The 144,179-nt window shown below is 47.6% G+C and overlaps 3 protein-coding genes across 3 annotated transcripts; 2 read left to right on the forward strand and 1 right to left on the reverse strand.

Annotated features, from left to right (window-relative positions):
* The first annotated feature begins 22,959 nt into the window (after window positions 1-22,959).
* On the forward strand, window positions 22,960-41,434 carry LSM14A (LSM14A mRNA processing body assembly factor). Its single transcript, XM_044269628.1, has 10 exons — window positions 22,960-23,191; window positions 24,185-24,348; window positions 26,226-26,358; window positions 28,913-29,026; window positions 30,447-30,620; window positions 30,699-30,773; window positions 31,523-31,705; window positions 33,965-34,133; window positions 35,329-35,584; window positions 38,093-41,434. The coding sequence occupies exons 1-10, from the start codon at window positions 23,071-23,073 to the stop codon at window positions 38,114-38,116; spliced, it is 1,413 nt and encodes a 470-aa protein (XP_044125563.1). The 5' UTR covers window positions 22,960-23,070; the 3' UTR covers window positions 38,117-41,434.
* Window positions 41,435-48,415: 6,981 nt separating this feature from the next.
* SS18L2 (SS18 like 2) lies at window positions 48,416-54,393 on the forward strand. Its single transcript, XM_044270754.1, has 3 exons — window positions 48,416-48,557; window positions 52,654-52,730; window positions 54,059-54,393. Exons 1-3 carry the CDS (start codon window positions 48,429-48,431, stop codon window positions 54,144-54,146), a joined length of 294 nt encoding a protein of 97 aa, XP_044126689.1. The 5' UTR covers window positions 48,416-48,428; the 3' UTR covers window positions 54,147-54,393.
* A 2,071-nt stretch (window positions 54,394-56,464) lies between these two features.
* On the reverse strand, window positions 56,465-118,611 carry GARRE1 (granule associated Rac and RHOG effector 1). The gene is made up of 14 exons (XM_044269934.1): window positions 118,409-118,611; window positions 96,496-97,631; window positions 81,825-82,010; window positions 75,144-75,284; window positions 74,945-75,040; window positions 73,506-73,667; window positions 73,254-73,412; window positions 71,749-71,846; window positions 68,441-68,566; window positions 64,961-66,012; window positions 62,209-62,374; window positions 61,300-61,437; window positions 60,697-60,775; window positions 56,465-59,868 (listed from the first exon to the last, which is right to left on the reverse strand). Exons 2-14 carry the CDS (start codon window positions 96,973-96,975, stop codon window positions 59,569-59,571), a joined length of 3,183 nt encoding a protein of 1,060 aa, XP_044125869.1. The 5' UTR covers window positions 96,976-97,631; window positions 118,409-118,611; the 3' UTR covers window positions 56,465-59,568.
* Between the last annotated feature and the right edge of the window lie 25,568 nt (window positions 118,612-144,179).

The following is a 144,179-nucleotide window of genomic DNA, read 5'->3' on the forward strand; positions in this document are numbered from 1 at the left end:
ATAAAAATTGTTGCGCGACAAATGTTGCAGTGTAGTTGTGACTTATTGTCGCGCGACACATGTCATGTAGACCTAGCCTTAATGATTTTATGCCAATTGACACCAAAAAAGCAAAAAAAAAAATGGCATAGATTTTTTTTAATTTATTTTTTGCCTGGATTTCTTAGTCAGCGTAGCTTCCAGCTTCTGGAGAATGAAGCTCCTGCAAAGCGTCTGAATTACGGGTATTACAGGGTTGTTCTAGGAGTATGACCGCGGCGCTCCGGTGACCGCTCCTCACAGCTTATCAAGCACAGCGCTGTCCACAGTATAGTGGCCGCGCTTGGTATAGCAGCCCAGGCTAGGGATGAGCAAACTTCTGTTTTCAAGTTCGTCGTACAAGGTTCCAGTCAGGCTCGGACTGGCCCACAGGGGTACAGGGGAATCCCCCGGTGGGCCCCTGAGCAAGTTGGGCCCCTAGTCTCCCACCCCTGCACAAGTGGCACATAACACATAAGATTTAATACACTACATACATATATTCAATGTACAGCACCTCAACCAGCTTATGTTCATATAAAAAACTTGTTAGATTATTTATTATATTTGAATGTATCCGTACGGTGGGCCTCCAAAATAAATTTTACTGGTAGTCCCTAGTTACCCCAGTCCGACACTGGTTCCAGTTATCTAAGAATTCCATTATGGATTCTGCTACCACGGACCATAAGTTACAGTATCCATAACTGAATTCTTAGATAACCGGAACCTTGTACGCCGAACTTGAAAACAGAAGTTCGCTCATCCCTAGCCCAGGTCCATTCACCTGAATATGAACCAGGAGACCTAACACGCTTGGCACAGCTCACTGTATACCGCGTACGCGTCCCTTCATTCTGCCGCCTCATGGCGCGTCCACAAATACATCCATATGTTGCGATACAAAAAAATAAATGGCACAATCCATACAGAACGCAGGCCTATTTCATACATATGGGTGCAGTTTACCGGCGCCAATTTTATAATCTCCTACTTTTTTCATACACGAGCCTCAGACTGGTGCCACACGCCAAAACCGCACACATTTCAATGCAAATTTCAACGGTTTGGTGACGCGGCTGAGGGTTTTTACTGGTGAAAATACCTTCTTTCTAACACATTTGACCTGTAAAAATGGCGCAACAAACGCCTATGTCTCAGAACCGCAGTAATGAGGTAAAGGGCTTGCACTTTTGCTACTGCCACACGTCAATGCAGCCTAAATGTACATATTTTATGTGTATAGACCTCCTCCTCATGAAATATTTCCTCTAAACATTGCCAATACACAAAACTTTCCTCACAGAGTCTGGATAATAAAATAAAACAAGATGGAGCCCGCACCTGACTGAGCCTCTCACCTGCCGCCAGCCACAGGCCTCATTTGTTTCTTTTTTTTTCTTTTTGTCAATCAGCAAACTTTATTGCTCCCAGTTTTGTCAGTTTTTTTTCCTTCAATGTATCAATTGACAACACAGGGGCGTCTCCAGCATCAGGGGGGTGAAAGGGTTGCCTTCTTTTTAACATAAGGCACAGGTACAAGGTGGTCCACAAAAAAGTAGCCTGCCTCCAATATCTCCAAATCAAACTGCCTAATAGTAAATCTGTCTTAGTTGCCCATAGCAACCAATCAGAGCTCAGTTTTCAGTTCCTACAGGGGGCTGAGAAAATGAAAGCTGAGCTCTGATTGGTTGCTATGGGCACCTAAGGCCTCTTTTACACGAACATGTGTCCTCCGTGGCCGTGCTGTGAACCGCAAATTGTGGTCCGCAATGCACGGGCACCGACTGTGGGCCAGCCGCATGCGGATCGCGACCCCATTTACTTGATTGGGTTCCGCGATCCCTCCGTTCCGCAAAAATATAGAACAAGTGCGTAGTGGTTCCGTTCAGCACCGCATCTTTGGATCTGGAATGGGTCGGCATCCGTAATGCGGAATGTACACGGCTGGGGGACACACGTGTTCGTGTGCATGAGGCCTAAGGTAGATTTACTGTTAGGCCTCATGCACAGGAAAGGGGAAATTTATTAATGATCCTATGCCAACTGGCCCCCCAAAAAGGTGCAAATTTACATGCAAGGCCTGTTTTGTGCAAAAATTTGCACAGATTTTTATTTATTTTTTTGCCCGCATTTCCTAGCTGACGTAACTTCCGGCTCCTAGAGTATGGACCTCCCGCAAAGCATCAGAATAATTACAGGGTTGTTCTGGGACTATATTGATGATCTATCCTCAGGACAGGTTATCAATTTCTGATGAGTCCAACCTGTGATCAGCTGTTTGAAGAGACCATTGCGCTCCGGTGAGCAGAGCGGCCTCCTCACAGCATATCAAGCACAGCGCCGTACACTGTGTAGTGGCCGTGCCTGGTATTGCAGCCCCAGGCCCACTCGAATAGGACTGAGCCCCACAGTAGGCCATATAACTGATGACCGTGGAACTAAGAAGAGGCCATGGTGCTCACCAGAGCACCACAGCTTCTTCAAACAGCTGATAGGTGGCAGAAGATGGACCCCCACCGATCAGATAATGATGATGTCCTCAGGATAGGTCATCATTAATATTTTACTACCAGAAATCTCCTTTAAGGGCTTATGCACATGAACATAAGGGCTCTGTGTCTGTATTGTATAGTGCAAAATGTATTTGCATGGGTCCACGATCCACAAGATACGGCAAAAGATAGGACATGTCCCATCTTTTGTGGTGCGGAAGCACGGACCGGAAAGCGCACGGAAGAGCTTCTGGGTGTTTCCGTGGGCTTCCGATCCGTACCTCCACACTGCAAAAGATGGAACATGTACTATCTTTTGCCGCATCTTGCGGATCACGGACCTATTCAAGTCAATAGGTGCGCATCCGCAGCAACGGCCAGTGCCCGTGAATTGCAGACTGCTGTTTGCAGTCCGCAGCACGGGCATGGAGCCCTTACGTTCGTGTGCATGAGCCCTGGGAGGCAGGCACCAATTATCTTTACACATTTGTTTCCCAGGGGGATAAGTGGTGTCATATGTCCAGCCACCCCTTATCTTGTAAATGTGGCACAAGTGAGCTGAAAGTACATGCAAGGTTCCAGAAAACGGCAACTTTTTAGGCAAAATGTGACCCAATTCACTCAAATTAGACTGGCGATTAAATAAGGAGCAAAATAAGACGCACCTACATAAAAAGGTTGGAAAATAGGCACAAAAGTTAGAAAACTTCTGAATTAGTGAACGAGGCGCAAATGGCTCCAAAACAGGTGCATTTTCAGTAGTAAATGCGACTAAAAAACATGACAGACTAAGGCTACATGCACACGAACGTTGTTTGTTTCCGTGTCTGTTTTTTGGCGGATAGGATACGGACCTATTCATTTCATTTGGTCCACAAAAAATGCGGACAGCACTCAGTGTGCTGTCCGCATCAGTATGTCCGTTCCGTAGCCCCGCAAAAAAAATAGAACATGTCCTATTCTTGTCCGTTTTAGGCATTGTTACAATAGATCCGCAAAAAAAAAAAAACGGATGGAATACAGATGTCATCCTTTTTTTTTTTTGCGGACCGCAAAACACATACGGTCGTGTGCATGTAGCCTAAAACAGAATTTGTATGCATATATTCAGTAAATGTGTCCCCAAGATAGCACAGAAATGGCCACAGAAAGTATTTTGAGTTTTATTTTTTACACCATTTCCTGCCTGTCATTGATTTATTTTTTATGTCAGACAACCCCTTTAAGTGTCTATAGCAGGCATGCTCAACCTGCGGCCCTCCAGCTGTTGTAAAACTACAACTCCCACAATGCTCTGCTGTAGGCTGATAGCTGTAGGCTGTCAGGTAATGATGGGAGTTGTAGTTTTGCAACAGCTGGAGGGCCGCAGGTTGAGCAGGCCTGGTCTATAATATACCCTCATCTGCTGAGTGACTGCTTGTGAACACTGGGCCTCATGTATTAAAACTAGCTTTGTTGCCCATTAGCAACCAATCAGAACTCAGCTTTCATTTCTTAAACTGCTGAGGTAAAATGAAAGCTGCGCTGTGTTTGGTCGCTCGTGGCAACAAGAGCAGTTTTTCCAATAGATGGTTTTGATAAATCTGCCATACTGTACCCGGTCCACCAATGGCAGGGCTACCAGCGGACAGCCCCGCTACCCAGTACTGCCGCTATGATTTTCTGTAGAAACACGACGCAGAGTCACTCTGGAAAGTCAATAAACACAATGTTAAGTCCATGGTCGTGTCGTGTCACATCATAAATGTGATTTAATCCGGCGTCATAAAATTTATCAAGCATAAAATCAACTGCGGAGGTGCGATGGCTGGTAGTGCATGCCCCCCGTTGGGTCTAGGTGAGGACGCCTCACAATCTGCGGCCCTGTTTTGACAAGAGGCAATAAAAGCGGGCGCAGACAGATTTAGAGTCTGCCCGGCGGCACATTTTGGTGTAAGAGGTCTATACAGCTACAGGGGATTCGTAATTAGGAAAATCTCATTAATGCTTTTATAAAAACGACAGATTTGTCAATTCCTTCTGATTCATGATTTGCATAACCATTGCAGCATTACACCCGTCCCTTTATTTTCTGGTAACAAATGGAGACGTATCCCTCTGAGCGAGCGCCCACGATGACTGGTGACATCAGACGTGCAGACATTGCAGCATGTCCCCTAGTCAAACGTGTATACAGCTATCTCTTAATCAGCATGTTTCTGGGAAAGCTGGGTGACAACCAATATGGCCGCCGTTAAAGTAGTTGCCATCCAATTTCTGAGACACCTGGATGGAAAAATCTGCCTTTTTAGGACTAGTTGACATATTCCCTGTGCCTGTATTGCTAAGTTAGATTGGCCATTCTCCTGCAGATGTCATGGCAGCCATCGTCAAGGACAATATCAGGGGATCTTTCCAACATCGACAACCCCTTTAAACCCTTTCTGCCAGACGACCCCTTCTCCCATGTGGCAGGAACTGCAGCCCACCACCGGGTTCTGGCTCATAGGTCCGGTGACGCCGTGACACATGGAAGAGACGTCACCACTGCGGCCAGTTATTGGTTGACGCGGCCAAATCATCCACGTCAAACAGGAAATGGCCACACAAAGATCTCAGTGAGGCAGCACCGGTGGGGACTGGACGAGCCATAACTCCCATGAACAACCCCATTTAGGCTAGGGATACACGCCGACATTTTTTACATGTAGAAGCATTTTTTTCTAATGATAGTCAATAGTGTCGCACTGCAACATGCATGACAGTCGCAAAAATAAAATCCATCTAAGTTGCAGCATGTTGCAGTGCAACACCATTGACAAAAAATGTCTCCCGACACAGGTCGCGGTCTAGTTGTACCCTTTTTGTTGCACGACACATGTTGCCGTGCAGCCCTAGCCTTTAATATCTGTCACCTGCAGCCAGACCTTTTCTCATGATCACATGAATGGACAGATCTCTGCCTCTCACAGAAATCTGCACACTCATCTCCTGAAATACTCTGCACTGCTGGAGGATACAGCTCCTTTTCTTCAGTCTTAGGGCTAATGCACACAAACGTATTTTCTTTCCGTGTCTGTTCCGTTTTTTTTTTTTGCGGACTGTATGCGGAACACGAACGTCATCCGTATTTTTTGTGGATCCGTTTTTTGCGGACTGCAAAATACATACAGTCGTGTGCGTGAACCCTTACCTGTCTCCATGATTCTCCCCAGGGTAAAGGTTTGATTCCTTTTCCTAGCACCCACAGCACGCACCCCGGTTGCCCCCAACCCCCACTCAGCTATGCTCCTGCTTTTCCATATGTACTGTTCCTGTTGGAGCCCGACTTAAATACATTTTTTCCACTAATTTTTTTATAAGTCAAAAGGCCTTCTTCAAAATCGGCACACTCTTCTGCTGAAATACTCTGCACTGCTGAGTGACCCAAACCTTATAGATGTATTCAGCTCTAGATCTTTTTGTAAGTTGTCAAGCTTGAGCAGAATACCGGAGTCAGTGTTTTCATAGCTGGTTGGCATCTTGGTTCTGTTTGTGCTGAGACTTGTTGTACTACAACAGGCAAAGGCCTATGGACAGACAATACATATATTCAGATTAAAGATCAGTTTTGACTGCAGCACATGAATGCCGGGCACCTAGAAAACATTGCCGCGCACAGATCAGAACAGCTTCGTTCATCTGTCAGTCCCGGATTCAGGGGAGCTCGGGGCTGACGAGCGATGAAAAGAGCTTCCTTCCCTCTACCCCCAAGCACAATTTAATGACCCAAGTCTGGCATCACAAACAAAACTTTCCAGTGCGTTCATAAAAACGCGTCTCCGCTCCAACCCCTTCCTATAAAAGATACGACACCGTGTGTAAAACACAAGTGCTTGTACCTAATCTGTTATCTTAGTCTATATCCATTTTATCTACAGCTATATCTGACTGGTAATCTGGGTAAAAACAAATAAAAGAAGCGTTACTCACCTCACAGATCCCCCCACCGCTGCCATTGTGATGCTTACCGATCCCCGCTGCTCTTCACCTCCTGGTCCATGGCCAGAGATGCCAGCTCAGCTAATCAATGGCTGCATTGGTGACTTGGCTAAGAAGCTATTTTCTGGAAGTGGATAGCAGCGGGGACTGGTAACCATCACAATGCCAGCAGTGCCGGGGGGACGTGGATCAGTGAGTAATGCTTCTTTTATTTATTTTTTACCCACTCTGAGTGTTATTTCATTCCACCAGACAACCCCTTTAAAGGCTATGTAAACCTTTGGGGGCATTTTTATTTTTTTTTAGCTAAAAAATCATTTCTTCAATTAGTCTTTATTTAAAAAAAATAATATTGAGACGTTCTGTCATAAAAGATTAACTGTTAGTCTAGCTGTGTGAATTGTACTTTCACTTTGTGCCAGTCATAAACCTTATCTCTAAATTACTAAAATGTCACAATCGGGGGGGGGGGGGGGGGGGAGGCGGGGGCGTGGCCTACCATAGCATGGTGTGAGACGCGTCTCTGTGCGCTCCTGCCATTATCCTGTTTTGTATAGTTGGCCAGACAGGACGCACTGAAAGAGGTCAGAGAGAGTGAGGAGTCCTCTGAAACACCTCTGGAAAGTTCAAGATGCCCAAGAAAGTGAAGAGCAGCGAGCGCAGTGCGGCCAAAATGGCGCCGCAGCGGAGGAGGAGAAGCAGCTTGAGGGAGTTAGCCAGAGCTCAGCAGCGCGCCTTAGCAGATTCGCCAAAGAGTCGGAGAAGGTAAGGGACTGGTCACAAAGTAAAGCAGCTGAGACCGTGTCCTCTTCTGAACATGAGGATCGTTCCTTGGATGAGGAGTAAGAAGCTAACTGTCATGCCCTGCTCAGGTCATGTGCGGAGGTCTGCTAGGTTAGCAGCACATGTGTAGCCTTTTGTTATTGTTTTGGAGTTGAGCTGTACACGCCTCCTTTCAGGTGCACTGGGTGGGGTCGTTGGTATAAGTTTAAATTACGCCCACTCCCAGTGTCCTGTGCGGGTTATAGCTTCTGTTTTGTTCAGAGGAAGGAAGCAGGGAAGCAGGATTGCTGTTCCAGCTCAGTACAAGATAAGTTGGTTTTGTTTTCTTGTGATTGTCTGTCTAGGCTGTTAGAGAGACGCCTGCCCCCTTCAGGTTCTGAGGGAGCAGGCTGCCTCTTTCCCCCTCTCACCATCTTAGGGATTTTAGGGAATCTTCAGCCTAGGCACGAGGACACGTTCATTCCCACCTTCAGGGTCTGAATGTGGGCATAGGAGTCTAGGGAGAGCTGGTAGGGATTTGTCAGGAGGTGACCTTTATCCCCAGCTTCTTGCCTAGACATTTGTTTTGTTGTATTCTGTGTATCTTGTATCCTGTCCAGCATGACACTAACAAAGTACACCAGTTTCCTGAGCAAAAAGGGCAGACACAGGGGAAAGCTGACTCTCCTAACCCCAGTGAACAAGAGCCGACTCCTTAAGATATTATGAAGGCAGTAGCTAGCTGCAACACAACCCTTAAAGCCCTTCACCTTCAGGTGGGCAGTCTGAGGGAAGACATTTCCCTAATAAGAAATGATATGCACAAAATCACTGAGAGAACTTCAGAAGTGGAAAAAAGAGTGTCAGCAATAGCGGATGAAGTGCGGCCTCTCAAAATGGCGGCTAAATCAACTGCGAGGGATATGGCTGCCCTATTCGCCAAGGCAGATGATTTAGAAAAAAGATATTGCCGCAACAATATAAGAATCGTCGGGGTACCTGAAAAAACAGAAGGGGCGAATGCCACAGAATATATAGAAAAGTGGATACATCAAAAATTTCAGGTCAAAGGACTGTCCCCGTTATATGCTGTGGAAAGAGCCCACCGGGTGCCCACAAGACCTCTACCTCATTGTAGACCACTGAGGCCAATCATTGCTAAAATACTGCACTTTAAAAATAAAGATAGATACCATAATAAGACATTCTCGGGAGCATAATGATCTGGCCATAAATGGAGTAAGGATTTCCATCTTCCAGGATTACTCCACTGAAGTCCAGAAGAGACGGATGAGTTTCCTGGATGTTAAAAGGAGACTTAGAAACTTGCAGGTCCAATACTCTATGTTGCTTCCAGCCAAGCTGAGAGTGGTGGCCATGGGATCTGCCAGATTCTTTGAGGATCCAGAAGAGGCGGTGAACTGGCTGGATCGTCACGAAAGTCAGCTGAAAGAACAGAACAAGGACACCTGAGCAGTAGGGACTGGAGAGAAAGCACTTACGTCGTTCGGCAGGAAGCCCTGAAGAGGCCGCAAGTTATCACATTTTTAATTTTTCTACTGTCAGAAATGTTCCTTCAGGATTTAAGTCACAAAAAATACAGGAGGACATCTCAACAAGGGTTAGGTCCACGTTTGGGACTTTTTGTTCTTTAAGTATGTTTCCAGTTCTTATGAAGCAGGAGTGGGAGCTGAACGCAGTTAGTGAAGCTTGCATATAACTGGAACCGCAGAGCTGAGAATGCTAGTTAAAATGGTGGGCAGTTTTGCCTTGAAGTGCCCTCGGAGAGGGATGTTTAGTTGTTACGCTTTCAGGATTAGAATCTATATTTTCAGGTTGGGAATTGGGATTGGGGGGTTCACTCCGGCAGGGTTATATGGGAGACCTTTTTTGTGGGGTTAGTGCAATTCTGGCCCGAAGAGGGGACAGGAAGATGTTTCAATTAAAGAATATGACACATACGACTAAGGCCTTAAGTTGGAATGTGTGGGGTATGGCTGAAGTCAGGAAGCGTCATAGCATTTTTAATTACCTATCAAAATTTTAGCCAGCTATATTTTTTTTGCAGGAGACACATTTAACTAAGAATACATTACAGTGGTCAAGTCGTGGGTGGGTTATGCGGCTCATACTGTATTCTCTTCACATTCCAGGGGAGTAAGTATATTAGTGTATAAAGATATTAGGTTTGAATGTATTAAAGAATTCTTGGATGAGGAAGGAAGGTTTATATGTATACTATGTAAAATTGAGGGTTTTCAATTGATACTGGTGGCAATATATATTCCCCCGCCGTTTGCATCGACACCTTTGAGAACGATACTCACCTTTTTGGCGGATTACCCAGGGTTACCATGGGTTCTCATTGGAGATTATAATTGCACACCAGATGATCGGCTGGATAGATGGAGAGTGGAGGGGTCGGGGGGCTCTCAGGGAAGCTCGGCATTACGTAATATCATGAAAGAGGTAGGACTGTTTGATATATGAAGGGTGCGCAACCCTACAGAACGTAAATACTCTTGTTGCTCCTCGACATATCAAACCCTGTCTCAAATAGATCTGGCGCTAGTGAATAGTGTCATGCTGCCGTATATCCACCCCTCTGAATACATCTCTAGAGCATTATTGGATCACTCCCTAATGATGGTGGAGATGGGGTTCGGGGGGGGCCAGACCGGGGCCAAAATTGTGGAAGTGCAATGCAATGTGGCTGCAAATTTTGGGTGACCTGTCAGGTATAACGGAATCCATTAAGGAATATTTTAGGTTTAACACAGGTACGGCGTCTCAGCATGCTGTTTGGGAGGCGATGAAAGCTTACCTGAGGGGTTCATTGATTAAAGCTATAAGTCTACATAAAAACAGGTCTAAGGAAGAACCTACGGGGTAGCGCCTTCCCTGACTACTAGTAGAGTATTGAGAGAGACACAGGAACAGTTGAGATGTCATCCACTACAGGCAGCAGACAGGAAGAGTTTATTTTATAAACAAAAATTGTTTGCAGAAGGAGACAAAGTGGGACACATGTTATCGGTTGTCTCGAGGGCCCAGCAAGGGACAACCTATATAACCGAATTGATGGACACTCAGGGGAGAATATGTACCGACACCGGGGATATACTAGATATACTTGAGGCATTCTACTTAGCTCTATATTCCACTAAAACCTCTAGTTCGGAGGAAGAGTTATTACAATTCCTTGAGGAAGCAGGTTTGTCATCATCATCGGAGGGAGATAGGGAGAGCTTAGAGGAACCCTTGGTGCTGGAGGAATTGGAAGAGGCCCTGAAAGACATGGCCAATGATAAAGCCCCAGGTTCGGATGGTCTTCCAATGGAAGTATATAAGCACTTCCAAGGAGTGTTATTACCGGAACTATTGAAAGTTTTCAACTACTCGTTAGAGGTGGGTCCTTACTGGCATCAATGCAGGAGGCTCTTATAGTGGTAATACCTAAGGAAGGAAAGGATAAGAGGATGCCTGACTCATATAGACCTATATTCCTTCTAACGGCAGACGTTAAACTACTGGGAAAGGTCTTGGCAAAACGTTTGGCTAGGGTGGTTCTCAGTGTAGTCCATTCTGACCAGACAGGTTTCATGCCTCAGAAGTCCATGGCAATTAACATTCGCAGAGTTTATACTAGTCTGCAAATTCCAGCTGATAATCGTGGGGATAGAGCTATTCTGTCACTTGATGCTGCCAAGGCCTTTGACAGTGTAGAGTGGGGATATCTCTGGGGAACGCTGAAATGTATAGGATTTGGGCCTCGGTTTATTAGGTGGGGGCAGGTTTTATACTCCAACCCGAAGGCAAGAATAAGGGCTAATGGGGGGATGTCCAACTACATTCAATTGGCTAGAGGAACTAGGCAGGGCTGCCCACTTTCGTTGCTGCTATTTGCTAAAGCCATAGAACCGTGCGTAAATCGCCAGATATAAAGGGTTTTCATATGGTCGGATACATAATAAAATTGCGCTGTATGCGGATGATACTCTTTTGTTCTTGGGGGATACGATGGCCTCCTTAGCCGCCACTATGTTACTTATAGACAAGTTTAGTGGTCTGTCTGGACTATAAAATGGCAGAAGTCGGCGCTGATGCCTATTGATGGTCAGGAGGTGTCTTCCACGGTCCATGCTAATAATATTCCACAGGTGGGGAAAATTTAATATTTAGGAATTTATATTTCGCCCAGGAGTACAGAATTTGAGGAGCTTAACCTGTCTCCTCTGCTGTCGAGATTCAGATTGAAGGTCAAGGCATGGTGCAAACTATTTCTTTCTGTAGTGGGAAGAGTAAACCTCCTCAAGATGATAATGATGCCGCAGTTGTACATACTTTACAATGCCTCGGTCTGGTTGCCTATGGACAGATTTGATAAAATTAATGTGATATTTAGAGATCTAATATGGAGAGGAGGTCAACCCATAATCAAATTGGAGACATTGCAGCACCCTAAAACAAAGGGGGGATTGGCAGTACAAAACCCATGGATTTATTATCTTGCCGCACAGTGTCAGCATCTTAAGGGATGGTTGGATTATAGGGGGGCGGATATGTCTAGCCAGATTTTACTGCACCAAATAGGTAAGAGGGACTTAATGTGGTTTTTGGAGGGGGCAGAGTTACAAAACTTGGAGCTAAATTCACCTTTGATAGGGCTTATTTCCAAAGTATGGGACAAGATTAAAAAGTTTAAAGGGAATTGGGGGAGTTAGTGAGGTTTCTCCGATTTGGAATAATATACGGCTCCCTCTCTGAATGTATTCCTCTGTCAGGTACTGAGATTTGGGAGAATAAAGGGATCCTTAGAATAAGGCCTCATGCACACGACCGTTGTGTGCATCCGTGTCCGTTGTTCCGTGATTTTCTGCTGACCCATTGACTTTCAATGGGTCCGTTGAAAACTCGGAAAATGCACCGTTTGTCATCCGCATCCATGATCCGTGTTTCCCGTCCGTCAAAAAAATATGACCTGTCCTATTTTTTGGACGGACAACAGTTCGCGGACCCATTAAAGTCAATGGGTCCGTGAAAAAACACGGATGCACACAAGATTGTCAACCGCGTCCGTGATCCGTTTTTTTCCTATCATTTTCAAGGAAAACTTGACTTAGATTTTTTTTCCCACTTTTCTGGACTGGTGATCCTCCAAAAATCAAGGAAGATACACGGGGGAAAAAACGGACACGGATCACGGAACAACGGAACCCCGTTTTGCGGACCGTGAAAAAATACTGTCGTGTGCATGAGGCCTAAGAGATCTATTACACAACGGTATATTTAGATCCTTTACGGATTTGCAGGAAAGATATCAGATCCCGCGTACGCACTTCTACCAATACCTCCAAATTCGTCATGCGTATGACACTACGATTAAAAAAGGTACCAACATCTCTAAATTAGAGGAAGTCCAAAAATTGATTCTCTCAGAGAGGGGGGGGGGGGGGGGGGGGAGGATTAATTTCTAGGCTGTATACCCTACTATAGGAAAAGTTCCTGGATTCTAATCCGTTGGCCCGGATGAAAAAGTGAGAAAATGATGTGGGGGAGATCTCTCAAGATCAGTGGGAGGACATTATGGAGGCGATTCCGCTGTCCTCACTGAGCGAACAGGGAAAGTTGTCTCAACTCTTTATTATACACAGGGTGTATAAAACACCAATATTTCTGAGGATTGGAGTTAGAACTGATGCAAAATGCCCAAGGTGTTCTTTTGAGCCAGCGGATTTGTCTCATATGTTGTGGAAATGTCCGGGTATAGATGGATACTGGGGAGGTATTTTAGAGATAATACAAAACAAAATGTCAGTAAGAATAGATAGAGACCCCAAAATATGTATCTGAGCTAGGGACAGACGTTTGCAGGAAAGTGGCAGTGGGAAGACTGCTGTACGTGGCTAGAAAACTGATAGCCTTGCATTGGCTACAAGTGGGCTGTCATCGCCAGTTCTGTGAGAAGATCTGGCAGATGTTTTTCTCTACCTCTTGTATGATGTTCTTTGTTTTGGTTTCACTTTCTCATCTCCTTTCCTTCTGCCAGGTGTCACTTATTTCGACTAATCGTCTTCCTTTATAATCCCTCCCATACTGCCTCACTTTGCGGTTTATACTACTTCCTGGATGAGGTGTTCACTGCTGGAGGCTGCTTCTGCTGTTTGTACAGATAAGTCTTTTATTTTATTGTGTTTCCTTGATGGCTTGATTCTAGGTGACCCTGACTCCGTCTGTATTAAGTGCAGGGAGCCGGTGGTCATGTCCCCTCACTATTATAGGGTTTTCAGGTGTCACACAGTGACAGTATTAGGTACGCGGGCATGCAATCGTATACCATACAGACCCATGCATGTGCATGGCAGTCAGGGAGAGCTCTTACGGTTTTATAGGGCTCACCTATAAGCTCCTTAGTTTGGGATCAAGCCAGTCGCTCGTTTATTTATATGTTCCAGCTATCTGCTAACTTCATCCGTGACACGGGCCCTCCGACATTAGGGGAGTTTAGGACCAATGTTCATAATATGTTGATAAATGAAAAAGCCATTTTTCTTAAAAGAGGCTGCCCTCAAAAGTTTGACAAACTATGGGGCGACTGGATGTCAAACAGTGCGATTATGCTGTAAAGCGCAAGGGGGCGATTTGTTGCCTGAGTGAATAGGGTTTGGGGGGATAGTTGTTAGGAGGGGAGGTGGGTTTCTAGGAATTTATACATGTCTTTTTATTAAAAGATTGTGATAATGTATTGTAGTATAAGTCATGCTTATTTATCTTGAAGAATGTCATGATTTATTATGCCTATGTTACATATGGCATGTATTTATCAAATAATATGTGATATCTTTGTCAAATAAATGAAAAAGATCTGATTAAAAAAAAGGTCATAATCACTTATTTAAGCCACATTCTTATCAGTAAGATAGAAGTGAGCTGAGTGTCAGAGTTCAGAGAAAAGGAGCCGTCAGCTGAGCTGCCTGACAGAACAGAGTGGAAATTCAGAGCATGTGCAGTCGGACGCACTAATTGGGGTCCCTTAAAGTACATGCTTGTTGTGACTCCGGTTGCAGTGAAGCAACAAGGGCACAGGGCCCCTTTTAGTGATATGATAGTAGATGGTACCCAGGTGTAGGAATGCCAGAGGGGTGTAGGGTGGCCTAAATGTCCCTTAATGGTGTTGCACGTGTTACTGTGCTCCTACCTGGATACGCTGAAACCCTAGGCGTGGCCTTCCGAAAGCAGAAAAAGGGGGTAGTAGTAGTAGTAGGGGATGAAGAATAAATTGAGTCCAGACCTTGTGATGAAGTTGTTAACAGCTTTACTTGAATAAACTTTTCTCCAAATGATTTGCATGCTTTTTCTTGGTTTCCAGCAGGCTTTGGCATTAAAACTGTGGCAGGCAAACTCCTCTCTGCTACCTCTGTTGCCCTCTGGCTCTGCTGTGTTCACCGGCTGGCTATGAAACTCAGCTTCCTCTTTAGGGTTCATGCACACAAACGTATTTTCTTTCCGTGTCCGTTCCGTTTTTTGCGGACCGTATGCGGAACCATTAATTTAAATGGGCCCGCAAAAAAAAAAGGAAGGTACTCCGTCTGGATCACATTTGAACAGTTACATAAATAGAGATAGTAGTGTGGTGCAGAACTGGTAATGCCACTCTGGGGCGTTACATACAGTATGTTACTAGAGAATCTAAAGGCTGTACAGAGAAAGGGGTTCAACATTTTTAATAAAGACCAATTGAAAATGAGTACAATGCAATAAAATAATAAATAAAAAATTGGCCCCAAAGATGTACAGGTTCTGCACCTAAATCCTGAGCAAATCTGCTGGACTTCTGCTGGTAATGCCAATGAATGAGGTATTTACATGCTCCGGAAGAAGTCAGCGCAGAGTAACGAATGCAATGCCGGTTTTAAAATCTACATCATGTTCATTATGGCCGCAGGATCAGCAAAGAAAACCCCTGGTTTAGCTTCACTGGATTACAAAGCGGCTAATCTGCGCGCTGCGGATTTCCACCATAAAAAAATCCATGCCATGTGAACGGGACTTACTAGGGCTTCAGAGGAGGTCATAGTAAGAAAACACAGTCAGGTGAGGAAAGCTGCAAACAAGGGTTTTCACGCAGTGATTTTTGTTAAAAAAAAAAAAAAAAAAGATGATCAAACCACACCAGCTGAATGTAGCTTGTCCCATCCAAAGTCACTGTGTAGCTCCAGCCTAACTCTCTGATTGGCATACCCCTCCCTCCTTAAAGGGGTTACCCAGTACTTTTCCATTGATGAGCTATCTTCGGGAGTGAGCACATACAGTTTCTCTCTCTCTTTCTCAAATTCACTAAACTAGGGGCAGACCTAAGTCCATCTCCTAGTATCCTAGAAGGGGCAGAGCCGGGACTGTTAACCCTGACCCATCCATACACAACCATCAATGCAGTAAATCAGAACATTAGATTAGAATAGTTAACATAATAACAATAGCCCTTTTTGTAGGTACGCTGTTCCAGGGTACTGCATGTCCACTACACAATGGATGGAGTTGTGTATTTTCAAAGTTAGAGCTCAGCAGATTGGCAGAGGCGCGGGGTATCGGACTCCCAGAAAACTGATAGGATAGGCCATCAGTATAAAAGAAGTGGACGACCCCTTTAATTATAATGCTGTATAGCAGGCATCCTCAACCTGCGGCCAGCTGTTGTAAAACTACAACTCCCACAATGCCCTGCTGTAGGCTGATACCTGTAGGCTGTTCGGGCATTCTGGGAGTTGTAGTTTTGCAACAGCTGGAGGGCCGCAGTTTGAGGATGCCTGCTGTATAGCAATAGCCTCTCCATATAAGGCCCTATGCACACAACCTTATCCGTTTTGCGTTCCGCAAAATATGGATGCCACCCACATTGCATCTGCATTTTTGCAGACCCATTGACTTTAATGGGTCCGTGGTCTGCATTTTGAAAACAAAAATAGAACATATTCAGTCTTTTTGCGGATCAACCATGCGCTTTCTGTACGTCTGATTCGCAGAAAGGTAGACTATGTCCTTAAAATGCAGACCACGGACCCCTTAAAAACAATAGGTTGGCAAGTAAAACGCGTACGGCACATGAACCGCATAACGGACAAGGTCATGTGTCTCTGACAGAAAGAAAAAAACGTTTAAAAAAAATTTCTAAATTATTGTTTCCATTGTTTTGTTGTTGCGACTTTATCCATCGCCCTGAGGCCAAATCCGCCCTCTCCCAATAATCGAATATCTGTTCACTCGGCAATGAATCTCTGAAGATGAACATCTCACAAAGAAAAGAAGTTAATAAACGGCGAGAGAGCGAGAGCGTTCCCGCGTCTCCCGTCATCCCTGGGAGAAGAGTTTACTTACATCGCTATGGTCTTGGGCCAATATCAATTTGTCTAAATCTAGATGACTGGGATGAATTAAATTATGGAGGATGGAGCTTTTCTGGCTTTAATCATGCCTGGGAGGGACGCAGCGCGTGCCCCGCAGCGCAGGAGAAGATACAAGAGGCAGTTTAAGTGACAGGCCCTCCCTGTCTGACAGGCTGCAGATACATTGTGGTTCTGAGAGACGAGAACCTCTGTCAATTATACTCTTGCTCGCAGACAATTCGCATCTCGCCGCCTGCTCCGCGCGCAGCATGCTAAACAGCCGCTTGTTTTAGCGTAAAAGCATCGTTCGGCTTTGATCAGTTATCAGGATGAATATTAAGATCTATAGAAGACGCCGCTAAAAGCAATCGTTCGCAGCGGCAAAACACAATATTTGTCATGATGCAACCGCTCTGTAAGCGCTGCCGTCCTACCAGCCGCAGGACAGTGCGTCTTAATGCATTGGTGAGGAGGGGAGGGGAGGGAGATGCTGCTTCAGGAGTATTCACTTTGGGTCTTTATGGGTCCGAGGTGTTGAATGCAGATGAATGACAGCATCAAGAGGCAGGAAAGTCAATCTCACATCCATGTGCTTTTGGTTAAAAGTGGTTCTCCCATGACTAATGTAAAAAAAGAAAATCAGACATCATATAGCACATGAAAACCGCTTTCTAACAAAGCCGAAACCAGCCCTGTACCTCACATGGATCCAGAGATCTCCCCATTCATTGCTCTGCTGGATTTATATCAAGCTGAAAGCTCAAGGGGAGTCTTCTGCAGCTGAGGGGGCGTGTCATTCTGCTGCAGCTGGGGGGGCGTGTCTATGCTCCCCCTATTACAGCTCAGGAGGCGTGTCTCAGCTCTCCCTATCACAGCTCAGGAGGCGTGTCTCAGCTCTCCCTATCACAGCTCAGGAGGCGTGTCTCAGCTCTCCCTATCACAGCTCAGGAGGCGTGTCTCAGCTCTCCCTATCACAGCTCAGGAGGCGTGTCTCAGCTTTCCCTATCACAGCTCAGGAGGCGTGTCTCAGCTCTCCCTATCACAACTCAGGGGGCGTGTCTCAGCTCTCCCTATCATAGCTCAGGAGACAGTTGAAGGAAGAAACTGAGCATGTGCGGCCTTCTCAGTGAGCGGGACAAACAAATAAACAAAACAAAAAAACTGCAGGTGGCGCTATACAGATACCTTTTATTGAATAACTCAGCGGCTATGCTAAATTTTTAATTACATGCAATTACAAAAGTATTCAGATCCAGGTGCGGGTTTGAAAACTGAAGAATATTTTTTGTGGGACAACCCCTTTAAATCAAATCTATTGCTCTCTGTTATCCGCTAGGTGACTGTATCCTTCAGCGGGATGCTGATAATCTACAGAATTAGAAGTACGGACGGTATTCACACAAGTGTGCCTCAGCAGCTTGCTTTACAGGTAACGGACCACCTTTGGTTTAGCGGAGCCCTGTTAAAGGGGTTCTCCGGGATTTTTATATTGATGGCCTATCTTCAGGATAGGTAATCAATATCAGATCGTGGGGGAGGGGTGGGGGGTTCCGACTCTCAGACTTCCACCGATCAGCTGTAGGAAGAGACCGCAGTGCTCCTTGAGCCTTTTCCTAGGCCATCACGTTCATCGGTCACATGGCCTAGGCGCAGCTCAGCCCCATTCAAGAGAATGGGCCTAGGCTGCAATACCAAGTACAGCCACTATAGAATGGACAGCGCTGTGGTTGGTGAGCTGAGAGGAAGATGCAGCTCTCACCGGAGCATCATGACTTCCTCAAAAAGCTGATCAGCAGGTTGTCGGGTGTCAGACTCAGACCCCCACCAATCAGGTATTGGTGACCTATCTTGAAGACTCCTAGAAAAGATATTAAGGTAACGGTGTCAATACTGGAGTGGACTAAAACACGCAAACATTCAAGAACGACTACAATTAAAGGGATAGTTGAGCCTTATGTAAATAACGCTTTAAAGGGTTATCAGTAGTAATAAGTCAGAGCAACTGGACATTTTGCTAGTCATCGGACTGACTTTCTCAATTACAATGACTTGTACAGGGAATCTCCGGCATGAAATACTTATTTTTATGCCGGAGATTCCTTGTACAAGTCATTCTAATTCAGAAAGCTAGTCGGACAACTAGTAAGATGTTTTCAAGAAGTTTTCCCGGGGTCCGGCCACCACCAAGCGCTGCTACCATACAAGTGAATGGGAGCGCACCGCACATGCGCGGCCCCTGTTCCCATTCCATTCTATGGGGGCCAATGCTTGGCTATATTCAGTGGCCCCATAGGAATGAATAGAGGGAGGCTGCGCATGCTCAGTGCCCCCCCCATGACTTTCACCGCTCTGTTCTCCGTATAGGTGCGGGTCCCAGAGGTGGGACCCGCACCTATCAGACAATGGGGGCATATCCTAGCGATTGTCTACGAAGGCAGAACCCCTTTAAAGCAGAATCCCACCATAGGGATCCCCAGATCTCAGCCTTCCGGACCCCTGGTTAGCATGAATTGGGAGAGAGTATAAATTTAGGGTTATATGCTGCAGTTGCAGGCCGGTGGCAGCAATTTTTTTTTTGAGGAGTATAATTCTTTAATTCTATATTGCTCCCGGTCAGGCGACCATGGGCTTGTTTCTACTAAATGGCAGAGGTGGAAAAAAAGGAAAAGCAGGACTTTTGTCTATTTTAATATTCTTTTGATTGATGACATACGCATTTTCAGTAGCTGTGGTCATGTACACGTATACTACACGTACGTCACTTATACCACATAATAGATGTGTGGTGGACCTCTAGTGGACAGATGTGGGAATTACAAGTATTGCATTATTCCTATGTAACTTGCGATGTTTTGTAGCCGAAATGCAGCAAGGTCATCTTTATTATTTTATTGTAATTTTATTGAGATTAGTTTGTAGAAAAAAAATGTAATTCATTTTTTTCAGGGTTTTTTCACTTTGAAAAGTAAAAATCATAAAAATACATTTGAATAATACTTAATATATATAGACACAAACACACTGGCAATCAAAATTAGAGAACAATTTACGAACACTTGATTTTTTTCAGAAATAATGTAATCTACATTGATCATCATTTGAAGGATTTTTTGTAAGGGGTGCACCATGCCATTAGAACAGTGTTTTCCAAAATAACCAAAGTATATAAACATAAAAACTTTATTTTTCAAAAAACCTGATGATGATAATTAGAGAACAGCAAAGACTGTAGCACAGAGAGAGATTCTGACTACATTTTCTGCAGGTTACACCAGTCACCGGTCAGTAGACGTGCCTTGGCTTTGAATGACTTCGGCACATCTGCGGCCACCGGACATCACTCGTCTCTCACACGGCTCCGGTGGGATTTTGCTCCACGCTTCTTCCAGTTCTGTGACTGTTGTGGGTTTCTTGACCATAACGTTGTCACCAAGGATTTTCCAGAGTTTTGCTATTGGGTTTAGATCAGGACTCGGGGCGGCTATTTCATGGTATCTAGGAACTTCTTCACCCGTTTTGCTGTGTGACGGGAGCATTGTCCTGGCTGATTGAGTGATGAACCCAAGGAAGGAAGGAACCAGGTGTTGTTGAAGAATTCTGATCCACCCTTGCATTCACTCTGCCATGTAGCTGTATGAGAGGTCCAACTCCTGCTGCAGAAAACATTTCCCAATGGCCTCATGCACACAAGTGTTGTTTTGGTCCGCAGTTTTTGCGGCTCGGATGCGGACCCATTCACTTCAATGGGGGCACAGAAGATGCAGACAGCTCCGTAAAAAAAAAAATAACCTGTTCTATTCTTGTCCGTTTTGCGGACAAGAATAGGCAGTTATATCAATGGCTGTTTGTGCCGTTCCGCAAATGGCGGAACGCACACGGATGCCATCCGTGTTTTGCGGATCCGCAATTTGCGGACCGCCAAACACACAACGGTCGTGTGCATGAGGCCAAACCATGGCGCTTCCTCCTCCACCTTTCACTGACTTCTTTACACACTTTGGGTTCAGTCTTTCCCCAGTTTGTCGACGAACATAATGTTTCCCATCAGACCCAAATACATTAAACTTGCTTTCATCACTACAATGAGCTCTGGAGCACTTCTCCTCTGTCCACTTCTCCTCTGTCCACTTCTCCTCTGTCCACTTCTCCTCTGTCCACTTCTCCTCTGTCCACTTCTCCTCTGTCCACTTCTCCTCTGTCCACACAAGATGCTCCTCAGCAAACGTGAGCCTAGCCTTTTGATTCTTTCTGCTAATGAGAGGTTTGGTTCCATGCAGGGTGGGCTTTCAGTCCGAATACTCTTAAGCGTGGAGACCCTGTATGACGGGACAGATCCTTACCCCGGTCAGTGCTGAACCCGCGAGCAATTCCAGCTGCAGTGTTGAGACGATGACTCATGGAGATTCTCTGCATTATCCCGTCCTCTCTTGCATTTGTTTTCGAGGGCGACCAGCCTTCTTGGGGGACTTGAATGAGTTTGAGATCAGTGATAGTCAGTTCGCAGTGTTCGCCAGCGAACACATGCGGACTGCCATCTTTAGTAAGATAGACTCACCCGTCCGGCGATGCACAGGTAAGCCCTTACTTGTGCCTGTGCCGGTCTGAAATCAAATGCGGTCACTGAGAGCAGGCAGTTCCGAGAACAGCCGCCCGGGGCCTTCATCGGGCTATTCTCGGAACTGCCTGCTCCCGGTGACTGCATTTGATTTCAGACCGGCTCCCGGCAGAGGCACAGGTAAGGGCTTACCTGTGCATCACCGGACGGGTGAGTCTACCTTACTAAAGATGGCAGCCCGCATGTGTTCGCTGGCGAACACTGCGAACTGACCCTCACTGTTTGTGATGTTGTAAAGATGCAATATTCTAAAAATCACAGACTTGGAACGACCAACTTCTCTTGCTATGGCGGATAGGGTCACCCCTTTGGCCTTCATCTGGACAACCTGCTGCCGGAGGGTTTCAGTCACTTTGGAACGGCACACCATTTTCGCAAAGTCAGTGAAAACTGGAAAGTTAGGGCTCATTCACAGGAACGTTTTTTGAGTTTCAATTCATTCCAATGGTTCCGCAAAAAAAATAAAAATGAATGTACGGCACGCAAAACACTGAAAAAGGCATATGATCGTGTGAACGAGTCCTTAAGCTGCCAGTTAAATAGGATTTGTCAGATCATTAAGGGAATTAGCACCAGTTGCCAGATTAAGGTCTCTTTCACACGACCGTATGGCTTTTTCAGTGTTTTGCGGTCTGTTTTTCACAGATCCGTTGTTCCGTATTTTGTTTCTGTTTTTCACAGATGCCGTTTTTCCGTATGGCATATACAGTAATTACATTAAAAATATTGGGCTGGGCATAACATTTTCAATAGATGGTTCTGCAAAAACGGAACAGATAAAGAAGACATTTGGATGCATTTCCATATATGTTCCGTTTTTTTTTGCGGACCCATTGACTTGAATGGAGCCATGGAAAGTGATTTGCGGGCAATAATAGGACATGTTTTATTTTTGAACGGAATGGAAAAAACGGAAAGCATACAGAGTACATTCAGTTTTTTTGCAAAACCATTGAAATGAATGGTTCCGTATACGGAACACAAAAAACGGAGCGTAAATGAAAGAAAATGAAATAAAACGTGTGAAAGAGTCCTAACACCAATAACTTGCAGGTATCTGAAAGCGTCCTCTAAGGCCTCATGCACACAAGTGTTTTTTTATTTAGTTTCCGTTTCGTTTTTTGCATTGCGTATACGGTCCGTATACGGAACCATTCATTTCAATGGATCCACAAAAAAAACACGAATGCACGCGGACGTCATCCGTATTTTTTGCGGATCTGTTTTTTTGCGGACCGCAAAATACTGAAAAATCCATACGGTCGTGTGCAAGAGGCCTAATTTTCAATGATCTCATTTACAATTTTATTCTGCGTTTTAGAATAAATAAAATTTATGAAATAATCTTAAAATTCTGCTATTTTAGGATATAATCACATAGGACCACACTATGACCTTGGCATTGAAACTGCAGGGTTACATTTCTGGATTAACATGAAGAAGCCTGGAAAAGTTTTCTGACAAACTCCTTCTTTTGGGATGCAGAGAGAGCTATGTTCGTTGTCACCTAATTAAAAAAAATATGATATGATAAGCAAACGGCTGCTATATCCAAGGAATAAGTATTGGGTGCCTCTTGTCACCGCTCACACGGTAGCTTGCTCATTGAGTCATTAATGGCACTGTCACTTTAAGGCTGGCTGGCAGTCCGCGGTTTCACGCCCGCCAACCAGCCGGCTCTCGCGAGAAGTCAGCGCAGCAGCTCCCAGCGTCCCTAGCGGCGGCCGCCATGTTAGTTTAGGCCCTTGTCCGGAGAACGCAGGAAGGAATAAGCGGAAGAATCTTCAACCCCCCCCCGGGCGCCAACAATCCGCATCCATCCGGCGGGAGAGTCACCATGAGCGGCGGGACGCCGTACATCGGCAGCAAGATCAGCCTCATCTCCAAGGCGGAGATCCGGTATGAGGGCATCCTGTACACCATCGACACCGAGAACTCCACCGTGGCCTTGGCCAAAGGTACCGGGCTCCGACTGCGCCTCCCGCGGGGAGGGCGAGGGCGGGAACCGGGGCTGAGGAGGCTGGACGTGGGGGGCCCGTCATGTACCCGACCCCCGTATGCATAGTGTACCGGGCTCCCTCAGCTACACAGTGTAAGGACGACCCCACCCCCGCGGTACAGTGCACGCCCCCCCTCTGGTACAGTGCTCCCTCATATACAGAGTGTATGGAGGACCCCACCCCCGCGGTACAGTGTACGCCCCCCCCCCCTTCTGGTACAGTGCTCCCTTCTCCACCCCTGTAGTACAGTGCACGCCTCCCTTCTGGTACAGTGTACGCCCCCCTTCTGGTACAGTGTACAGTGCTCCCTCATATACACAGTGTATGGAGGACCCCACCCCCGTGGTACAGTGTACGCCCCCCTTTCTGGTACAGTGTACAGCGCTCCCTTCTCCACCCCCGTAGTACAGTGTACGCCCCCCTTCTGGTACAGTGCTCCCCCCCCCTGCGGTACAGTGTACGTCCCCCTTCTGGTACAGTGTACGTCCCCCTTCTGGTACAGTGCTCCCTTCCCCACCCCCGCGGTACAGTGTATGCCCCCCCACATTCTGGTATAGTGCAGTGCTTCCTTTCCCCACCCCCGCGGTACAGTGTACATCCCCCTCCTTCTGGTACGGTGCTCACTTTCCCCACCCCCGCGGTACAGTGTATGCCCCCCCCCCCTTCTGGTAGAGTGCTCACTCTTCCCCGCGGTACAGTGTACGTCCCCCCTTCTGGTACAGTGTACAGTGCTCCCTTCCCCACCCCCGCGGTACAGTGTACGTCCCCCTGCCATGCTTTACACTACAGCGCAGTAGGTTACTCATGGAGAGCAGTAATAGAATGGTGTACAGATTTAAAGCAACAGCCGTGTATTCTCCATGACCAGCCGGCGTGGAAGTGTGCGGCGCCCCACAATCCGTCATGGCAGTGTCTCATGGATTATTTTTTTTTCCTCTTCCTTCTCGGCAGTCCGGTCCTTTGGAACAGAAGATCGACCCACAGAGCGGCCGGTTCCTCCTCGAGATGAAGTGTTTGAATATATCATATTCCGGGGGAGCGACATCAAGGACCTCACTGTGTGTGAACCCCCCAAACCTCAGTGCTCCTTGCCTCAAGACCCTGCAATAGTCCAGGTACGGCCTCTGCCCATGGATGTCAGGCCGGCCACACAGCGAACGCGCCGGGGCAGCTGGTGGGGGAGATCCAGATCAGGCATGTTGGGTTTCAGCTGCCCCATCCTTTTTATTCTTGGGAGAGGTGTCTAGGACCTTCAGAGCAAGTGGCTCGGGGGGGCCCCGTCTGACTGACACTGCCTTAATAGGGTGCCTAAAATAGCAGACAACCCGATTACAAAGGAGATGTAGCACCAAGGTCTCAGTGCTTGGTTAACCCCTTGAAGACTGGGCGATTTTCTGATTGTTCATTTTCATTTTTCACTCCCTGCTTTCCAAAAGCCATAACTTTTTTTTTATTTTTCCGTTTTAAGGGCTTGTTTTTTTTTGGACAAGTTGTATTTTCTAATGGCACCACTTACGGTTATACACAGTGGGAATGTAGTCGGAAGCGGGGGAAAAATTTGGAATGATAAAAAAAAAACACAATTTCATCACAGTTTTATGGGTTTCCTTTGTGGTAAAACTGACCTGTTAGGGCACTGCTTTCACACTTGCAGTGCTGGATCCGTCTCACAAATTATTTTTTACATTTTTAAAGGTCTGCGCATGCGCAGAGCGGAAGACTGGATCCGTCAATGCGGCAGTTTTAATGCTGGATCCGGCACTAATACATTCCAATGGAAAAAAATGCTGGATCCGGCAAGTGTTCAGTATTTTTGGTCAGAGATAAAACTGCGGCACGCTGCGGTATTTTCTCCGTCCAAATAACGTAAGAGGGACTGAACTGATGCATCCTGCTGAATAGTGAACAGAATGCATTAGGATAAAACTGATCAGTTCTTTTCCGGTATTGAGCCCCTAGGACGGAACTCGATACCGGAAAAGAATAACGCTAGTGTGAAAGTACCCTTACTTTCATTCTCCAGGTCAGTGTGATTACGATACATCTGTGTGTTGTTGTGTGGTTTTTTTTTTTTGTTTTTTTTTTTGCGTTTTAATACTGGAAAAAAAATGGAACTTTTTTCTTTGCATCACCATTTTATTTATATTTTTTTACACTATTTAATAGTACCCATAGGGAACTATAACGCGCAGTCATCAGATTGCTTCTCTCATACACTATGGGCCACAGTTACCTAAACTAACAGGAAAACCTTCTTGCTCATAGCAACCAATCAGAGCTCACCTTAGAACACTTAAGGAAATGAAAGGTGAGCCCTGGTTGGTTGCTATGGGCAACTAAGGGTTTTCTTAGAAAGTTTTGACTCATGAAGTCCTCTGTTCCCATTAGCCCTGCCACAGGCAGCCTCTCCACAGGAACTAATGTGCGCCAGCCTCTTATCACTCAGGGGGGCCGAGGCTGCCGCACACTACATTCAATGTGACCACGGCGTCTTGGGAGCATGCACTTCCGGCCATGTTCCCAGCTCCCCCCAGGAAGGATGGAGGGAGCCGAGACATGGCCGGAGGTGCGTGCTCCCAGTTTTTAACCTCCCAGATGCTGTCGTCACATTTGACCATGGCGCCTGAGGGGTTTTAATGTATGTGTTCAACATTATCGTCGATCGCATACTTTAGTCCCCATTGCCTGCTGCTTTAAAATGCGGGCGCCATATTTAAATACCCAACCGCCGACGTATATTTACATGAGGCGGTTGGGAAGGGGTTAAGTCTTTTATGTTAAAGGGGGTTCTCCTGGCTATCTTGAAAATCTTGCTTGGTCTGACCTGTGGAGGGAAGCTCGGTGCTTAAACTGCTGTCATGCCACCGTGCGGTGGAGGGCTCCTGCCGCCACAGGTCAGCTCCCAGCAAGATTTTCAGAATAGTTTGAAGAACCCTTTTAAGTCCACATTTCCAGCATCAGACGTCCCTAAAGATGATTTGTTTCTCTGCAGTCCTCTCTAGGATCCAGTACTTCAGCGTCGTTGAGCGGTGTGAACTCCTACGCCCCGTTCAGCAGGATGCCGGCATATAACCAGTTTAACGCCAATCCTCTGGTGGCCCAGCAGTTTGGATCGGTTGGAGTCGGTAAGCTTATTTAGACTGGAAGGCTCCTTCCCCTTAAGAAAGGAGTTGTGCACAGGATAGGGGATCACTATCTGATCGGTGAGGGTACGATCCCTGGGACCCCCACCGATCACCAGAACGGGTGTCCTGTTCCTCCAAACGAACGGACAGGCAGGTGGCGCATGACAGCTGCCTCTCCGTTCATTCTGTATGGGACTGCTTCCGGCATAAAGATGAATGGAGCCGCAAGGCACACGGGCCCCATTAATATCCTCAATATCATTGGGAGTCCCAGTGGTCGGGCCCCTGCCACTGATTAGATTGTTATGCCCTATAGCAGTAATGGCGAACCTATGGCATTTTTCACTGTTTTGCGGTCCGCAAAAATACGGATGACGTCCATTTGTGTGCATTCCGTGTGCATTTTGCGGAACGGAACAGCCAGTCCCTAATAGAACAGTGCTATCCTTGTCCGTTATGCGGACAATAATAGGACATGTTTTATCTTTGAACGGAAACAGAAGGCATACGGAGTACATTCTGTTTTTTTTGTTTTGCGGGTCCATAGAAATTACTGGTTAAGTATACGGAACGCAAAAAATGGAACATAAACGGGGGGGGGGGGAAAAACATTCATGTGCAAGAGGCCTTATCCTGCCTACAGTCAGTGCTCTGATGAATGGCAGGAAATTATAGCTAAATGATAAAGTACATGGAAAATATATTATACTGGACTGTAGTATTCAGGGTAAATTGCTGTGTTGGCACTTTGCGGTAAGTGGGTTTGGGTGGCAGTTTGGGCACTCTGTCTCGAAAAGGTTCACCATCACTGCCCTATACCAGGGCTGGCCAACCTGTGGCTCTTAAGCTGTTGCATAACTACAACTCCCAGCATGCCCAGGCAGCCTACAGCAGGGCATGGTGTAGTTTTACAACAGCTGGAGAGCCGCAGGTTGGCCAGCCCTGTCCTATACTGTGCCTTGGAGGACACTTTAGAACTTTGCACATCCCGTTCTGTTTAAACGGGACCTTTCACCCGGAAAACGCAGATTAAACCGCTCTGATTCCAAAGTTGTCGTTGCTGTGCGATGTGCCAAAAGTCATAAAAAAGACTTATATTCAACTGCCCGCGTTATGTAAATTTGGGTCTTGAAGTCGAGGGGGCTGTGGCTTTCTAGCTTCAAATCGCGCTCGGTGAGCCCCCTTTCCTGCTCCTTAGTGCTTTATAGAATTTCCCATTCCCTTAATGCCGGACGCTTGAACGTATTCTTGTGCCTGCGCCGTGTCACCGCAATTCCCTATGCATTTAACCGTCTTTTTTTATGAATTTCGGCACATCGCACAGCGTTGGAATCAAACTACAGACTTCAATAAGGTAATGCTGGATAGTGGCTAGCTGTCATTTTGTAAAAATGTTGACAGGATCGTCCAACTTTTAGATATTGATGATCTGTTCTCTAGATTAACCCCGACCAATCTGATATCGATGACCGGAATCCTAAAGCTCTGGTCTCTTCTGATGATACTTCCAGGCTGCATTCACAGGCCTCTTAGTTGCTATTGGAAACAGACAACAGGCTTGTCTAAAATTGCTTAGGTTAATGAAGTTCCTGTAATACAGGGGGTAGTAAGTTTTCCCCACATCACATTACTGTATGTGTACTTCCCAAAATGCAGCCCATCCCCAGAACAAGCTTTGTCCAGACAATGTGTAAACGGGTAATGCTTTGACTCCACCAGCAGAATAGTGAGTGCTGCTCTGGAGTATAATACAGGATGTAACTCGGGATCAGTACAGGATAAGTAATGTATGTACACAGTGACTCCACCAGCAGAATAGTGAGTGCAGCTCTGGAGTATAATACAGGATGTAACTCAGGATCAGTACAGGATAAGTAATGTATGTGCACAGTGACTGCACCAGCAGAATGAATACAGCTCTGGAGTATAATACAGGAAGAAACTCTGAATCAGCAGAAGATGCAATGTCTTTAAACTTAGATAATGGCGATCTCACGCCTGTTACAATGTGACAACTTAAGCAAGCAAGCATGTCTGGAGTTATAGTTTCACAACAGCTGGACTGCTGCAGGTCGCCCACCCCTGCATTAAAATACCCACTCGCCTGTCCATGGCCATGCTGCTGCTCCATTCTCGGCCGCTTTTGTTCCCCACAGGGCTGTGGGGCTGCTTGGTCGCGTGACCCGTCACAGGCCACAGCTTGAACAGTACATCACTGCTGAAGCCCTGTGGGGACTGAAAGTGGCTGGGAATCGAGCAGCGATGGGACTGCAGACAGGTGATAGGCTACCCAATATCTGATGGGCTAGGGTCCGAAACCCAGCACCCCCACCGATCAGCTGTTCTACAGTAACAACAGCTCCATCGTTGCACTTCAGTCCATTTCTGTCATGAATGGAGCTTATCGTGAAGCTGCCCCCATTCACTTCACTGGAAAGTTAGTGCAGAAGAACTGATCGGCAGGGTGTTGGGGCCCCAACTAATCAGAGATTGATGGCCTATCCTGAGGATAAATTTTCTTAGGTTCCTTTTTTTTATTTTTTTTCTGAAACAGGAAACTCTTTGAGCTCCGTAGGTGCTGGCGGTACAACCGGTGCTTCTCTACCCCTGGCTAGCAGTGACGGCTCTTCATTTAATCACGAAACGAGAAAAATGCAGTCCTCTCAAGGTAACGCATACAGCTTGTCCTTTTACTTCTATGCTCTTCTGCTGAACCCCCATGCGATAAGCTGCTCATCTAGAGTGTGAAATCATTGCCATCCTTGTTATGCACGAACGTGCCAGGTTCTGCAGAGCGAGCGATGCTTCCTGCTGTGGGAGACTCTTCTTTCACATTCCTTTGCCGTAATGGTGCGTACTACTAGGCTGTAGTCAGAATGATGAGCTGTTTGGTTTAACTTAGTGTTTTTCAACTTTTGGAAAATGCACAGGTTCTTTTGTTTCTTATGGTAATCGGGAATAGGGCATGCCACTGTGGCATTAGAGGCAGAGCTTGCTAAGAACTCGTTTGCATACCCTCTTCCCAGAATTTGAGGAGATCTGCCCTTAAGGCGCTCCCCATAAGGAGATATACAGTGCTGCCCATAATTATTCATACCCCCTGGCAAATTTTGACTTGGTTACCTTTATTCAACCAGCAAGTAATTTTTTGACGGGAAATTACATAGGTGTCTTCCAAAAGATAAGAAGACGATGTACAAGAGGCATTATTGTGGGAAAAAACATTTCTCAGCTTTTATTTACATTTGAGCCAAAAATACAAGATGTTCCGCACTGTGGAAAATCTCAGAGGACGTGGTCGGAAGCCAAAAGTGACACCTGTGCTGCCAGGAGGATAGAGAGGTGAAAAAGAATCCAAGGATCACCACCAAGACCATCCTGGTGAATCTGGGCTCTGCTGGTGGCAATGTCTCAAGGCAGACAATCCAACGGACACTGCACACTGCAGACCAAGGAGGACGCCACTTCTCCAGATAAGGCACACACATAAAGCTCGCTTGGCCTTTGCAAAAGCTCATCTGGACAAAGAAGACGACTTCTGGTCTTCTGTGTTATGGTCAGATGAAACAAAAATGTAATTGTTCGGTCACAATGATGTTTCCTTCATTTGGCGTAAAAAAGAAGCCTTCAACCCAAAGAACACCATCCCCACTGTCAAACATGGTGGTGGGAACCTAATGCTTTGGGGGTGTTTTTCAGCCAATGGACCAGGGAACCTAATCACAGTAAACGGCACCATGAAAAAAGAGCAATACATGAGAATTCTCAACATCAGGCAGTCTGCAGAGAAACTTGGCCTTGGGCACCAGTGGACATTTCAGCATGACAATGACCCAAAACAAAAGTGGTGAAGAAATGGTTAGCAGACAACAACATTAACGTTTTGGAGCGGCCCGGTCAGAGTCCAGACTGGAATCCAATCTGTGGAAAGATCAGGGTGATGGCAAGAAGACCCTCCAACTTGAAAGATTTGGAGCTCATTGCTAAAGATGAATGGGCAAAAATACACTGTAGTACACCCCCCCCCCCCCCCCCCCCTGAATTATGGTAAACTGTACATCCCGAATAACAACTCCACCTTCCTCTAGGGCGAACAACCCCTTTGGTAGATTCTTTGCGGAAGAGCCCAACACTAGAACAAGGCGTCCAAACTGCATCCATTGCCCAGGCACCAGGGGCGGTGGGTAGAAGAAGTCCTTTAAGTTCTAGAGCTTTGCCATCCCTAAGCCAAAGGACATTGGATAATTCAGAGCAAAGAAAAGGTGAGAAAAGAGACTATTGATTGCTGAGATCAGCCATCTCCGTTGTACTTGGATCTTCATGTCCTTTCTGTTTTGCAGCTGATGCACACAAATCCTCAAGGCCTGACACAGACCTGCTCAGGAACGACAGACAGGACCCCAACAAGAGACAAGGTGAGAAAGCTTGGACGTCATTGGGAGCTATTGATTGTGAAGAGTGCAGGGGCCACAGCACTGAGGTGGCCCTGCATGCCCTTCACAAGTGAATTGGGCTGGCTGCAGATCCCTGCACAGCCAGCAGCTTGCAGTGCTGGGAACTCTTAGAAGGGGGTTCAGCTATAGAATGGTAATGTATCCCCTTCATTCTATGAATCTGTAATGTCAGGGAAGTCTCTCAGTGACTAGCCTAGTGGGACATTGTGCCAACACTCTCTGCCACCATGCAACCATATAAAGTGATTTACTCTGGCAGCATGCCATCACTTTGTAGGATGGGAATACCTATTTTAATGGTAGTTGTAGGTTTGAAATAATGGCAGGTAATATAGCTTCATTCATTTAGCATTATTCAGTATGGGAATACAAAGGTCTAGCCCAGGGATGGCCAACCAGAGGCGCTCCAGATGTTGCAAAACTACAACAATGCCTACAGCAGGGCATGGTGGGAGTTGTAGTTTTACAGCAGCTGGAGAGCCGCAGGTTGGCCATTCCTGGCCTAGCCTTATACTCAACCTATTGGATTGTCTTTTTTTATTTTTTTTTAAGTCTACATGTAATAAGGAAGCCAATATTTAGATGAAGCGTACACGCTTGGGGCTTTTACGTTAAACTTTAGGCACATGCTGAATCAGCGGGCATTTATAGGTAATGTGTATACACTTATCTGCACCATGGTGTTGGGATTTCTTAATTCTCCCTTCCAGCTGCTCTTGGTGGACCTCAGCCCAGGAGAGGTCGTGGTGGTCACCGAGGGGGCCGTGGAAGGTATAATGTAAGAAGAGACGGCCCTATGAAGTTTGAAAAAGACTTTGACTTTGAAAGTGCTAATGCACAGTTCAACAAAGAAGAAATCGACAAGGAATTTCACAATAAGTTAAAAATAAAAGGTGGGTAAGTGTGAGCTTGTCTGGTGCAATTGTGAATATATCTGGTGAAACAGAAAAACCCTTATGAAAATGAAACTTTTTAATTTAACTTTTTAAATTGTAGATCTGAAGTAAATGTAGCCGCTGCACGATTTTAGCCTTAAAGAGGACCTTTCATGGGTCCAAACATTCTAAACTAAGTATTAGGATATGTAGGAGATAGATCCCTGCACTTACTATTTTTCCTGGGCGCCACTCTGTTCGCCCGCTGTGGCCCCTGTTGTATTCTCCCACCCTGTATGCGTATTAATAGCATCAGAACAATGAGAAGGAGACTCCCACGGAGAAAGACTGTCTCCTTCTCATTGTTCCGACTCTTTTAATTAGCATACAGGCGGGAGAATACAACAGGGGCCACAGCGGGCGAACAGAGTGGCTCCCAGGAAAAATAGTAAGTGCAGTTAGTGCAGGGATCTATCTCCTACGTATCCTGATACTTAGTTTAGAATGTTTGGACCCATGAAAGGTCCTCTTTAAAGGGGTTGTCCAGCCGTTAATATTGATGACCAATTTTCAGGATAGGTCATCATTATCAGATTGGCGGGGTCTGACACCCGGCACCACCGCTGATCAGCTGTTTGTTGAGGAGGCGGCGTTGCTTCCTGGTCTTCACACTACGCCTCTTGTCCTGTGGAGCGGCAGTGTAGTGTAACTGCAGAAGCTCACTACATTCACTTGAATGGAGCGTTTAATTATCGTTGCACTGCACTGCTGAGACGAAGTGCAGGGTGATGAACAGGAAGTGGCGCTTACATGGAGTTGAAAGGGGGTGCCGGGAGTCGGACCTCTGCCAATCAGAGATTGATGACCTATCCTGACAATAGGTTGTCAATATTAATGGCTGGACAACCCCTGTTTTTATGTCTCTACAATTAAAGGCCCAGAACATTATTTTTCTGACAACATAAGCGTGTTAGGGCTAATATATTAGATTCTTCAAGGGATAATTATCCTGTGAGGTCTTAATATAAAAACTCCTGCACAACCAGTTTAATATCTCTGGCTCTGTAGAAGATAGAGATATGAGCCTGGTCCTGTTTGAAAGCTGCCAGTCTAAGCTTTAAAACAAGTTTCAGGCACATTAGCTCCTCTGCATTTGGGAGATACAGCCTTTAGAAATTGGTTTGGGAGTGAAAGCAGCTGAAACCTGCTTTCACTTTCAGCTGCTGTGACTACATACTTAAATTCTACATATCTCCTAATGTAGTTCTGGGCTCTTAAATAAAACCAGACCCATATTTTTATCTTCTACAGAGCCCGAGATATGAAGGCTTAAATCGGCCCTCCTGCCCAAGCTCTGCTCAGGCTAAACTGTTAGATCCTTTTCCAAAACCCCAAGCAGAGCTCAGCCAAAACTTTTAGAGGGTTAAACGCCCTTGACAAAAACTACTTGTACGTTCCAGTGGTTACCTTGAGTTAAAAAAAAATTGACATATATTGTCTGCAGTCTTATTTAATTCATTTTCAGACTTCCAATATTCATTTTATACCCTGCTCCTACTTTCATACTTTTCTCATGTGAATGTGTCCCTCCCAGTAATACATGCCGGATGTGAGGTCTGTGTGTCCAGGTTGCTGCTGCCTTCCCTAGCTGTCACATATCAGCACAGCTTTACCCCTGTACTGATTCCCCATTTCTACAGCTGTTTTGGGTTCTCTACTCCTTCGTACTGAGACACTGAGTTTGTAGAGTGTGCTCTGCTTTTTCTGGACACTTGTACGCAGCCTTTGCTCCCCCGCTAACTACCTAGTGTGTGTGCTTTCCTCACTGTCTGCAGCCTCTGCTGCGTTAGGGGTCATCCTTGGATCCTTTTTCCCCCTTTCAACACTGTAATCTGCTGTGTGCGCAACATCCTCCCCTTCCTTGCTGCTCTCTTTTACAACTGAGAGAAGGACGGATGAGCAGAGAGCTTCGTCAGGAGCAGAACTCCGAGGGGTTCATGTCATGTTTAGCAGCTAGATGAAGGACTCGGGCAAACTCGACTGAAGAAAAATGCAGGGTATTTTTTTGAATGCTAACTGTTCAGAACGTTGCTTCATTTTGCATTTAGGAAGCAAATGAACATTGAATAAAAATGTCCCTCCCCTCTTAATTAGGCAGGGTCTCCTCATATTGCCATCTTGGTATGTTGTCAGTTCTATTTCTGCCACTGGTCAGATCAGGTCTGTACTTATCATTCGTGTGACTTTATGTTCATTATTCTGCTTCTGCTGTTCCAGACGACAAACCAGAAAAACCAGAGAAGCCAGTGAATGGGGAAGATAAAGCAGACTCTGGGGTGGACACTCAGAACAGTGAAGGAAACGCCGAGGAGGAGGAAGTGCCGACGAGCTGTTACTACGACAAAACCAAATCTTTCTTCGACAACATCTCCTGTGATGATAACCGGTACGAAGCGCGTTGTGACCTTAGTTTGGAGTAAAATATTTCACAGGACTACTGCACTGAGAAAGAGTCCTACCTCCATCCAGCTGGCAACTGATTTTGCTGTGAAAGGCTGTAGCCTGCTAGGTGTTTCTCTGGCAGTGGCCTATCACTAGCCTTTTCACTGCCTCTTTGGTGGAATTTAGACTGCTGTAAATAGTAGCGAATACTGTGCTAATGGACTTCCAGGGAGGGCAATGGAGGGTTGTTTGCCTTTCCTATGACTGCCTTGTCCTGTTGTTGGTTTTCTTCAGCTTAGGCTACTTTCACACTTGCGTTCGGAGCGGATCCGTCTGGTATCTGTACAGACTGATCCGCTCCTATAATGCAAACGATGGTATCCGTTCAGAACGGAACCGTTTGCATTTTATTTCAGAAAAAAGTCTAAGTGTAATTTGTATTCAGACGGATCCATCCAGACTTTGCATTGAAAGTCAATGGGGGGGCGGATCCATTTGAAAATTGCACCATATTGTGTCACCTTCAAACGGATCCGCCCCCATTGACTTCCATTGTAACTCTGGACGGATCAGTTTGCCTCGGCACGGCCAGGCGGACACCCGAATGCTGCAAGCAGCGTTTGGGTGTCCGCCTGCTGAGCGGAGCGGAGGACAGACGGTGCCAGACTGATGCATTCTGAGCGGATCCGCATCCACTCAGAATGCATTAGGGCAGTACGGATCCGTTCGGGGCCGCTTGTGAGAGCCTTCAAATGGAACTCGCAAGCGGAGACCCGAACGCTAGTGTGAAAGTAGCCTTAGAATAAGGCCATTTTCACATGACCTTATCCGTTTTGCGGTCCACGACTCTCAAATCCACAAAACAGTCGTGTGTGTGCAACTGGCCTTTTCCCTTCCGCAGGTCCCGCACTATATAACAAATGCCTATTTTTGGCCCCAAAACGGACAAGAATAGATCATGTTCTATTTCTTTTTGCGGGGTCGTGGACACACGGTGTGCTGTCTGCATCATTTGCAGCCCCATTGAAATGAATGGGTACACATCCGATCAGCAAAAAATGCTGAAGATATCGTCGTGTGAATGCGCCCTTATGCATATAAAGTTTCATATGCAGTAAAATTTTATGTGAACTTTTGTCAATTTTAAATGTGCGTAAAATCTACCAAAAATACATGTTTTTTTATTGTTTTGTTTTTAGAGACCGAAGATCAACATGGGCAGAAGAAAGGAGGCTTAACGCAGAGACATTTGGACTTCCTTTGCGTTCAAACAGAGGGCGTGGGGGTTACCGAGGTAGAGGCGGTGGAGGGGGTATGGGTTTCCGTGGAGGCAGAGGCCGTGGAGGTGAAAGGAGAGGCCCCCCTCCAGGAAGCAACTTTGGGGCTCCCCGAGGATATCGTGGTGGATTCAGCAGAGGACGTGGAGGACGAGAATTTTCAGACTATGAATACAGGGTGAGGAATAGTTGAATCTTTTGTACAACAGTAACCTGAGCCAGAATCTAGTACTTACCAATCACACGAGGCTTTGAGAGTGTAAGTCATTGTCTGTAGATCACAACTTGTTGTCATATTTTCCTCTGGATGGTTTGAGGAAACAGATGGAAAGTACCTAAATCTAAAAATACTTTCTGTAAGTAACTTGACATGTTTTAAAGGCTATGGAAACCTTCATATTATTATTTTTTTTAATTGGTCTTTTTTTAAAAATTTTCTGTAGAGTCCTGAGGTTCTCTAGTACCAGGCTCTGTGCTTATACCGTTTCCCGGCAGACAGCGCGGCTGACGGCTCCTTATCTTTGATCTCCCAACCTTATAAACACTCATTATAGCTCGATTCTTATCTTAGGCTACTTTCACACCTGCGTTTAGGTGCGGATCCGTCTGCATAACTATGTAAAAAAAAAAAAAAAAAAAGTCAAACGGATCCATCCTGACTTACATTGAAAGTCAATGGGGGACGGATCAGTTTACAATTGCACCATATTGTGTCAATGTAAATGGATCTGTCTCCATTAACTTACATTGTAAGTCAGGACGGATCCGTTTGGTGTTCGCCTCCAGAGTGGAATGGAGGCAGAACGGAGGCAAAATGATGCATTCTGAACGGATCCTTAGCCATTCAGAATGCATTGGGGCTAAACTGATCCATTTGGGGCCGCTTGTGAGAGCCCTGAAACGAATCTCACAGGCGGACCCAGAAACGGCAGTCTGAAAGTAGCCTTACTGATTACAACACACTGAGGGACATTTATCAAGGCCTATACGCCACAATTGTGGCGTCAAAGTCGCACATTATGGTCTTGGTATGTGTGCACCATGATTTGCTACTTTTTTTTAGCCTTTCGGCACTGATTAAAAGGTGGCATAGCGTTGTGTAGCTGCCACATTTACCATAACTTTCGCCAAAAAGTGGTGTCAGTTATAGCTGAAGTCTACACCAGCCTGTAGCTGGCAGGGCGGAGATGTGACAGATTTGTTAAGAAGATTCTGCTTTCTGGATCCACCAGTCTTGATATATCTCCCCCAGTAAGTGTTTTAAGGGAACCTGTCACCGGGATTTTGGGTATAGAGCTGAGGACATGGGCTGCTAGATGGCCGCTAGCACATCCGCAATACCCAGTCCCCATAGCTTTGTGTGCTTTTGTGTAAAAAAAACAACAACAATTTGATACATATGCAAATTAACCTGAGTCCAGCGTGAAGGAGCCCAGCACCGCCCCGCATCCTCAAAATCTCCTCCTTGCTCCCTGACGTCAGAAAGCTAGAGCGCCGTAATCTCACGCTGCGCAAGCTAGCGCATGTGCATTGTCATCAGTGTTCCTTCCCTGTGCTGGCATCAGCCTCAAGGAAGGAACCGCGCATGCGCCAGCTTGCGCATTGCGAGATTATGGCGCTCTAGCTTTCTGACGTTGGGGAGCAAGGAGAAGATTCTGAGGATGCTGGGCGCTCATCTCAGGGACAGGACTCATCTCAGGTTAATTTGCAGATGTATCAAATGGTTTTTTTTTTTTTTTTTTTTTTTGTTTTTTTTTTACACAATAAAAGCACACAGAGCTATGGGGACTGGGTATTGCAGATGTGCTAGCGGCCATCTAGCAACCCATGTCCTCAGCTCTATACACAAAATCCCGATGTACAGGTTCCCTTTAAGAGCTGTTAGTAGGTCAGACATAAGGGCAGATAACTGCTCAAATCAAAAGGTTAACCCTTTATGGGGTAAAAGACTTTTTTTTTTTTTTTTTTTTTATGAAGACTAATTTAATTGAAAAATTGACTTTTAGCCCAAAATGACTAGAATGTAATCCAATGTCCGAGATCTGAAAAAATTTAACATATAAAAAAGAAACCCACAGAGGAGTGGTGGTATTAAATGGCGGCCATTCAAATAAATACCTGACCGTGTAATGTCCAAATGTGCCTGGTCTGATGGCTTAACGGCTCTCCACTCTGCCTCCCATGGTAGGGGGTGGGTGTCATAAATGGGGGCGTCCCCTCTGATGTCCATATGCCCTAAAGGTGTACAGAAGCATTGGCCTTATCAGACATCCCCTGTTTAAAACCTGGAGACCCTTTTTGATGGTGGGTGTATAGACCATGGCTCAGATTCACTAATGTGTCTGTGCCTAAAATGTGGTGCAATCTGGCGCAACTTTCGACTTGTTCAAAAAGGGGCGACGAGGCTTATCAGAAAGGGATGCAGCTTCACCGGAAAGGGTGCCAGACCTAAGATGCACCATTTTGTTCCACAATTCTGGTGTAAAAGGAGTAGCTGGTAGAGCGAGAGAAAAGTGTCCGTCCCTGCACCACATTCAGCATCCAACCCGAGCCGCTGTGATAAATCTGGTGCAGGTCTAGACAGCCGGGCTATGGGTTCAGTAAATGTGGGCCAATGTATTAAACCTGCAGCCGCTCATCTATGTACGGATTCCACAACCTAATTAGTATTTTTCTTCTTTTGCAGAAAGACAACAAGGTGGCCGCCTAGTCGAGAACGGAGGGTGTGCGTTTTTTTTTTTTTTAAAGTTTTTGGTCACACTCTGGAAAACTTGTTTTCAGTCTTTGGTGAAGAATGACGTTTCTTGCTGTATATCTTGTCACCAGCACTGGGGGAGGTGGGGGTCGGATGCTTCACGGCGCTTCTTCAGTGCAGTGGGGCCCTGCCGGAAATTATCCTTTTTTTTTTTCCTTAATTTTTATATTCGGAGGTCCCTGCAACACTAAAGGACGGGTGGCAGAGAAAAAAAAACAGTCGTTAAGTTGGTTCAGCATGATCTCTTTGCAGTAGAAGACTGAAGTCATTTGGGTATGAATATTCTGACGCATTTTTACGAAGTACTGTTTCCTTGCTGCGAGAATAGTTCAATCTCTGAGCTCTGATGCCCTGAAGGGTCCTATTGTGTTTTTTTTTTTTGTTTTTTTTATATATATTGTTTAAAAGGGTGCGTGACCCCCTCCACCCCTTCTCCAGATAGCAGCACATTTAGTTGGAAAAAGAGAACAATCTTACTTCAGTTCCTTAGGCGAAGGACACTTTTTTTTATATTGTCGTAAGATTGAGTTTATCCCACTGCCAAAGAGCCCCCCCCCCCCCCGAGCTTTGTATAGGTGTAAAAACAAAAACCTTTGTACCCAGAGTCTAATGGCTTGTACGAGACCACCTCACAACTTTCTTCTACATGAAGCTTCCATTAGATGTAAGTTTTTTTATTTTTTATTTTTTTTTCCCCTTTAAAGGCAGTATAAATGCGTATTTTGAAAGTGTCGCAACGTTAAACTTTACCAGTTTTGGAACTTTTAACTCATTGTGCACAGAATTAGCTTATGGTGCAGGGGCGGGAGTCATGTGTCGGGCACTTTAATTAGGTTTTCTGCAATGCTTTGAACCTTGTGCCTCTGTCCTTTTTTATTTTATTTTTTTTTTTTCACCTTTTCATCTCTTCTTGGTGTTTTTGTTATGTCGCTTCCCATTCACATTCAGACCCGCGTCTAAACTTCTGATGGTTGCACTTGGGGGAGCGTAGGTGACTGCTGATGAATAGACAATGCACAGAGGTCTCTTGATGACCCCCCCCCCCGTTTTGGCTTTTGCATAAGGGACCATTGAAGGGGTCGTTCAGGGTTAGGGAACAAGACTGCGGCTTTTCTTCTAGAAACGTCCATCTGCCCATGGGTTTAGTGTGTGGTATTGGCGCTCGGCTCCATTGAAGCTGTAGTACCAGGCACGCTCTGGAAGAAAGCAGCCATGTTTTTCCCAATCCTGGACAACCCTTCTGAACACTGGGCACCAGCTTTCATGGCGTTATCAGCACGACCTCTTTTAAATGAAGGTACAGATTGATCTACCTGGAAACAGATTAATTTAAGATTAAATCTCTTCTGCGCGGCTCATTAAGTCAGGTGCGATGGCGACTGGCAGATCAGCATGCTGGCTACTGTAAGATGATGGTTCTGTGCACAACATGGCTTCCTCCTCTGCCAAGGCAGCAGGGTTCCCTTTTAATCGTAGTAAATGCTTTTGCTTCCCTTTTTGTAAAGATGTAGTAGTCTGAGGCTGAGGATTTCCCCTCCGCCTTGGAATCCCGTTTTTAGATTTGAGTGAAGGTCTTCAGTCTCTCGGCCTGAGCAGTGACGACCAAACCTGTGGGCGATAACCGCCGTCATGTCACATCCCCCCCCCCCCCCCCAAACTGTACCCATCGTCATTGGGTTTTAAGTTATACACAGGAACACCCAGTCTGTGAATACTGCAAAAAGGGATCCAAAGATGTCATAGGGTTTTTTTGTTATGATTTTATTTTTATTTCTTTTCTGGGAAAATGGACATTTTGCTCTGCAAAGTTTTTGTGTTGAAGGTTGAGACAAAATGTTAAAATTCACTGTGTTTAGGCAAAAAACTGAAGTATTTGTAAAGTAGCATCGTCCCACGTCCGTAACTTATTCCGATGGCCAAGGCACACGTCACGGTCTGCAATGTGGTTTTCTCAGCCAGAACTTGAAGGGCTGTTCCCATCTCATCAGGAAATGGTAGCAGTCATCACTTTGCTTGGGGGGGGGGGGGGTCTGACCTCCGGTACCCCAACCGGTCCCGAGCATAAAGCGTCCAGGTGCAGTGCTGCAGCCCCTTCACTGTTTTTCCTGTGCACGGCGGCGCCCCAGCCACTCGCTGCGGAGGGAACACAAGCACCACGCTTCTCAAGTGAATGGGAGTTGCTGCGGTTTCCTGCATGGCGCCGATGTGCAGGGAAAGTGACGCAGCGGTAACCCAGGATTTATTGGTTGGACCCCCTCCAGTCATAAATGTCTAGTATATCCTCGCAACATACAATCCGTTTGAGATGGGAACACCCCTTTAAGGAATTGCTTTAGCGCTCCATTTACATGTAGTGTTTCCTTATACCGCTGAGCAACTTGTTAATGCTCTTGTTCTCTAGTCACATCCAGAGCTGCATTAACAATATCACAGGATGTTATACAAAGGGAGATGCTGCCTTTTAACAGCTTAGGCTGAGCTCACATCACCGTTTATTTTCCGTTTTTCTGATTCATCAGAATAAAGAAAAAAAAAGAAAAAACGGATCCTGAGTATTAGTTATGCACATTCCGAATCTGTTTGAGCCATTTCCATCTGAGATCCGTTATTTTATACGGAAAAAAATGTCCTGCATGCAGTATTTATTTATTTTTTTCCCGTCTAAAGTAACGGATCTCAAATGGAAACGCCAAATCTGCATACCTGATGCTTACTGGTCTGTTCGGATGGATCAGGAAAACAGAAAAATAAATGGTGATGTGAACTCGGCCTTAGTTATAGGCATTGTCCAGGAGTAGAAAAACAAGGCCGCTTTCTTCAAAAAGCAGCGCCACACCTGTCCTCAGGTTGTGTGTGGTATTGCAGTTTAAACCAATTCACTTCAACAGGCCCAACCCATGGACGGAGTGCGACATGGTTTCTTTATTCCAGACCAGGGATCAGCAACCTTCGGGACTCCAGCTGCTGTGAAACTACAGCTCCCATCATGCACACTTTGCTGTTTTTCCAACTCCCATAGAAGTGAAAGGAAGATTCTGGGAGTTGTAGTTTCAGAATAGCTGGCGTTTGCTGATCCCTTTAAGATCCTGTTATGTGCCCCCATCTCTCCTGCAAGATGGAAGGTTTGACCCAATCCCCCTTGCATCAGACTACTGAACAAGGCATATCCTGGTCCGTGCTAACACTGGGGCAGCAGCAAGATGTCTGATCCTGCCGCCTCAGTGCAAATGTGTAGAGGAATGCAGTGTTTTTTTTTTTGTTTTTTTTTTTTAAATTACAGCTCTGGATGTGAATAGAGTATAGGATAACGATACAACCCATTCACAATGTAACATGTTTTTTTTTGGAAGGCAGAGCTGCCACCAGCCGACCCGTCTGCTACATGCAGGACTTGTTCATGTCACCTTGCACCTTTTAGCATGAAATGTGGATGCCGTCGGGTGGCATTGTTCATGTGCTCCTAGATGGCACATATGAGGGTCATACCAAAGGGCCACAGGACGGGCATGTGTATATAACCTATCGCGTGGACAAGGTTCAGATTTGGCACTTTCAAATGAGACCAAAGGCAAACGTATTGCACTTGCTGTAGCAGGATTGAGCAGCCTCCTGCTACAACTCTCAACATGCACACTCCTGTAGAATTGAATGTAGCATGCTGGGAGTTGTAGTTTCACAACCACTGGAGTGCGTGAGGTTGCTGACTTCTATGCTAAGGGACTCCTTTGCTCTTTTACTTGGTATGTGTAGACAGCCATATTTAGCCACAGGACCACTGTTTGTACTTGTAAGCTGGTAATGCACGCTTTATTGATTTCTGGCCAGTGGTTATAGAACTACAACTCCCAGCATGCTAAAAGTTGTCGAAAAGCGCTACTTTTGGGAAAGACTGTCCTGTCTGGCCATAGTTCCCCCCCCCCCCCCCTTATTTCCTCTGTGGTGATGTTACCCGTCTGCATCTAACAAATAGTGGCTGAGTATGGCTGCCCACACAAGACGAGGCGGTCTCTAATCGGGATGGTCTTATAGAATAGACAGGTAAATATACTACTCCCATCAGACTTGGGCCAGAAAGCCTGTCTTTTGGCATACAGCCGTGTCAATGTCTGAAAGTGATTGCCCTTAGAGCAGTGCTAAGGTGCAGGCCTCTGCTGTTAAAGGGGTTATCTAGGATATGAAAAAGCAGTGCCCCCGCTCTCCACAGGTTGTATCTGGTATCGCACCGCCAGACACAACACATGGAGAAATCAATTTCTCTAATCCCAGACACTGCATCGTCTGTAGATAATACATCCATGGCTGCCTTCAGAATTCTCCTGCAGGATCGGCATTGCGGGAAACGCCATGTTCACACCAGGCCACTGGTCTTGGGCCGACGTAGCAACATCCCTCCCAAAAATCATGACCCGTACCAGACAGTGTGCCAGCCGGGGGGGAGCAATCAGATTGGCATGCTTACAGGAAATCGTTGCATCGGGTGTGAGCGGAGTACGAGCCAATCTGTAAATCAAGATGGAAGTAAACCAGATGAGGGATTTGCAAAGACACCGAATCTGACTGGACTTTGCCCGATCCTAGCGCATAGAGGGGCTGTCAGTCAAGGACGGGGCCACGTGTGGTGCTATCACTACTAGATGTCACTGAAGCGTATCGCTGGCTGCAAATCTCATTGTAACATGATGATCCTGACCCAGTGACGGGACGTGAAATCCATCATGTCTGCGGCCCGATGCCATGCAAAAACTACTGTGGGTGAAGCGCTATACATTGCATATTACAGAAGTGAGGACAGAGGATCAGGGTATATTATTACTTTTTTTTTTTTCTTTTGTACTTGTAAAAAGAACAACGTTGTAATTCTTTTGGAGTTCCTGCCAATTCAAATGTTTTTATTCTAAGGCAGAATTAAAGTTCAATGAAACAAAATCCAGGTTTTGTGTCCTTTGTTCCAGATGAGGGTGCATGTGCCGGGTGCGACCAGTTACCAGACACTATTGTGGTACGTCTTTACGTGGCATACATGATGTGGGTTTCCCACAATGGAGGAGTTTTGTAGCAGTGACGGACTCTGCACCCAAGGCTAGTTTCACACAAGCGTTTGTCCGGCTCATTCTCCGCTGGTCCGGCGTTATTTAATAGGGCCGGATACAGCCTGCTGGGTCTGACTGGCGCAAGTGTGAAACTAGCCTAAGGCCACTTGCAGACGAGCAGGTGTCACGCTGCAAGTCCGCAGCTACCGGCCTTAACTTCCAGCACTGCCGGGGTCACAAAGCATTAGATTGGTTTATGATGCTATGTAACCCTTAAGGCTGGTTTCACACGGGCATTGCGGGAACATGCACGATTTTTCCGCGCGAGTACAAAACATTGTAATGTGTTTTGCGCGCGTGTGAGACAAATCGGCATGTTTGGTACCAGGGTTGTGTAGATTGTATTATTTTCCCTTACATGGTTATAAGGGAAAATAATAGTATTCTGAATACAGAATGCATAGTACAATAGCTCTGGAGGGGTTAAAAAAAAATAAAAAATTTAACGCTCCTTAATCCACTTGATCGCGCAGCCGGCATCTCTTCTGTCTTCATCTTAGCTGTGTGCAGTAACAGGACCTGTGGTGACGTCACTTCAGTCATCACATGATCTTTTACCATGGTGATGGATCATGTGATGACCGGAGTGAGGTCACTACAGGTCCTTTTCCTGTACACAGCACAGAAGAGAAGCCGGGCTGCGCGAGCAAGTTGATTAAGGCGAGTTAAATTTTATTTTAACCCCTCCAGCGCTATTGTACTATGCATTCTGCACTTGCTTGCGATGTTCACGCAGCCCTATTCACTTCTATGGGGCCTGCGTTGCGTGAAAAATCACAAAATAGAGCATGCTGCGATTTTCACGCAACGCACAAGTGATGTGTGAAAATCACAGCTCATGTGCACAGCCCCATAGAAATGAATGGGTCCGATTCAGTGCGGGTGCAATGCGTTCAACTCACGCATTGCACCCGCGCGGAAAACACGCCTGTGTGAAAAGGGCCTTACAGTTCTGGAAAGTATTAGATGACACTGACATAATGCTGTCAGTGTTATCCAATGCATTCCAGACCTCTTAAGGGTTACATAGCATCATAAATCAATATAATGTTATGTGACCCCCGGCAGGCCGGACTCTCAGCGTGACACCTGCTCATCTGCAAGGGGCCTTACTCAATCTGCTTGAAAATACACACCTATGTCATGGATCTCACAGGTAACTCAATGTGCGCCTAATCTCTTAGGGGAACCCACTGGGGACATTTTAGTGCAGAAAGTTTGCGTAAGGCCTCATTCACACGCAGTCTGCAAAATACAGGTACAGTCTGTGGCATCCACTTTTTTTTTTTTTTGTTTAATGGATCTGTGGTCTGCATTTTTCAATCGCTTTTTTTTATTTATTTTTTTGGAATGGACATACGGGTGATTTCTATGTCCGTTCTGCAAAAAGATAAACTTGTCTGCAGAATGTGGAGCATGGACCCCTTAAAGGGGTTATCCAGGTAGACATAGGTCTGACACCCAGATCCCCTGCTGATCTGAGATCGATGAGCTAGCCAGGGGATAGGTCCACAATATAACTTACTGGATAACCACTGTAATGTCAATGGGTTCGCAACGAGAAATGTGGATGCAGCACTAATAGTCGTGTACATGATGCCTGAGTTACATGCAGATTTGCTGCACTGCTCCATTCATTGTGGGAATTTGGGGTAGGTGAGAATTTTCTTCTGGGGAAGGGGGGGGGAGCATCACATTGTAGGGTGGGCTTATACGTAAGCGCTACACAGATTAGAAGCTGCGGGTACCTTTATAAATGCATAACTTTTATTAATTGGTTTCTAAAATATGCCCTAATAAATTAATACACTTGTGCAAAACCACATAAAGCGCAGCGCCACTTAGTACTGGGGATCACGGTCTCTTACATCTACTCGACCCTGCCAACCCTAGTCTCCCGGGAGTATTGTAGCTCACCCTAAGGCCCCTTTCACACGTGAATGCACAGCACCCGCACTGAATCCTGACCCATTAATTTCAATGGCTCTGTGTACATGAGCGTTGGTTTTCATGCATCACTTCTGCGTTGCGTAAAAAATCGCAGCATGTTCTATATTCAGAGTTTTTCACACAGCCCTGGCCCCATAGAAGTGAATGGGGCTTCAGTGAAAAATGCATTGCATCCGGAAGCAAGTGCGCTGAAAAAACTGACTGAACTTGCTTGCAAAATGATGCGAGTTTCACTGAACGCACCAGGAGGCCTAAGAAGGGCGACCCCACAGGACCAATGTACTATTCCTCCAAGTCCCTGCACCGTGAAGGTGACTCCCAGCTTCGTCAAAAGCTAAGGTGGAGGACCCTAGTGCCAACACATGATAATTGTCCGCAATTTGTCCCAACTACCACAAGTAAGGGACCCTAATGTCAATGCAAAAAAAATTGTGCCAACGCATTTTGTTGGTTCCAGGCCAACGCCTCAGGGGACTCGTCAATCAATACGTGCCTGTGTTGTAAAGATACCAACTCAAGTATGACATCCGGTGTCTCTCAACCAGTCTAGCGATGGTCAATCGCCACAGTCCTGGATATATATTATATTCATATACAGGCAAATAAGACTATGATAAATTAGCATTAGCTCAGCGATAGTCAAAAGCCTAAAAATACTTCTCTCTCCTCCTCATGTATCAATAGACATGGAGTGGAGCCGACATCCTGCGTGCGGCAGCGGCCTTGGCATTAGGGTCACTTACTTGTTGATGTAGTTGGGACAAATTGCGGACAATTATCATGTGTTGGCACTAGGGTCCTCCACCTTAGCTTTTGACGAAGCTGGGAGTCACCTTGGCGGCGCAGGGACTTGGAGGAATAGTACATTGGTCCTGTGGGGTCGCCCTTCTTACGGTGAGCTACAATACTCCGGGGAGACTAGGGTTGGCAGGGTCGAGTAGATGTAAGAGACCGTGATCCCCAGTACTAAGTGGTGCTGCGTTTTATGTGGTTTTGCACAAGTGTAATATTGATTTATTAGGGAATATTTTAGAAACAAATTACTAAAAGTTATGTATTATTTATAAGGTACCCGTAGCTTCTAATCTGTGTCGAGCTTTCTGAATTCTGGGTTACCCTCAGCTATCTATTGCTAAATTGGTTGTGTGTACTGGGAAGGCTACTTTCTCACTAGCGGCAGGACGGATCTGACGGGCTGTTCACCCTGTCGGATCCGTCCTGCTATTTCACTGTGCCGCTGGTCTGTCCCCATTGACTATAATGGGGGCGGAGCTCTGGCGCAGCACAGTGAGAGGCCGCCGGACTGAAAAGTCGGAAATGCAGTACTTTTAGGCTAGGTCTACACTGCGACATTTGTCATAATGGCAGTCTATGGTGTCGCACTGCAACATGCTGCGACAGTTGCAGAAAATCCATTTGAGATGGATTTTTCTGCGACTGTCGCAGCATGTTGCAGTGCGACACCATAGACTGCGATTATAAAAATTGTCGCGCGACATTGGTGCAACAAAATGTTGCAGTGTAGTTGTGCCCTATCTGTCGCGCGACAAATGTCGTCGTGTGGACCTAGCCTTAGTCCGGCGGCCTCTCGCCATGCTGTGCCGGAGCTCCGTCCCTGTTATAGTCAATGGGGACGGAGCGGCGGCAGGACGGATCTGACGGGGTGAACAGCCTGTTGGATCCGTCCTGCCTCTAGTGTGAGAGAAGCCTCATACGTACCCGTTACATCTGATATTCACAGGATAGGTGATAACTATTAGACCGGTGGGGCCCTCACTGAAGAACGGGGGCCCCTGTGGAGCCCAACTCTAGTTCTATAGGAGTTCTGGAGATGGGTGAGTACAGCGCTCTTATTTCCAGAACGCCCATAGAAATGAATGGAGTTGGACTCCTGCATGCATCACTTCTGCGTTGCGTAAAAAATCGCAGCATGTTCTATATTCAGAGTTTTTCACACAGCCCTGGCCCCATAGAAGTGAATGGGGCTTCAGTGAAAAATGCATTGCATCCGGAAGCAAGTGCGCTGAAAAAACTGACTGAACTTGCTTGCAAAATGATGCGAGTTTCACTGAACGCACCAGGAGGCCTAAGAAGGGCGACCCCACAGGACCAATGTACTATTCCTCCAAGTCCCTGCACCGTGAAGGTGACTCCCAGCTTCGTCAAAAGCTAAGGTGGAGGACCCTAGTGCCAACACATGATAATTGTCCGCAATTTGTCCCAACTACCACAAGTAAGGGACCCTAATGTCAATGCAAAAAAAATTGTGCCAACGCATTTTGTTGGTTCCAGGCCAACGCCTCAGGGGACTCGTCAATCAATACGTGCCTGTGTTGTAAAGATACCAACTCAAGTATGACATCCGGTGTCTCTCAACCAGTCTAGCGATGGTCAATCGCCACAGTCCTGGATATATATTATATTCATATACAGGCAAATAAGACTATGATAAATTAGCATTAGCTCAGCGATAGTCAAAAGCCTAAAAATACTTCTCTCTCCTCCTCATGTATCAATAGACATGGAGTGGAGCCGACGTCCTGCGTGCGGCAGCGGCCTTGGCATTAGGGTCACTGAAGAACGGGGGCCCCTGTGGAGCCCAACTCTAGTTCTATAGGAGTTCTGGAGATGGGTGAGTACAGCGCTCTTATTTCCAGAACGCCCATAGAAATGAATGGAGTTGGACTCCTGCCCACGCTGCTGCTCTGTTTATTTTGGGAGGATGGGTTACCCCTTCCTGTGACTGTGGGGGATCCCAGTGGTAGGACCGCCACCTGTCTTATAGTTACCCCTTCCTGTGACTGTGGGGGATCCCAGTAGTAGGACCCCCTTATAGTTACCCCTTGATAACATAACCAGAATACCCCTTTAAGGGGCATCTTTACTGTGTGGAGGGCACAAAGGGCCTCTATAAGCACTGGCTGGGGTGGGTAAGGTGAGTCACCCGCGGGGTCCCCCTGGAAGGTGCAGTTCCGGGTAGCGTTACATTACCCTACTTCGTGAGATTTCCCTGACTTCCGATCGTCAAAACTCAGGAACGCCTCCCACATCATTAGCAGTGCGACAGGAAGTCACGAAGTAGGGTAGTATAACGCTACACCAGGTAGAGATGATGCGCCTTTAGCTGCGACCCTATAAAGCACTGCTGGGACAACAGGTCGCTCAGTTGTCACGTGACTAAGGCGGGCCCTTTTAAGATCACCGCGGCCATTTGTGATGACGTCACTATGACGCCAGCCGTAGTGACGTTCTCACCGTGCGCCGGAAGTGCTGACAAGTCCGGGAAGATGTCTTTCGTGTTCATACCGGAGAAGCTCCGCGGGCGAGTGCAGATCCCGGAGGATAACGTGCAGCGGGTGAGTGAGAGGAGGCTCAGGAATATTGACTGTATATAGGAGATATATATGTGCTGAATTCGGTACAAGATAAGTCAGTGGGGGATTCATCGAAACGTGGACCAATTGCCCATAGCAACCAGCCAGGGTGCAGCTTTAATTGAGGCCAGTCGAATGGTTGGTTGCTATGGGTAATACATTGTCCTTTGTGCCAGTTTTCACAGACCTCATACAGGTGATCGGCAGGTGTTCTATCAAAAAACCCTACCCCGTGAAAATACCAAACCCCACGTGACTTCCGGTGAAGCGATCATCTGGAGAAGGGGGGTCCACCATCCGAACTCCCTACCCCTCAGTGCGCACGCGTGGACTCACGGACACCGCGCGTGCGCCCTCAGAGGTAAGGAGATCTGATGGTTGTTTATCTTCTGAACTCTCCTTACCCTCACACTGCGCATGCGTGGACACATCGCTTCACTTGCTGACTGGCTTCGATCAGGTCGGTCTCTCCCTGCTCCCATCCGGGTGGTGGCTGATAGTGCTGGGAGCAGGGAGAGACCAACCTGATCGAAGCCAGTCAGCAATTGAAGCGATGTGTCCACGCATGCGCAGTGTGAGGGTAAGGAGATTTCAGAAGATAAACAACCATCAGATCTCCTTACCTCTGAGGGCGCACGCGCGGTGTCCGTGAGTCCACGCGTGCGCACTGAGGGGTAGGGAGTTCTGATGGTGGTTCGCTGTTCAAGTGATCCCTGGCTGATAGTGCGCTTGTGCTGAGGCGACCCCCTTCTCCAGCTGATCACTTCACCGGAAGTCACGTGAGGTATGGTATTTTCACAGGGTAGGGTTTTTTGATGGAACACTGGTTGTCAGACCCCCGCCGATCTGATATTTGTCCTGAGAATAGATCACCAACATAGGAGAGCATGGAGAACCCCCTTTAAAGGGGTCGTACGAGATCTAACAAATATCAGGGGTGGATGAGAATGAATAAACAACTACTATTCACCTTGTCGGAGCCTCTGGTTTCCAGCGCTGTCCTTTTCATCCCCAGAAGACCGGAAGTGTGAAGCCCCATTTACGTACACGTAATTGGTGGACTAAGGGCTGTTTAACACGAGCGCGTTCTGGAGGTGGTCATGTGGCGTTCCAGCGCATGTCATCATGGAGGCCATGGATTGGCCAGCAGTAGTGTGGTGTATATGTATGGCACATCACACTTCTGGTGGGGACGAGCTGCAGCCCTGGAAATGGGGGGGGAGCCATGACAAGGCGAGTAGTCGTTTTTTTCCCCAGACCGTTCTCAGCCAGTCCTAATTTTTTCTTCTTCTGTCTGATAAACCCCTAAAGCTATGTTCCCCAAGCTGTGGCTCTCCAGCTGTTCCATAACGACAACTCCTATCATGCTCTGATAGCCGGGTTGTAGACCACTGTCCTAAAGATGTGACATTCAGTAATGTGGGAAGGTCGGGTATCCGGAATCGCAGGGGCTGTGATGTCACCCTTATTGTCATCCAGGAATGTATACATCAGGATGCCCAACCGGCGGCCCTCCAGCTGTTTCAAAAACTACAATTCCCAGCATGCCCGAACAGCCTACAGCAGAGCATGGTGGGAGTTGTAGTTTTACAATAGCTCGAGGGCCGCAGGTTGGGCATCCCTGGTATACATTAACCCCTAGTGATGTCCACCATATATGTATAGCAACCAAGAGGGGCTTCCTACCTGACGGTTCCCTGAGCCGTGGCAGTTGGGGTCTTAGTGCAGTCACACAGGACATGGGGTGGCTTAAAAAAAATATATCCAGAAAACCATCCAACCTCCTATAGAATTCACATACAGGTGTTTTTCTCATTAATGTCATTGGTGGACACAGCACCATGGGTATACGCCCAGCTACCACTAGGAGGCGACACTAGATAGCAAAAAGGTTGGCTCCGCCCTCTCCAGACACTACTAGGCTAATCAGTTTTAGTCTGGTGTCCATAGGAGGGAGACATGACCTGCTGTTTTTTTTTTTTTGCAGATCTTGCAGATTTTTTTTTTTATTCTATTCCTTTTCCTTTCGTCTGCAGGTCTCTGCCTGCTGCAGTATGGGTCTGCATCCTGGATAACCACTTTGAGTACCTCGCTGGTCACCCAGTACTCCCTTACTACATCCGCGTCCCTGCCCCATGGGGTCCTCTGGGTTAGCCCCCCTTTCCTAGCCACAGGATGGGATTCCACATTTTGGTGGTCTTTTGTTTCCCCTGCACCCCCTTTTTACTTTCTCTGTTCCATTCTCGTTGGGTGCTTTTTTTTTTTCTCCCCTCTTCTGGGTTCCCTTCTTCACCCTGGCCACCCACTCCTCACCATCCTGGTTCTAGTGTGCATCCTCGGCCTCTCCTTCTAATTTAGTCCCTGGCTTCGGCCGGGACTAGGCCACATTTTTCGTCTGGCCTTTACCCGGGTCCCAGGTGCTCCTTTTGCCCCGTTTTCCACTCCTTGTGCGTCGCTTTCCCACAGGAGGCCCCCCACCTGTTTTTCCTCTGCTGGCAGGGTACGCTCACGCTCAGACACCAGTTCCAGTAATCGACCTAGGGTTGTCTCAATTAGGTCCTGCTCCTCTTCTGTGTCCTCGGGTCCTTCCTTTTGCCAAGGGGTGGTCCACAGGGTCTTCCTTTAGCTGGTCTCAAGGAAGTTCTTTCCTTGGTTCAGGACTGCTCCTGCCAGGTTCACTCATAGTCTATATTTTCTTGTTGGGTCGGTCCTCTTACAGATCCTCCTCCTGGACCATCCTTCTATATGCAGAGCGCTAGGTCTTTACCGTCAGACATTACAATATCAGCCGTTCATTTTATGGTTAATAGACCTTTGGCTACTGAGTGTTTTCATCATCCGATAATCTTTCTACGTCATCATTTGGGGGGACTTGTATCCCTCAGTTACGTTCCTAACGCGATTTAAATTTTTGGGGACATTTCCTAACCTTGTTGTTTCCATTCAACATTTTTAATGTATTTATTCAATGTCTTTGTTCAAGTTTTCCTAATGTGTTGATTTTTTTAAATTAAAATGTACTTTTAGATTTCTATGTGACTCTGACTGCTGAGCGCCCATCTATTTTATATATATTCATCCTTGATTTTTTTATATTGATTTGGGTGCATCAATTTGGAGTACCTAACCATCCTTATATTAGGGTGAGCCGTCCCATTTACACATTTTATACAAAATTCCTTACCAACAGACGCCTTGCGGTTGTGCTGCTCTCCTGGTTCTTCCAGATCCTTCCTCTCTAGTGCGCACTTGTTCAACTCTTGGTTCTTGCGCAGGACATCTAGCCCTGCTCCCTATACTCAGTCTAGCTTCTTATTTTTCCCACCTTGGGTGGAGCTGGGTGTTTCCCTTTGTTCCTTTCTTGGATAGGGCCTCTTTTCCCAAGCACTAGTCCTTGGGATGCTCGCGCTCTCCTACAATTTTTTTCCTTGGACTCTCCCTTCCTTAGTTTTCCCATCTACCATTTCATGCTATGGCCTCTCCTGGTCCTGTTGGGTCACATGGTTCTCCCGCACCTGTGCGCCCAACTTGTCGCATGAGATTTCCTTCCCACCCTTTGGGGACTGCTTTGGGACGTCCTATGGTGCTGTATCTCTCCCCCCCAATGACATTAAAGAGAAAATTGGATTTTTGTACTTACTGTAAAATCCAATTCTTGTTCAATTCATTGGGGGGGGGTTTACACAGATCCCACCCTTTGTTTTCATTTCTGTCACCGGGCTGCTGTTCTTCCTTCCCCAGTCCGGGACATGTTAGTTCTTTGCCTTTGTTTCTCTCTCTTACTGCTATTGGTACAAACTGATCAGCCTAGTGTCTGTGGAGAGGGTATAGCCCACCTTTGCGGAGCCAAGCTTTTTGATATCTAGTGTCGCCTCCTAGTGGTAGCTGGGCGGATACCCATGGTGCTGTGTCCCCTAATGACTTGAATGAGAAACTGATTTTACAGTAAGTACAAAAATCCAATTTTTTTTAAATGTATTTTTGCTGGAATTGTCCCCAAGAGATTAAAGTTTTGTAGCACGCTACCAGTACATACCCACTGGACTCTTGTAGTTACATCCAACTTCTCTTTCTTCAGCTGCTGGAAGAGAACGATCAGCTCATCCGCTGCATTGTGGAATATCAGCACAAGGGGAGGGCGGCGGAGTGTTCACAGTAAGTGCTGCGCTCATCATCCACTTACTAACAATGAACCGACTCCAGTTTGGGCTCCAACTCCCTGGCAATCCAGCGTACGTACAGTGATGTGGCGTGGCGTCCCATCCGCCGATCACATGACTGTCTCCACTTTTAGCCCCCCTGGACAAAGCGCACCCGTCCTTTGCAGTTAGGCAAGCACTTGCACAGCTTAGACAGGCGGTTGCACTGCTATTAGAACGTATCCAGCGAATGAAAGAGAAACACTGACAGCTCCACCCTGTCTCAGGGAACCGGACATCGCGCCTGCGCTCAAACTAGCAAGCTCTTACCTAACTTCAAAGGACGTGTGCGCTTCAGGCTATATGTAGAGAACGTCACGCTGGATAGTCAAGGGCAGGTGACTGGGGTGGCAGAAAAGGTAGTTGGCACCCAAACCGGACACACTTATCTCCATTCACTTAATAATAATTGTCTGTATAAATTTGTATGACTGCTCAATACGGGCAGCTGTATTCCGACAACCTCATAAAAAATAAAATGGTTGTCAGACAGAGCGGGCTGATGTTAATCTAGGGAAAGTGCTGCTGGTCCGGACTGTTGTAGAGTTGTTTCCAGTGTCTGTTCACACAGTGTGCGTGGTCCACAAGTGGCAGGAAAGCACCCCGTGCTTTATCAGACCCATAGGGGCCTCATTATGTCAACCGAGGTCAAGTGTTCCTTTTGATTAGGCTTCAGCAAATTTAAAATTCGGAATTTGAAGTTGGGTTTGGTATCAACTGGTACCTCTGTACCAAATCTGAAGACAAAGAAATGAATACCGAGCTCGTGTGACTTTAGTGTTGAAAAAAAGTTTTTTAAGCTACTTTTGATCTTCAATGATTTTTTTTTTTTTTTACTGCATGCCATAGTTAAAGGGTTTGTCTGAGTTCAGACCTGGATGAATAGGATGTTAGAATAGGAGCTTTTCATGCTCCGATGCTCTCCCGAGCCCCTGCGCAGGGAAAGGGCTTTTTTTTATTTATTTATAATAACACTGCTTGGCAGAGGCTTCCACCTAGCAGTGTTTTGTTCGGTGACATCACTGGCTCTGCTGGGCAGAAGTCTCGGCTTGGCAGCCCTATGGAGAGCCCGGGCAGTCACCAGATCTACTGAAAATGCTTTTGCCCTGCGCGATTCAGCATGAAATGCTCCGATGCTAATAACAGGGGGGGGGCTGCCTGGGTGAAAATATGGGTATGTCCGGGTTCAGCTGTGAACCTCCACAACCCCTTTAAGCAGGCTGCACTAGTCTATAAGTAATAAAAAAAAATTATATATAAATATGTTCTCCTTTCATTACCCAGGTACCAGCAGGTTCTCCACCGAAATCTTATCTATTTGGCTACAATTGCAGATTCCACCCCCTCACAACCTGAAAAACAGACCACGTGACTCTACATGCGGCCTTTGCTGACATCAAGATATTGATATCGCACCCAAGGATGTGCTGCTACCATAGCAGGATACAGAAGCGTAGTTCCAGCTTTCCTCACTGGGTGGTGCTAGATCCCATCCCAGCATGTTCTGCACACGGCCCAGTCTGCTTTGTAATGCGGACCTAATATTGTACTTATTATAGACGTTAGTGAGATTCTGTTTTGCGTCCAAATAATATATTTTTTAAATAAAATTCTTTAAAAACCATAACTTGCTTCAAAGTAGATTTCACAACAACTTTAAACTGGCAAAGGGTTTCAGTCATCAGAAATTACATTATGTAGCTGACTGACATTAGCGATGGCCTAATAGTACATAACCGTGGGCTTTATAAGCGTCTGCCTGCCGCCGTTTTCTTAAAATAAACACTTAAAATATGCTAATGAGCCTCTAGGTGCTAGGAGGTCGTTGCTTCAGCACCTAGAGCAGGCATCCTCAAACTATGGCCCTCCAGCTGTTGTAAAACTACAACTCCCATAATGCCCTGCTGTAGGCTGATACCTGTAGACTGTTCGGGCTTGCTGGGAGTTGTAGTTTTGCAACAGCTGGAGGGCCGCAGTTTGAGGATGCCTGACCTAGAGGCTCGGTCCACTCACCCTTTGGAGAGTTCTCCTCTTCGTCCAGTAAATACTGCACCTGCGCCGTCCCGTTTACTATTCAGCGCAGTGAGTGAAGGACGCGCTCCTGGCCTCACTCACTGCGCAGGAGCCGGCCCGCTAAGTATTCGGCGCAGCGAGCGAAGCCTGCGCCGAATAGTAAACAGGACGGTGCAGGATTTACTGGACGAGGAGGAGAACTCTCCAGTCAATCAACGGGACCTGGGCGTGCCAAAGGGTGAGTGGGCCGAGCCTCTAGGTGCTGAAGCAACTCCCTCATAGCACCTAGAAGTGTTTTTATTAAGAAAATGGTGGCAGGCAGAGACTTATAAAGCGCACGGTTATGTACTATTAGGCCATCGCTAAGGTCAGTCAGTTACATAACAATTTCTGATGATGGAAACCCTTTAAGTCTATAGTTTATGAATAAAAGTCAATCTGGGTGTTACCAGTTGCGAGTGTGTCCCTGCAGAGTCTTAGGGCTGTTTCACACGAGCTGATGCCGTGCGTGGCATCCGCTCCGTGAAAGAGTGCCAAGACCCGATGCAGACTGCAGAAGCACGGAGCAGTAACATGACTGATAATGCTCCGTGCCTCTACTACGAAATCACAATGACAACTTTATCTCACTGTGATTTCGTAGTAAAGAGGTCACAGAGAGGCACGGAGCATTATCAGTCATGTTACTGCTCCGTGCGTCTGCATCGGGTCTTGGCACTCTTTCACGGAGCGGATGCCACGCACGGCATCCGCTCGTGTGAAACAGCCCTTACACTATCCAATCAGTGGCAGACGGTGCAGGGACACATCCCCCAACTGGTAACACTCACCAGTACCTCCATTCTTAAACTTCTGGCAGGAATAATAGAGGAACGGCACAACACAGAGGTATTATTTCAGGAATGCAATAAGTTACTAAAGCAGACTTGTCTGGAGAGGTGACAGGTGGTCTCGCACGCAGCGGCCTTTGTAAAAACCACCACTGCAGTTTGAGTAAGAGCCAGAAGAAGAAGTCCTTCCTTTTTATAAGCACTTTGGCGCATGAAAACCTGCCACAAAAACAATGGCGTTTTTCTGGGAAATGCTTTGCAAAACCTTAAAAAGGAGTTATCCAGGAATGTATAATGATGACCTATCCTCAGGGTAGGTCATCATTCTCACATTGGCGGGGTCAGAGTCCCAGCACTTCCACCGATCAGCTGTTACAGGGCTCTGGTGAGTACAGCCTCCAAACACAGCGCCGTACATTGTATAGTGGCTGTGCTTGGTATTGCAGCTCAGCCCCATTCACTCCTAGGGGGCTGAGTGGCACGGTCCGTAGGATTACTTCCCACCCTATACATTCTAGTGCAGAGTGTACACAGCTCCATGTGATCAGCAATGCAGACGGCTTACTCTTCACTTACTGCACACAAACTATTTTTTTGCAGATCATATGCGGAACCATTCATTTCAATGGGTCTGCAAAAAAACTTAAGCTATGCACATGGAGTATGTCCATTCTGCCCCAAAAAAAAATAGAACATGTTCTATTACTGTCCACATTACGTACAAGGATAGGACTGTTCTATTAGGGGCCAGCTGTTCAGTTCTGCAAAATACGGAAATACATACGGTCGTGTGCACGAGCCCTAACAAGGTTTGGAAAACTGCCGCATCTACCAATCAGACGAGCAATAAGGTCACACTATTAAATGTATCTTTAATAAAGCAAATAAGTCATTTTACTTACAGAAGCTTCAGAAGTAAAATACAAACTGTACATTTCCAGTTCAGGAGTTCGCTGGAACAAAAAAAACAAAAAAGCAATAATTGGGGTGGGAGGGGGGTTCACACTCGCACAGCGCCAAACCCTCTCAGCTGAGACTTGACGTGCTCATAGAGGGAATGGGTTTAACCCCCGCCCCATTTTTTATTTTATTTTTTTGCTTGAGGGTTCGGTGACCAGTGTCCAGAAAAAATTTGGAAGCCAAAAAACATAGCACCTACATGGTCAAAGCATCAACATATAGAAAAATGGTCTCGGATCTCATTTTAGTTTTTTTTTTTTTTTCCTGTGGATCACCACCTTTAAATTTAGAAGACTTCAAAATACAAGTAAAAAAAATATATATATATGTAGCCTGTGGAACATCGTTGGCACTTTTGAGACGTCTGTTCAGTACAAATATATACGTCTATCCATTAATAAGACCATATTTATTCTGATAAAATATGGGAAAGATTAAGTGCAAAGGACTGAGGAGAAGGAGGGGGGGGGGGCACTGTATTCTGGGACTGAAAAGCTGAAAACGAGTGGTACAAAATATCCTTAGAAACAGACGAAGAAACACACGGACGGTGCCAAGCACGTCACTATAGGAGGGTATATATACAGCACACAAGTCTCTGTAAACATAGACAGGATGAAGACTCGATTGGAGAGGCAAAAAAAAAAACACCCCAAAAAACTATAAATACGGGCAACATTGGGGCCATTCCACTCAACACAAAAAAAACATTCAAAGCGTGCTATGGAACACAATGCTGTACAACAGAAGGGATGAGGGGAGGGAGTCGGAGGGGGATTTGTCACCCCGCTTTATTTTTGTATATATATAGTCTAGTGTTTTATACATATTTTTGGTATATTTCAATAAACTTTGTAAAAAAATAATAAAACTTGAAGCACATGCTGAGCGGCGGGGCACGCCGCTGCCGCCGCCTCAGTCTCATCAGCACGCCCTCCCTCACAGTAATGAGTTAACGTAGATTAGTGATAGAACGATTTAAGAAATAAAAATACAAAAATAAGATTAATACTGTCAGTAAGGTTTGGATTATTATTATTATTTTTTTTTTTTTTTTACACATTTTATATGCTTTTCCATACTAGAAAATACGGGGATTTAACAGTTAAGGGCCTCTGAAATGACGACATATATATATTTATATAATATTATATATAAAGACTATTTCTTGTAACATCGATCGGGGTACGGATTTCGTGGCAAGCACCATTGCGTCAAGCGTCTCTACAGCCACTTTGGTTGGAAAAGTCTCCGCTCCCGTAGGTTTCCGCTCGGTGTCATGGCACTGTGCTAAGTGACATTAGGCTTCACTCGAAGAAGAAAAAAAAAATAAAAGAAAAAATATTAGACTTTGTATGTCGTCTACCTGCTATTAGATTTAGATATTTCTGAGCCAGCTCACATAGATCTTTGATATTATTTTTCTTCTATATTTTCTATTATTATTTTTAAAGAATATTGAAGTTTTTATTTTTTATTAAATTTTTTTTTTTTTTACCTATCCCAGAATCGCTTTCTCTCAAGAGTCAGGAGTGTTATGTGCATAATGCCTTTGGCCATATGAATCAAGTACGTACAAAAAAAATTGAAAAATGATAACAGTTGCCAGAAAGTAAGATTGTATTATGACACGACCTGTAGCCACCGGGGGTTCAGGTCCTCACTGCTTGTAGCTTCATCCTGCTGGGATGAAATGAAGGGGGTTATACTCCATCTCCGTCTCCCACTATTGCAGGAAGGGAATAAAAATAATAATAATAAACAGCACAAAGTACAAAATTCCCCTTTTTATCCTTCAGTTGTCAGGGCAGTCATAGGGGCACCAGGGAGCTGCCGGGGAATGGCATTGTATTATCTGCAATATTCGGGACCTTTTTTGTATGGGAGGTGCCCCTCAACCCTGCACGTTATGGGTTACACATCTACTGGGGAAAAAAAAAAAAAAAAAGTCAGCTAAACTGATGCATTTCTATGTGGATGCAATAAGCACGTCCATGTAAATACAGCATTGGAGCAATTGTAAAGGTGACCCCCATGTGGGTTTGGAGGTCCCACTGACACCAGCTAATCATGGGGAAAGGGTGACCCTTTGCTGAGAGCCCCTGTGGTCTCTTTCTAAGAGAAACATAACATTATGGGGTCATCCGTTCTCTTACCTGCAGACCACCAGGACCTAGAGTTGTGCTGGGCGAGGGGCTGCACTTGCAACCCCCCTGTATAGGGTGATGTACTACCAGCAAGGCCCAGTTCACCAGTACACAATCTGCACCCCCGGACCGTGCAGCATTAATGAGCAGTGTTCTAATAGGGCTGGGGACGGTGGGTTTAATACGTATCCTTGGTTAGGATCCATATCTTTAGGCTGCGTTCGCACATGGTCGATATTAATGTGTTTATGCCTTTGAAAAATGCAAAAAATAAAAATGCCAAAGGTCCATTTAATGACAAGTTTAGAAAAAGCATTGCATTAAGGAAAAAAAACAAAAAAAAAAACGTATGTGCCATTTGACCTATTGACGTGCATGGAGGAATCGTCCGAAAATCTGAAAAATGTTACTGTGCAACTCCACTATGAAATGAAAAAAAATATATATAAAAAAAATAGAATTGCATAAAAAAAAAGCTCTAAATTAAACTAGCGTCTTTTGAAGAGATGCATGCGGTTCGCTGTGCTGTTCCGTGCCACCACATGGGAACTTAAATGTGTTAGAGAAAAAAATGAAAATAAATTAAAAAAAAAAAAAAAAAAACTTAAAGGGGAACTCCTCTAAACTGCTGAATGGTCACAATGCGCCATCGCCCCCTAACATTCAGCCGGAGAAGATTACAGTGGAGGCGATTAGTCTATGGAAACCACAACACAGGATCAGAACCAAACGACCCATACTGCGTGTAACCCAAACCTTCCACAACAACCCCACCCCCACCCCCCCACACCCCTAAACACACCCAACACACGGATGCAGCTGAAATGGGGGTCTAGCAGCTTGGTCAGAACTGGTGCAGGTAGGAGGGCCTGCGTTCGTGCTTCATCTGGAAGGATTTAAAGCCCTTGTTTGCCTGCTGAGATTGCTGCTGTGCGTAAGCGAACGTTGAGGAGATCCCCGTCGGCGGAGCGCAGTCGTTGGCCGTGGACCAGACCGGCGACTGCAGCATTTGCATTGTGTCGTTCCACTGGCTCACGGGATTTGTCATGTGGTATAAAGAAGAACTCTGATTGGGCAGTGTATTGGTGAGGGGGGAGGAGTGCTGCCAAGGGGCCTTGGGGGGCCACGTTTTGGTTTTGTTCTCCTGAAAGCAGAAAACAATATATATCAGTTTATCTGATGCTCAGTGCAGAAAGATACCGCCATATAAATCCCTGCGACTGCCTTTTGCATTGAAGTCACTTGTCTATTTTTAGGGTGCGATTTGGGATTTGCAACACCCATGAAAACACAGCATGTGCACAGACAACACTCATTGATCTCCAAGCTGGAAAAGTCGCCCGTGATTCGCAATCAGAAATCCGGCAGGTTAGATTTTCCACGACTATCGTGTTGCAGCCGCTTCACATTGCAAGTTGTAACGCGACCACAATAAGGTCACATTACGTGATGCAGCCATGAGACAACAGTTGTGGGAAACTCGACCCGGCTGGACTCCTGGTGGCAAATCACAGGCGATTTTTCCAGCATAGACGTCGATGCAAGTCACGTGCGACTGCAAATCTCTTAAAAAGGGCATCTGTCAGCAGTTTGGCACCTATGACACTGGCTGACCTGTTACATGTGTGCTTGGCAGCTGAAGGCATCTGTGTTGGTCCCATGTTCATATGTGCCCGCATTGCTGAGAATTATTATTATTTTTTTAATATATGCATCATCACGCCAGGCCGTGGCAGTTGCAAGTGAGAGCAGAGCCTCTAGGTGTAACGGCAACGCCCCCATTGCTCCTAGAGGCTCAGTTGCATACATTAAAACTGCATTTTTCTAAGCAACGCGGGCACATATGAACATGGGACCAACACATGCATATAAATTGCACCCATTTTTTTTTGTTAACACTACTTGAAGTCGCCCTATGCAGCTCCAGCCTAAATAGTACAATAGCACAAAAAATAAATAAAAACTGCCTCACCTGGTTGAGATCATCCACCGTCGAGAGGAGAGGTGGCGAGGGTAGTGTGTTTGCCTCTTGTTCACCACTGCTATGTTTCCTGGACAAAGAAAATGGAGTCAAAGAGGTTAAATAACATAAAATAAAATAATGTAGAAAATAGTCATCGTGACGTGTATTGTCCTGGATATGCAATACTGAGACAATAACCCAAGTTTATATACTGGGAAATTTGGGCCTCGATTATAGATCTAGGGCAGGGCTGGCCAACCTGTGGTTCTCCAGCTGTTGTAAAACTATAACTCCCATCATGCTTTTCTGTAGGCTGATACCTGTAGGCAGTCTAGGCATGCTGGGAGTTGTAGTTTTGCAACAGCTGGAGAGCCTCAGGTTGGCCAGCCCTGATCTAGGGAGTCAGATATCAGGTTAGGTGTGACAGTGGGGGTAGTCCCTTAGGAGTGCACTTAAACATGCACCCTGTGCAGCTGGCACCACGGGGCACCGTTTCTGCGGTTTGTAGTAATAGACGCCGACTTGCCGCCTGTTGAGAAGCTCCAGGTATTGAAATTTGATCACAAAAGAGACGGCAGCAGCAGGGAGCGACGGCTCGCCAACTTCATTTACCTTCTCTGCTTGACTGCAGCAACAAGGTCTGGACCTGAGAACATGGAGAAGAGACTGTCTCCGTTGGCAGAGGAGGTCTCGTCGCTTGAACTTGCGGAATCTCCCTGAGCCCCCGTCCAGCTGCTGTTCATCACATCCCTGGAAGACGAGAGACATTTAGGTTTCTGTATTGTAGACAGATTACAGGACAAGGCCTCAGCAATAAAAAAAATCCTCAGCATTTTTTTGCTCCCATGTGTGTGACCCTTGGTGCCGCTGGGGGGTGGCTCTGGACAGAATCAGTCTCCTTCTCCCTCTGGCAGCTGATATTAATACAATCCCTATATAATATTGTCCCTTCTCATTTACCCTGCAGAAGGTGTCTTATCAGCTATACTGCCACATGAAGGCCAGCCTGCGGTGCTCAGCGGATCACACTGCACAGCCCTAGCTGTGGGGAGGGTGTCTGAGCAGGTGTGTACCGGCAGTTAGCTCTTTAGGTGGACGTGCACACTGCTACACATTCCGAACACCAGGTGGCAGCATACTATGTAAATATAGATCATATCTCTTTCAAGCAGTAAATGCATGCAGCATATCTTCTAGGACATTTCAGACCAGAGCTGGAGGTTGCTAAAAGTGCTACAAACTTTCACTTGGAGAGGCAGCCACTACATTCAAATAGTGGGGACACAGGACCCCTATTCCTGCTATCAGTGGGGACCCCTGGAATCAATGTATAGTTAAAAATTCTGCATCATTCCAATATACTTTGGGATTCAGAGCCCCATCATTTTCAAGATGTCTGCAGTCAGTGACAAGAACCCTTACCCTTACATGTCGTATAGGGGGGTTCCAGCAGCAGGACACCCCTCCATCACCCCAGTACAACCTCACATGCTGTAGATCAGCAGGCAGGCTTGTTCTTACCCTTCGGAGAAGTATTCTGGGAATGGCCAGGTTCTGTGCGACTCGTCAGGATGGGGCCAGTTGCTACGTGTGGCGCTCGGGCGACGGACGTGCTGTGCTTGCCGTTTCTGTTGCATAGCTTGGTTGACCCCGGCCACATACCGGGCAAACTCTGGGTCCGAGCCAACTGCGGGGAGATAGGAAAAGCACACACACACACCAGTCAGCTGTCTGCTCTGCGTCACCCCCCAGGACTAATCCTTTAAGCCCCGCTGTCTTCCACCGCTGAATACAACACAATGAAGCAGCCGATGCCAGTCAGCAGCATCTAATACCTCTGTTTACAGGGAGAAAATCCAACAGGCTGCCAGATGAAGCCATTGCTGGACTCGTACCCACCACACCAGTTAACTCGCTGTGAGGTCCATATCATATTATAGGACGATTACCATCTAGGACTCTCTATGGGGCCGCCTTCCCAAAATGCACTCAGTTATCTTTTCCTACAATTAACAGCAGAAGTCCGATCTTATGTTGTGCGGCCACATACTGCGTCTAGTCCTAGCCGAAGGGATAATAAATAATGGACCAGGAATGACGTCAGCTTGTAAGAGGCGGCACAGCCAAAAGAAACATGACCGACTCCGGGACCTGAGGAACGCATTAACCTCGACTGCTCCCCAACAGCTGCGCTCAAACACAACACATAGGATACACCAAGTCTAATCATTCCCAAATCACTTCGGCTCCTGGGATTAGTGATAGACGGTTCTATGGGCGCAGCGTGGGTTGTCTCATACCCCTAGGACAGGGATCAGCAACTGTTGTGAAACTACAACTCCCAACATGCTCTTTCCACTTGTGTGGGAGTTTAGAGTGCAGCCAAGCAAGGGTGCATGATGGGCGATGTAGTTTCACAACACCTGGAGTGCCGGAGGTTGCCGACCCCTGCCCTAGGATGCCCGATCTGTCCGGAGGGTCCAACCACTGCAGCCTCATACTGACCGACAGAACAAACTGACAGCGCTGCTGGTAAAAGATGGGTTTTACTTGGCTGTCTTCTGAGGCCACACAGCACAACTTCACTCTAGTCATTAGCAGAGGACCCTGCCCACAGACCGTATGCCACCAATGCTCATCCTGAGACAAGCGCTTGGCTCCCTTGCCCCTGACCAACCCGGTGAGCACATTTGCTCGTCAGTTTCTGTGACTCTTACAGAAGGGAATGGAGAGCGCTGTGCACATGTGCAGCCACAGGATCCCCGTCCTCCACACATGTGGGAACCACATCTCTCAGACGTTTGTGGCAGACCTGTGGACAGGCCATAAACGTCTAAATTAGAAACATCCCCTCAAAGGAATCGCTCTTGCAGAACTCATGTTCATCTGTCAAAATAATACACATCACCCAGTCTTAACTGGAGCGATGATGTGCTGTATTTCACCCTGACTGCTGCAGCCAACCCCTGGCCTCAGCAGTGATGCAAGCATGTACGACATACGACCACTGAACTCAATGATGGCTGCAGCAGTCAAGACTGGCAGGGACCACCGAAGTACTGAAGCAATGGGGGAGTTAAAGGGATTCTGTTACCGGATTTAACCCTATTAAGCAGCTGACATTAGTGATAAGCTCATGTCAGCTAAACCTAACCAGCCTATTCCTACTTTTATCTATGCCCCCGTTACGGCAGAAATCTAACTTTTATAAGATGTCAGTTAGCCTCTAGGAGCAGGGGGGGGGGGGCAGCGGCGTTGTTCCTGCTCCTAGGGGCTCCGTTCTCCCATCTTTGTCGCCTCCATCCAAGTCCTGATTGACAGGGCCAGGCAGCGATCACATCTGTCTGCCAGCCCTGTGCTCTGGTGAAATCTCCCGCTGTTCAGTATTCGGCGCAGGCGCGGTGAGGAAGCTGGCAGCCTGCGAGCGTCTTTACCTCATCGCGCCTGCGCCGAATACTGATCAGCGTGAGATTTCACCAGAGCACAGGGCTGGCAGACGGATGCGAGAGCTGCCTGGCCCTGTCAATCAGGACATGGAGGGAGGCAACAAAGGTGGGAGAACGGGGAGGCGGCGCCCCCCCCGCTCCTAGAGACTAATTAGCATATTATAAAAGTTAGATTTCTGGCGTAACGGGGGCATAGATAAAAGTAGGAATAGGCTAGTTAGGTTTAGCTGACATGAGCTTATCACTAATGTCAGCTGCTTAATAGGGTTAATTCTGGTGACAGAAACCCTTTGAAGAGGTTTTCTGGGAGTATAATACTGAGGATCTACCCTCAGGACAGATCATCCATATCTGATCAGTGGAGGTCTGACTAGCGGCATTCCCGTCGACCAGGTGAAGATCCCATAGTGCCCGGGCGAGCGCCGCAGCCTCTTCCTAGGCCAGTGACGTCATGTCCATTGGTCACATGGCCTATGTGCAGCTCCGTTCCATTCAAGTGAATTAGCGCAGGCTGCAGTACCAACCACAGCGAAGAGGCAGAAGTGCCACAGAATCTTCAAACAGCTGCTCAGTGGGGGTGTCAGAGTCGGACCCCCACTAATCAGATATTGACGAGCTATCCTGGGGATAGGTCATCAATAGTCTACTCCCCCAAAAAAAACTTTAAGAAGGGAGTAAGGTTTTCATTTTTGTAACATGCATCTAGCTGAATTCCTCCAGACATCGATCATTACGTCAGTGTCCACATTTAGGACGTTCTTCCGTGGAGCTTTTACTTTATGTAACATCTATAATCTTGATGAATTTCCAAAACGAGAGTAAATCACCTGCAGGATCAAAAGGCAGAACATCTCCAAGCATCCCGAACACTCCTTCACTTTGGTCACGATTCGGCCAAGTGTTATTTCGAGGTCCTTGAGGTTTCTGTCCCAGCATCTCGGACATCATGTTATCCATAAAGTTGCTGACGAGCCCCATACTATACAAGTCTGAGCTCAGATCAGAGACCCCCTGACTGCTCCATTGGCTCAGCTGACCGAGGGGAGACAAGCCGCTGCCAACAGCTTGTGACGACGGCTGGGAGGAACTGTTTAACCATTTCCCCGATGGGTGCTGTGATTGTTGCTGCTGCTGCTGAGGACCGATTGGCTGAAACAAGTGCTGATAATACTGCAGCTGCTGTTTCTGGGATATCGGCAGCTGGGGTGGTTGCTGTAACAGTCCTGGTTGTTGCTGCTGCTGCGGTTGTTGCTGCGGCTGAGCTGGAGGATGCATCGAAGGAGGATGCATCACCGGCTGCAACAGTGGCTTGACAGTCCCTTGCTTCTGCTCCGGCACTACAGAGGACGTAGTCGAATTTCTCCTCTTGACCACAGGAGAGGTCTGCTGAGATTTGCCCATGTTAAAGCCGGACAGGAAATCTATGACATCCTGCATTTCCTGATCAGAAGGCAAGTTCATTCCTTTCTCGTCCTTTGGATCGTCTCCTTTGAACAAGTCCTCTCTGCGGTCGACCAGAAACCCATTGACTAACTGGCTGTTTGTGCTGTGGCTGGAGTGGTCCATGGACCTGGAGAAGCTTCCAAGGGTCAGCATGTTCTGGATCTTGGAGTCCGTGTGGTTGGGGAGTTTCCCCTTTTCATCTGAGTTATTAGTGGTTAAGACATGTTTGGAGGGGGTCTGAGGGACAGAGTAACTTCCGCTGTGACCCGAGACGCTACAAGACACTTTCTTGGTGAATCGTGAAGTCAGTTTGGAGAAAGTCTTTTGCAGCCCTCCGGCCGACTTGCTGCCATTCCCGTGCGGAAGATCGATCTGACTTCCAAACTCTGAGGTTTCTCTCTGGAGCTGAATCTGGATGATCGGCAATGCCTGTTCCCTGCAACCAATAGAAAACGGAGAGTGAAAAGAGGCAGACAATGACCGATCCGACCTGCACAAAGTACGGGTGGTCATCAAACACCAGCAAACTGAAAGCTTAAAGGGGTTCTGCACTTTGTTTAAACTGATCATCTATCCTCTAGATAGATCAACTTCTGACCGGCGGGGGTCCGACACCCGGGACCCCCGCCGATCAACTGTTTGAGAAGGCAACTGTGCTCCAGCAGCACCGCGGCCTTCTTGCTGTTTACCGCCGGCCCAGTGACATCATGACTTGTATCAACTAGTGTGGGCGGGGCTAAGCTCCATTCAAGTGAACAGAGCTTAGCCACGCCCAGGCCAGTTGATACAAGTCGTGAGGTCAGTGGGCCGGCGGTAAACAGCAAGAAGGGCAGGCCGCGGCGCTGCTGCCTTCTCAAACAGCTGAGGGGTCCCGGGTGTCCAGAGGATAGATCATCAGTTTAAACAAAGTGCAGAACCCCTTTAAAAGGTAACTAAACCTTTGCTGAAAAAGAAGGCGCAGAATCCCAGCTCAGAGCGCCTGCCCTTTGGTTTTCATCGACTCCGCTTAGCTTTTGGAGCATGTAGAGTACGAATCCCATATGCCTCCTATAGATCCGTATCCCGCACGCTCCAAAAGCGGAGCATTGCCAATGAACAGCGCTCTGACCAGCGATTCTGCACCTTCTTTTTATCTTCAAAGGTTTAATAACCCTTTAAAAGGGATTTTTAAAATGATAGCCTATCCTTAGGCTAGGCCTTCAATATTACATTGGTAGGGGGTCCAACTCTCAGCACCCCCAATGATGAACTGAAATACTCTGAATAGCCACTTTGAAGGGGCTGTGGCGCTCGAGCTGGGAACACCATACTTTTCAAACATCTGATTGGCGGTGATTTCACGGTCAGCGCACCGCCAATCTAACATTGATGGCCTATCCTAAGTATAGGCCATCCATTTTACAAAGCTGGATAGTCCCTGTGATTTATCTTTAATTTGCCTTAGGCAATCCGCTAATCTTTGGGGCTTTCCAAAGAAGACAATCCCTTTAAGCGCCATTTGACTAATGATCTGGTGTGCTGCCATGCTGGCACATTGCTGTGCAAACGCCTTACCTTTGGACTGTCCAACACAGCATCAGCATACCATCGTACTAACTCATGGATTCAGAGGAGATACATTGTGTCAGCTAGCAAGTCATCATCTGTGGCTCTTTTATTGAAAGTGATTACACACAAGCTGATTGTTAAAGGGGCGCTCCCATCCTGTAAAGTAATGGCGTACAACTAGGCCCTGCCATCACTCATGATCGTGGGGGTCCAACCTTTGTGACCTCCACCAATCCTGAGAATGAAGGGGCCGTAGCTAAACCAGACATTCGTCACCTTCTTTTCCCAATACAGCAGAGCTAGCAGCCACCCGGCTGTGCAGGGAACTGCAGCCGGCGCCATTCACAAGTAGTACAGTTCCCTACACTGAAAGGAGCGCTGCTCCGTAGGAAAGAAAGAGTGAAGGAATGCTGGTGTAGTGCTGCACCCCCCTCATTCTCAGGACCAGTGGGGGATGCTGGAGCCCCATCAACTATACAGTGACGGCATATCCTAATCATGCGCCATCACTCTGGGTTACGTTAAAGGGTTAGGCTACTTTCACACTGGCGTTTCTGGGTCCGCTTGCGAGATCCGTTCAGGGCTCTCACAAGCGGCCCAAAATGGATTAGTTTAGCCCCAATGCATTCTGAATGGAAAAGGGTCCGCTCAGAAACCATCAGTTTGCCTCCGATCAGTCTGGAGGCTGCCTGCAGTATTTTGCTGTCCGCCTGATGAAACTGAGCCAAACGGATCCGTCCTGGCACACAATGTAAGTCAATGGGGACGGATCCGTTTTCTCTGACACAATAGAAAACGGATCAGTTCAGCCCCAATGCATTCTGAATGGATGAGGATCCGTTCAGAATGCATCAATTTGGCTGCATTGCGTTTTTTAGGCGGCCACTAAAATGCAGCTTGCAGCGTTTTGGTGTCCGCCTGACTATGCGGAGCCAAACGGATCCGTCCTGACTTACAATGTAAGTCAATGGGGACGGATCAGTTTTTTCACTGACAATATGGTGCAATTTTTTTTTTTATGAATAATGAAAACAGATCCGTTATGAACGGATACAAGCGTTTGCATTATCGGTGCGGATCCGTCTGTGCAGATACAAGACAGATCTGCACTGAACGCCAGTGAGCAGCTGAACAGCGCCATCATCTACTACATTAGACAAGCGTGCGCTTCCCCTGTTATGTAGAAAGGTAGTAGAGCAGCGGAGATGTTCTCAGCGGAAGTAATTGCTGCTAAAAAAATGGGGCAGTAATGTAGGCCTCGGCCCCTTGTGACGGCCTCCCCTGCACAGCAATACGTCACAATGACTGACACGTACCGGCCCTCCTTCCAGCGCGTGACATCAAACACCGCTGTGTACAGAACATCCACCAGCCCCAGGGTCTTCTCTGGGTCCAGACTCCTCTGCAGCAGAGACATGGTAGCCGGATCTTCCTTCAAACACCTGAGGATCACAATACAGAATATATATAATGTGCCACCTCATACAAGGCAGGATTATTCTGAAGGACAGCGGTACATAATACCTCATTGGTGAAGTTTGGTCATCTATCGGATGAGGAGCAGAAACGACTGGATCAGAGGTGAACTGTTCATATATGGCGGAGTGGAAAAATCTGAGCAAAATGCAGATTTTTGTGGCAATGCAGTGTAACTCGCCCTTAGGGCTCATGCACACAAATGTATTTTCTTTCCGTGTCCTTTCCCTTTTTTTGCAGACCGTATACGGAAACATTCATTTCAAATGATGTCCGTTCCGCAAAATAATAGAACATGTCCTATTATTGTCCGCATTAGACAAGCATAGTACTGTTCTATTTGGGGCCGGCTGTTCCGTAAAAAATACGGAATGCACACGGACGTCATCTGTTTTTTGCAGACCACAAGATACATATGGTCATGTGCATGAGCCCTTCGTAATTGGCTGTAAATTTGGACCTACCACCCTGAGGGTAGTTTCAGACGAACGTGTTCAGTCCGTGAAACTCTCCTCATGAAGCCAGAGCTCTGCTCGAGTGACTGGACCTCACTGCATTGCAATGATTTATAATGCTGTGTGTCTCTGCCCGACCTCAACTGTAAAGATTTGTACTGAGGGCATTATGTCCGTACGATTCATTACAGCTGATGTCGGGCAGGGACACGCAGCATTATAAATTATATATACAGAGTTCAGGCTGTTAACGCTCCCACAAGGAGTATGCTTCTCCGAGTGAACACACAGCTGGGGTAGCACAGCAATTTACTACATTTTACCTTGTGGCAAAAGTTTATTAAGGGGTAACTAACCTAACAAACTAAGTTTGTTTAAAAATGTTCTGAATCCCCTCAAATGTATTCTTCTAATATACTCTATTAATGGATTTTGATCTGCATATCAATGTGCTATGCCGGGATTTAGCGGAGCGGGTACAAGCAGGAGTAGTAATGTGCGCTCCTGCCCGTACAGAGCTCGCTGCAGCCCCTATTCCACCAGGTCAGTGGTGCAGGAGTGTACTGATTAGAGAGTGCGAGACGCCTGAACTTCAGGTGCCAATTTGTTTAGTAAAACAGCAAAATCCACTAAGAAAGAATATTAAAAAAATAAGAACATTTTTAAACAAACTTGCCTAATGGGTTACTTACCCTTTAAAAAAAAAAAAATACAAAATATAGAACAGCTTAGTGACCACTGCAAAAATCCAGCTCGTTTGCAACGGTCGGATGGTGGCTTGAGACATTTGCAACAATGCAAAACACCGATGGCGATGCACCAATCAATGCCACAACTGTACGGCAACTCATGAGCAAGAGCCATGGTATAAGGCTGACCATACCCATTAGATATGCATCAGCCAAACCAGCTGGACCAGTAGGCGGTGTAATGTGCACTGATGGCACAGGTTGGGTCAGAGAAGGATCGGGCCAATTGATTTCAACACGCCAATCCTTTTATTCTCAGAAAACGACGTCGTTGCCAGGAGGCTATTAGAGAATGGAGTAACGCACACTGTTTTACTCTTCCCGGTGCCAGCAAAGACCCGATGGTCATCCATCAACAGTATAAATATGCGGCACATGGAATATTTGTTTTGCAATTTAAAAGGTAATATCAACATTAGGGTTATTCACTTTAGAAAAAAGATGACTGAGGGGAGATCTAATTAATATGTATAAATATATCAGGGGTCAGTACAGAGATCTCTCCCATCAGCTATTTATCCCCAGGACTGTGACGAGGGGACATCCTCTGCGTCTGGAGAAAAGAAGGTTTGTACACAAACATAGAAGAGGATTCTTTACCGTAAGAGCAGTGAGACTATGGAACTCTCTGCCTGAGGAGGTGGTGATGGTGAGTACAATAAAGGAATTCAAGAGGGGCCTGGATGTATTTCTGGAGCGTAATAATATTACAGGCTATAGCTACTAGAGAGGGGTCGTTGATCCAGGGAGTTATTCTGATGCCTGAATGGAGTCGGGAAGGAATTTTTTTTCCCCTTAAGTGAGGAAAATTGGCTTCTACCTCTTTTTTTTTGCCTTCCTCTGGATCAACTTGCAGGATAACAGGCCGAACTGGATGGACGGAGGGCTTTTTTCGGCCTTATATACTATGTTACTATGTAATTTTATTTTGTGATTTTCACAATAAGGTTCATGATCTCGTTTATAGGAAATTAAATACTGCGTAACCATTATCCATATATGAGCCGGATGTTTCGGTCCATAGGGACCTTCTTCGGTCAGCGATAAAGGGATATCTGGATCCACGAACCATATATATGGATAGTGGTTACGCAGCATTTAATTTCCTATAAACTGGATCATGAACCTCTTATTTTTAAAAAAAATAAAAATAAATCACTAAATAAAATTACCTTTAAAAATATAAAAAAATATATAATTTTCTGTGCGCCCCATATTTATACTATTGTTGCCAAGAGTCTGGCAGCAGGTTGCTCCTCTCGCTTCATAAAGCGCAGATGAACACTATTGCACGCATGTGTATGGGGTGGTCGGGATAGACAGCCATTCAGATGAGTTATTTAAGGGTACTTTCACACTTGCAGCAGAGGATTCCGGATCCGTCAAAACGGATGCAAACTGATGGCATTTGTCACAAGGATCAGGATTCTGATCCGTATGACAAATGCATTGAAATGCCGGATCAGTCTCTCTGGTGTCATCCGGAAAAACACATCAGGCATTTATTTTTTCACCTTTTTTGCACTCTGGGCATGCGCAAACCGCAATGCTGGATCCGTTTTGCCGGAACACTCGGGGCCAGATCCGGCATTAATGCATGTCAATAGGGAAAAATGCTGCAAGTGTTCCAGAATTTTGGACGGAGATTATACCGTAGCATGCTGCCGTATTATCTCCGTCCTGAAAAGTCAAAAAGACTGAACTGAAGACATCCTGATGCACCATGAACGGATCGCTCTCCATTCAGAATGCATTAGGATAAAACCGATCAGTTCTTTTCCGGTACTGAGCCCCTAGAATGGAACTAAATGCCGGAAAAGAATAACGCAAGTGTGAAAGTACCCCAAGGTGTAAGGCCAGTCTAAAACTAGTCTTAAGAATCCCCCTGTAACAGATCACCCAATGTGGTGCAGTTTTAGCAAAATTGAGCAAAAGATCAATTACCAAGTGGATGGAACTTGCACGATGACCCTCGAGCCCTCCAGACTGATCTGCGGTGCGTAGGCTTCCTTATTCTCAATCTGTGCTGTGTCAACGACCACCTAGTTGTGGGGGAGGGGGACAAAAAATTCCAGATAGATCAATATCAGCTACATATCTCAGTAATTCATATTTGGCAGCATTAGACACGGCTTCGCTTGGTCAATCGAGTCATTACTCAGTCCTTCCCAACACGTCAGACGTGATCGATGTTGCAACTGCAAGCAGGAATTATCCCTTATCCACCTATACGCTGCGCTGTAATGACTGACTATATAAGCTTATTTATACGTTCCATTGACCTGTATAAAGAACATATTCGCTCATCTGTCCTATAAAATTGGGCCAAAACCAAATAAAAAATAAATAAAAATTTACTGCATAGTACACTCCCCCCCCCGCACCCCGCACATTGTGGCCCATGAACAACGTATGGCACTGTACGGCAACACTTCTGACCCATACCTCCTCCAACGAGATGCGAATCTGGACTGCAAACTTTTTAAGGGAAGAGAATTTCCAAGAGTGGATACAATGGTAGCAACCCTTCAGCTGTGAGAAGTACTAGGTCTGTCCATTCTGATAACTTTGGCCATCTTGTAGTCTTCCTAGTCTTTTGGAAGCTCGTCCGTCCGCAGGGAGTTTAGAAATGTTAATAGGAAAATTCTGGCCAACAGCCAAAAAGGTAGGAGGGGGTGCGGGTGCAGGGAATGTGTGCGAGAGGGTTAAAAGTTACCGAAAGCTCTACGACTGTCAGTGACAACTGCATAATCGCAGCCAAATGCTTGTTTCTCACACCCAGCCTGGTGGGGGATGCGAGGAGGCTTCCTGCCCATGCGAGGGAGGACTATAATGTGACAGGTGCAGCTTTGTCACTTGTACACAAAGTCTCATGAGATCAGAGGAGGGTCGCTGCCAAAATACCTCCGCTTTATACCGCGAGTAAATAAAAGATTGCCGTCTCATCTTTACTCTGGGGGTAAATCAGTCCACACGTTCAATGCCGAATACAGCTGTGTGGGCTGCAGACATGTCTCCCATCATCAAGGCAGCAAGTGACAACTCGTTGTGCAGGGTGTGACTGGAGACCGTAGTGACATGGGCTGATCCCGAGACTCCCCGAGAGTGGGAATGATACAGGTGCCAATAGTACGGCTCCTTCTAGATCTGTAAATCAAACCACTGGGTATAAATAAGCGCTGCCCTTAGAGCTCCTCAGGACCCTTTATTTTTGCAGGCAATTCTATATTTCACCTAAGCATCTAAGTGAAGCAACTGAGCAAAAAGACAAACAAACAAACCTTTCATTTTGTGTATATAGCCATTATCCAGGTCTCCATGGTTACAGACTACAAACAAGCCCTGTAGTCTGATAATGCGGTCATACGTTATCCCAATGTATCGACCCCTCTAGGAGGGAGCGACACATGACTATTATAGGGATGTGTAAATTACAAACACAGACTTACCAGACCAGCCTGGCCGAAAAGCAACTGCACTGCAGTTTTACATGCCCCCCGCCATGTGGAAGGACACACTTGATTGAGAATTTCAGTCACGGCGGTTTCATCCCTGTCAGTCATGCCGTTGTGTGTATCGACTTCTTTGATCAGCTGCAGCATCGCATGCTAAAAAAAAAAAAAAGAAGAGCAGAGATTCAGTATAAAGCTCGGAATCTGCGGCACAAACCTGTAACTATAGGCGCAAATCAGAAAAGTTACCGTTTTCAGCTTTAGGTTATCAGTTGATGACTCGTTAAAGGACGTTCCTTTAAGGAAGTGGGAGCCGATCTGCACCGGAACGGTCGGGAGCTCGCACTGGATGGGCTGAGGTGGCGTCTGTCTCCTCCCCGACTGTTGTGCCTCCGCATCACTACAGCAGCCCTGATGGAACAAAAAGGACAATTCTCTCAGGTGAGTCGGCCAACGTCTGCAGAGGGAATTTCTAGTCAGGAGCCTTGTCTATAACATAAGGAGGGTGTCCCATGTATCGGGCAAAATTTGGGTGCATCGTAGCGGAAAGCCGCAAGCTAACACGCAGCCGTACGTCAGAGGTGCAGCGTCCGCCTGGAAAACGCAACACGTCCATATTACACACAGCCCAATGCTTTACTGGAGGACTGCATAATGCACCTCGCGCCTGCGCCCCACAACTACCTGTTTCTCTGCCCATAATGGGCACCGCAGTGCGCAGGTGCAAGAGGAGTGTGGAGCGGCGCAGGCGCAAGATCTTGGATGGAGAGGAGGAGGTAATAATAGGAAACAAGGGCGGGCCAGAGGGGTGAAAGAGGTGTGGTTTCCTGGGCACTTGCTGCAGTAACGCAGTAAGATCCTGGCGAAGGACAGAATAAAGGTACCATTGTAATGAGGGCAAAGGAGTCTATACCCTGATCTGAGCAGTCTAAAAGGCTCAGATTAGGTGGCAGACTCCCTTTAAAGGGGTATTCCAGCCTACAGCATTTTTCACTAAATAGGTGATGAAAGCTATATTAAAAGGGGTTTTGACTGCTGGGACCCCCAGGCCCCTCGTTTTCCCCAACATCATGGCGGCCGCTAGGAGGCCTTTCAATGGTGTACGGGTCAAGCAATCGAAGTCTATGGTGCTGTCGAACAGCGCTCGGCTATTTCCTACAGTGCCATAGACTTGGAACAGACTTTAATGATCGCTGAGGTTCCCAGAGCTCAGACCCCAACCCACCTAGAGGGTAAGTAAAAAAAAAATAAAAAAAAAAAAAAAAAAAAAAAAAAAAAAACTTTGTAGACCAGGATAACCAGCGGTCTACAGCAATCACCTGATATACATCAGAGGCATACCGGTACATTCTTTATGGCAGTCTGTATTTTCCTAAATCACCCCCCCTAGAAACTAACGGAAGGGGTTGCCTCACCCATCTCAGACCCGGCCAGCAGCTATAAATGTAATGGGTGCCCATTTAATACAAGGATGGCTCTAGTCCGCCAGAATGGAAGTTACTCTCAGGGAGCTGCTCTTCTTTCTGGCTCCTATGGCAGGGTCCCGAGCGGAGGGCTTTTGACGTCCCTGTGCCCTCATAGGTCATAAGGACAGGGTGGTCTTCATACGAGACGCTACAGTGCCCACTGCCTACTAAAATCTAAGTCTGCTTAACACAACGATGCTGTAAGCGAACACGAGCCGTTACCTTCAGACATTCTTCGATGGCCTTGGGATTGAGGTGGAAGCCGGCCTTCATTGCATATTCACAGTGACCCAGACTTTCCAGCGCCATCCTGTAGGCCTGCAACATAATACAATTAGAGGAGATGACGGAGGGGTTCAGGGTTCCATATATTCATGGAGGACCAACCACAAGGTATGTCTGTCCCCAGAGGAGGTCTTACCTGTAAGGTACTGTCGATCTTCAGGTTAAGTTCCTTGAGGTGATGATCTGGGATGGCCAAGCTTTGGGAGCAGAAAAGCTGCTGAACTTCTAGCCCGGCCAGGGACCCGTCACAACCTCTCTCGCGCAAGCGGCTTGTGGCCTGTAAAGTCAGCAGAAACCACATGTTACTGCAACGCGGATCTTATCGCCTGCGCAGATCACATATCCCGGCAGGTGTCCATAAGCTCCGATATTACTCAAGAACCCCTCAAGTAACACGGTAGCATCTTTAGATCCCAGAATTTGGCTTCAATATTTCATAGGTTCACAGTCCAGAACCAACTGAGGACCCCTTTAAAATACTGTAATATAAAGGGTCACTGCTCTGTCATGACACTGAAGGCATGAGTGCCCCCCATACTGGACACAAACATTTCCTGACTAATGCAAAGGGGTTTGAAATCTGCCTCTGGTTTCATCAGAGGTGCGGGATTCCCACCAGTCACTCCTTCATGCTCTACACTGCATCTGTTCTCACTCAGAATGTACAAGCACAAGCCTACGAGAAGCTTATGAGGACGTCTGTGCACAAGAACGGATTCACAGCAGATGCCTACAGGCATACAGTGACATACACCGCCGCGTAGAAGACGCCTCTGTGGAAAGAAAGTCTCGTCCCAACATGAAATCACCTCCTTATACAGTATTTACAGGTCGTTTGGGGGGGGGGGGGGGGGGTGTCATGTGACTGCGCTACAATGAGCCTCTTTGTCCAACATAGGGGTTGGTGCTGGCCTATATCGGCTGCCTCTATTCTGCAGCCCACGGCAGTACGCACCGCAGCGGCAGAGCTAGGGACGCTTCGGGTAACGTGCGCTGTGTTAGGCCTGAGGGGTAATGACACAGGGATTCAAAGACAGAGTCAAGCACCCGTCAAGCCCATCCAGGATCAGTTTATTCTGGAGTGCTCCTTTAAGGACGGTTAGGAGACCCTCAGTAAGGGTGAGCTCGCGCACAATGCAGGGACATGCCCCAAGGAAGTAGCATTTTTTCACATTTCAAGCCGAGCCTGCTGCAAAACAAAACATAAAAATCCCTCGCCTGCCCTGCGCCGCTCCGCAAACTTCCAGGTGGACAGGGTCACGTGCGCCGCTGCAGCTAATGACCGGCCTCATCGGTGACGTGGCTGCGGACTTCAGGCCTCATATTGAAAGGAGTGAAATTTGCAGTGAAAAAAATAAAATAAAAAAATCATACAGCGCCACCGACGCGGGTTTATACGGAGCGAGGCTGTGATTTACATAGTTTGGCGCTGCAGTAAATATTTAAGTCACACGGACCGGGGAGAATATTCATTTCCAAGTATAATACGGATGTGAAGCGCGGGGCAGAGTCACCTGAAAGGTCGCTCTGAATGATCTGGGATAGGGATGCAATCTATGGCTGAACAATGGCTGGGAAAGTACAACTCCCAGCATCCTCTGCTGGGACTGGTGGTAGACGGCTGCTCTACACTGCCTTGAGCTGACCTAGTTTTTGCAGATTACGACTCTGCATATCCCAGGTTCAGAGTCCTTACACATAGCTGCTCTGACAAGTGTTATTGCAGGTTATTAGCTGTGGGAGAAGGGATCACACGGGATCAGGTGCGGAGGAGGAGGAGGAGGAGGAGGAGGAGGAAGGCAGCCCCCCCCCCAGGCATGAGATAAGTGTCTGGCAAGACAACCCTGAAACTTGCAGCCCATTCACATGTCCTAGAAGTAAACAGATGACGTCGCTGCAGCGGGGCCCATTGTCCAGGGCTTCCTGTCCGTCATCCCGTAAGAATCAACAGGGAACTGCAAACTGCATTTAATCTGCACAGAAATTTAGATCAGATCTTGGGTTTGAATCCGCCCACGGGTAACACGTGCCCGCATTTTGTATTGTGTCCTAATATTGGTGCAATGGCCTTAAAGGGGTATTCCCATCACATACAATGGGGGGCATATCGCTAGGATATGCCCCCATTGTCTGATAGGTGAAGGACCTGCACCTACAAAGAGAACGGAGCAGGGAGAGCTGTGGCTGTCCGTCCACCGGGCGCTGCTCCCATACAAGTGAACGGGAGCGCACCGCGCACGCACAGCCCCTGCTCCTATTCATTTATATGGGGCCGCTGTAAATAGCCTGAGCCAGCGTTCAGCTATTTTCGGCAGCCCCACTGAAATGAATGGAGGGCGGCTGCGCATGCGCAGTACGCCCTCCATTCATTTACCCGCTCTGTTCTCCTTGTAGATGCAGGTCCTGCATCCATCAGACAATGGGGGCATATCCTAGCGTTATGGCAAAACCCCTTTACTGTGCACACTATCGATTGTAAGCTTCTCTCCGATTCAGACCGGTCCCTTGACAATAAGTTGGTCGCAAAGTGTCCTGCTGCTAGGACCTCCAACAATCAGCGGTAATCTGTGGTAGTAAGTGAGCAAATTTCCTGCAGCGCCACCGCAGGGGAAACGAAGCATTACACAGCGACCATTCATATTAATGGAACATCTGTGTAACGCAGGACAGGTCCTCCAGAGCGAGAGACGCAGATCCTGAACACGGGACATCCCCTCAATAGTCTCTAATGGGGTTTTCTAATCTAGACGACCCCCCCCCCCCCTTTTTTTTTTTTAGCTAAAATACTGATGCCTTTTTAATCATGTGAACACCACACAATAAATAGCGTGATGGGGCCGACCCTCTAATGTTAGTGTTGGACTCGTGCCGTCTAGAGATAGGAGCGATCCCAATAACACAGCAGGACAACGGAGGGGATCTGATCGGATTTCAGGCTCATAGGGCGACCACATTCCTGTACGCTCCGGCGAGACGTCTCCTCCCCACTGACTGCATACGGCTTCCACGTTATTCTAAGCAGCTGATACAGGACGACGACGAACTGGAATTGCAATTTTAAAAAAACTTAAATTTTCCTGCTGTAAAAACCGGCATCATATCATATATCGATATGCTCCAGATTTAAAATCCACTCCACGGGTCAGTTGATGCAGACGATGTTTCCCCGCAGCGTGTGGATGAGATTTGCTCAAACCTCACCCGTTTTGCGGGGAACTAAAATGCGTGGCTGCAGAGGAAAACCCGCAGCGTACGAGCCACGTGTGAATATACACCTTGACTGGCCAGTTCAGTCTATAACGTTGCTGGTGGGATAGTTCGTAAGATGGCTCGCCCGCAGGACGGACAGTTTTTCTGGTTCAAATGAAGCCAGAAATCTAGGGCAGCTCAGACCTTTAAGTGCACGGACTGCAGGAGGATGCACCTAATTTACAATGAGGCCAGCGCCTCGTCATAAAATGGTGCATCTTCCAACAGTGCAGGGTAAATCGCGACCGCAGCAGGGAGCGCCCGTCTTGATAAATCTCTCCCAATCATTTAGGAGTGGGGGAGGGGATTCCGAACTTATTTTCTGTGGTGGGTTGGAAACGGACGTACAGGGTAGATATCTATAGGTGGCAGTAGAGAGCGCAGGCTACTTTCTATAGCAGGCATGCTCAACCTGCGGCCCTCCAGCTGCTGTAAAACTACAACTCCCACCATGCCCTTCTGTAGGCTGTCAGGGAATGATGGGAGTTGTAGTTTTGAAACAGCTGGAGGGCCGCAGGATGAGCATGCCTGTTCTAGAGTCTTGCAGAAAATCATGTGCTTAAGGCCTCATGCACACGGCCGTTGTTTTGGTGACTCGGATGCAGACCCATTCACTGCAATGAGGCCACAAAAGATGCGGATAGCACTCAGTGTGCTGTCCGCATCCGTTGCGCCGTTCCGTGGTCCGCAAAAAAAATATAACCTGTCCTATTCTTGTCCGCGTTTGGCGGACAAGAATAGGCAGTTATTTCAATGGCTGTCCAAGCCGTTTCCGCAAATTGCGGAACGCACGCGGACGCCATCCGCGATTTGCGGACCGCAAAACACACAATGGTCGTCTGCATGAGGCCTAAGATGACTGGAAACGATTTTCAGCAACGGAAATTCCTACAAATCTAGCGGGGCCAAAACGCTGCATATTAGCCTCTGCGGCAGACGTAAATTAATGCTGTGTAAATTTATTTAGGGCGCAGATTTTTAACGATGCAGTATGTCATTTTTGCTGTGGATTTCACCCTTTGCAATGAATCCGTAGCAAATTACGCCCCGTATGGACGAACCATCAGACTCCGCGGCACCTTCCAAGAGCTTCTAGAGTAAAGTCTCAGCTGTGTAACCCAAGCCGTGCACGAGATTATATGTGTATGAAAGATTATTCCCAGAATAATCCTATTACTCAGAGGGCTGCCACGTTACATCACTGGCGTCCCCAGGCACCGCACAGATAATCACACCTTACGACTCTCCACCAGAAAAATCACTAAACGCAACCAATGTGGCCGTTCGGCTGTAGGTCTGTTTTCCTATGCAGTGCATTAGACTGCACCTGCGACTCTCCACCGTATGCTGGGGGTTGGAATCCAGAGCGATGGTCTAGTGCAGGGGTCGGCAACCTTCAGTGCTCCAGCCATTATGAAACCACAATTCCCAGCATGCTCCATTCATCTCTGTGAGAGTTCTCAGAAAGTATGCATGCTGGGAGTTGTAGTTTCACAACAGCTGGGGTGCCGGAGGTTGCCTACCCCTGGTATAGAGCTATTTCTGGAAATCATAGGGAACATCTGTACTTAGGGAATTACAAGTCATGGATGATGGAAAGTGGAGGTTATAAATCTTAGGTTTCATGCACACGGCCATATTTTTTTTCCGCGCCCAATTTGCATTTTTGGCGGTTCCCATGCGAAGCCATTCACTTCTACGGTGCTGCGAAAATGCATCCATCAGCTGTCCACATCCATGTGGCCGTTCCCTAAATTATTGCAGATGTCCTATTCTTCGACGTTTTGCAGACAAGGACAGACATTTCTCAGATAGGGACCGAGAAACGTGCAGGATGCACAAGGCCAGTATCTGGTTTTGCGGATCGGCGGTTGGCTGGCCGCAAAATATATATGGTTGTCAGCAGCCGCACAGAAACAGAATATCCACACAGGAGATTACGGGAAGTGGGGATAGAAAGCAGCCTTCAGTAATAATCATAGTATTGCACGGCTTCCAGCTCCACATTCCTCGGCCCTATGCATGAATCGGAGTTCCCCGTCCATACGGATTCTAAAAATAAAGCAGCGCGAGAAGACAAGAGCCGCATTATTGTGAGCAGCCCGAGATCGCCCGCGCTGGCACCGCCACGCTCTCCCACACAACACAAATGCTCCAATTAAAAAAAAGGTCAGCGCGTGGACCGATACTTCCCCCCCTGCAAACAATGCACAAAGGTCCGCACAGACCAGAACAAGGGGAACCAGCCGCCTCCTGACACCGGATCGGGTCATCTGCCTGGTATCTCCCCAGCGTCTGCAGCCCCGGCCTGCGTCTTGTTCTGCGACACTAAGGTCCGGTGTCACTTTTACAGCATGGCACTTAACGTAATGATGTAATAGAGGACCACAGTATAAACACCACTGGAGGGGCCCGGGCTGAAGGCGGCCACCTCCTTATAGCGGGACTGCAGATCCTCTCCAGAAACCTCTGCATTCCACTAACAAGCTGCATTTAGGGGGTTAAACTGCAGTATCGGTGATGTAGCCGTATACCCCAAGTGACTGCTGCAGCCACTGGCCTCACTGGTATACAGCATGGCACTGCAGTGGTCACACCACTGCTGCCGGCAAGTAGACACAGACGGGCAGAGAGTATCGGAGTGGCAGGGCTGGCACTGCGGGGGGTTTAAGCCGTGCCTATACGCTCTTCAATACATTTAACATCTCGCCAACTTGGGAAAAATGGAGCAGTGCTGCAGTTCCATGTATAGCGGGTGGGAACATAGTGAAAGGGGATGCCGCACTAAATCAGCTCTGCAACCCCTTCTTTCTCAGGATCGGTAGCGGTCCAGGGGCTGGAGCCCTGCCGATCGCCATGGGTAGCGGGTGCAGGGGTACTATGCTTACAGTCAAGTTCAACATGGAGTTCTCAATGAACTAGGGCAGAGACAAGGCAACCAGGGGTGGCAAGACTTAAAGGGGTTGTCTGATGGCTGTTTTGAATGAGCTGGTAGTCAGGAGAATACTACTGCCATGACACGTGGCACCTCACCGGCGCAGAGTGGTCCTCAAGCGCTCAGCTGGGTAAAGGTGAGGGTTGAAGGGTCAGTCTCCCACTTGGCATATAACTTAAAATTGAAAGCTGTTGTCAGACAACCCCTTTAAATGCCGCTGCTCTCTGCCTCCTACGCCACGGTGTCCCTAATGCCGCAGTGATGACAGGCTGATGGGGACAAGCCCTACGCAGGGACTCAGCTCTGTTTATTCAGTTTATCTTCAAAGGACTAAAGACAAAAGGCCTGGAGATAAAGCCAAGCGGATGCTTCCCATGTCCTGCACCACCTCGGCCGGTCACATTTTCCACTGATGCATTGTAGTATCTCCAATGTCGGGTTCTAGCCCTTTAAATCATCTGCTGACAGTCCGGGGACGACGAGCAAGATCCCTGCGCAGCCCCAGACTGCATTATACAGAACACCGTAAGAGGCAAGTATGACGGCGGCCTCAGTCCTCGCGTCTTACTATTGCCGTCTAATGGGAAATACGTTGTTCGGGGACTGCCGAGAGGAAGGTTACTGGGTCCTCACCTCGGTAGCTCCTCGCCAAGTCCTCACAGCGTCGCCCAGCTCTCTTGTGGGGCTCAGGTCACCGGATCCGGGAGCGTTCTTGCGCTCGTGTGCTATCGCTTCGGCAAACGGCTGCACTTTCTGCAACGCCTGGGACAAGAACTGAAAATGAACCTGCATCACAGTCAAGAAGCAGCGACCGAGCACCTGCGGAGGAGAAGAGGAGAAAACGGGTTAGGAAAGCAGACGACAGGCATTCTCGGAGTGTTCACGGAGAACGGACATATTAACCTGCAGGTATACCGACATTAACAATTGTTCTGCCCCAAGATACTGACACAAACATATTTACGGACAAAAAGCCCAACAGCGATGCTGGCTCTGACCCCTTCACTGCCCTAGACCACAAAGAACACAGACATTAAAAGGGATAGTCAGCGCTGGGTACAAAAAGGGAGGAAGATGTGATAAAATATAAGCAGCACTAGGCTACACTCCCACAACCGTATCCGTTTTACCGTCTGAAAAATACGGATACCGTCCGTGTGCATCCTCCATTTTGCCCTATTCTAGAAATGCCCATACTTGTCCGCAAAAAATGGATGTTTTAGGGTTTGTGGAATGTCTACACGGAGGACATCCGATTGCTGTCCAAATTTTTTACGAACTCGTAGAAATGAATGCGTTTGTGTGCGATCCGGAAAAAAAAAAAAAAAAAAAAGAAGTGCATCAGATGCAGACCCAAAATACAGTCGTGTGAATGTAGCCTTACTCGCGCATTCACGTGGCTGCCGCGGTGATGTGCCTGTATACCCCCGTGAGCGCTACAGCCAACCACTGTGTGCCATATATCTCTGAGGCCAATTACTGGCTCCAGCACCAGAACGGTGGAGTAATAAACAGGTACGCATTGTGGACATCAACCTTCACCGCGCCAGACATGCGGCTGGATGCAATGTGGCCCCGCACATCCGGCCGATTTAGAGCCATTAGGGCTCGGCGCCCAAGTCTCTGTCTGTCCCACTAACTACAAAGGCTTAGAGCAGGCTTCCTCAAACTGTGGCCCTCCAGCTGTTGCAAAACTACAACTCCCAGCATGCCCGAACAGCCTACAGCAGGGCATTGTGGGAGTTGTAGTTCTACAACAGCTGGAGGGCCGCAGCTTGAAGATGCCTGGCTTAGAGGGAATATGCAATATGACCGCACACTTATTGGTAGTCACCCAGCTTTCTCAGAAACGGATATAACCAAGAGGAGGGAAGCACAGCGACCGTTCACCCTGCTTACGGCTTCTCTCTAAGAACTGCTGAAAGATCCCGAACCTCTGGAGGAGCAGCGGGTCCAGAAAGTAAGAAAGCGAGGGGGGGGGGGGGGGGGGGTAGAGAACATGAAGGTCTTGGGATCAGTAACTGCGAGGAGTATTTTCCCTCCTGACGCGTGCAGACAAAGCCACTTCTCCGCGTCAGCGTCCCTTCCAACACAGCTGGCTTCACATGGGGAGGAAATAAAACATCTATTTTGGTCCCTGACGTCTGCTTTAGCGCCGGCAATGCCTGGCTTGTCAAACACCGCAACGTCACGTCTTGTACAAGCAGCATAAAAACATATGACAAAAAGTACACTGGGCACTCTCTGATATTGCAACCAATATTGAATTTATTATATATATATATAATACTGTGCGCTGCCCTATAGTAAAGGGTACTAGGCACAAATAAAAAAAAAAAGCAAGAAGTGTCGAGGACGTACACAATCATCACAATAAAATCGATAAATATTCGATGATCCTTTGGGGGGGGGTTTGAACCAGACGCGTTTCGGGGTATTAAATAACCCCTTCCTCAGTGGTTGCTAGTCCCCCCCAGAATGCCCCTCTTTTATAGGGGATATGATGTCATACAAAATCTGGTCCGGAGCCTCTTGTTCTTTGAACCAACCATAATCGAATATAAAATCGAGGCTGCTATAGGAGCACAATATTGTCAACTTTAGATAATAGGTATAACTTTAGAGAATAGGTATAACTTTAGATAATAGGTATACAAAATTCAAACATAAAATAGAATAATAAAAAATTATTTTTATAGTCATTAAAAACTCCCAAATGATGTCCTGGCAATGTTAAAAATTAAAAACCCACCATACAGTTGTACAATCCTAGTGGTACTATTAATTGGTCAAAAAAAACGCATCCGGTCACCAATGCGGTAATGATGCGTTTAAAAAGAAAAGAAAAAGAAGAATAATGGAGAAATCTACCTTGACCTACTATGACTTAAGGTCTATTGGAACTATAATATACCATATGGCCCATACTTTCTGATATTCAACATATTTTCCCATCCAGACATGCATTTCTTTATTGTCGGGATGAATATCGTAGCAAATGGTGGAGGCCTCCTAGCAACCACTGAGGAAGGGGTTATTTAATACTCCGAAACGCGTCTGATTCAAAACCCCCAAAGGATCATTTGCTAAGTGTAATGGAACATTAATATAAGAAATTATTGCCCTTCGTATACCGTCTGCTGCGCAGTAGGTGATCTAAAGCTTGTCGAAGTAAAGATCGTGCAAAACTATCAAAGTCCACGTGCAAACAAGCCGCCGGCGTGGGGATCTAGACGGAAGAAATTCGTACAACTCGTAAGACTACGGTCGACTGCATCGAAAGACCAACGTATGGGCATTTGTTTCATCGAATGGTAAGACTGTTCGATTTTTGTATGCCGGCTTATGTGTGTTGGGAACACACAGCTTAGTGTTTCAGCGGGACGCCGCCGAGAATCCAGTCTAGCGGGACGCCGCCGAGAATCCAGTCTAGCGGGACGCCGCCGAGAATCCAGTCTAGCGGGACGCCGCTAGGACAATCTTTGGGCTAATAGCTTAACAGAAGCTGTATTTGAGTTCCAAGTGATTCATATGGGACTTAGACTTTTATCTGCATATTCCAAGTTCGGATCGAATACTATCGATCATTTCGATTTGAATGTTATATATTTTACACCTATGAATGCTGATATAGTCCGAAAATAATAGGCATTTTATTTAACGATTTTTTATCGAATATTTATCGATTTTATTGTGATGATTGTGTATGTCCTCGACTTTTCTTGCAATTTTTAATTGTGCCTAGTACCCTTTACTATAGGGCAGCGCACAGTATTATATATAATAAATTCACTATTGGTCGCAATATCCGAGAGTGCCCAGTGTACTTTTGGTCTATACTGCTACTTTACTGAATAGATTCACCCAATCTATTCTACTGTGAGCACCTCTTTTGATCTCAGGCTCATCCTGTGCGTCGCATTATTATATTTTATATTGTCTTTTGTATAAAAACATATGAATGAAGGGAAAGCACAGAGAGCGACATCACTGTGTGCGCTGGAAGGGACTCTGCAAAGAAAAGGGCTCCCTATATCGTAACCCACCTCCGTCCCATACACTTTCTGCAGGACTACACGCGGGGAGGAGGGCCAAGTGGCTGCACGGTGACCACAGCTCTGTGCGATATGGTGGTCACCCTCCCCAGAAAATCATCAAGACACATCAATCAATGCTTCTACACAGCCCGGGCCATACTTGCACCATCCACAGGCACGCTCGGCCGAGCAGGCAAATGCGATGGGCAGAAGGGAGAAATCCGCCACCAGACACCTCCGTCATAGCCCAACATCCCTCAGAAGAAAAAGGATGGGGCATGCTGAAATCCAACTGCTCGATCCTCATCTCCCCCGACCTCCACCGCTGAGGGATTTGAGACGCCCCTACATACTGTCCTCTCTCCTGATATTTCACACTCGTGTGTATATATACAGTGAGGAACAGAAGTATTTGAACACGCTGCGATTTTGCAAGTTCTCCCACTTAGAAATCATGGAGGGGTCTGAAATTCACATTGTAGGTGCATTCCCAAAAATAATATAAAAAAAAAATAAAAAAAATAAGGAAATCACATTGTATGATTTCTTAAAGAATTTCTTTGTCTTGCACGGCTGAACAGAGATATTTGAACACCTGAGAAACAGCAAGAATTCTGGCTTTCAAATACCCGTTACTGTGTCTATAAAAAGTCCACCTCTACTCCACTCATTAATCTAACTTAGTAGCACCTGTCTGAGCTCTTTAAAGACCTCTGTCCACCCCACAGTCAGTCAGACGCCAACTACTACCATGGGCAAGACCAAAGAGCTGTCAAAAGACACCAGAGACAAAATTGTGGACCTCCACAAGACTGGAAAGGGCTACGGGGCAATTGCCAAGCAGCTTGGTGAAAATGAATCAACTGTTGGAGCAATTGTTAGAAAATGGAAGAGGCTAATGACGACTGTCAGTCTCCCTTGGACTGGGGCTCCATGCAAGATCTCACCTCGTGGGGTATCACTGATGATAAGAAAGGTGAGGAACCAGCCCAGAACTACAAGGGAGGAGCTGGTCAATGACATGAAGAGAGCTGGGACCACAGTATCAGAGGTCACTGTCTGTAGAACACTACACCGTCATGGTTTCAAATCCTGCATTGCACGGAAGGTTCCACTGCTCAAGTCTGAAGTTTGCCCATGACCATCTGGATGATCCAGAGGAGGCCGGGGAGAAAGTCATGTGGTCAGATGAGACCAAAGTAGAACTTTTTGGTCTAAACTTCACTTGTCGTGTTTGGAGGAAAAAGAAGGATGAGTTGCATCCCAAGAACACCATCCCTACTGTGAAGCATGGGGGGGTAACATCATGCTTTGGGGGGGCTTTTCTGCGAAGGGGACAGGACGACTGCACTGTATTAAGGAGAGGATGAATGGGGCCATTTATTGTGAGATTTTGAGCAACAACCTCCTTCCCTCAGTCAGAGCATTGAAGATGGGTCGTGGCTGGGTCTTCCAACATGACAACGACCCGAAGCACACAGCCAGGATAACCAAGGAGCGGCTCCGTAAGAAGCACATCAAGGTTCTGGAGTGGCCTAGCCAGTCTCCAGACCTAAATCCAATAGAACATCTTTGGAGGGAGCTGGAACTCAGTGTTGCTCAGCGACATCTCCGAAACCTGACAGACGTAGAGGAGATCGGTGTGGAGGAGTGGGCCAAAACCCCTGCCGCCGTGTGTGCAAACCTGGTCAAGAACTACAGGAAACGTCTGACCTCCGGAACTGCAAACAAAGGCTTCTGGACCAAATATTAACACAGATTTTCTCAGGTGTTCAAATACTTATGTTTAGCAGTGAAAGACAAAGAAGTCCTGATATATATATTTGTGCTGTGCCAGCCCTCTATTATTCCTTCTAGACATTTATGGTCTTACCAGTCAGGAGTGTGCCTACCCGCCCTGACGCTGCCCAGTCCGTGCTGCCAGTATCAGACTCTGCAGGGACACAACTCTTTGACAAAAGGGAATAATAAGCAGTTGTCAGTTTAGTTCAAATATTCAGGAGGAATAACAGAGCGCAACGCAGAGGCAGAGCTGCAGAAAAAGATGCTCCAGAAGGGTTAATTCATGAAGAATGCAAGAATTTACTAAACCAGACATGGGGACGGCCAGGTCTGCTTTAAAGTATGTCCAACCGTGGGCTACCAACAGAGACCACCAAATCCCACCATAAGGGCTCATTCAGACGACCGTATGCTATCAGCAAAAATGTGGATCCGTTTTTTTGCGGATTAGATGCTGCCCCCCATTCACTTCCATGGGGCCTTTTCTTCCATTGCATGGCTCACCAAAACAAATGAAACATGTCCTATATTTGTCAGGGAAAATCAGGACATGGCCTCATTAAAGTCTATGGGTCCGCAAAAAAACTGAATGCAATCCATTTTGCGGACTTGCTGAACTGTCCGCAAAAAAAAAACGGATCTGCATTTTTGCGGACAGCATACGGCCGTCTGAATGAGCCCTAATGGAGATGAAGAGGCTTGGTGCCCCCTCAGCTCACAGATCTACCCTAAAAAAGGCACAGCCATAAGGTTATCCCTCCTCCCAGCATGCTTGCAGACAATGCTGCCGCTGCCCGGTGTAGCCTCATAGCTGCACATCTGCTATAGACCATGTGGCCCCAACTGGGCGACGGTCCCTTTAATAGGGGTGTCAGCAGAGCAGCAGATCATTCTTCTTCGTTTTGGAAAGTTTGGGTTTCTGTGTATATCCGTAGGGAAGGAAGAATGCAAGTCTGGATCAGTCAAGATAAAGCAGAGAGGAAACGGTGCAGACGGAGAGGAGTGCGGGAGGGTTCGCGGTGCGAGGAAATCCTTGGACTTGCCTTTATTCCATTGGGCTATATGGAGAACACGCATGACCGCTGAGGGCGCGCACACATGACACAAACCTCATCAACACATCGGAGGAGCAAACGTTACCGAGGAGCCACCAATAACCAGCAAAATGAGCAAACTGGCCAGGGGGCGTGTCCTAATGTCCTGATGACATCACGTTATTGCACCAGATGCAAGATGTAGCAGCCTGCGGACTAGGACCATGGCACGACCACCGAAGTCCTTAAAGGGGCAATACAGAATTCGAAAAAATGGCTACTCTTTTCCAGAAATGGCGCCACACCTGCCTGTGGGTTGGATCTGGTACTGCAGCTCAGCAGGCGTGTCACTGGTTTTACATATTTCTTCTGCCCCTGAATATTATATAATGAAATGTTCTGCAGCTTTATAATATACAGGGGCTCCCAGTCGCTCCTGCTTAAGATCTCTGCACCCTGTCTGTAAATGGAAGCATTTTAGTTTCGATCCAGCAGCTAAAAACGTCTGCGGTAATTCCCAAAGCAGGATTAAGCAGCGGGTAATATGGTTGCACGACCCAGAAAGTGGCTGCTACTGTGGAGGGCTTCATTCTCTAACCCTGCTTTCACACCTGAGCGTTTCCCAAACGCGTTTTTGTAATAGTAAACGCGCGTTTGACGCGCGTTTGTGTCATTGACTGCAGTGTCCTATAGCCACAAACGCGCGTCAAAACGCCCCAAAGAAGCTCAAGTACTTGTTTGAGCGTCGGGCGTTTTACAGCGCGATCGTACGCGCTGTAAAACGCCCAGGTGAGAACCATTCCCATAGGGAAGCATTGGTTTTCATGTGTTGAGCGTTTTACAGCGCGTTTGAACGCGCTGTAAAACGCTCAGGTGTGAACTTAGGGTTAGTGGGTCCAGCCACTGCCAACAAGCAGAGATCTTGAAAATGGTCAAAAATTTAAACATTGTACATTAAAAGGTTGCAGAATGTTTCATTACACAATGACTAAAGGGCACGTGTCAGCTCTCCTGACATGTCTGTTTTAGTAACTACTTTCCCCCCAAGTAATACCAATTCGGGAGCATCTATTCTTAGGACTGTTGTGGCATTCCTCTATTATTCCTGCTAGAAGTTTACAAATACATTTCTAGCAGTCTGCAGTAAAGGTACTGCTGGATGTTACCAGTAGCATGTGTATCTGAATCAGTCCTGCTGGTGTCAGACTGGCAGGGACACCCCCTCCAACTGGTAACACCCATCTGTACCTTTACTGCAAGCTGCTGGCAATTCATTCATAAACTTCTAGTAGAAATAACAGAATAATGGCCCAATGTAATGTCGCCTGCATCCGTTATGAACTGATACGTTTGTATTATCCATTAGGCTACTTTCACACTCGCGTGTTGGCTTTCCGTTTGCGAGATCCGTTCAGGGCTCCTCTCACAAGCGGTCCAAAACGGATCAGTTTTGCCCCAATGCATTCTAAATGGAAAAGGATCCGCTCAGAATGCATCAGTTTGGCTCCGTTCCGTCTCCATTCCGCTTTGGAGGCTGCCTGCAGCGTTTTGGCGTCAGTCTGTCGAAACTGAGCCAAACGTTCTGACACAATATAAGTCAAGGGGGACGGATCCGTTTTCACTGACTAGGATATGCCTCAGTTTATAATCTTGGGGGTCTGACTTCTGGAACCTTCAACCCATCCACGGAATGAAGGGGTTTTGGCGTTCCCGCGGACCATCCACCGCATACCTGGTCACCTGGCTGTGCAGGGAACGGCAGGCACAAGGAGCCATAGGTTACTGTACAGAGGGTGGCGGTGGCCAGGGCAAGGTCAGGATCGCGAGGGTCCCATAAAACGAAGGCGTGTCCTAGCAATATACCATTACCTTATGAGCCGGGATACCCCTTTAACACGTTCAGGACCTTGGAGGAGAATGCTCATCCTAAGGCCTCATGCACACGTTGTTTTTCTCGGCCTCCGTTCCGTTTTTTTTTTTTTTTGCGGATAGGATGGCGACCCATTCATTTCAATGGGTCAGCCAAAAAATGCTGATAATTCATCCGTTTGTGTTCCGCGTCAGTGTTTCCATTAACCCAAAAAAATAATGCATGTCCTACTTTTTTCACATTTGCGGACAAGGATAGGCATTTAGTACAAGGGATCTGTGAAGACAAAAAAGGAGCCCCTGCTGTATCTGCCAGCATCGGTGAAAACACTGCAGCATACATGGGGTCTGCGGCAGCTTGTACATCCCCATCGGGTCCCCATCCTGCAGTGACGGGGACCCGATGGTTGCTATGGCAGACCCGATGCCTTGAACAGGCATCGGGACTGCCAGCTACGGAAACCTAAGAGTTTAATACAGCACAATACAAATGTATTGTGCTGAAATGTTGAAGTCCCATAGTGGGACAAAAAATAAAGTGAAAAAAAAAAAAAAAAAAAAAAAAAAAAAATCCTTTTCACAAAAGTAGAAAAAATAAATAAATCTAAATAAATTGTAAAAAATTGGGAAAAAAGAAAAGTAGATATATTAGGTATCGCTGCGTCCGTATCAACAGACTATAAAAATATCACATGATCTAACCCCCTCAGGTGAACACCGTCCAAAAAATAAAATATTGTGCTAAAAAACAAAACACATTTTTGTCACCTTACATCACTAAAATTGCAACATCAAGCGATCAAAAAGGCGCATGCCCCCCAAAATAGCACCAATCTAACCATCACCTCATCCCGCAAAAAATGAGCCCCCCCCCCCCTAAGAATAGACCAAAAAAATAATATGGCTCTCAGAATATGGAGTCACTAAAACATGAGTTTGTTTCAAAGATGCTTTTAAAAAAAAATTAATAAAAAGATATATTAGGTATCGCCGCATCCATAACAACCTGCTCTATAAAAATATCACATGACCTAACCCCTCAGGTGAACACCGTAAAAAATAAAAATAAAAACTGTCAGGATCCTGATCCGTATGACAAATGCATTGAAATGCCGGATCCGGAAAAACTGTCATCCGGAAAAACTGATCCGGCATTTATTTTTTTCACATTTTCCGCAATGCCAGATCCGTTTTGCTGGAACACCCGGGGCCGGATCCGGCATTAATGCATGTCAATGGGAAAAAATGCCAGATCCGGCATTCCGGCAAGTGTTCTGAAATTTTGGACAGAAATAAAACCGCAGCATGCTGCGGTATTATCTCTGTCCTGAAAAGGCAAAAAGACTGAACTGAAGACGTCCTGAACGGATCGCTCTCTTTTCAGAATGCATTAGGATAAAACTGATCAGTTCTTTTCCGGTATTGAGCCCCTAGGATGGAACTCAGTGCCGGAAAAGAATAACGCTAGTGTGAAAGTACCCTTACATCACAAAAAGTGTAATACTAAGCGATCAAACAGTCATATGCACCCTAAAATAGTACGAAATTAAACCATCATCATATGTACCCTAAAATCGTATCAACAAAACTGCCACCTTATCCCGTAGTTTCCAAAATGGGGTATTATTTGGGAGTTTCTACTCTAGGGGTGCATCAGGGGGGCCTCAAATGTGACATGGCAATTTAAAATGATCCCAGTGAAATCCGCTTTCTAAAAACCATACGGCGCTCCTTTCCTTCTGCGCCCTGCCGTGTGCCCTTACAGCAGTTTACGATCACATATGGGGTGTTGCTGTAAACTACAGAATCAGGGCCATTAATAGAGTTTTGTTTGGCTATTAACCCTTGCTTTGTTAGCGGGGGAAAAAAAATTTCTCTCTTAAAATGGAAGATCTGCCAAAAAAAGTCAAATTCTGAAATTTCATCTCCATTTTCCATTAAAACTTGTGGAACACCTAAAGGGTTAACAAAGTTTGTAAAATCCGTTTTGAATATCTTGAGGGGTGTAGTTTGCAAAATGGGATCATTTTTGGGTGGTTTCTATTATGTAAGCCTCACAAAGTGACTTCAGACCTGAACTAAAACGTGGGTTTTGGAAATTTTCTGAACAATTTGAAGATTTGCTTCTAAACTTCTAAGCCTTGTAACGTCCCCAAAAAATTAAATGTCATTCACAAAATGATCCAAAACATGAAGTAGACATATGGGGAATGTAAAGTAATAACTATTTTCAGAGTTATTACTATCTATTATAAATGTAAAGAAATTTAAATTTGCTAATTTTCCCACATTTTTTTTACTCAATTTTACCACTGTCATGAAGTACAATATGTGACGAGAAAACAATCTCAGAATGGCCTGGATAAGTAAAAGTGTTTTAATGTTATTTCCACATAAAGTGACACATGTCAGTTTGCTAAAAATGGCCTGGTCCTTAGTTGTCCGGGTTCAGAGTTGAACCCTGACATACCCATAATTTCACCCCGGCAGCCCACCTGACTTGAAAACGAGAGCAGTTCATGCTCAGATGCTCTCCTTTTGCCCTGCGCTAAAATCGCGTAGGGCAAGGGCTCTTTTGCTTACAATCACACACTGCCGGGCAGATGGACGGGCTTTAGCACTGCCCTAGCCGTTTTACTGGCTAGGGCCAACGCTAAAGCCCGCCCACCAGTGCCGGTGACATCACCGGGCTTTCTTGCAGCCCCATGGAGAGACCGGTACGTCACTGGATCTCCAAAAAATGCCTCTGAACATGAACTGCTCCGATGCTCATGTCAGGTGGGCTGCCGGGGTGAAAATGAAGGGATGTCCAGGTTCAGCTCTGAACCCAAACAACCCCTTTTAAGGTGAAAAATGGCCGGGTCCTGAAGGGTTTAAATATCAGTTTAGTTACATAAAACCACTGCGGTCAAATAATGACTACACGTCATCGGTGCAGGGAGTTCATGCTGCGCCTCTAAACACTGTGGTCATTTTACCAAAGCCATCTCTGGGGGGGGGGTTCCTAGCAGGAAAAGATCATTTGCATTCACGCTCTTCCATGGAAAAAGCTGTAAAATCTCCAAAATGGAAACAGGAAGTGATGTTTTCCTGCGGCACAGGACACCTCATCGGTAACAATGGGGCGTCACAGACCGCAGGGGGCGTCACAGACCAGAAATACAATGGCTCTTCGTAACTGATCAAGTCTGGAAGTTTTAGGCCTCTTTCACACGGGCGTCATGTTTTTTGCCCGGATAAGAGGCGGGTGCGTTGCGGGAAAATGCGCAATTTTTCAGCGCGAGTGCAAAACATTGTCATGCGTTTTGCACTCGCGTGAGAAAAATCGCGCATGTTTGGTACCCAGACCCGAACTTCTTCACAGAAGTTCGGGCTTGGGATTGATGTTCTGAAGATTGTATTATTTTCCCTTATAACATGGTTATAAGGGAAAATAATAGCATTCTGAATACAGAATGCTTAGTATAATAGTGCTGGAGGGGTTAAAAATAATAAAAAAGTTAACTCACCTTCTCCTCTTGTTCGCGTAGATTCCGGTCTGTTCTTTAGCTGTGGACTGAATGACCTGAGGTGATGTCAGATCACATGCTCCAATCACATGGTCCATCACCATGGTGATGGAGCATGTGATCTGACGTCATCAAAGGTCCTTCAGCCCACAGCTAAAGAACAGACCGGCCTCTACGCGAACAAGAGGAGAAGGTGAGTTAACTTTTTTATTATTTTTAACCCTTCCAGCACTATTATACTAAGCATTCTGTATTCAGAATGCTATTATTTTCCCTTATAACCATGTTATAAGGGAAAATAATACAGTGAATAGACTGTCACCTAGAACCCATGCGTGAAAATCGCACCGCATCCGCACTTGCTTGCGGATGCATGCAATTTTCACGCAACCCCATTCATTTCTATAGGGCCTGCGTTACGTGAAAAACGCACAAAGAGGAGCATGCTGCGATTTTCACGCAACGCACAAGTGAAAATCACCGCTCGTGTGCACAGTCCCATAGAAATGAATGGGTCAGGATTCAGTGCGGGTGCAATGCGTTCACCGCACGCATCGCACCCGCACGGAAAACTCGCCCGTGTGAAAGGGGCCTTAGGATTCATCTCACAATACAAGAAAAGATCTGACCGTCTGCTAAAGATGGCACCAGGATAATTCCTTGCACGAGTCGGCCGTCACCCGGGGCTGTAAAAATGGAACTAATCGCCAGTAAAAGGGGCTTTATTTTTACCCCCGCGCTCCATCAATAGCCACAAGCAAAAATAACCCGGATAACAGACGCCAGGACCTCAGCTCGTGAAGCTGCTCGCTTTAAAGCGCCCTCCTGCATTTTTTACTGTTTGGATCCTCATTTCAGTCAGTATTTTTACCACTTTTTCCACCTGGGATATGGCTGACACCAGAGCCACATTCTCACTGTGATACAAAGGTATTCGAAGCATCTAGGAAAGCGTACGGAGTCCCTTTTCGGGCCAGCGGTTGTGTAGGAACACCCAATCCCGACAGCTGGTCCATGTAAAGGTGCTGACGTTTTACACATTTGTCGGGTGATCGCATCTTTCATCATTTGTAGGCGAGCCCATCGCCCTGTGTAAACGGCAGACGTGCTGCCAACTGTTTGTAAACTGAATGCGGGGACAAAATCGGAATAGTGATCATTTGTCCCACATTCACTTTGGATCGGGCCATCTGAAAGGCACTTTAGTACAAGTACCGATCCACAGGTGCGGTAAGGGATCCAAAGAGTCTCCTTACAAGAACCGATCACGGCCCAACATGTGCCTATATACATGGCCGATCAAAAGTTAATGCGGGAAAAACAAATTGCTATTACGATCATTGATCCCCCATTCACTTGGCATACAGCTGGCGACACATCCTCGGGTTACACGCTGCTGCCAACAAATGAGGATATTAAGTGTCGCAGGAAAGATGTGATCATCCAAGAAAAGAGCGTTTTGCTTGTTTGTCGGGTGATCGCTGGCACCTTTACTTGGTCCAATGTTTTTGTAAGGGCGCTATGCCATCACTTCATAAGATGGTTATAACCCCATGTTCTCATGGCAGAATGTAACAGAGGAATTATTCGGCGGCCGCGTGGTGTCTGCCTCCCACTGATTTGCAGGCCAGCGGCTTTAAGCCACGACCGAGCCAAGAAGGGACACGCAACTTTCTGGGCGGTGTCCAGTGAAGTCGCGGCAGATGTCCACTTGCGTTATAGGCTAGCTTCCCATCTGCGTATTTCATGAACCGGATCCGGCGCTGCCGGATGCCAACGGAATGTCCGCCGGACCCATTACAGTATAACGGAGTCCGGCAGACATCCGGCTGACAACTGCGGTCTGTATCCGGACAATCCTCCGCTTGGCTACCGCAGATGTGACGGTGGCCTTAGCGCCATTCAATGGAGCCAAGCTGTGAGCGGGTTCCTAGGCAGAAACCCTAAATACGTATATATAAAGGTGAAACAACTTGACACACACCGATCCTTTTGATGTGTCTACTATAAAAAAATAAATAAAAAAAAAATAAAAAAATAAAGTACCCACCCTACTCCCATGGATGCGCTGGGTGCACTCCGCAAAGGAGTATGGGAAACTAAACCTTGCATTCATTTCAACAGAAAGCGACCACATATTACATGGACAGAGGGCACTGCCAGACCCGCGCCAGCCTGACAACATCTGACTGGTACTTCCTAAGGCTACATTCACACGACCGTATGAACAGGTCCGCATCCGTTCCGCAATTTTGCAGAAGGGGTGCAGACCCGTTCATTTCAAAGGGGCTGTAAAAGATGTGGACAGCGCACTGTGGCAAGGCCTTGCAATATATGGACAAGAAAAGGCATTTTCTATATTGCGCCGGCCATGTGCGGTCCGCCAAATGAGGAACACACTCAGCTGTTTTGCAGATCCGAAATTTGCGGACGGCAAAAAACGTACGGTCGCGTGAATGCACCCTAACAGTCAAAACCTTAAAGAGGCCAAGTCATTTCTCCACGATTAGTTTTACTAAATACGCGCATTTACCATGAAATTATTCTGGAGCATCTTCAACTAGGGTCTCTGCACTTTCCTCCTGGAAATGTATGGCTACACCGACAACTGGAGCCACCATTCACTTATCGGCAGGGCATGTGCCCACGCCGTCTGATGTCAGCACTGAATGGAGGGCAAGGTCCTTTTGACAGGTTGCCAACGCAGTCATACATTTCCAGGAGGAATAACAAAGGGCAATGCCCAATTGCCAGCATGTCCTGTAGTTTACACCCTGTTCCAGAAGGGCATTCCCATCTTATAAAGCGATGATTGTCAGAGGTCTGAGCTCGGCGACTCCCAGAACGGATTTAGCACTGTGACCCAGTGGGCAGGGGACACGGTGTCATTTACCGGATCAGTAGGGGCTCCCAGAGATCAGATCCCCCACACAAAGTGAATGCACGTACCATCACTTTATGAGTTGGAAGAATTCCCCTTTAAAAGAGGACATAATGGCGAAAAGTAGAAAACGGATGTGCAGACTCCGGGCAAATAACAGCGGTGCGACAATGAAAGCACAAAGCCACTGACCTCTATATCCTGCAGGCTGAACTCATTCTGGTCTTTAAAGTTGGCAGCCCCGGCGCTCAGCTCCATCAGCATTTTTGCAATCTCTGGCTTTATTGCTGCAGTGAGCCGACTGGCAGCCTCCATGACATGTTCCTGCACGTCTTTGAGTTGCATAGCTGCCTTTGAGTAGTGAGAGTTACGGAAAACGCTGCTGAAAAGGTCAGTGAGGAAAGTGCTGGCGCGGCAGAAGACGTTGAGCGCATCCAAATACTTGGAGATGCCCTGCTGGATGTCCGCTATGGGCGTAGTGTGGGCAGCAGGGTGAGGGCAGCTGTTAGCCGAAGATACTAAAGGGGTAGTGGAGGCCAAGGGTGCGCTCAGAGTCCGGCTGAGCTCAGGCATCTGGTACTGCTGGTGTTGCTGCACCTTCTGCTTGGACCCGCCAAGCAAAAACCGCCTCTTGTAGTCCATTTTACTTTCCTGTGCGCTACAGCAATACATAGGTGACCGACTAAGCCACGGGGCGCCCCTAACCTAAAAATCAGCAGTGCCTTACAAAACCCGCCTCCAGTTGGTTGGCTATGTCAAATAGTAGAGCAGGGTGGCAAACATGGGTTTTGTACAAGGCATTTCCAAAAGGCAGGCCGCGGATCCGCTGACGTAGGGCTTTGTTTTTAGTATTCAGTGCAGCCCAGCTGCAGTTCACAACTTGTAGCTTCCACAATGAGATGCGTGCGCCTCGCTCGGTGAGGGCTACGCTCCTGTTAACCCTCCTCGGCACCGTTTCCACTGCAGGCAAAAAAAAACAAAAAACACAAAACTTATCCCAAACAATTAGTGTAACAGGAAAAGAAAGCCAAGCCGATCCACGAGATTCCAAAAAAACACAAGCGAAGAGAGACCCAAAACACTGGTCAACAGCGGGTAGGTCCTGGGCGGTGCGGGGTGGGTGCTACAGTCCGGCAGATCCAGTCTGCACTGAAGTGCCTGGAGTTCTTGACAGATTCACGGCTGGAAGCTTCTCCTCCCCTCGTCTTCCTCTCTCTGGGTTTGTTGAGGTAGTTTAGTTACAGCGGAAACAAGTGCAGCTCCCAGATTGACTCCGCGCTGGAGACAAGAATGCACACCATGTATTTGTAAGGCCTCTAGGTCATTTCCTGGCAAAGGAAAGAGAAGGGGAAAGAGGAGAGGATTTTAGTTTTTTGTTATTTCAAGAATTCTTCAGCCTCGCTAGGAGGAGCGCAGTCTACATAGTGCACCCTATACGGGGACGCTGAAGGCGAAGAGTGGGCACGGGACACTTCCCTGCATCTATACATAGACTAAGAAAGGCTGTCCGGCCACTTAAAAAAGGAAAATAAATAAATGCAAAAAATGGTACAAAATGACAAAACCACAGCCCTTACCGCTCGCTCCTGTTTTAATACCTCCCCTGCCGGTCTCTGTACTTCCCGCTCCCTCTGACCATGGACAGATGAGGGTGCCGCCAATCATTTCCCGCAGCCGCGGTCACACGCCCCGGATGTATTAAACAGGATCGGCGGGGGTTTAAAGGCGAGCAGGACATCTCTTATTATTTATTTCCATCATCCTGTTCCTTTTTTTTTGTGGCCAGACAACCTTTGTATCAAGGGGGGATTCACACAACCACATCCTCTTTGCGAATTCGCGTGCGTTACGATTTTTGCGCATCAGCACGCCCTGCCCTTTCTTAGAAATGCCTATACTTGTCCACAACACGGGGCTGCAGAATGAACTGTCCGCATCTTCTGCTGCCCATTGAAATGAACGGGTCCGCATCCGACCGGCACAAAAGGCAGAACGGATGTGGACCGAAACTACAGACGTATGAACCCCCCCCCCCCAATTTATCACAAACGCGGCACCAATCTCCAGGCTTCTAGTGCTCGCACTGCACTGAGCTACTGCAACAAAATCTCAGCTGCGAGTATAAGCCATGGATGTTTGCACTCGCTTTGCACTCACTCGAATGGTGGGAAACTGAAGCGCGTGTTAGAAAGTTCCATAACTTCTCATCATACAACGAATAAAGGGGTATTCCGACATTAAATACTTATGGCATTAGCGCTGGATATGCCGCAAATGTCTGATCGATGCAGGGTGCACTCACCTCCAAAACAGGGGTCCGACGTCCCTCGCTATGCCCGCTTGCTTGGCCATTTCTGACTCCCACAGAAGTGAATGGAGAGAGGCACAGACATGGGCGGCCGACCCTCCGTTTATACCCTACCCAGGATCCAGCCGCCGGCAGCCAAGATGGAGACCTTCCTTCTGGAGACAGATGGCGCTCCCGCCTAACTAGGACCCTGCATCTATCAGACATAGGACATGCCATCAATACCTACGGTTGGAATACCCCTTTAATTTTATTTATTTTTTACTTACAGAAAACCGATAATCCCTATTATGTGCCCCAAAAGGGCAGGTTGGTCCGGCAGCCATTGCATGCTGAAGCCTCGCCTGCATAGGAACCTTCTCCGAGAATGAAAAAGGAACCCCTAGACCACAGCACAATATTATAGGGATGTTCACGTGGCGGATACTGATATCGTCATCCTGTAGGGAGGTACCCCAACCCTAGTACGAATATCACACATTTCATTATTTCACTATTGCTTTTGAGCATGGTGTTGTGCTAGGGATTTACCGCACGCTCGGACTACCCCTTTAAGAACCCAGTCAATTATCACAGTTATTTCTTGCAGCACTAATAAGTTACTGAAATATACATGCCGCCGCCCCCCCCCCCCCCTCGGTAGAATGCAGGCCGCACCTTCGCCAATGTCACATGGCGGAGGCTGGAGGCGCGCTGGTGTAATATAAGAGCTCATCATACAGATATTGCTAAATTTACAGGTCGTCCAACCTAATCTGATCCGCAACTTACCAGCCCAAATAAATCCTCCGTCTGAGCCTCAAGAGGGTGGGAACTATTTTTTTTTTTTAAGGGGCTATTCACACAAGCATTTGCAGGACGTATTATGCACCCCTTTAACCCCCTAGGATGCTGCGAGTTCAGGTCAATGAAAGTCATGGTCGGGTGTCGACACATGCAAGTCAAATGGACGGATCGACCTAGCAAGTATGACTATTGCTACGGGGGAAGGCAGGTACAGCAGGGGCACTAGCAATATGGAGGGCTGCCGCCATACATTTTATATAGCCGTCACCCAGCAGCTCTCTCCTTATGCATTGGCCGAGTGTGCATGTGTATTCTGAAAGGAGAGAGAGGGGAAAGCTGCCGCCAGGCAACAATAGGATTGGACATGTTGAAATCCAACTGCCCAATCCCTCTCTCCATTAACATCTGCCGTCACGGGGAGAGGCCGGATATACATGAAGTGTTCAATCAGCAATCTCCCCACCTCTCCCTGAAACATGCATCTGGCTCGGCCAAGTGTGCAAGTCCCCTGAGCGGAGAGAAGCGAGAGCTTCCGTCTGATGTCATTGGGAGTCACCCCTCACACCATGTGTCAGGCCGGCGGCCATCTAGTGTCGATGGGCCACCTTGGCTTGGGGACAAGGCTCTGCGTGTGACCGGCTTAGACTTTATTGCACAGATAAATAAAACATTTCCTTATCTTGAAGCCGAGAGGAAATCCAAACATTACAACAGGGCCGCTCACTAAGACAAAGTCATATTTGCACAGGATGTCACTTACCGACTCACGGGTAAATAGAAGCCGCACAGCAGCGTTTACTAGAGGTCGGAGTTTAATACCGTGTGTAATAAGCGCACAGAGCGAGGCGTTCATCCCGACGGGGCGTGCACTGCAGAGCCGACGGCGGTTATTTATCCCGTCTGGGCGCTTATCTCCCCTGAGAAAAAAAAATAAGGATCCGGCTCTGGCTGCAGTGGTGAGATCACTGCAGCCAGGTAAACAGAGCTACGGGGAAGGCACAGTACCTACCACTTTTTGTTCGGAAACGGATCCTGAAAACAGATAACCCCTGTCCTGTATACAGAGGTCACTGTGCAACCAATCCCTGACCTCAACAGTATATACGATGTCACCACTGCAGCCAATCACTGACCTCTGCTGTATGCATGATGTCACAGCTGCAGCCAGGAAAAAACAGCAGTGGGAGGACCCAAGCCCAGCGCTGGACGCGGCAGGGGAGAAAAGGCATGGCTTTATCACAGGTGCAGGGGGCTTCGACAACCCCTTTGCAGGGTGCGTTCAGACAGAACCGATTTGCCACCCACAGCGTAAACATCTGCTTTCTGCCACGGACTGACCAGCAGATCCACATTCGGGATAGCTATGCTGCAAATCAATATAAGGCCACATGCACACGACCGTATGTATACGGATGACATCCGCGTGCATTCTGTGTTTTGCGGAACGGAACAGGCGGCCCCTAATAGAACAGTCCTATCCTTGTCCATAATGCGGACAATAATATGACACGTTCTATTTTTTTTGCGGAATGGAAACGGACATACGGAAACAGAACGCACACGGAGATAGTTCAGATTTTTTTGTGGACCCATTGAAATAAATGGTTCCGTATAGGGAACAGACACAAAGAAAATACGTTCCTGTGCATGAGGCCTAAGTGTCAGATACCCACACCAAATCCTCGGCAAGTGAACATGGCCTAAACCTGGCCACAGGAATAAGGAGGTCAGCCCCATATTAAAACCATACAAAATAGTTGGAGAGAAAGGGGCCGCCTGCGAGGACACGGCCCTAAAAAAGGGGCCGCCTGCGAGGACACGGCCCTAAAAAAGGGGCCGCCTGCGAGGACACGGCCCTAAAAAAGGGGCCGCCTGCGAGGACACGGCCCTAAAAAAGGGGCCGCCTGCGAGGACACGGCCCTAAAAAAGGGGCCGCCTGCGAGGACACGGCCCTAAAAAAGGGGCCGCCTGCGAGGACACGGCCCTAAAAAAGGGGCCGCCTGCGAGGACACGGCCCTAAAAAAGGGGCCGCCTGCGAGGACACGGCCCTAAAAAAGGGGCCGCCTGCGAGGACACGGCCCTAAAAAAGGGGCCGCCTGCGAGGACACGGCCCTAAAAAAGGGGCCGCCTGCGAGGACACGGCCCTAAAAAAGGGGCCGCCTGCGAGGACACGGCCCTAAAAAAGGGGCCGCCTGCGAGGACACGGCCCTAAAAAAGGGGCCGCCTGCGAGGACACGGCCCTAAAAAAGGGGCCGCCTGCGAGGACACGGCCCTAAAAAAGGGGCCGCCTGCGAGGACACGGCCCTAAAAAAGGGGCCGCCTGCGAGGACACGGCCCTAAAAAAGGGGCCGCCTGCGAGGACACGGCCCTAAAAAAGGGGCCGCCTGCGAGGACACGGCCCTAAAAAAGGGGCCGCCTGCGAGGACACGGCCCTAAAAAAGGGGCCGCCTGCGAGGACACGGCCCTAAAAAAGGGGCCGCCTGCGAGGACACGGCCCTAAAAAAGGGGGCCGCCTGCGAGGACACGGCCCTAAAAAAGGGGCCGCCTGCGAGGACACGGCCCTAAAAAAGGGGGCCGCCTGCGAGGACACGGCCCTAAAAAGGGGCCGCCTGCGAGGACACGGCCCTAAAAGGGGCCGCCTGCGAGGACACGGCCCTAAAAAAGGGGCCGCCTGCGAGGACACGGCCCTAAAAAAGGGGCCGCCTGCGAGGACACGGCCCTAAAAAAAGGGGCCGCCTGCGAGGACACGGCCCTAAAAAAGGGGCCGCCTGCGAGGACACGGCCCTAAAAAAGGGGCCGCCTGCGAGGACACGGCCCTAAAAAAGGGGCCGCCTGCGAGGACACGGCCCTAAAAAAGGGGCCGCCTGCGAGGACACGGCCCTAAAAAAGGGGCCGCCTGCGAGGACACGGCCCCTAAAAAAGGGGCCGCCTGCGAGGACACGGCCCTAAAAGGGGCCGCCTGCGAGGACACGGCCCTAAAAAGGGGCCGCCTGCGAGGACACGGCCCTAAAAAAGGGGGCCGCCTGCGAGGACACGGCCCTAAAAAAAGGGGCCGCCTGCGAGGACACGGCCCTAAAAAAGGGGCCGCCTGCGAGGACACGGCCCTAAAAAAGGGGCCGCCTGCGAGGACACGGCCCTAAAAAAGGGGCCGCCTGCGAGGACACGGCCCTAAAAAAGGGGCCGCCTGCGAGGACACGGCCCTAAAAAAGGGGCCGCCTGCGAGGACACGGCCCTAAAAAAGGGGCCGCCTGCGAGGACACGGCCCTAAAAAAGGGGCCGCCTGCGAGGACACGGCCCTAAAAGGGGCCGCCTGCGAGGACACGGCCCTAAAAAAGGGGCCGCCTGCGAGGACACGGCCCTAAAAAAGGGGCCGCCTGCGAGGACACGGCCCTAAAAAAGGGGCCGCCTGCGAGGACACGGCCCTAAAAAAGGGGCTTTCTAGGATGAGAAAAATCATGTCTGCTCTCTTGCAAAAACAGCGCCCCAACTGTTCACAGGTTGGATGTGGTATAGCGGCTCATTCACTTCTATGGAGCTCATCTGCAATACCGGACGCAACCCATGAACAGGGGTGGCGCTGTCTGTGGAAGAAAAGAAAGCCCACCGTTGCAGCTCACAGATACACGTCCTGCAGGAAGGCGTCACATACCTAAAGAAATGCAGAAATTCCAGGTTATCTTTCGCGCCTCTTAAGAAACCTTTAGAATAGAAAGCAATATGGCCTCCGCGTGGCGGCGTTACACAAGGGGCACTGTTATTGTGATGGGTTCGGAGCGCATTACAGCCTGGAACAATGTGAAAGGACTCGGGCTAATCGTGTTAGAGATTCCTGGCACGGCAGAGGCATATTTCGGGGATGACAACATGAACAAACATTTGAGGTAGTCGCATTAAGAGGCAGAATCACAACACATGTTCCTGCACAATTGCCTTTAAAAGGCAATTACCCTAAAGCAGACGGTGGGTTCATCCAAAGAGTCCGGACCGGGATACAAGAACCTACAAACTGAGGGGGATGGGGGGGTTCTATGGCTGCTGATTGCATCCCTCTCCATATACAGAGCACATGCATGTGTATGGGGGAGGTCGGGAGGACCACCTAAAGTGTACGGTCAAGCAGCGCATAGTAATTACAGCTAGAGTGTCCCTTTAACTCACCGCCACGGAAAAAATGAAGCTAGTCAGAAGATTAAGATTATGGCTTACGTGGATGGATTAGCTGCAGCTCCACTCGGCAGATTAACCTCGGACAGAGGAGAAGAAAAATGTATGGAACCAACTGGCCCTGGCATTGAGCCTGATGGGGGTCAGACCCCACGGGCATATATCTGCTCAGGAAAGATGGAGGGCGCTGGACACGCCACAACTCTCATTAGGGCTTTTGGGGAGGTTTTGGCGTCACCCGGGCTTGGCTGGCGGGCGCATTGCTGTGCACTCACTCACTATGGTGGGAACATAGCTTTCTTCTAAATCAGGCATGGCCAACCTGCGGCCCTCCAGCTGTTGCAAAACTACAACTCCCACCATGCTGTAGGCAGTCTAGGCACGCTGGTAGTTGTAGTTTTGCAACAGCTGGAGAGCCTCAGGTTGGCCATGCCTGCTCTAAAAGGAAGAACCATCTAGTAGCACCTCCATACACCTGCAAGTCAATGTCCGGCTGTACAATGATTTTCAGCAGGGGTCGGCAAAACTTAGCACTCTAGCCGTTTCGATACTACAACTCCCAGCATGCACACCGACTTGGCCGTTCTCAGAACTCTCAGTGCGGTAGGTTTCTGACACCTGACTCTAAACGGGTTGTCCAAACTTTTACAAGTGACTGCCTATCTTCTGGTTGGCGGGGGTGATACACCCCGCCGCAGCTCCAGTCCCAGCCATGGAGATGGCTTGAAGTAACCCCAGCGTCCACTGCACAATGCCGTGTTGTGCCAGCGTCGGAGCTTCTGGACAACAGCTGATCGGTGGGGGGTGCTGGGAGCCATGCCTGATCAGGTAGAGATGGCCTACCCCAAGATTAGGCCATCACTTGTAAGGGGGTTTGACAACCCCTTTAGGGGAGCAGCTGCCTACAGGTGGCACTGGAGAGAGCACGTTCTTTCTTCTGAGGAGAGCCGACCAATTTAAAGGTGTTTTCCCACCATAGTACCTCTTGGAGGGTACTGGTCTTTCTTGATCTGTCTTAGCTACCTTCCAAATGGTGGCACCAGAGGCAGTTTTCATTTTGGAAAGAGCAAAATCGCACCCCAAAAAGCAATATACCTAGGGGCAGAGAAGAACGTTTCTGTGCTTCTGGATGAAGTCAAGTAACACACAAGCTGCTTGTATGGATCCATGTACATGAGGGGGGGGTTGGAGAGTACCCCTATAAATTGCATCATTATACTATAAACAATGGGGATTTGCACAATGCCACACGTCCAGGTTCGCGTACCTTGTGCAGGAGGACCCCGGGACGCTCAGCCACCCCCACCACCCCCGACAGGTCCGGCTCATGTTTAGTTTCTCTGTAAACACCAGGAGCCAAACTTTACATCGTCCAATCAGATTTTCCCCTGGCAGAGTAAACGGCGGCGGTGCAATCTCACTGGCATTTCCTTTGTTAGAGCCGACTCTAAATATATCTTCGGAAAATTAAAATTAGATCCCTTCTTGCCCAAAGTCTTTGCTTACAGCAATGTAATGAGGAGAAGATCAGAGGACTCCAGAGCGAGACAGATCAGTCTATTCTGGGGCTCGCCAGCTATTGCCAACTACAACTCCCAGCATGACCTGGCAGCCAAGAGCCACAGGTTGGGGGTCATATCACGAAGAACACTTAGCCAGTCACACGAGGAATCGGGCACCTCTGTTCTTGTGATCGTTGGGGCCCCCAGTGATCATAAACATCCCCAATCCTGCGAATAGGGGCTGTGTTCTTTGTGGGTAAAGATGGCCACATGCATCCAATAGTTGTCAAAAGGAGAATCCGAAAACACTCAGTTTTCCCGATCCTTCTCTTCCCCAACATCATCTGTCGTGAAGTGTCTGGCGAACCCACAATTCTCAGCAGGTTCGGCCATCAATACACTAATGTGTGTGTAAGCCTTAGGGCTCATGCACGAATCAGGGACCACACATTGTGGTCCCCATAGCACGTGCACCGTCTGTGTAAACTGCACTGACGGATGCAGACCCATTAACTTGAATAGGTCCGCGATCCGTCCGCACCGTAAAAAAAATAAAATAATTTTTATGGGGAAGCAGAGGCACGGACCGAAATGCCACGGAAGTGCTCCATAGTGCTTCTGTGGCCTTCCGCGCCATATCTTACGGATTGTGGACCTGCAAGCCAAAACCGCCCATTCTGCCAGACCTGCAAAGGGAAGATGATTTACCTGCTTCTTGGCTCCTTCTCGTCCCGGCCTGTGATGCTCAGCCGAGCTCGGTATCACCGCAGCCAATCACTGACCGAGGCGGTGTGTGGGGATCCCCTTGCGACCATGTGTCGTGACGCAAGGGGGGCCGGACACCCCTGCGGCCTACGATTGGCTGCAATGATATCAAACTGGATGCCAACATGGCTGGAGTCCAGTGGAGCGTTGCAGGCCGGGAGGAGAAGGTGCAAGGAGCCAGGAAGCAGGCAAGTCATCTTCCCTTTGTAGGACCCACAGAAAAGAGTGGGGGCAAACAGCCCCCCCCCCCCCTTCCCAAGCTTCTTCAATCCCTTTAAAAACCCTTATGAATGAAGGCATCCAAAGAATCCTCCACACACTGCTCAAGCTGCAACCAGGGTTGCGGACATGTGTGTACAGAACATATGCGGGGATGCCATTTGTTTAAAGGTGTCTGCTTAAGTCTATACATGACAGCTTGATGCAGGAAGGACCCAGCTGTCCGGGAGAGGTGAAAGAAGGGTGACAACTGGGTCCAGGGCGCGTGCCATCTGCTGAGGGCGCGTGCAACAACCGGCTGGATGACACGTCTGACCAAAAGCAGATCCTGCATCCTAACTAATGTGCAGGACTCTTAAGGGCAACGAAGGGTGTAAAGGGGGCACCGGCAACCGTTACAAAATGACAGTCCGTACTATAGGAGCCCACCGGGCCAGCGGGTGACCGGCCATACATGGGGCACAGCGATCACTCCTTATTGAAAGCCATATTCCAATCTCATAAAGTGACACTACATTACTAGGATGCGCGACCACTCGATAGGACGAGAGTTTTCTGACCTCCGAGACCCCCACCAATGCTGGTGTAGCTGTGCGTCTCCTCTAAGGCTGGCCATACACATTAGACCGCTCAGCATTTCCTCTCGACCCCCATACCCCTCAATGGGGAGGAAGCCGTTGTCGGGCTGCTCTGGCAGCCTCCCTCTCCGAAAACAACAAGATCGGGCATGTTTAAAGTCAACCGCCTGATCCTTTTCTCACCTGATATCTACTATCAGGGGCGAGGCGGGAGGTCCCCATACACATTGAAGGGGTTTTCTGGGAGTACAATATTGACTATTTATCTTCTGGCGCCCAGCAGATCACCGTTCTGCTGAGCGTTGCGGCCTCCTCATAGCTTACCAGGAACAGCGCCGTACACTGCGTAGTGGTTGCACTCGGTATTGCGGCTCAGCCCCATTAACGTGAATGGGACTGCATTGCACACACGACTGATGAACGCAACGTCACTGGCCTAGGAAGTGGTTGCAGCGCTCACTTCAGACAGCTGATTGGTGGGGTCCGGCTCCCTGTGCCCCCTCCAAACTGATCATGATAGGTCATCAATACTGTACTCAGGATCAGTGGGGGTCCCAGTGGTCAGACCCCCATCCTTGAACTACTTTCCGTGTTGGGAATAACCTCTTTAAACTATACTTAGATAGCCTTTGACATTAGCTGAACGGCTTGCATTAAATGATGACCCTGTGCCAGGTGCGGGGACGCTGCCAGACTTAAAGCGGAGGGCTCAGGGCACCCCCTTCAGAATGGGAAGCCAATCCAATCTGCTTTTGCCAAGTGAGATTTTACCCTTCCAACATGGTCAAACCATTAAACCTGCAGCTCAGACATCATATCTACGAATCTACTACGTATGTAATTCTATATCGGCCCTGTGGTGGCGCTGTTGGGAAACTGAACACTTGCTACTAGATGCCAGCCGATCGCCGTGATCAGCTTATTCTTGGGGAGCCCCGCTATTAAGAGGGATGCCCAACCTCTAACACGTACAGCCGGCAAACACGTGTCAATCTGTAATAAGGCTCAATAAAAGACTACAAAATCCCACAAGCAACGCCGACCAACCTTGCGGCGCTGTGCGGTCAATCAAGTTTCTCCTTTCTAAAATAGACGCTCACAACGTGCAGATTTCTCCTGCAAAAAGACTGCCTTATCTTCAAAAAAATACAAAATCTCACAACCATAACATTACAAATTTGGGGTTCCCTGGCAGGTTTCCACGGTATCGGGGTCTGCAGGACCCCTAAGTATTCGGAAAGCTGGCTACGGAAAACACAAGGGCTGCAAGACCAGACTCTGTGCAGGAAACCTCACGAAGGTCCTGAAGGAAGCACGTCGGGGGCCACATATTTCCACCATTATTTTTAGAACCTGGCCACTGGTCAGACAGTGAACGAGTGGACGGGGGCAAGACGATTTTCCTGCCCGCGGCAGGAGGCTGGAGAAGACTTTGAGAACACGTCTGTTTGGCTTCCATCAGATAAGATTCATTGCTTTCTGAAAGCCAACAGGAAATGTCTGCATACTTCACGGAGCTGAGCCGCTGCCAATCCCAGAGCAAAACATGGCGTAGATTCCCGCAGAACCGTCAGGTCGTGGGCCCAGTATACCTTCAGGGGGCGATTTATCAAAAAGAAAGTGGGGCGGTTGCCCATAGCAACTAGATTTAATTTCTTTTAAAAAGCAAAATCTGCCCCTCGATTGCTGAGGGCAACAGATCCACTTTTCTTTTGCATCGCAGGAATATTCCACGCGAACTACTCAAATTGAGCGAGGCCACGCCTAATCGGTCGCGTGGCTTTAGGTGCGGCTCAGTGCCGTTCTCGTGAAGCACTGCCACAGTCTCCATGGTGAGGAGGCTGCAGCGCTCAGGCCTGGTCAAACAGCAGATCGGCGAGGGCGCTGGGACTCCGAGATATCTGAGGATAGGCCGTCTGTATTAAACACCCGGACAACCCCTTTAAAACAGGTTTGCAAAACGTGGCGTGCACTCTGTTGGGATCAGTGTTTTGCGGATTACAAAACAAATACGGTTGTGGGTGCGGAGGCGCACATGCAGGGTGGCAGAGTTGCCAATGCAATGATCCAATGCCCATTGAGTTTTGCACATGGTCCTTTTCTAATTGATAGGACTTAGGCCCTTCGAGACATACAGTCCGTGAGCGGGCCATATGTCCCAGGGCGGCATACATCGTGCGCACGGGAGCGCGCAGCATCATAGATTACAATGATGCCGTGCACGTCAGGCCACCCGCGTGGCTATATAAGATCATATGAGTGCAGGACAATCGTCCCGCCCGATGCGCAGTGTCATAGTAACCTATGATGCTGCGCGTACGATGTATGCCGCTCCGGGACATATGGCCCGCTCACAGACTGTATGTCTCGGAGGGCATACGGTCGTGTGCAAGGGGCCTTATGCAGAATACTCACCGGGTATCAAACATATGCCTCGGGAATCTGACTGCCTGGTGCGCCCGATGCCAGCGGGTATGCCCGCACAACCTCTTCCCTTTACAATTCAGATATGAGGGATGATCTGCAGCGCTGCAGAATACGGCGGCATTATAGGAGTGAATTAAATAAATGCAGATTGATAAAAACCAGTTCCTCTAAAAGCAGCGCTTGCCTTTGTAATCTCCGGGGCACGTCACCGCCACATCCCGCAGCTTCGTCACAGCTGCTCAATGCAGATGAATTTTGACAGATTTGCCTTCGTAATATGACATACGGCCCAATAAAATGCAGTTTATGCATAGGTGTTCCTCTTAACTAAGCCCAAATTCCTTGCGTTGAAATAAGGGCACATGACTCAAGAGGCGCGATAAGACGGAGATACGTACATTCCCATGTTTAGCCGTCAATCCACGTATCACCAACAACACATGGCGTCTAATCATATACACACTTTTATTGCTAGCTATAAGCTCGTCTGGAAGCGCGACCTCTGGATAAGGGCTCTTTCACAGGAGCGGATGCCGTGCGAGTAATCTGCTGTGTGAAAGAGAACTAAGCTCGGTTCCGGACAGCAGAGGCACGGAGCACTAACATGACTGATAATGCTCCGTGCCTCTCGGTGACAACTTTATCTCATTGAGATTTTGTAGTAAAAAGATCACAGAGAGGCGCGGATCATCGTCAATCATGTTAATGCTCCGTGTCTCTGCTGTCCGGAACGGGGCTTGGTTCTTTCACACAGTGGATTACCCACACGGGATCCGCTCATGTGAAAGAGTCCCAACAGTTACACGTCCAGGTAAGGCTACTTTCACACTAGCGTTCAGAGCGGGTCCGTCTGATGTTTCATCAGACGGATCCGCTCCTATAATGCAGACGTTTGCATCCGTTCAGAACGGATCCGTCTGCATTATAACTTAGAAAATTTTCTAAGTGTGAAAGTAGCCTGAGCGGATCCGTTCAGACTTTACATTGAAAGTCAATGGGGGACGGATCCGCTTGAAGATTGAGCCATATAGTGACATCTTCAAACTGATCCGTCCCCATTGACTTCCATTATAAGTCTGGACGGATCCGCTCGCCTCCGCACGGCCAGGCGGACACCCGAACGCTGCTTGCAGCGTTCAGGTGTCCGCTCACTGAGCGGAGCGGAGGCTGAGCGCTGGCAGACGGATGCATTCTCAGTGGATCCGCCTCCACTGAGAATGCATTAGGGCCAGACGGCTGCGTCCAGGGCCGCTCGTGAGCCCCTTCAAACGGAGCTCACGAGCGGACACCTGAACGCAGGTGTGAAAGGAGCCTAAAGCTGGCTTCACATGGCATTTTTTTTTTTGACATTTTACTACTGATGACCCATCCTGATTGGTGAGGTCTGACCCGCTGTTGGAGAAGGCCCCGGCACTTACAGCAGTGCCGCTTCCTTTTCTTATATTTTCCTAGATCAGTGATGTCATGTTCATCGGTCACATGACCTAGGCTCAGCTCAGTCCATATAAGTGAATGGGGCGGAGTGCAATACTAAGCACGGCCACTACACAATGTACAGCGCTGTGCTGCGGCGCTTACTTATTACATCACTATTGCTATGAATGTTAGGCTACTTTCACACTTGCGGCAGAGGATTCCGGCAGGCAGTCCCGTCTGACAAATGCTTTGCAATACCGGATCCGTCTCTCGGGCGTCATCCAGAAAAACGGATCCGGTATTCACATTTTTTTTTGTGGCATTTTTAAAGGTCTGTGCATGCCCAGATCGAAAAGCCGGATCCGTTTTGCCAGAACACTGAATGCCGGATCCGGCAAGTGATCAGTATTTTTGGTCGGAGATAAAACTGCGGCATGCTGGAGTATTTTCTCCGTCCAAAAAAACGTAAGAGGGACTGAACTGATGCATCCTGAACGGATAGCTCTCCATTCAGAATGCATTAGGATAAAACGGAAGCGTTTCTTTCCGGTATTGAGCCCCTAGGACGGAATTTAATGCCGGAAAACAAAAACGCTAGTGTGAAAGTCCCCTAAGACCAGACATACAAAGATAGATTACACCGCAACTACACGTTACCGTGCAAAGGACTCTCTGCGGACACGATAATCCGTCCGCATTCCACACCACTTCACCCCAAATCCAAAAGATTACTCCTTAACCACAATTTTCATTTCCTACCTGTGGTTACAGCAAACCTAAAAATTCCTGTCCACGGGCACCACTCACTCAAGTGCCAAGAGCTAGAAACTAAAAAACGGAGGCTGTTCTCAGACCGCGGTATTCATGGTATATCTGATAACACAACGGGGCAATTTTTTTGCACAAATCACCTCTTGGCCAGAAAACAGGCAAACAGCTGATAAATACTGGAGCCCCTTATGGGTCGTCGCATGAATTCGCATTTTTTTTTTTTTTTTTTTTTAGGGGCAGAAAAATCAGGAGTTTTTTTTCAGGATAACTGCATTTTTTTCCCCCTGCCGATTCTTGCAAAAGGCCTAAAAAAAATAAATAAGCTGGAGTTTTATTACGACTGGTGCAAAAGAAAACTGCCTTTGTAGCCCATAGCAACCAATCACATTGATCCTTTAAGGAGCTCTGAAAAATGAAAGGTGGGATGGATTTGATTGGTTGCTATGGGCAACTACAGCAGACTTCACATCACCATTATTTTTCCATTCTTCTGATCGGTCAGCAGAAAATAAAATAAAAAAAATCCTGTAAAAAACGGACCCTGTGCATCAGTTATGCACATTTGGCATCCATGTGAGCCATTCCCGTCTGACATCCGTTTTTTTTAAGATGGAAAAAGGTGCATGCCAAATGTGCCTAACTGATGCACAGGATGTTTTTTTTTTTTTTTTTTTTTTACACAGTATCCGTTTTTTTATTCTCTGTTCTTCTGATGGATCAGGAGAATGGAAAAATAGCGCTGATGTGAACGCTCTTAGAACCAAATTTGATAAGTCTTCCCCTACGTCTCCTGCATTTCTTATTTCCCGCCGACCTTCATCTAACACCATTTTACCCCAAAAAATAAAATAAAGGCCTCATGGACAAGGCCGGTGTGTTTTGCATCCGTGTGCGTTCCGCAATTTGCGGAACGGCACGGACAGCCTTTATTTTAACTGCCTATTCTTGTCCTATCTACAAGAATAGGACAGGTTATATATTTTTTTCATTGAAGTGAATGGGTCCGCATCCGAGCCGCCAAAACTGCGGCTCGGATGCGGACCAAAATAACGGCCGTGTGCATGAGGCCTAAAGAAAAGCCTCTCTAAAAAGCTGAAAGTTAATAGAGGAATCTAAAGTTCAACTACAAAAAAAAGTTACAATTACAAAAAATAAATAAAAATTACAGTTAAAAACGGTTACCTCGAGGAGGTATTAAAATAAACCTAGGATGATATCATCCTGAGGCACGTTTTCTGAGTCACACCCCGACATCATGCCCTCTCAGGTAGTGATGGGGGTGAGATCAGCGGGCGCTGGTGCAGGCGACCGCATAGTGAACGGGTTACCGCACATTTCCTGCAATCGGCCAGAGAATTACCAGAAAGCCTCCGCAGATGTTTACCATTCAAACTGGTTCCCACAAGAATGTACAAGAACTAAAACCAAAAAAAGACAAAGAAACAAAACATTGTGTTAATTAGCGGCTGGTAGGACCGGCGGGGCGGAAACCAGCGGCCAGTCATTCACCAGTCTGGGACGCATCGCTTTGTGGCTTTTAATCGCTGTCATTCAGGGCTGCTTCCCGACAGCCGACACCACGTGAATACGCTGGGAAAAAAATCCAGAGGCGTAAGAACCACCACAATTAATGATCTACTGTATAAATTAAAGCTTCCTTTTTGGTTTAACCCATTCTAACCTGTTTTTTTTTTTTTTTTATTACTTACTTGAAAAATTCCTTAAAAGGGAATCGGTCTCCACGATACTGGACAATTATCAGTAGTAATACAGGAGGAGTACTGCACCCAAGGAGTCCAGACCGCCTCAAATGTCAGCTGAAATACAGTCCGGACCAACATAAAGGAGAGGACTCCTGCGCGCCTGCACAGCAGTCCTGACAATGTATCAGCACAGATTAATGGGAGGCAGTAAGAAAACAAAACGTACCAATCTGGACTCCTTATGTGCCGGACTACTCCTGTATCACAGCAGATAACAGTCCAAGATTCCCTTTAAAGGGGGTGTCCCATTAAGACAACTTACCCCCTATCCAGAGAATAGATAAGTGTCTGATCGGCTGAGCTCAAGAACAGGGGCCCGTGCTCCCCGTTTGACACACGCGTTTCTACTCCTCCATCATTCAGCTCAGCAGACATGGCACGTAATAAGCTGGTGTTCCATGCGCCAGTCTTAAAGGGCTATTTATTTCCCTTTTCAGACACTGATGACATCACTAGGACATGCCATCAATGTCAGATAGGCGCAAGTCCGACCTCAGACCCACTCCTATCTCCAGAACAGAGCCCCCGAAGTGAAGGACAGTATACTGCGCATGCACGCGTGCTCTCCATTCACCGCAATGAAAATTCCAAAAATATTCAGAAGTCCCGTAGCAGCGAACGGAGAGTGCATCACGCATGCACGCCCGCCTCTGCTGGAAGTGGCCCAACCAGCGCTCAGCTATTTTCGGAACTCACAGAAAGGAGCGCAGAGCGTTGCCGCATACGCACGGCTGCTCTCTGCGTAATTCAGGGGTCCCCTCCTGGAGGCAGAAGCAGGTCCTAGACGTGGGAACCGCACCTATCTGCCATTGGTGGCATATCCTCTAATAGTCTTGTTGCACATGCGTCCCGTCCGCAATTGTGCGGACCCATGGGGCAGGGGTGGATGCGGACAGCACACTGTGTGCCATCTGCATTTCCGGAGCGCGCCGCTGTTCTTCCGTTCCGCGGCTCCAGGAAAAAATAAAATAGAGCATGTCCTATTCTTCTCCACAATTGCGGACAAGAATAGGCATTTCTATGGGTGTGCCGGCCGGGTGTACTGCGGATCCGCAATGCACTACGGACGCGTGAATGGACCCTTTAAGACGCCGGCAGAACGGAGCGAGAGCGGACCAGCCCAACATGGGTAGCGGAAACTACGCTGTGATGGCTGACCTCCGGCGCTCCAGCTGTGGTAAAACTACAACACCCAAGATGCACACTTGCTTCGCTGTTCCCAGAACTCCATAGAAATGAATGGAGCATGCTGGGAGTTGTAGTTTCACCACAGCGGGAGTGCTGGCTTCTATCACCTTCATCAAGGTCTCTCCTCTTTACAAACCGCGCGCAAGTTCTTCCTAAAAAAACTACTAAAATCTGGAAAAATAAAAAAATATTAGATATCCATCTAAGGTCGCACATACTCCAAATACGTCCCTTACCGAGCTGATCTACAAGCAGCACTGATTAACCCCGGCATTTCCAGAGCCATGATCATATACCGCTCACGGGTTCTGCATGGCATCGGTTTGTATACGGCAACTTCAAGTAGCAGCGCGACTTCCTTCTCGTCATGTGGGACTCATTCAGGAGGCCGCCTGCTATGGGAAGTTCTGCTTCATGAGGTCACCGCATGCCATTCACATTCCTTATAATGTGAACGAAACCTACGACGGTCACACCGTGAAGGAATAACAGGTTTGACCGAGCGCTGCTCTCGATGGTCCAGGGACTATAGCCTCGCATTCCTCTGGAGACATGGGGGCAGGTTGTGCGAGTTTAAAACCGTAAAAATTAGGTCTTTGTAGTTTATCCCCCTGTGGAGGAAATGGTGCGCCACGCTGGCATCTACTGCGCCCGGATGACGGACTATAGGGTTTGTCTAAGGGTGGGACCCCAACTGAGCCTATGGACATCGTAGGAGAGGGGTTCCTCCACTAAGCAACCCCAAAGCGAGGGTATGTTCACAGGGAATCTGTGGCAGTAATGACGCTTCCGTGGCTTCAGCCCCTTGCGGATGGACTAGTTCACGAGTCGACAACCGCCATGATGTCCAGGGGAGTCCGCATCGAGAAGCTTGGCCAAGATCAACTCCGCTGGAATTAAGGATCAGGCGTTCAAATCCAACATGTCCCAAATTTTACTCTTTTATAAAGACACGTCAAGCAGTTCCCATGAGGATATTTGCGTTCTCCATTTAAAAAAAAAAAAAAAAAAAAAAAAAAAAAAAAAAAATTATATATCCCTCAATAAAGGTTTTTACCATCATTTGGTAGCAGAAATACAGGTAGATGGGAAAATGTCTGAGCCAATGGGGAGGACCCTGCGTAGGCAGCGACAGCCAGAAACAGGAAGAATACAGATCAAATCGGAAACCTGTCTGCCTGGGAAAACGGCGAGACTGGAGCGCGCCGAGCGAGGGATTGTGGGGGAATCACACAATACATGCCGGAGACTAGAAACATAAAGCTAATCTTCAGTCATTTATCTGTCTGGGGCCACCGTACCAACCAACAAATGCATCGTACTGGGTGTACTGGTATGCAATAGCACCATGACCAATCAGGACGGCTGCAGGTCCAATCACTGCTACGCCCCACAGACCACTCCCTGCAATCCGCTACGCCCCACAGACCACTCCCTGCAATCCGCTACGCCCCACAGACCACTCCCTGCAATCCGCTACGCCCCACAGACCACTCCCTGCAATCCGCTACGCCCCACAGACCACTCCCTGCAATCCGCTACGCCCCACAGACCACTCCCTGCAATCCGCTACGCCCCACAGACCACTCCCTGCAATCCGCTACGCCCCACAGACCACTCCCTGCAATCCGCTACGCCCCACAGACCACTCCCTGCAATCCGCTACGCCCCACAGACCACTCCCTGCAATCCGCTACGCCCCACAGACCACTCCCTGCAATCCGCTACGCCCCACAGACCACTCCCTGCAATCCGCTACGCCCCACAGACCACTCCCTGCAATCCGCTACGCCCCACAGACCACTCCCTGCAATCCGCTACATTAGGCCTCTTGCACACGACCGTATGGCTTTTTCAGTATTTTGTGTTATGCGGACAATAGGACATGTTCCATCTTTGAATGGAACGGAAAAGCGGAAATACATAAACAAAAGGCTTCTGTTTTTTTTGTGGATCCATTGAAATGAATGGTTCCGTATACGGAACGCAAAAAACTGAAAAAATAAATAAAATAAATATGTTCATGTGCAAGAGGCCCTAAGCCTTATGCACACAACCGTTGTGTGTTTTGCGGTCCGCAAATTACGAACCCGCAAAACACGGATGGCGTCTGTGTGTGTTCCGCAATTTGCGGAACAGCACGGACAGCCATCAATATAACTGCCTATTCTTGTCCGCAAAACTGACAATAGGACAGGTTTTTTTTTTTTTTGCGGACCACGGAACGGAGCAATGGATGCGGACAGTACACGGAGTGCTGTCCGCCTCTTTTGCGGCCCCACTGAAGTGAATAGATCCGCGTCCAAGCCGCAAAAACTGCGGCTCGGATGCGGACCAGAACAACGGCCGTGTGCATGAGGCCTTACTATTACATTATTCCTTACAGAGCAGCGGAGATCGGGATCCTTCCTCTACATCGGCAGCGATCCCTGCGGCACTGAGCGTGTGACGGACGAGCCGGTCTGAGCAAAACTGTGCAGAGGAGAAGCTGCAGCGCAGTCCACCCCCGGCCGACCGCTGTAATACGGCGGAGACATAGCCGGAAAATGAGGACGTCCAACAGCCTGAATCCCAAGCTTTACAGCAAGTAGGGGGGTCTACAGGCTCTGGGCAGACACTTATCTATAGTGCACATGAGCGGGATCTGCAACGTCTCACGGACACTGCCCCTACAGAGCACGTGCGACCACCTATATTATACCGTCCATCACACTTCACAATGTGCACAGAGACCCTTTAATTACCCCTCAATAATGCAAGAGGCGAGGTCGTTCTGAAATGTCTTCCTACAGAAGAGCCCCCAGACCCACCCTCCTCTGCCTCACTAATCCCACCGCCGTGCAGATCACTGAAATCAGGGATGGTCAACCTGTGGCTCTCCAGCTGTTGCAAAACTACAACTCCCAGCATGCCCTGCTGGACGCGGATAGGTGCAAACAGTCTGGGCATGCTGGGAGTCCTAAATAAACACATAGAAGGGGGCCTGGGGCGACTCTTATTTCAAACCCAATCCTGGTTTTTGCCTTCAAAAATCATATAAAGACCTGAAGGCGCGGCCGCACCGTATGATGGGGGCTAACTCCACCACAGCTACAGGAGCCGGGGGATGGGGACCGGCTGGCTTTCTGTGTAGACCCCCAAACATCATTCATACTGACGGATCACCCCCAAAACACTCATACACGGCCATTACTTTACTAATTACCTCCCAATACACCCCTCATGCTGATACATTCCCCCAATAATGCTATTACACCCCCCACATTCCTCTGCCCCCATCATCCATGTACGTCCCCCCCCCCCCATCATCCATGTACGTCCCCCCCCCCCCATCATCCATGTACGTCCCCCCCCCCCATCATCCATGTACGTCCCCCCCCCCATCATCCCTGTCTCCCCCCCCCATCATCCATGTACTCCCCCCCCCCCATCATCCATGTACGTCCCCCCCCCATCATCCATGTACGTCCCCCCCCCCATCATCCATGTACGTCCCCCCCCCCCCATCATCCATGTACGTCCCCCCCCCCCATCATCCATGTACGTCCCCCCCCCCATCATCCATGTACGTCCCCCCCCCCCATCATCCATGTACGTCCCCCCCCCATCATCCATGTACGTCCCCCCCCCCCATCATCCATGTACGGTCCCCCCCCCCCCATCATCCATGTACGTCCCCCCCCCCATCATCCATGTACGTCCCCCCCCCATCATCCATGTACGTCCCCCCCCCATCATCCATGTACGTCCCACCCCCCCATCATCCATGTACGTCCCCCCCCCCCATCATCCATGTACGTCCCCCCCCATCATCCATGTACGTCCCCCCCCCATCATCCATGTACGTCCCCCCCCCATCATCCATGTACGTCCCCCCCCCCATCATCCATGTACGTCCCCCCCCATCATCCATGTACGTCCCCCCCCCCCATCATCCATGTACGTCCCCCCCCCCATCATCCATGTACGTCCCCCCCCCCCCATCATCCATGTACGTCCCCCCCCCATCATCCATGTACGTCCCCCCCCCCCCCATCATCATACATGTACGGCCCCCACATTCCTCTGCCCCCCGTGCTCCATCCCCCTCCAGTGATGACAGATCGCACACCCGCTGCTCCCCCGCAGCCCGGGCCTCACCCACCGGCTCCTCACAGCCACCGCATCAATCCGACAGCTCATCGGGGAGGGAGGAGGGGGACACGGCCCCGGACTCACCGTGCTCCAGTCACCGTCCTCCGGGGTCGCTCTCACCATCTAGTCCCTGACACCCCGCCCGCCGGAAGTGACGTCACGGCTCTCTTCTCCTTTCACAGAATGTACCCCTCCACAGAGCGGGGCAAATCTCTTACTTTCCTCCGGAGCCTGATTTGCAGGGACAGTCCCGGTGTTACATGAAGCTCGGTCTCCGGCGTGCGCGCCCCCGCGACCACACAGCGCTAGGCAGATACGTGCTCGTCCCCGCGCCTAGAGCTGTGTGTCGCGCATGCGCGCCCCAGGGGCTTGGCGCTCAGAGACTGAGCTGCGCCACACTGACGGGTCCAGGTGCTAGAAGGGAGGGGGGCAGATAGCCCTAACAGCCAATCAGGTGCCAGCATTCATATTACAGGTCCAGTCCAAAACCTAATTGGTTGCCATGGGCAACTGCTCCACTCTTCAGACATCTTCCCCAATACACCCGACACCTCATCAGCAGAGAGCGTCGTCCACACCGGTGTAGAGGAAATGTGTACGGTCGCCCTTAGCAACCGTAAAGCCAATACCGTACTGAACACCGTCTCTGCTGATGCACTATTTCCCCTCCATGCTTTAACCTGCAGCTCTGCTCAGACAGTTTTGTCAAAGCGAATGCTCAGCAGATAGTATTGCCTTCCATTAATTCTGCCAGCAGAATAGTGAGTGCAGCTCTGGAGTATAATACAGGATGTAACTCAGGATCAGCACAGGATAAGTAATGTATGTACACAGTGACTGCACCAGCAGAATAGTGAGTGCAGCTCTGGAGTATAATACAGGATGTAACTCAGGATCAGTACAGGATAAGTAATGTATGTACACAGTGACTGCACCAGCAGAATAGTGAGTGCAGCTCTGGAGTATAATACAGGATGTAACTCAGGATCAGTACAGGATAAGTAATGTATGTACACAGTGACTGCACCAGCAGAATAGTGAGTGCAGCTCTGGAGTATAATACAGGATGTAACTCAGGATCAGTACAGGATAAGTAATGTATGTACACAGTGACTGCACCAGCAGAATAGTGAGTGCAGCTCTGGAGTATAATACAGGATGTAACTCAGGATCAGTACAGGATAAGTAATGTATGTACACAGTGACTGCACCAGCAGAATAGTGAGTGCAGCTCTGGAGTATAATACAGGATGTAACTCAGGATCAGTACAGGATAAGTAATGTATGTACACAGTGACTGCACCAGCAGAATAGTGAGTGCAGCTCTGGAGTATAATACAGGATGTAACTCAGGATCAGTACAGGATAAGTAATGTATGTACACAGTGACTGCACCAGCAGAATAGTGAGTGCAGCTCTGGAGTATAATACAGGATGTAACTCAGGATCAGTACAGGATAAGTAATGTATGTACACAGTGACTGCACCAGCAGAATAGTGAGTGCAGCTCTGGAGTATAATACAGGATGTAACTCAGGATCAGTACAGGATAAGTAATGTATGTACACAGTGACTGCACCAGCAGAATAGTGAGTGCAGCTCTGGAGTATAATACAGGATGTAACTCAGGATCAGTACAGGATAAGTAATGTATGTACACAGTGACTGCACCAGCAGAATAGTGAGTGCAGCTCTGGAGTATAATACAGGATGTAACTCAGGATCAGTACAGGATAAGTAATGTATGTACACAGTGACTGCACCAGCAGAATAGTGAGTGCAGCTCTGGAGTATAATACAGGATGTAACTCAGGATCAGTACAGGATAAGTAATGTATGTACACAGTGACTGCACCAGCAGAATAGTGAGTGCAGCTCTGGAGTATAATACAGGATGTAACTCAGGATCAGTACAGGATAAGTAATGTATGTACACAGTGACTGCACCAGCAGAATAGTGAGTGCAGCTCTGGAGTATAATACAGGATGTAACTCAGGATCAGTACAGGATAAGTAATGTATGTACACAGTGACTGCACCAGCAGAATAGTGAGTGCAGCTCTGGAGTATAATACAGGATGTAACTCAGGATCAGTACAGGATAAGTAATGTATGTACACAGTGACTGCACCAGCAGAATAGTGAGTGCAGCTCTGGAGTATAATACAGGATGTAACTCAGGATCAGTACAGGATAAGTAATGTATGTACACAGTGACTGCACCAGCAGAATAGTGAGTGCAGCTCTGGAGTATAATACAGGATGTAACTCAGGATCAGTACAGGATAAGTAATGTATGTACACAGTGACTGCACCAGCAGAATAGTGAGTGCAGCTCTGGAGTATAATACAGGATGTAACTCAGGATCAGTACAGGATAAGTAATGTATGTACACAGTGACTGCACCAGCAGAATAGTGAGTGCAGCTCTGGAGTATAATACAGGATGTAACTCAGGATCAGTACAGGATAAGTAATGTATGTACACAGTGACTGCACCAGCAGAATAGTGAGTGCAGCTCTGGAGTATAATACAGGATGTAACTCAGGATCAGTACAGGATAAGTAATGTATGTACACAGTGACTGCACCAGCAGAATAGTGAGTGCAGCTCTGGAGTATAATACAGGATGTAACTCAGGATCAGTACAGGATAAGTAATGTATGTACACAGTGACTGCACCAGCAGAATAGTGAGTGCAGCTCTGGAGTATAATACAGGATGTAACTCAGGATCAGTAAAGGATAAGTAATGTATGTACACAGTGACTGCACCAGCAGAATAGTGAGTGCAGCTCTGGAGTATAATACAGGATGTAACTCAGGAATCAGTACAGGATAAGTAATGTATGTACACAGTGACTGCACCAGCAGAATAGTGAGTGCAGCTCTGGAGTATAATACAGGATGTAACTCAGGATCAGTACAGGAGAAGTAATGTATGTACACAGTGACTGCACCAGCAGAATAGTGAGTGCAGCTCTGCAGTATAATACAGGATGGAATCCTCTTTATAAGATTTTTATGAAGGCCGTATCTTGAGGGAAATATGTTAACAAGTGACGTTTGTCTAATGGTCAGTATACATGGACTGTATATGCCGACGGCCGTCAGTAGGGTATGTAAAACTCGATCGTCTGTGTAAACCAGGGGTGCACAACCTGCGGCCCGGGGGCCACATGCGGCCCTCAATACCATTCTATGCGGCCCCCAGCCATCTGGTAGCAGACATCTATGTCTATATCTTGTGGCTGCTCACATGAATCTTTCATGTATTGTCCCATTAGATGGGAGTACTAGAAGTGTAACTAGACATTTAGAATATATACTCTATGTTCAATATGCCATAAATATAGTATTTCACTTGGTAGTACCCCTTTAAAGATTATTTTCGGCCCTTGGAATTGTTTCAGGTTGACAATGTGGCCCCCAACCAGAAAAGGTTGTGCACCCCTGGTGTAAACAGTGAAGAGACGACTTTCCCCTCTTTTGGGCCCCTGAAACTGTGTAAGTTGGGAACCTAGCCAAGAGACACACATTACAGCATGGTCTCAGACTAACCTCACCATAACCCCGTTTCTCCCGAAATACTCCCACCAGGACACAAGCCGAGTAATGTGAAACCAGAGGCTGGGATCAGACAGAGCTTATCCCTAAATGTACGAGGGGCAATCATGGGGGCTCTGAGAAACGTATGGAAGGGAGCGGCAGAGCCCCCTCAGCCAAAACAGAGATAGGGGTGTCCTGCACGGAGGGAGCACAGTTCGGACAGGCCGCCATCCGTGAGACGTGCAGGATACAACCGCCACATAGTGCCGCATGTTGGGACTTCAGAGAAGCTCGGTTGTCACTCAGCTTTGCCAGAAATCGAGATAATTATTTAGAAATCAAACCTATTTATATTAAAGATTATTTTTTTAGGTAAAAGCATTGTCTTCAGGTCCTCATCATTTTCAAGATCTCTGCTTTCTGTTGGTGAATTGGAAGATTCTTTTGATAAATTCAAGGGCTCAAAAACCCATAACCCTTCTCACAGCTGAAGGTTTGTTACAATTGTATCCAATCTAGACAGTGTTCTGTGAGCGGAGCACCGCGGCACGAATCTCTCGCCTGTGCTGATAGTTTGCTACAATGTATCCGTCTAAGGGCTCACGTCCTATTCTTGTCCGTATGGCGGACAAGGATAGGACTGTTCTATTATGGGCAGGACATTCCGTTCCACAAAATGCTGACTGCGCACGGCCGGTATCCGTGTTTTGCGGACTGCAAAACAGGCTACGGTCGTGTGCATGAGCCCTAATGCAGGGATCAGCAACCTCTGGCCTTCCAGGTGTTTGGAAACTACAACTCCCAGAATCCTCCTTTCATTTCTATGGGAGTTACAAGATCAGTGGAGTAAGGCCTCATGCACTCGACCGTATGTATTTTGCGGTCCGCAAAAACGGATCCGCAAAAATACGGATGACATCCGTGTGCATTCTGTATTTTGTGGAATGAAACAGCCGGCCCCTAATAGAACAGTCCTATCCTTGTCCGTAATGCGGACAATAATAGGACATATTCTTATTTTTTTTGCGGAACGGAAACGGAATGCACACAGAGTACCTTCCGTTTTTTTTGTGCATCCATTGAAATGAATGGTTCCGTATGCGGTGCGCAAAAAAACCCGGAACAGACGGAGAAGCCCTAAGTGCATGAGCCCTAAGTGTGCATGATGGGAGTTGTAGTTTCACAGCAGCTGGAGTGCCAAAGGTTGCTGATCCCTGATGTCATGCGTTGGGATCTTCTTACTCTGTCCCCTCAGGGTGCACTTCTTTTATATTCAGGTCTCCCCTTCCCCCTTTTAGGGCTCGATCACATGAACGTTTTTTGCGTTCCGTATACGGAACCATTCATTTCAATGGTTCCGCCCAAAAAAAACAGAATGTACTCAATATGCCTTCCGTTTTTCCGTTCCGTTCAAAGATAGAACATGTCCTGTTATTGCCCACAAATCACGTTCCGTGGCTCCATTCAAGTCAATGGGTCCGCCAAAAAAAACTGAACACATACAGAGTGTACTCCGTATGTCTTCCCTATCCGTTCCGTTTTTTCTGAACCATCTATTAAAAAATGTATGCCCAGCCCAATTTTTTCTATGTAATTACTGTATACTGTATATGCCATACGGAAAAACGGAACGGTACCGGAAACACTACTGAAACAAAAAACAGATCTGTTAAAAACGGTCCGTAAAACACTGAAAAAGCCATACGGTCGTGTGAACAAACCTAGCGGAATCCGCATCAGTTTTTTCTCCTGACATTTTTTTCATGCAGTTTCGGTTTCAGTTTCAATAGAATTCTGGACGCAGAATCTGCAACAAGAATGGACGGGATGCTCCGTTTTTTCCGTAGTGGAATACGCACAAAAATCCAAGCCTAAAAAAACTCAGCTCATACCTTAGTTTTCAACTGAATGTGTTACATATGCAGCTGGTGGCATTTTTCATCCATGCGTTACCAGGATTTTCTGCTGACAGTGCGCCGACCCATTCATTTCCATGGCGTCACGCTCACATTCGTATTTTGGGCGGATTCTTGTGGCCGACCCGCATATTATAGAATATGTCTCTATTCTAGTCCATATTGCAGACTAGAAAAATGTGGCGTGCCCACGGAAGGTATCTGTGGTTTGCGGACCGGCTTAGTGCATGAAGCCTAAAGCCTACACTGGCGGAGGCAGACCCAATCCGCCTGAATGGGTCCGCAATCAGTCCGCAGCGCGAAAAAAAATAGACCATGTTTTATTATTGTGCCGGGCGGAGGATCTGTAGAGCTTCTGTCACCTTCTGCTCTGTATCTTCTGGATTGCGGACCCATTCAAGTGAATGGATCTGTCTCCGTGATACAGCGAGAACACGGCCGGTGCTCGTATATTACGGACCTGCTGTTTGCGGGCTGCAATACGGTCACGGCCGGCACATGTTCGTGTGCATGAGCCCTAAGGGTTCGTGTGCTGCCCGTTGCCGTATTGCGGACCACATTTAGCGGATCCGTAATACACGGGCACCGTTCAGTGTGCATTCCGCATCACGGATGCGGACCCATTCACTTCAATGGGTCCGCAAATCCGGAGATGCGGAACGGAAGCACTACGGAGTGCTTCCCGGGGTTCCGGGCCTCCGCACCGCAAAAAGATAGAACATGCTCTCTCTTTTTGCGGAACAGAGGGATCGTGGGCCTATTCAAGTGAATGGGTCCACGATCCTCATGCGGTCGGTGCCCGTGCATTGCAGAGCGCAATTTGCGGTCCACGGGCTTCACGCGGTCGTGTGAACAAGCCCTAAGAAGCAGATTACTTAGGTCAAGCCAATATGGCTGAATTCACAGGACCCATCATGTTATCGGCACGGCCCGCCGCTGATTCCCGCTCGTCTCGCGGCTGATCTCATGTTTGGCCTGAAAAGTTCTGCTACTTTAAATCATTTTGCCATCAGAGTCCACGGAGTCCACGTTATTGAAGCCAAGCAGACTCGCACTGTGTCACCGTGACTCATGTAACAGCTCAGCCTCTGGACCATGATACTAGACTGAATTAACCCTCTGAGCTCTGAATGTCATCAGAAAAACGGAAAATGGAGTCGGTAAAAGGATTCCTTGTTTTATTCTGGTTTATCTATATATCATCCATTCAGTGTATAAGGAAAGGCTTTGCAACTTTTTGGGGGTCATTTATCAAACTGTTGTGAAGTAGAACTGGCTTAGTTACCCGCAGCAACCAATCAGATTCCTCCTTTCATTTCTGACAGCTCCTTTGGAGAATGAAAGGAGGAATCTGATTGGTTGCTGCGGGTAACTAAGCCAGTTCTACTTCACATCAGTTTGATAAATGACCCCCATTTGTGTTTCAATTACTAATCCTTGGGTGAACTGAAGCAGTTCTAAGGGTCCCTTTACACTGACGGGCAGGAACGCTTCCTTTCCGATAATCGCCCGCTGCATGGGCGGCAGATTATCGGGAATAAGTGTCCGTAGGAACATTTGTCCCCGGTAATCTTATCAACAATTGGAAAGTGTAAAAGGGCCTTTAGGCCCCATTCACACATCCGCATTTTGCGGAACGGAATTGAAGACCCATTCATTTCTATGGGGCAGTGCTGCCCGGATATGAAATTGCGGACACGCACTTCCGGGTCCGCAATTACGTTCCCGAAAAAAATTGAACATCTCCTATCCTTGTCCGGAATTGCGGACAAGAATAGGCATATTCTATTAGTGCCGGCAATGTGCGGTCTGCAAAATGCAGAACGCACATTGCCGCTGTCCGTGTTTTGTGGATCCGCAAAACACGTTACGGACGTCTCAATGGAGCCTTAATAACGGGACTAGTTTCACTGCATTAGGCCTCGCTCACATTTCCGTGTCTGTTTGACGTCCATGAAAAAATCAGTCCGTGAAGGTGTCCATGTGTCCGTTTTTTACCCTCCGTGTGTCATCCATACTCCACGGACACCGCTCAGCTGAAAGTTAATTTCCAGAGCGTCTCCTCTCAGTGGTCAGTGAAAAACTAACCAAACACGGACGCCATCTGTGTCGAGTCCGTGTTTTTTTTTCACGGACCCATAGACTATAATGGCCGCGTTTGGTCCGACTAAAGTAGTGCATGTCTTCGTGATGAAAAAATACTGAGGTGTGACCAGGGACGTAAAAATGAATGGGTACGTCATCGTGAAAAACGGAAACGGGAACAAGGCCCTAGGCCTCATGCATACGACCGAATCTGTTGTGCAGTCCGCAAAACATAGATGACGTCCGTATTGCGTCTGTTTTGTTTTTTTTTGCGGACTGATTGACTTCAATAAGCGCATGGTCCGTATTTTTCAGCCAAGAATAGGACATGTTCTTTTTGCAGACCGGACACATGGATGACATCAGTGTGTGGTCCGTTTTTTTACAGACTAATAGAAATGAATGGTTCGATGTGCAATCCACAAAAAAATGCGGTTGTGTGCATGAGGCCTTAGAGAGTGTGACAGTTGGATCCAGTCTATTCCATCCTTGTATATGGTACGGGGATCCGTATTCATTTAGGTCTGGTCTGGGGTTCCAATTTATTTTGGAGTTCTGGTCTGGCATCTGTATTAGGGGGTTTGGTCTGAGGTCTGTAGTTATTTAGGGGGTCTGGTCTGGGGTCTCCAGTTGCAATATATCTCATCCGCCTAGAGCACCCCAATGCTCTGTCCTGCACATTGGACTGTCTGGACTGGATACAATTACACCAAGCTCTCAGCTGTGATAAGTATTAGGCCTCTTGCACACGACCATGTGTCCCCCGTGTCCATATCGCGGCCCGCATATGGCGGGTTCGCAATACACAGGACACCGGCCATGTGCATTCTGCATCACGGATGCGGACCCATTCACTTGAAATAACTTGCATCCAAACAGTATACAGCTTTGGTCTCTTGGTCCCAGCAGGTTTTGGCAATGATTGGCAGGAATGAATACTTCTGCTTTAAATGTTACCTCTGCTGTGTGAGGGACAGACTAGCTAAGGAGGGAATAGCTTCTCCTAGGCACTGGACTTATCTTAGATGGATTCCCAGGGGATGATTTCTTCCTGGAACTCTGGAGTTTGTAGTTTTCTGCTTTTCTCATCCAGCTGAGCCGAAGGTGCTCAGATTGGGAATATGGCCAAGTCTCAGCCGAGACTAGGTCCTTGCTGTCTTCCCTATGCAGGGGTTTCTCCTGGACGCTATCACACAGCCTTCCCCTAGCAGGGGGGAGGCTACACTGACCCTAACTTCCTTCTCCACCCATGCTGCACTAAAAGGGAACAGCCCACTTTGCTTACAGAGGGGGAGCTAAACTGGAATAATCTATTCCAGCCTAGATACACTAAACACTAAACTGTACTTGCCAATGAGTTGCTGACACCTACTGGTAACCAGACAAATTACATGAATAATTGAATTTAACATAGATTTGTATGCACATTTGTGGAGGACATGAGCAAAATCACATCTGATGACAGTATAAAGCTCTTAGAAGAGGGTAGCGGGGTAGAGGAGTGTAGTAACACAACTCTGGGGTGTTACATTCCCCTTTACTTTGAGTCATGCCGTCCTCGGCTTGTGCTTAGGATAAGAGGATTAAGCTCTGGGGTACCCAATTTAATACAAAGTGCTGCATGAAGTACACATAAAGACATACAAAGACAAACACATAACGGCTACCCTGAGGTTCCTGCCCGCATGGGTAGGGTGTCTTATTAACAGTTACCCTCTCGGTATACCCAGTGAACCAACGGTCTGCACTAAGCAATCACTACTGACTAACTTTGAAGTGTTCTGAGCTCTGTAAACACCAAAGGAATTATGGGGGTGTCTTTACTCTGTAGTCCCACCCTTGTGTAATGAAATGCCCGCAAAAAGAAGGGTGGCTTTATCCTGTATTCCCTTCCCTGCACCAAAGTCAAAATTAAGGCTTAGAGCACGATGGGTGACTAAGGGTAGCAAAATGGCTCTAAGGTGGAGGCGCCATACCTTAGGCAAAGGCACAGAAGGGGGAGGTATCCGCTCCTGCAAACGCTTCTGGCAGTCACAGGAGGAGGGTGTGATAATCCCATGAAACTCCTGGAAGACAGACCAGAATGGGGGTTTAGTAGTCCCATTACCAATCCTGGCACATATAACAAACAGGAAGGAGGGGTATATTAGTCCCCTAGCCATTCCCGAAGCAGCGGGGTTACCCTTGTCGTTTCTGGACCTGCCTGGCACTTACCACTTGTCCTACCTGGGTACCTAGGATATGACACTAGGTGTAGGCCATTAGAGGCAGTCTATATAAAGAGAATAGAGCTGTAAAGCAAAGTGACACAAAAGAAAGGCGCTACTGATCTGGCTAAAGGCAAAAGTTAAAGGGGTTGTCCAGCTTCAGAGCTGAACCCGGACATACCTCCATTTTCACCCTGGCAGCCTCCCTGACTTGAGCATCGGAGCAGTTAATGCTCCGATGCGCTCCCTTGCCCTGCGCTAAATCGCGCAGGGCAGGGGCTTTTTTGTTTACAATCACATACTGCCGGGCGGAAGCTTCCACCCGGAAGTGTGTTCGGTGACGTCACCGGCACTGATGGGCGGGATTTAGCGCTGCCCTAGCCAGTAAAACGGCGCTAAAGCCCGCCCATCAGAGTCGGTGACGTCACCGAACACACTGCCGGGTGGAAGTTTCCGCCCGGCAGTGTGTTATTGAAAACAAAAGAGACCTTGCCCTGCGCGATATAGCGCAGGGCAAGGGAGCGCATCGGAGCACGAGATGCTATGGGGGGCTGCCTGGGTGAAACTAAGGGTACAACCCCTTTAAGTGCAATTTCACAGAAAGTGCATAGATTCACATTGCGGCACCTATAAAAGAATACACACAATGGGCATATGATACTTGAACGTTGCTTAATCTGTAAACTTGAGTGCAAAATATTACAGTAGAGATCACAAAGAGCTCAGGTACACGTTTGAGTCCTTTCTTTGGGTACTGGCTTGTAACGGTGCATAACCTGTAAACATGTTGGGAAAAAACTGTGCAAGTATATTTATATATATTTAGCATTTATTAGTGCAATCAATATTATCATAATACGCTCAAATATGACTCGAGTCCTTTTTCTTGAAGCGTTTTAAAGTTGGAATCCTCCGGAAACAAACAAAAGTCACTTGTAATCCACGGGAAACAATGAAGTCACTTGTAATCCAATAGGAGGTATATTTGTAATCCAAGGAACAGTATAAAATGTTATAAAAACACATAAAATAGCAGCATTATAAGAACCATCGTTCCGTGAGGCTCTCAAATAACCTGAGGAAGGGAATAAAACAATACGCACCCTGGGGTGTAAACAGTTGGGGGGAGTCCTGACAAACGTGGCCATCCCACTGAGGACGTAAATAAGGGCAACGGAGTAAAACAAAACTGGCCAACAGTCTCTCAGTTTTCAGGAGCAGTCCACATGTGGCTCCTAGTAGTTCTTATATTAAGGATAAGGAGGCATTTAGAGAAGGACTTGCAGGTCCTCCTCACAGCTGGAGCTGCTGAAGCTCATTAGAGGGCGCTCCTGCCTTTGATAATTAAGTGTCGCGGCTGTTGTGGTGCGCCACTGCCCTCTTGTGGGATTTTTGGGAATTGGCTGAGCAGTCAGCCTGGTGAATGCTGTGGTGACTTCTTGCAAGCCGGAATCCCTTGCCGTTGCAGAAGTAGGTAAAACCTCTGGCTGAAGAGGCTCTGAAAGGCAAACTGGGGGAGCCTGTGGGAGCTTCCAGGGTAGTATATAGGGTTGCACTCTGGGATTGAAAGTTAGTACTGAGTTATTGATCTGACCCACCCGTAGTGTTGGGGGTGCAGCAAGGTCAGGGATTAGGGGCTCTGGGCTAGGTTGTGCCCGCTCCCTGAAACGCAATTGGCCATCCAGGGATTCTTGTAAAAACTGGACTCTTCCAGCAGAACCTGGGTCTTCCTGACAGGTTTCTGGGGTAGTAGCAGGGGTTAAAGGTTTGGCCAGAAGGGTCACTCCTGCGGCAAAGGGGCCTTGTACGGATCACATCGGGGTGTATCCCACCTGACCCCCGACATATAGGCTCCCAAATAATTGTCCTGAAGGAATCCCACTCCTCTCTCTACGGAAAACCATAACACCATTCCGGTGCGCCGGGCGAGTTTAGGATCGCCGGCCTGGGGGTCATCCAAGACTTGCTTAACCCACTCTTGTATTCCGCTGTCTTGTATTCCCACTGGCTCTGGGCATGACAGAGTGGTGTAATGGCCTATAATGTCTATATAGTTTAGTTGTGTCACGGTGTCTCCTACCTGGGTACGGCCGGACTCCGGGCTCACTTGCAATACATTTGAGTGTAGTGATAGTAGGAGTAATAGAGGAATTTTGCAGAAGAAATGATGTCCAGACCTTTAGATGAAGTTCAAACGTTGCTTTACTTGAAATAACTTGCATCCAAACAGTATACAGCTTTGGTCTCTTGGTGCCAGCAGGTTTTGGCAATGATTGGCAGGAATGAGTGCTTTTGCTTTAAATGTGACCTCTGCTGTGTGAGATACAGACTAGCTAAGGAGGGAATAGCTTCTCCTAGGTCTCTGGATTTATATCTCAGATAGATTCTCAGTGGATGCTTTCTTCCTGGAACTCTGGAGTTTGTCTGTAGTTTTCTGCTTTTCTCATCCAGCTGAGCTGAAGGTGCTCAGACTGGGAATATGGCCAGGTCTCAGCTGAGACTAGGTCCTTGCTGTCTTCCCTATGCAGGGGTTTCTCCTGGACGCTATCACACAGCCTTCCCCTAGCAGGGGGGGGGGGGCTACACTGACTCTAACTTCCTTCTCCACCCATGCTGCAGGAAGAGGGAACAGCCCACTTCGCTCACAGAGGTGGAGCTAAGCTGGAATAATCCATTCCAGCCTAGATACACTAAACACTAAGCTGTACTTGCCAATGAGTTGCTGCCACCTACTGGTAACCAGGCAGATTACAGGAACAATTGAAGTTAACATAGATTTGTATGCACATTTGTGGAGGACATGAGCAAAATCACATCTGAAGACAGTATTAAGGCTCTTAGAAGAGGGTAGCGGGGTAGAGGAGTAACACAACTCTGGGGTGCTACACTCTGTGTGCCACTGCATGGTACATATGTCAGGTGCCCTATTCAACTGTACAAACAATACTTCTAGAGGGAGAATACCGCCATCATACAGCCGCAGAGGCACATGGGTTTCCTCAAAGTCCATGTCTCGCTGTGTGTTTGATCTCATGTGACTCACATTTCTGTGCTTTCTCTGCAGTGAACAATTCCCCAGGAATCAGAGCAAAGCCACAAAAATGCAGTTTGTGACCAAACCGGCGGAGGGAAGAAATGAAGGTGGTTTTGCCTGTATAAACAATACGATTTTTTTTTTCATCGCTGATGCGTCACTTCTCTCGAAGATGGAAGTTTTAGGAAACGCTTCACATGCTCAGTGAACGGCCAAGGTGCCAATTTTGTGCTCCTTTAAAGGGGTATCCCGGTCTTTAAGATAAGTCATTCCTTCATTATCAGTGGTGGTCCGATCACAAGGGACTGGCTAGTTGCAGGATCTTGCACAGCCGGGTCTTCGTCATGCAAGGAAAACTTAGAAGGAGACGCAGAACTGAATTCTCGTGAACGGAGTCAGACCCCCACCAAACATAGAATTGATGGCATACCCCAGGAAAAGATGGGCATACCCCATTTATTAGCTCCTCATCCGGCACCCCAAGTATGTCCCTCTAACAATCAAGCTTGAAGTTCATTCGCTCAGACCCCTTCGTGCAATCTAAGTCCTTTTGCACACAAACGTATTTTCTTTCCGTGTCCGTTCCGTTTTTTTTGCAGACCGTATACAGAACCGTTCATTTCAATGGGTCCGCAATAAATAACGGAAGGTACTCAGTGTGGATTCCGTTTCCGTATGTCCGTATTTCCGTTCCGCAAAAATAATAGAACATGTCCCTATTATTGTCCGGACAAGGATAGGACTGTTGTATTAGGAGCCAGCTGTTCCGTTCTGCAAAATACGGAATGCACATGGACTCCGGAGCAGAAATCACATGGACTCAGGACTCCGGAGCAGAAATCTAAAGCCTCCTGCACACGAACGTGTGCTTCCCTTTGCCGTATTGCGGACCGCATTTGCGGATCCGCAATACACGGGCGCCGTTCCGTGGCCATTCCGCATGACGGATGCGGACCCATTCACTTCAGTGGATCCGCGGAACGGAAGCACGGAACCCTACGGAAGCACTACGGAGTGCTCCTGTGGGGTTTCGTCCCGTACTTCCGTTCTGCAAAAAGTTAGAACATGTCCTATCTTTTTGCGGAACAGTCGGATCGTGGTCCCATTAAAGTGAATGGGTCCGCGATCCGCTGCGGCTGCCCCACGGATGGTGTTCGTGCAGGAGGCCTAAGGCTGACCCTGGGTTTTCAGATGGAGATTTGCAGTTGTACATACCGCACCAAGGGGTGAGATCCTTCCCCCCTCCCCCATGACACGGGTATTCACGCTGTATACACTGACAAAAACGAGAGGTGGGTTCGGAGCCGATTCCCTACAGAATTGAGAATTTATGGCAAAATCTGGGAAATTCCGCCATGGGAACATATCCTTACAAGACAGTAGGAAGCTGGGTCTTCTGGGACTTAGATATTGATCACCTATAGGTCATCAGTATCAGATAAGTGGGGGTCCGACACCTTGTACCCCCAATGATGAGCTATTTGTGGCAGACGCCTGCGCTGGAAACTACACAGTGGACGGAGCTGGAAGCAGAAGGCTGTGCCAAGTGATAAATCCAGTAGTCAGCAATAAAGCCGGGTGCCAGGGGTATAGCTATAGAGGGTGCAGAGGCAGCAGTCATACCTGAGCCCTGGTGCCCGAGTGGGCACAAAGGTCCTTCTGCCACATAGGAAGTCATCATAAAGAGGGGGGCTGGTAGAGATTTTGCACTGAAATATGTGCCCAGAGATGCCAGTCTTCTTCCTGGAGATTCTCTGCCCTCACCAGTAGATTTTACTTACAGATCATCAACTGAATATGTGATTTGTTTGCAGAGGAAGGAGTCCTCGCCCAGTAACATGCTGCCCCCTTGTGGGACTTCAGTGTAGTGTATAGAAGTGTATGGGCTCATTTACGGATGGCACTGCTGAATGGGCAATACTAAGTGTCTGGTGCAAGTCTATGGGGAATATTACAGACAAGACATAAAAAAAAGAGAGGTCCTGATGGATAAAAGGAATAGTCAAGTGGCAGACGTGCTGACCAGATGGGCAGTGTTAGGACTGGTGCTGCCCTTCTGGCACTAATGGAGCGAAATATGGCAGGTTATGGTGCAAATACTTTGTGGGCACCGTAGATGGTAGACGTGCGCTGACTATGGTGCTGGGTGGGCTCTGATAGTACAAAGACATACTGATTGTGTAGGACTTGAGTGATGATAATGTCCATAACCGTAAAGCGTTGCGGAATATGTCAGTGAGTAAGATAAGTTGGGGGCACGCTTATAGGAGCCTTTATGGGAATGGGCAATGATATGCCCTTGGTGGGGACTACTAGGACTGGCACGGCTCTAAGGGGATGGATATGCGGTTGAAGTGATCATACTGTCACTGTAACGACACTGATAATTGTCAAGCACATTGGCACTGAAACTGTTAGGGCTGGCACTGTCCATGTACGAACACTTAGGTGCAGCTGGCACACTTCTATGGATTGGTAGCATAGTAGCTGGCACACTTCTATGGATTGGTAGCATAGTAGCTGGCACACTTCTATGGATTGGTAGCATAGTAGCTGGCACACTTCTATGGATTGGTAGCATAGTAGCTGGCACACTTCTATGGATTGGTAGCATAGTAGCTGGCACACTTCTATGGATTGGTAGCACAGTAGCTGGCACACTTCTATGGATTGGTAGCACAGTAGCTGGCACACTTCTATGGATTGGTAGCATAGTAGCGGGCTCACTTCTATGGATTGGTAGCACAGTAGCTAGCACACCTCTATGGATTGGTAGCATAGTAGCTGGCACACTTCTATGAATTGGTAGCATAGTAGCTGGCACACTTCTATGGATTGGTAGCATAGTAGCGGGCTCACTTCTATGGATTGGTAGCATAGTAGCTGGCACACTTCTATGGATTGGTAGCACAGTAGCTGGCACACTTCTATAGATTGGTAGCACAGTAGCTGGCACACTTCTGTGGATTGGTAGCACAGTAGCTGGCACACCTCTATGGATTGGTAGCATAGTAGCGGGCTCATATCTATGAATTGGTAGCATAGTAGCTGGCACACTTCTATGGATTGGTAGCATAGTAGCTGGCACACTTCTATGGATTGGTAGCATAGTAGCTGGCACACTTCTATGGATTGGTAGCACAGTAGCTGGCACACTTCTATGGATTGGTAGCATAGTAGCTGGCACACTTCTATGGATTGGTAGCACAGTAGCTGGCACACTTCTATGGATTGGTAGCATAGTAGCTGGCACACTTCTATGGATTGGTAGCATAGTAGCTGGCACACTTCTATGGATTGGTAGCACAGTAGCTGGCACACTTCTATGGATTGGTAGCATAGTAGCTGGCACACTTCTATGGATTGGTAGCATAGTAGCTGGCACACTTCTATGGATTGGTAGCATAGTGGCTGGCACACTTCTATGAATTGGTAGCATAGTAGCTGGCACACTTCTATGGATTGGTAGCATAGTAGCGGGCTCACTTCTATGGATTGGTAGCACAGCAGCTGGCACACTTCTATGGATTGGTAGCATAGTAGCTGGCACACTTCTATGGATTGGTAGCATAGTAGCTGGCACACTTCTATAGATTGGTAGCACAGTAGCTGGCACACTTCTGTGGATTGGTAGCACAGTAGCTGGCACACCTCTATGGATTGGTAGCATAGTAGCGGGCTCATATCTATGAATTGGTAGCATAGTAGCTGGCACACTTCTATGGATTGGTAGCATAGTAGCTGGCACACTTCTATGGATTGGTAGCATAGTAGTGGGCACACTTGTATGCATTGGTAGCATAGTAGCGGGCACACCTCTATGGACACTGATAATTGTCAAGCACATTGGCACTGAAACTGTTAGGGCTGGCACTGTCCATGTACGAACACTTAGGTGCAGCTGGCACACTTCTATGGATTGGTAGCATAGTAGCTGGCACACTTCTATGGATTGGTAGCATAGTAGCTGGCACACTTCTATGGATTGGTAGCATAGTAGTGGGCACACCTCTATGGATTGGTAGCATAGTAGCGGGCTCACTTCTATGGATTGGTAGCATAGTAGCTGGCACACTTCTATGCATTGGTAGCATAGTAGCTGGCACACTTCTATGGATTGGTAGCATAGTAGCTGGCACACTTCTATGGATTGGTAGCACAGTAGCTGGCACACTTGTATGGATTGGTAGCATAGTAGCGGGCACACCTCTATGGATTGGTAGCATAGTAGCTGGCACACGTCTATGGATTGGTAGCATAGTAGCTGGCACACTTCTATGGATTAGTAGCATAGTAGCTGGCACACTTCTATGGATTGGTAGCACAGTAGCTGGCACACCTCTATGGATTGGTAGCATAGTAGCGGGCTCACTTCTATGGATTGGTAGCATAGTAGCTGGCACACTTCTATGGATTGGTAGCATAGTAGCTGGCACACTTCTATGGATTGGTAGCATAGTAGCTGGCACACTTCTATGGATTGGTAGCATAGTAGCTGGCACACTTCTATGGATTGGTAGCACAGTAGCTGGCACACTTCTATGGATTGGTTTCATAGTAGCTGGCACACTTCTATGGATTGGTAGCATAGTAGCTGGCACACTTCTATAGATTGGTAGCATAGTAGCTGGCACACTTCTATGGATTGGTAGCATAGAAGTGGGCACACCTCTATGGATTGGTAGCATAGTAGCTGGCACACTTCTATGGATTGGTAGCATAGTAGCTGGCACACTTCTATGGATTGGTAGCATAGTAGCTGGCACACTTCTATGGATTGGTAGCATAGTAGCTGGCACACTTCTATAGATTGGTAGCATAGTAGCTGGCACACTTCTATGGATTGGTAGCATAGTAGCTGGCACACTTCTATGGATTGGTAGCACAGTAGCTGGCACACTTCTATGGATTGGTAGCATAGTAGCGGGCTCACTTCTATGGATTGGTAGCATAGTAGCTGGCACACTTCTATGGATTGGTAGCACAGTAGCTGGCACACTTCTATGGATTGGTAGCACAGTAGCTGGCACACTTCTATGGATTGGTAGCATAGTAGCTGGCACACTTCTATGGATTGGTAGCATAGTAGCTGGCACACTTCTATGGATTGGTAGCATAGTAGCTGGCACACTTCTATGAATTGGTAGCATAGTAGCTGGCACACTTCTATGGATTGGTAGCATAGTAGCGGGCTCACTTCTATGGATTGGTAGCATAGTAGCTGGCACACTTCTATGGATTGGTAGCATAGTAGCTGGCACACTTCTATGAATTGGTAGCATAGTAGCTGGCACACTTCTATGGATTGGTAGCATAGTAGCGGGCTCACTTCTATGGATTGGTAGCATAGTAGCTGGCACACTTCTATGGATTGGTAGCATAGTAGCTGGCACACGTCTATGGATTGGTAGCATAGTAGCTGGCACACTTCTATGGATTGGTAGCATAGTAGCTGGCACACTTCTATGAATTGGTAGCATAGTAGCTGGCACACTTCTATGGATTGGTAGCATAGTAGCGGGCTCACTTCTATGGATTGGTAGCATAGTAGCTGGCACACTTCTATGGATTGGTAGCACAGTAGCTGGCACACTTCTATAGATTGGTAGCACAGTAGCTGGCACACTTCTGTGGATTGGTAGCACAGTAGCTGGCACACCTCTATGGATTGGTAGCATAGTAGCGGGCTCATATCTATGAATTGGTAGCATAGTAGCTGGCACACTTCTATGGATTGGTAGCATAGTAGCTGGCACACTTCTATGGATTGGTAGCATAGTAGTGGGCACACTTGTATGGATTGGTAGCATAGTAGCGGGCACACCTCTATGAACACTGATAATTGTCAAGCACATTGGCACTGAAACTGTTAGGGCTGGCACTGTCCATGTACGAACACTTAGGTGCAGCTGGCACACTTCTATGGATTGGTAGCATAGTAGCTGGCACACTTCTATGGATTGGTAGCATAGTAGCTGGCACACTTCTATGGATTGGTAGCATAGTAGTGGGCACACCTCTATGGATTGGTAGCATAGTAGCGGGCTCACTTCTATGGATTGGTAGCATAGTAGCTGGCACACTTTTATGCATTGGTAGCATAGTAGCTGGCACACTTCTATGGATTGGTAGCATAGTAGCTGGCACACTTCTATGGATTGGTAGCACAGTAGCTGGCACACTTGTATGGATTGGTAGCATAGTAGCGGGCACACCTCTATGGATTGGTAGCATAGTAGCTGGCACACGTCTATGGATTGGTAGCATAGTAGCTGGCACACTTCTATGGATTAGTAGCATAGTAGCTGGCACACTTCTATGGATTGGTAGCACAGTAGCTGGCACACCTCTATGGATTGGTAGCATAGTAGCGGGCTCACTTCTATGGATTGGTAGCATAGTAGCTGGCACACTTCTATGGATTGGTAGCATAGTAGCTGGCACACGTCTATGGATTGGTAGCATAGTAGCTGGCACACTTGTATGGATTGGTAGCATAGTAGCGGGCACACCTCTATGGATTGGTAGCATAGTAGCTGGCACACGTCTATGGATTGGTAGCATAGTAGCTGGCACACTTCTATGGATTGGTAGCATAGTAGCTGGCACACTTCTATGGATTGGTAGCATAGTAGCTGGCACACTTCTATGGATTGGTAGCACAGTAGCTGGCACACTTCTATGGATTGGTAGCATAGTAGCTGGCACACTTCTATGGATTGGTAGCATAGTAGCTGGCACACTTCTATAGATTGGTAGCATAGTAGCTGGCACACTTCTATAGATTGGTAGCATAGAAGTGGGCACACCTCTATGGATTGGTAGCATAGTAGCTGGCACACTTCTATGGATTGGTAGCATAGTAGCTGGCACACTTCTATGGATTGGTAGCATAGTAGCTGGCACACTTCTATGGATTGGTAGCATAGTAGCTGGCACACTTCTATGGATTGGTAGCATAGTAGCTGGCACACTTCTATGGATTGGTAGCATAGAAGTGGGCACACCTCTATGGATTGGTAGCATAGTAGCTGGCACACTTCTATGGATTGGTAGCATAGTAGCTGGCACACTTCTATGGATTGGTAGCATAGTAGCTGGCACACTTCTATGGATTGGTAGCATAGTAGCTGGCACACTTCTATGGATTGGTAGCATAGTAGCTGGCACACTTTGATCGTATGAAATCTACTGGGACTAAGGGTACCTTGTGGGGGCACATTTCTACGGATGTGTTGAGTGCAGTGTCGGTGCCTGACCTGAAGCAGTGCAGAATGAAAATATTTTCCTGCTTTCATTGTACAAAGATAAGAGACCAGAACAGGTTTAACAGAAGAAGAATCTTTATGGTTGAGGTTGAGGGACCAAGAAATCTTCAAGATAAAGCAGCAGCAATGAATGGGGTTTATTGGTGTATAATAGGAATTGGCTGCCACCTAGTGGCCAAAATTGGATTTACTGCTAGAGCAAAGCATCTTTCTCACCAAACCTTATGGGGGGGAATCATGAGGATAATATTTGAAGTCAGTTTTGCTCGAGTCTTTGGATGTAATTTAACCCCTTCTTGACTGCCCCACGTAAATTTAAGACGGCGGTCAGGCATCTAAAAATGGCTCGCGGGCGTCATAGCCGTTGGGTGCCTGCATGGACCTGGGACTAATGTATGCGATCAACAATAATGTTGATCACATAAATTCCACCCCTCAGATGCCGTGGTCATATGTGATCACAGCATATGGGAGGTTAAAGACTGGGAGCGCACGCTCCCGGCTGTTTAAGGGCTCCATAGGTACACAGTGTAAAGCCTCTGTGCCGCCCGCGCCCATATTGCGGGCCGCAAACATTCAGTTGAATGGTTCCACAATCCAGAAGATACAGAGGGGAAAGCCGCGGAAGCACTACAGAGCGTTTTTTTTGGGGGGGCATTTCGAACATGCTCTATTTTTTTGCAGTGCGGACGGATCAAGTTGAATGGGTCTGCATCTGTCAGCGCAAGCGGCGCCCGGGCATTGGGGAGCACAATTTACAGCCCCCAGTGCGCACCACCGGCGGCACACATTCTAATGCATTGGAGTCTATGAGAAAAGCGATCTAATTATTGCTTGTTATAGTTCCCTAGGGGAACTATTAAAAAGTGGAAAAAAAAAAAAAAAAAAAACTTTCAAAAATGTTTAAGAAAATAATATAAAAATTCAAATCACTTCCCCCCAAATAAAAATACATAAATCATAAGAAAATGTACATAATAGGCATTGTATTGTTGCGTGTGAAACTGGCCATACTATTGAAATATAAAAATATTTATCCCATACGGCAGAAGGGAAAAAAAAGTCTAAATGGTGGTTTCACCGTTTTTTGGCCTCTTCACCCCCCACAAAAAATTGTATTAAAAAGTGATCAAAACGCCATGCACACCCAGAAAAAAATTAAAAAGTTATGGCTTTGGGAGGGCTGGGAGTAAAACACAAAAAGGAAAATCACCCGGTCTTGAAAGGGTTAATGTGAGTGTAATATTTAAAGTCATTTTTGGAGTGTCTGCTGTTGGCTGCATAAATCTGTCACATGGATTACCGCAACGCCCCACGTATGGCTCATCAAACGCCGAGAAATCTCGCGCAGTCGCGAGATTTGTGGGGCGTTGTAGGAGGCACATGTGGGCGGAGTTACATCGCATTGATGATGTAGCGGTGTGCCCGGCGGCAAAAAGTGCTGGCCGTTTAGTTTCGGCCCCGGAGAGGCGTGCTTAGGCTCTGATGGAGGGCGGGCTGGGCCCTAAGAGAAGGTATTTTTCTCTACATGGCAATAGTTGTACTTTTATATTGGTAATCATGTGACAGATTTCCTTTAAGGGCTCATGCACACGAGCGTACCGCCTCGTACTGTACTGCCTGTAAATGACGGTTCCGCAAAATATATGCGCACTGGTCGTGTGCACTCCATGGTGCAGATGACTTGAATGGGTCCGCAATTCGCAAGATATGACCAAAGATAGGACACGCATCAGAAGCCCACGGAAGCACTAAGAAGCGCTTCCATTGTCCCCCACACTGCAAAAAGATAGAAAATGTTCTATCTTTGGGTCCGCGATCCGCAACATATACGGCTAATCAAGTCAATGGGTCCGCATCCGCAAACGGAGCGAACACGGCCAGTGGCCGTGCATTGTGGACCACTATTCGCGGTCTGCAGCCTGGGCACTGAGCTATTACACTGGTGTGCACGGGCCCTAAATGTGGCTCATGCACACGACTGTAATGGCTCAGTGCCCAGGCTGCGGACCGTAAATAGAGGTCCGCAATGGACGGGCACTGGCCGTGTGCACTCCGTTTGCGGAGCCATAGACAAAGGGGGTAATGAATGAAAGGCTTTGTGCCTGAAAACTGGAGTGTTTTTAGCGGTTTGGTCGGTGGAGTGGGTTTTGCAACAAACTTAAAGGGGTATTTCATTCACAGACGATGTCTGAACGCTGGCTCGGCTATTTCCGTCTACCCCATAGAAATGAATGGGAGCAGGGGCCGCGTGTGCGCAGTGCGCTCCCATTCACTTCTATGGGAGCAGTAGGGAGCAGCCCTTGGTGGTGGACGGACCCCGGGAAATCCGTGGTCCTCCAGCCACAGCGCTACCCGCTCCGTTCTCGATATAGGTGCGGGTCCTACCCATATGCCCCCATTGTCTGTGATGGGAATACCCCTTTAAAGAGTAACTAAACCTGTGAGGGAAATTTTAATGTTGTCCCTAATGCCCTAAAAAATACTTTTTCCAATATACAGTACAGACCAAAAGTTTGGACACACCTTCTCGTTCAAAGAGTTTTCTTTATTTTCATGACTATAACAATTGTAGATTCACACTGAAGGCATCAAAACTATGAATTATCACATGTGGAATTATATACATAACAAAAAAGTGTGAAACAACTGAAAATATGTCATATTCTAGGTTCTTCAAAGTAGCCACCTTTTGCTTTGATTACTGCTTTGCACACTCTTGGCATTCTCTTGATGAGCCTCAAGAGGTAGTCACCTGAAATGGTCTTCCAACAGTCTTGAAGGAGTTCCCAGAGATGCTTAGCACTTGTTGGCCCTTTTGCCTTCACTCTGCGGTCCAGCTCACCCCAAACCATCTCGATTGGGTTCAGGTCCGGTGACTGTGGAGGCCAGGTCATCTGGCGCAGCACCCCATCACTCTCCTTCATGGTCAAATAGCCCTTACACAGCCTGGAGGTGTGTTTGGGGTCATTGTCCTGTTGAAAAATAAATGATGGTCCAACTAAACGCAAACCGGATGGAATAGCATGCCGCTGCAAGATGCTGTGGTAGCCATGCTGGTTCAGTATGCCTTCAATTTTGAATAAATCCCCAACAGTGTCACCAGCAAAGCACCCCCACACCATCACACCTCCTCCTCCATGCTTCACGGTGGGAACCAGGCATGTAGAGTCCATCCGTTCACCTTTTCTGCGTCGCACAAAGACACGGTGGTTGGAACCAAAGATCTCAAATTTGGACTCATCAGACCAAAGCACAGATTTCCACTGGTCTAATGTCCATTCCTTGTGTTCTTTAGCCCAAACAAGTCTCTTCTGCTTGTTGCCTGTCCTTAGCAGTGGTTTCCTAGCAGATATTCTACCATGAAGGCCTGATTCACACAGTCTCCTCTTAACAGTTGTTCTAGAGATGTGTCTGCTGCTAGAACTCTGTGTGGCATTGACCTGGTCTCTAATCTGAGCTGCTGTTAACCTGCGATTTCTGAGGCTGGTGACTCGGATGAACTTATCCTCCGCAGCAGAGGTGACTCTTGGTCTTCCTTTCCTGGGGCGGTCCGCATGTGAGCCAGTTTCTTTGTAGCGCTTGATGGTTTTTGTGACTGCACTTGGGGACACTTTCAAAGTTTTCCCAATTTTTCGGACTGACTGACCTTCATTTCTTAAAGTAATGATGGCCACTCGTTTTTCTTTACTTAGCTGCTTTTTTCTTGCCATAATACAAATTCTAACAGTCTATTCAGTAGGACTATCAGCTGTGTATCCACCTGACTTCTCCACAACGCAACTGATGGTCCCAACCCCATTTATAAGGCAAGAAATCCCACTTATTACACCTGACAGGGCACACCTGTGAAGTGAAGACCATTTCAGGTGACTACCTCTTGAAGCTCATCAAGAGAATGCCAAGAGTGTGCAAAGCAGTAATCAAAGCAAAAGGTGGCTACTTTGAAGAACCTAGAATATGACATATTTTCAGTTGTTTCACACTTTTTTTTGTTATGTATATAATTCCACATGTGTTAATTCATAGTTTTGATGCCTTCAGTGTGAATATACAATTTTCATAGTCATGAAAATAAAGAAAACTCTTTGAATGAGAAGGTGTGTCCAAACTTTTGGTCTGTACTGTACATTTTTTTTTTCTTAGTGTTTTTCTTACCTAAAGTGCACCATTCACTGTGCGCTTAAAACTCAGTTCTCTGTACAATGCTGACGGCTCGGCGGTGTACGGAGTACGGAGTGTGACATTTATGAATGGGGCCGCAGCAGCGCAGTGAGTACGGGCAAGGAGCGCACATTGCTGCTCCTGCCCGTGCTCCCTGGAGGATTACTAGCTCCTGGCATAGCACATGGGTACTCTGTACGGATGTACTATGCCAGGATTAGCTGAGCGGAGCGGCTCCTACCTGCTTCGCTAAGCTAATCCTGGCATAGCACATGGGTACACTGGGTATCTGCCCCAACCAATCAGATACTCATCCCCTATCATGTGTGACAGGGCATCTGTCAGCCGTTTTGTCCCTATGACACTGGCTGACCTGTTCCATGTGCACTTGGCAGCTGAAGGCATCTGTGTTTGTCCCATGTTCATATGTGCCCGCATCGCTGAGAAAAATGATGTTTTAACCACCTCCCGTCCGCCCATAGACTATAAACATCCGGGTGTCACAACCAGACAGCTGAGAAGCTCTGACAGAAGCCTTTCAGAACCTCCTCCTTGAGTTTTCTGTGTTTTGGTTTTCAGTTCCTCATCTCGTTAGCCTCTCTCAGCTGTCATGTAGTTGGACTGATTGCATCCCTTTAAATTCCTCCCCATAATGCATTAGTGTGCGGCTTATACAACTTCCTGGAGTGTGTGTGCATGCTGATCCTATTTCCCAGCCTTCTACAAGATAAGTGCTGTACATTTATTTGTGATTTTATGTTTGCTGGATCCCAGGTGACCCTGACTCCCTCCGTGTCTAGTGTAGGGAGCCGGTGGTCGTGTCCCCTCACTATTGTAGGGTGTTCAGGGGTTATATAGTCGAGGTACGAGGATATGCGATCATCCACCATTGGGATTATCGCATAGGCTGAGCAGTAAGGGAGAGAGCCAGGTCTGATGCAGGGGTCTCCCTTTTGTTCCTTAGTTTTGGATCCAGTGAGTCATATAATCATTTTGCATTGTCTTGTTTCCTGTACACCGTCCGTGACATTATAAGCCGCCAAAACCGTCTCAAGCATGGATCCGGTTTCACTTTTGACTGAACGCTTCCAGGGTCTTTCATTGGAGGTAGCAGATCTCCGTAAGACTCTTTCTCAGTTTCTAGTGACCGGTTCAGCTTGCGTTCATGGAGTTTGTTCTGAGCCTAAGATCTCGCTCCCGGATACGTTCTCCGGGGGTAGTGAGAATTTTGTGCGTTTTAGAGAGGCTTGCAAACTCCATTTTCGCCTTCTTCCCCATTCCTCTGGAGATGAGGAACGGAGGGTGGGGATCATTATATCGCTGCTCAGAGGTAACGCTCAGTCCTGGGCCTTTTCGCTGCCGGAGGGGGCACGGCCCCTCCGTTCAGTGGATGAATTCTTTTTAGCCCTGGGTCAGATATATGATGATCCGGATCGTATTGCTCTGGCGGAGTCTAGACTACGTCTTTTATGCCAGGGTAAACAATCCGCAGAAATATACTGCTCAGAATTTCGGAGATGGGCAGCTGATACTGGTTGCAATGATGCTGCACTCCGAAGTCAATTTTGCCATGGTCTTTCAGAGGGATTGAAAGATGCATTTGCCTTTCATGAGAGGCCTATTTCTTTGGAC

Source organism: Bufo gargarizans, chromosome 10, assembly GCF_014858855.1.
Source record: "Bufo gargarizans isolate SCDJY-AF-19 chromosome 10, ASM1485885v1, whole genome shotgun sequence".
Classification (NCBI taxonomy): Eukaryota; Metazoa; Chordata; class Amphibia; order Anura; family Bufonidae; genus Bufo; species Bufo gargarizans.

Bases quoted from the DNA above. Each gene is read 5' to 3' on its own strand.
- SS18L2 (XM_044270754.1), top strand. From the start codon at position 48,429: ATGACGCCAGCCGTAGTGACGTTCTCACCGTGCGCCGGAAGTGCTGAC. The intron at 48,558-52,653 runs GTGAGTGAGAGG...CTCTTTCTTCAG, and splicing joins CGGAGGATAACGTGCAGCGG to CTGCTGGAAGAGAACGATCA. The intron at 52,731-54,058 runs GTAAGTGCTGCG...TTCATTACCCAG, and splicing joins AGGGCGGCGGAGTGTTCACA to GTACCAGCAGGTTCTCCACC.
- LSM14A (XM_044269628.1), top strand. From the start codon at position 23,071: ATGAGCGGCGGGACGCCGTACATCGGCAGCAAGATCAGCCTCATCTCC. The intron at 26,359-28,912 runs GTAAGCTTATTT...TTTCTGAAACAG, and splicing joins GTTTGGATCGGTTGGAGTCG to GAAACTCTTTGAGCTCCGTA. The intron at 30,774-31,522 runs GTGAGAAAGCTT...TCTCCCTTCCAG, and splicing joins GGACCCCAACAAGAGACAAG to CTGCTCTTGGTGGACCTCAG.
- GARRE1 (XM_044269934.1), bottom strand. From the start codon at position 96,975: ATGTATTGCTGTAGCGCACAGGAAAGTAAAATGGACTACAAGAGGCGG. The intron at 75,285-81,824 runs GTGAGGACCCAG...CTGACTTTACAG, and splicing joins CTTGGCGAGGAGCTACCGAG to GCCACAAGCCGCTTGCGCGA. The intron at 60,776-61,299 runs GTAAATGAAGTT...TTCTTTGTCCAG, and splicing joins GCTGCAGTCAAGCAGAGAAG to GAAACATAGCAGTGGTGAAC.